Raw genomic sequence first — 144,179 nt, 5'->3', positions numbered from 1 at the left:
CTTAAATATTAGCCCTCAATGGACAAACAAAGCCCTTTTAAAAACATTAAAGTTTGAAAGATCTTACTTACCTCCACAGAATAATCGTTTCTTATGTTTTTCGGCTGGTTTAGCTTTTTGCACCACTGTGAAGGTAAGAGACATGTTTAACCTTTAACCACACCGCTTTATAAAAAGCTTTAACCTCTTATTTACAGACTGCAGATATTTACTCACAGCTATCAGATACTGGGGCTGACGGCCTTTCAGATTCTTGAAAGGTTACGGTTCTCGAAGGTAAAACTAAACAAGCCCTCGATGTGGAAGGCCTTTCGTTGTCTCGAACCACGTTTCTTAATACTGTTAGAAAGGATAATTTTTTAAAATTAACAAAACTGGACTCAAACATCTTACAGAAACGTTATACAAACAAACGGGGGTTTAGTTCTTACCCGGTCGGCAGACAGCCTGTCTAGGGACAACCACTTCTCTTGGTCGATCCTCGGAGACATTAATCACAGGCCTTTCGATAGTTTCTGTGTAATTAAAGAGACCGGCATTAATATATATTAAAACGTTTTCATAACTCTAATGAGCCGCTTCAAAACCACACACACCCATACATAAGAACCCATGAGCGCAAACACAAAAAGCTTACCGTCGTTGTTCCAGATGATCTCCTCAGCGTTGGTAATTAACTCCTGTTGACTGGCTGAAAAATAATTTTACAGAACTTAAAACAGATGCTATAGCCTTATTTACAATACATGCACACAACACGCTCTGAGTCAATGAAAATAATCTGAAGACTTACCTAAAAACTCGTTTAAATCGAAGTCGTTGATGTTGTTTCCGGACATTGTTGATCTTTAGTCTTAAATCGAAAGGTCAGTATGAGTCTGTCGAGCTGAAGACCAGACCTTCATACTTATACTGATGGCCACATGCCGGATCTGCTTGTAAGGCATTGTTCTGGTCTGGCCTTTGTGCTGCTCTGTTACCAATTAACATATCAAAACCAACCAATAAAATGACACTGCATCAAATTTCAAATAGAAACCAAGATGGAGACGATCTCTCTCCTCTCTACTCTAAACTTTTATTAGAACCTTTTGGTCTCTCAAAAAAACTTTTTTCAGCATCTAGACCTATAGTCAACAACCACTAAGAATATTTCAGGCCTTTATAAGCGCTAAAAAACAACCTGAGCCAAGAAAATAACTATAAAGATCTAAAATAACTAGCGCTTTTACAGTGATTTTTTTTTTTTTTTTTTTTTTAATAGCGATGCTTTGTTTGGTATTAAACAAGTCACAAACTACTCAGAACAGCGTTTATCCCCGCAAAAGAGATATTTGGGTTTATTTTACAAAGCTTATAAATTATATAGTTTAAAAGTATTCTGAATGTTTTGATACCACACGCCATACCTACTGTTGTCTGAGCCCACCCCCGCCCCCCATGGTGTGAGTGATTTAGCCTTGAGTGTTGTGATCTATTTAGCATTGAGTGATCAGTTGTTTATATTTTTTAAACGATTCCTTATCATCAGGGATTGAGACCGCTAAAATAACTTAAAAGCATATCCTTATCTAACTCTTATGAGCTTTAAGACCCTAGAATGTATTTAAGTAAAACGAATGAACACATTATGTGAGAGATAAAATATAACCACAGCTTTTTTTTTTTTTTTTTTTTTTTTTTTTTTTACAAAAACAATTAACCTATACACACAAACACCCACACACACACCCTCTTTTTTAATTTTATTTTTAATTAAATTTGAGGGGAGAGACAGAGCCAGATACAGTGTGGATAACATAAGTACCCTATGCAAAACAGGCATTGTTAGGACCTGGGACCATTATAGACAACAGAACTTGTTGATCTTATAAAATGATTGGGCGAGAGAGAGAGAGAGAGAGAGAGAGAGAGACAGAGACAGTGTGAATATGATAAACGCACTATTCAAAACTGGCATTGTTAAGACCTGGGACCATTACAGACAACAGAACTTGTTGATCTTATAACGGTTTAGATTTACTAAACCATTACATGTATATTTAAAAAAGACCCCCAAACACTACAGGAAGAGCCGACCCATTCACACTCTACAGTTGACCAACAAGAACAACAAGAACAACGGGTTATGGGCGGCCTTGTTGTTCAGGGTTTTATGGGTGTACACTTTCTGACGGATATGACATAGGAATAATTAAGGAAATAACTCTACCTAAAATCACGCCCCCCAATTATGACGTAGGAATATTAATAAGCTTAGGGCATACGTCATAACAAAATAGGCCGCGCCCATAAAACCCTACTATCTACTAACACCACTTTTTGTTCCCCATTTTCTATTTGCCATTATTGAAATTCTAATAGGAAAAGACAGCATAACCTGCTTTTATGCAGATACTATCACCACAGTTAAGCATTAACTGGAATCCACGGCTGGATAAACTACCCTGATTGTTTGTTTTCTATAAATCTGAATGTGCTGCATGCAGAGATGTCATCAAATCTGTCTGTGTAAAAGATTACAGCAATATATCATAACAGCAGTGAATGCATTTATATAATATATCATAAAAATAAAGACTCACAAAAATAAAAGATTTACTGTATCATTGCAGAAAATCCAAAAGTGTTAAGAAAACAAATTATCCTGATATATTCATCTATAACTCATAAAGCCCTGTATTAAGGTAGTCATTAATTATTTGCTTAGTGGGTTCACTATTATTTGGATCCATCCCTTGAGCAATGAGTTTTGAATGGAAATTTGTTTTTTTAAGATATATGTTTCCTTTGGGTTTAATTGGATAGCTTTCATCCATCACCTGGTTTCCAAACTTGTATTTTTGTACTGATTATATTTAAATATTTTTCTAAATCAATAACTTCTTCATAGTGATAAGCACCAATAAGCTGATAAGCAGTTCCTTCCCTATCTCATCTAATTTTTCATGGCACTTTGTGTCTAGACTGTTAGTTCTTCACTTTTTTAGCAGAAGCTGTATAAATTAAATAAATGTAATTTAGCCAAAGGCCTATCTAAGATGCTTTAGAAGTGCATCAAACTATATGAGCTGATAATTTCAGATTTAGTAATTTTATTCTTTAATCAAACATAACTTTCCATAACTTAACTCCAATTTTCCTGATTTTCCTCAATTGTTCGTTCGCTCATACAGCAGACAAAATATTAAGATACACCTCTTGGTGATGTATTTATTTTTTATTTTTTACTGCAACATTATTTACTTTATTATACTAAAAGTATTTTGGTTAACTGAAACAGCAATTAGGTGTAACATAACCTGAAGGTATTCAGATTATGTTACAACAGATTCCTACAAATGGTGACTGAAATGACAGTTTAAGTATTGCAATTCAGTAATTCAGTAACATACTAGTATATTTTCATAGCTATAACCACTTTTGTTCAATCAGGACAACTCAAGCGATTAACGAAACAGTTTATGACAGTGTAACAAGCACTTACATAGACATTGGCAGCACTGGTCTCACATTCAAGGGGTCCCTATCTGCAGTTAATTTTGGCAATGCTTGCATGCCTGACTGAAATGAGCTTCACGAAGAGGCCAATGTTTTTTTGACGATTTACAGTGAGGAAAAAAAGTATTTGATCCCCTGCTGATTTCGTACGTTTGCCCACTGACAAAGAAATTATCAGTCTATAATTTTAATGGTAGGTGTATTTTAACAGTGAGAGACAGAATAACAACAAAAAAATCCAGAAAAACGCATTTCAAAAAAGTTATAAATTGATTTGCATGTTTGCACACATCTCAGGAGGGATTTTGTCCCACTCCTCTTTGCAGATCCTTTCCAAGTCATTAAGGTTTCAAGGCTGATGTTTGGCAACTCGAACCTTCAGCTCCCTCCACAGATTTTCTATGTGATTAAGGTCTGGAGACTGGCTAGGCCACTCCAGGACCTTAATGTGCTTCTTCTTGAGCTACTCCTTTGTTGCCTTGGCTGTGTGTTTTGGGTCATTGTCATGCTGGAATACCCATCCACGACCCATTTTCAATGCCCTGGCAGAAGGAAGGAGGTTCTCACCCAAGATTTGACGGTACATGGCCCTGTCCATCGTCCCTTTGATGCGGTGCAGTTGTCCTGTCCCCTTTGCAGAAAAACACCCCCAAAGCATAATGTTTCCACCTCCATGTTTGACGGTGGGGATGGTGTTCTTGGGGTCATTCCTCCTCCTCCAAACATGCCGAGTTGAGTTGATGCCAAAGAGCTCGATTTTGGTCTCATCTGACCACAACACTTTCACCCAGTTCTCCTCTGAATCATTCAGATGTTCATTGGCAAACCCAGGAACCAGGGGGGCAGGGAGCTCTGACAATGGGACATGTTCCTCTAAGGAAAGAAAACCAAGGGAAACTGCTAGTAGGAAAGTCCTGGAATGTTTGTACCTCAATGCCAGGAGTATAAGGAACAAGATGTTAGACTTGGAAGCCACAGTGCTAGCATGTGACTATGATGTTGTAGGAGTGACAGAAACATGGCTTACAGAAAATGATAGGGATGAATACAAGTTGGAAGGATACACTCAGTTTAGGAGAGACAGGCAAAATTGAAGAGGGGGTGGGGTAGCATTATATGTGAAAAATGACATTGAGGCAGAAGAACTTGTATTAGATCCCAGTAACGGAACAGAATCTTTGTGGGTGAAACTTTTGAACAAGAGATCTGGAGGATTAGCGGTAGGAGTGTGTTACAGGCCACCAAACTCAGATATTCAGAAAGATGCTGCATTGTACAGTGTAATCAGGACTGCATGTAACAAGGATGTGGCTGTCATAATGGGGGATTTCAATTTCCCAAACTTAGACTGGGAAAGTCCAGTGGGGACTACAGAAGCAGAAATCGAAATGTTTGAGATGGTAAATGACTGCTTTCTAACTCAATTTGTCAGGGAACCAACCAGAGAGAGTGCATGTATTGACTTGATCTTTTCAAATGACCAAGATAGAGTCAGGGGGACAGTAATTAGAGAACCAATGGCAAATTGTGATCATAATATGGTTAGCTTTGAGGCACTCTTTCAAAAAACAAGGTCCAAGTCTAAAACAATGGTCTACAATTTTAGAAAAGCAAACCTTGAAGGTATGAGACGGCACTTAGAAGAGGTAGACTGGAGCACATTGGATACAGAGTCAGTTGAAAATGGATGGGTATATTTTAAGAATATACTACTTGAGGCTCAGGAGCAATTTGTACCAAAACTTAGCAAACTGAGGACCAAAAAACACTAGCCAAAATGGTGTAATAGAGGTATGCAAAAAAATATCAAGAGAAAGAAAATGTTGTATAGCGCATACAAAAGGGATGGTGACAAAACAAAATACATAGAATATGTTGAGCTGCAAAGAGATCTTAAAGGGATCAGTAAAGCAAAGAGGGAAATAGAAAGAAACATAGCTTTTGGAGCTAAAACCAATGCAAAGAGCTTTTTTCAATATTACAACAGCAAGCAGTCAATAAAGGAGGAAGTGAAACAGATAAAGGGCAAAAATTTAGGTATCTTGGAAAACAAACAAGATGTGGCAAATGTTCTAAATGAGTATTTCACAGAGGTTTTTACAAAAGAAAAAACAGATGACATGCCACAGGTTAACAATCAGTCCAGTCAAACCTTAAGAGAGATCAGGATAAATGAGGACAAGGTACTAAAGGGACTAGCAGAATTAAAAACAAACAAATCACCTGGGCCAGATGGGATATTTCCAACAGTACTTAAAGAAATTAGGGAAATTATTTATAGGCCGCTAACTCAATTATTCCAAATGACACTCCGAACAGGGGATGTGCCAACTGACTGGAAAACAGCAAATGTCATACCAATCCACAAGAAAGGGGACAAAACTGAGCCAGGAAATTACAGACCAATCAGTCTCACCTGCATCACTGCATCAAAATGTTGGAAAAAATGATTAGACAGAAAATAGAGGAGCATCTTAATGAAAACCATATTCTTGGAGATAGTCAACATGGGTTTAGATGAGGCAGATCATGTCTTACTAATTTATTAGAATTATTTGAACATGCAACTGCAGCTGTAGATCACGTGAAAGCATATGATATGATATACTTAGATTTCCAAAAAGCTTTTGATAAGGTTCCACACCAAAGACTGATCCTCAAATTGGAAGCTGTAGGCATTCAGGGTAATGTAAGTAGATGGATTATGAACTGGTTGATGTATAGGAAGCAGAGGGTGTTGATTAGAGGAGTTACTTCTAACTGGAGTGAGGTTGTTAGTGGAGTTCCACTGGGATCAGTACTAGGGCCTTTGCTTTTTCTAATCTATGTTAATGATCTGGACTCTGGGATAGTTAGCAAACTTGTCAAATTTGCAGATGATACTAAAATAGGTGGCTCAGCAGATACAATCTTGGCAGCACAGGCTATTCAGAGGGACTTAGATAATATTCAGTTGCCAGTACACCTGGCAAATGAAATTCAATGTGGACAAGTGCAAGGTAATACATGCAGGTAACAAAAATGTCCACTATAATTACACTATGGGAGGTCAAGATCTAGATGAAGTAACACATGAGAAAGACCTAGGAGTCTATGTGGACTCCTCACTTTCTCCATCCAAGCAATGTGGAGAAGCAATAAAAAAGGCAAACAGAATGCTAGGGTATATTGTCAAAAGTGTAGAATTTAAAACAAGGGCAGTAATGTTCAGACTGTACAATGCGCTAGTTAGACCTCATCTGGATACTGTGTACAGTTCTGGGCTCTACACTTCAAGAAGAATATTGCTGCTTTAGATGCAGTTCAGAGGAGTGCAACCAGACTTATTCCAGGTCTGAAGGGAAAGTCCTACTAGGAGAGACTGAGGGAACTGAACCTTTTCACCCTGGAACAGTGAAGACTACGTGGGGACTTGATCCAAGTCTTCAAATCATGAAAGGCATCGACCAAATCAAACCAGAGGAGCTTTTCCAGATCAGCAGGGACACAGGCACCCGGGGACACAAATTGAAATTGGGCTTCAAGGCATTCAAAACGGAAAACAGGAGACAATTCTTTACACAGAGAGTAGTCACAATCTGGAATAAACTACTCAGCGATGTGGTAGAAGCTGAAAGTTTGGGAACATTTAAAAATAGACTGGATAGGATCCTTGGATCACTTAGATATTAATGGACACCAAATGAGCACGATGGGTCGAATGGCCTCCTCTCGTTTGTAAACTTTCTTATGTTCTTATGTTCTTAACTTCAGACGAGCCTGTACATGTGCTTTCTTGAGCAGGGGGACCTTGCGGGCGCTGCAGGATTTCAGTCCTTCACGGCATAGTGTGTTACCAATTGTTTTCTTGGTGACTATGGTCCCAGCTGCCTTGAGATCATTAACAAGATCCTCCCGTGTAGTTCTGGGCTGATTCCTCACCGTTCTCATGATCATTGAAACTCCACGAGGTGAGATCTTGCATGGAGCCCCAGACCGAGCAGACTGACAGTTATTTTGTGTTTCTTCCATTTGCGAATAATCACACCAACTGTTGTCACCTTCTCACCAAGCTGCTTGGCGATGGTCTTGTAGCCCATTCCAGCCTTGTGTAGGTCTACAATCTTGTCCTTGACATCCTTGGACAGCTCTTTGGTCTTGGCCATGGTGGAGAGTTTGGAATCTGATTGATTGATTGCGTCTGTGGACAGGTGTCTTTTATACAGGTAACGAGCTGAGATTAGGAGCACTCCCTTTAAGAGAGTGCTCCTAATCTCAGCTTGTTACCTGTATAAAAGACACCTGGGACCCAGAAATCTTGTTGATTGATAGGGGATCAAATACTTATTTCCCTCATTAACATGCAAATCAATTTAAAACTTTTTTGAAATGCGTTTTTCTGGATTTTTTTGTTGTTATTCTGTCTCTCACTGTTAAAATACACCTACCATTAAAATTATAGACTGACCATTTCTTTGTCAGTGTGCAAATGTACAAAATCAGCAGGGGATCAAATACTTTTTTCCACACAGCGTACAAAAACTCTGTGTGATGAACCGAAGATTTCTAATTATAATTAATAGGTCCATAAGACCTTCTTCCAGTCTTCAGTCATCCACTGGCGGTGCTTCATGGCCCAGGCAAGCCTCTTATTCTTATTTTGCCATCTTAGCAATGGCTTTCTTACTACCACTCGACCTGTCAAACCTGCAGCTCGAAGTCTTCTCTTCACAGTTGAGACTGAGACTTGCTTACTTCAACTAGTTTTCAGCTGTGCTTGAAGCTGTTGTCCTGTGAGCCGCCTATCACACAAGCTGTTGACTCTCAGAAAATTGTCTTCTGATTCTGTTGTGGCTTTGGGTCTGCCAGACCTATTCCTGTCAGAGTTTCCTCCACTTTCCAAGTGCCTTTTTATGGTGTAGGAAACTGTACTTAAAAACTTATATTTCAATAAAAACTGGAAAAATAGGGGTGTTCTAAAACTTTTGACCAGTAGTGTATATATTTTGAATAATTGGTGAAATCATATGAAATGGAAAGAGCTCATTACTGTATCTTCTGTAACTATGTCCATCTCATTAATTTCTGTAAGCAGTACTAGATGGAGTAAAAATATGTTAATGCATAGAGAGATTCCAATGTAAATGGCCAAATAAAAGTGAAAAGTAAAATGCAAACAAGTATTAAAGTGTATTAATCTTTGTTAAGTGTTTGTATAACATATGGGCTCTAAACCAAATTTATTGGGGGACAGCCATCCAAAAAGTTTAGAAACCTCTGGGTTAGAGATGTCACTATTTTAATTTCTGCGTTCATATATATTGAAATTCGGAAATTCATGTCGCTGGAACTCCAAGGGCCTGCTGCTTTGCATTATGGAAAATTTGTACACAACTCTCTAATTTAGATGCCATTACTTATGATGGAAATAAAAGTAATATGGAGAAACAGGTGACAGAGATAAAGAGGATCCCTGGACGCAGTGAAGGTTCTGAGCCCCGAACAAAAATAAATGCGGCTATTTACAGGTTGAGATTTCGAAAGCGAACAATGTCTGTATTTGTGAATAATTAAGAAGAATCAAGGAATATGCATTAAATACTGATTAATATGCAAAACTAACAGATAATATTGGCTACTGAATAAACAACAATATAGCCAATGAGTTGATACATTTAAATCCTCTGGTACATTTCCAGAAACATTTATACATTTAAGAGAAATGCTGTTGATGCAATTTCACCCGTATAAAATTAGGTAATAGTCAATGTGCTAGATCAATTCAAGTCATTGGGCAGGTGGGAGGTAATATTCATTATAGCCTGTGCAGGTAAAATGTAACAATACACCTAGAGGCATTAGAAAACACAATTACCATTATAAAGGCTAATATTTTAAATGCAATTTACATCCAACCTATTTATCTGTTTAGTGAGGCTACTCCAAAAACTGATTTGTGCTCTGGTGTCATGCTTACAAAATGTATCATAAGGGTTACAACATCCAGGCAGTATATCACGATATACATAACAGAAGCTACGCATGTGTGCCCTGAAAGTGAATCGCTATAATTATTTTAGGCCCATCTCTTAGTTTGACACCCCTACTATTATTTTAACACATTATTTATTTTATTTTTAGAACTCTTCCCTTACTTTTACATTTTATTTGTCACTTGCAGACAATTAAAATGCAAGATGTGCTGATTGTTCTAATCAACCAAACATTGACCAGAATCGCATTCAAAATGCAGCAATGGCCTTAATAAGGACATCTGCTTAATAAATACATAATCATAATATCATTAATAATAAAATAGTAATAATACATAAATAAAAAATAAATTTGATTATATTGTCAAAAAGTGTCCCAGCCTCATTATTTGAAAGTGCTTGAGCTCTCTTCCTCGAGACTATATAGAGAAAAGGTGTCTCCTCTTGAGTGAAAAATAATGTGGTCTCAACCTCATTATTACCTGGATGACCAGTATGGTAGATCACAATTACAATATTGTAGGTGAAAAATCTATGTACTATTGTACAGGGACTGCATTCCTAACAATTATGTAAGCTAGTGGTATACCTATTACACTATTAAAGTTCATGTCATCCGTTTGTGTTGACAAAGGTGGTTTGGGAAGTTCGGTTAAGTACTGCCCTAGTAAAGACAAACACACAGGAAGTTTTCTGGCTGGTTTATTGATACATATATTGATAGTTTAACAGTTAATCCTTTATTCTCTGTTGTTTTAAATGTGTTTCTGTAAATTAACTACAGCTATTTACTTGTAATGCCATTTAACAAAGCACAGTTATCACAGCGCAATTCATACTGAAACGCCCTCTCACAACAGTGCTTGGTGCTGATATGTCAGTGATTGGTTGTAAAAGGAATAAATTCCCGCCCCTGCATTGCTAATTGGTTGAAACACTACATTTTGAAACATGTGCAACTACCAGAGATTCTTAAAAGCTGCTTTTTTAAAAAGGTTAGTTTTATGAAAAGCTATGGAGTGTAGGAGTGCACCTCACACCCCTTATCTGAATGCATGGTGCATTGATGTAGTGCTGGACACACTTTCCCAAGACTCATTTGAGCCACTGAACTCAGCTGAGCTGAAGCTAGTGTCACTTAAGACTGCGTTTCACCTCTGCAAAATGTGTGAGCGAGTTACACGCCTTGTCCGTACACCCATCGTGTGTCCATTTTGCGGGAGATGGCTCCAGGGTCACGCTACGGCCTAACCCTGCATTCCTCCTGAAAGTGCTGTCTCCATTTTATGTCAACAGGCCGATAGAGTTGATGGCCTTTCATCCTCCTCCCTTCGCTTCGGAGCAGTAGAGTTGGCTTCACTTGCTCTGCCCTGTGCGGGACCTCAGGTGCTATTTGGAACGCACTAAGGACATTTGGCGCTCAGACCAACTGTTTGTGTCTTATGGACCGCGATATGAGTCCGGTGCCTGAACACCTGGTGGTCCACTTGACTCGAGTTGTTGCCACATCATGGGAAATAATGTGTCCCTGAACAAAGGGGGGTCACAATCAAAAGTAACAGCCTCAGGCCAGCCTCTCTCAGCCTATTGCAGACAGTCTGAGCACTGATGGAGGGATTGTGCGTTCCTGGTGTAACTCGGGCAGTTGTTGTTGCCATCCTGTACCTGTCCCACAGAATATAACGATCCTGTGCAGGTGTTGTTTGTGGAAGGAAAGTTAGAATCCTTTCCCTCATATCTATTCTACTCTCTTGTATACTTAAGAAAGATAAGGTCAAGCCAGAAGGACAGGCCAGAAGGAAGCTTGATTTCTGTTTGTTATTTACGATGAGAATCTTGGAGACAATGTCAAACAGTATGATTGAAGTGCCTGCTCCCTAATCCATGTGTTGACCTATGAACTCTGTCTTATAATGATATATATTCTGCTTAGCTAACTCTCTAAGATAATATAGTAATGACTCTGTAATTGTAACCAGATCTTTGTTTTTTGTGTATAAAAGCCTCTGACTTTTAAAATGAAGGCAGAGCGACTTTGGGATCTTCTTGATTCACTGTTCCTCTCCACGCTGCGTGTATTAAAGGCATTGCAACTAACGTTCCAACCTGATTGAAGATTGTTTTTCTTCCACATGTTACACGTGGTCTGCCACTGCGAGGACGATCAGCTGTCCATCCTGTCTCCCTGTAGTGCAGTTTTAGGCGTCTCACAGTAAGGACATTGCAATTTATTGCCCTGGCCACATCTGCAGTCCTCATGCCTCCTTGCAGCATGCCTATGGCACGTTCACGCAGATGAGCAGGGACCCTGGGCATCTTTCTTTTGGTGTTTTTCAGAGTCAGTAGAAAGGTCTCTTTAGTGTCCTAAGTTTTTATAACTGTGACCTTAATTACCTACCCTCTGTAAGCTGTAAGTGTCTTAACGACCATTCCACAGGTGCATGTTCATGAATTGTTTATGGTTCATTGAATAAGCATGGAAAACATTGTTTAAACCCTTTACAGTAAAGATCTGTAATTTGGATTTTTACAAAATTATCTTTAAAATACAGTGTCCTGAAAAAGGGACGTTTCTTTTTTTGCTGAGTATACACTCACCTAAAGGATTATTAGGAACACCATACTAATACTGTGTTTGACCCCCTTTCGCCTCCAGAACTGCCTTAATTCTACGTGGCATTGATTCAACAAGGTGCTGAAAGCATTCTTCAGAAATGTTGGCCCATATTGATAGGATAGCATCTTGCAGTTGATGGAGATTTGTGGGATGCACATCCAGGGCACGAAGCTCCCGTTCCACCACATCCCAAAGATGCTCTATTGGGTTGAGATCTGGTGACTGTGGGGGCCAGTTTAGTACAGTGAACTCATTGTCATGTTCAAGAAACCAATTTGAAATGATTCGACCTTTGTGACATGGTGCATTAATCTGCTGGAAGTAGCCATCAGAGGATGGGTACATGGTGGTCATAAAGGGATGGACATGGTCAGAAACAATGCTCAGGTAGGCCGTGGCATTTAAACGATGCCCAATTGGCACTAAGGGGCCTAAAGTGTACCAAGAAAACATCCCCCACACCATTACACCACCACCACCAGCCTGCACAGTGGTAACAAGGCATGATGGATCCATGTTCTCATTCTGTTTACGCCAAATTCTGACTCTACCATCTGAATGTCTCAACAGAAATCGAGACTCATCAGACCAGGCAACATTTTTCCAGTCTTCAACTGTCCAATTTTGGTGAGCTTGTGCAAATTGTAGCCTCTTTTTCCTATTTGTAGTGGAGATGAGTGGTACCCGGTGGGGTCTTCTGCTGTTGTAGCCCATCCGCCTCAAGGTTGTACGTGTTGTGGCTTCACAAATGCTTTGCTGCATACCTCGGTTGTAACGAGTGGTTATTTCAGTCAAAGTTGCTCTTCTATCAGCTTCAATCAGTCGGCCCATTCTCCTCTGACCTCTAGCATCAACAAGGCATTTTCGTCCACAGGACTGCCGCATACTGGATGTTTTTCCTTTTTCACACCATTCTTTGTAAACCCTAGAAATGGTTGTGCGTGAAAACCCCAGTAACTGAGCAGATTGTGAAATACTCAGACCGGCCCGTCTGGCACCAACAACCATGCCACGCTCAAAATTGCTTAAATCACCTTTCTTTCCCATTCAGACATTCAGTTTGGAGTTCAGGAGATTGTCTTGACCAGGACCACACCCCTAAATGCATTGAAGCAACTGCCATGTGATTGGTTGGTTAGATAATTGCATTAATGAGAAATTGAACAGGTGTTCCTAATAATCCTTTAGGTGAGTGTATATATATATATAACGTGTGTAAACAGCAGAACTGTGGCTCCGTTCTAGCTTGTGTAGACTGGAGTATCACTGCCGCTGTTCCCAGCTGATGGTGCTCAAGTTGTTCTTGCTGCGTCACTGTGTATATAGTTCCTTGGTCAGCAGGTCTGTGGCCTGCTCTGGCTGTGTGCCATAGAGCAAGAGTCCGCTGCTGCTGTCCTCAGCAGTAAGCACGTGAGCGGGCTCTCGTGTTCCGCTATATGCATAGTTAATTTGTCAGCACAGTAGAGCTAATGTTGCCCTGTGTTAGTTGGTCTAACCTGTGTTCCGTGGGTGGCACATGAGTTGGTTCCTGCCCCCCGTGGTATATATAGTTAGTTTGTATGACATTGTAGAGCTGTTGTGGCCTCGCTCCTAGCTGGGCTAGTGGAGCAAGTGGCCAATGCTGCAATGTTATGCGGAGAGTGCATGAATGGTTTTCCTGCATACTACAATGTTTATGGTTTGTTTGTCATGGTACAGCCTGCTGTTGTCCTGCATTAGCTGTGCAAATAGGTGACAAGTGCTCCCATGTTATGTGGTGGTGCATGATCTGCTTCCTGCACCACACGATGTGTATAGTTGTTAGGACAGCAAAGTGGAGCTGGCCGCTCTGTACCATTCAGTGAATGTGATTTCTCCTGTGCTGCGCGGAGGCAGCATGAATGTTCCTGCTGCCACGCTGTGTATACTGTTATGTCCAGCTGTGGCTACTCAGTTGACTAGCCAGCTGTGTGTTATTCAGTGGGACGTGGCCCCGCTCCTGCAGGATCATGTGTTCACTGCCACTTTAATGCGCGGAAGCTGCAAAAGTTGCTTGATTGCCCATGCCATATATTGTGCAAGCAGATATATGGCCTCACTCCTAGATGCACTAGTAGAGCAGCCGGCATTGCTATTGTAAGCGGAGGGCGCAAGAGTTTACCTAGCCCCGCTTTGTATATGCTGATTGCAGACAGTTCCCCGTAGAGCGTGACTGCGGTCCTCGCTCCTGGACAGCCCAGGTTGGCCCCAAGGGGCCTCTGTGGCTCCTTTCTGGAGTTGTGTTGCCGAGGCCCCAAGCAGTACACCTCGGGGCAGGCTCCCTTATCAGCTTGCTGCGACGGTTTTGTTATACAGTAACCATTCCCCCTTGGGCAGTGCTTCCGACTTGCAAGATAACGATAGGTTGCGAATGCAACCCCAGTTATCTGAAAAAGGAAGTACTACCCAAGGGTTGCAAGGTCGTGAGGTAGTCCTAGCTCCCAGCAAAAGAGGTTTTTAAGAACAGGAAGTGGGAAGGAACCTGTTTTGAGTGACGAGCGCAGGGGCCAATGGCAGCTTTGATAGAGTCTTCGATCAGGTTCCTACGGAAGTGCACAGAAATCTCTCCCCCTTGGGCAGTGCTTCCTTTTTCAGGTAACCATTGTTGCATTCACAGCCTATCATTGTCAGATGTTATTAAGTATTTATTAAACAGGAATTGGCAGAATTTGTATCAGATGAGGAGCTATACCAGCATGGGCAAACCGACATCGCATGGCTGTCCCCGCTGCAACTACAAATATGCAAGAATAGGTACGTTCAAGGTATGTACATACATTTTTGTGCATGTGTATGTAAATAACTATTGGCCGTGGTGGTCAGATTTTTTATTTGGTAGTGGAAGGAGGGGTTTTGCCAATGAGGTAGAAGTTGAACAAAACACAGTTTTGGGGCAGAAGTCTAGCGAGTGATTAAAATACACGAATATCAAACACGACACAGGATGGTGTACAGAGAAATGACTGTTAAATAATTAATTTGGTTACACTGTTGTAGGTATAAAACTGCATATGCAAGGATTTATTTATGATATTCATAAAACAGAGTTCCTCCGTACCTGAGCACCAAATCAGAAATGATGGCTACATAAGTATCTTATTCCTGTCTTCTTTTTAGGGAAGGCATCACGCAGAATACCATGATATATACTGAAAGCGACATTAAATTCAGCCAGTGTTAAGCATTGCTTCAGACAGGGTTTTTGGACTTTAAAAGTACAGATAGATCATCACAATCGACAAAACGCTTATCAATGATGTCCGACCACAGTAAGATTTAAGCTAAACAAACTTCATTACCTGAGGTGATCTGTCTGCGGAGCCGAGCAGGCACAGCAGCGACAGATGGGATGAAGGGAGATGCAATAGACAGGGACGGAACTGGAGTTGAGAGGGTAGATCGTGGGCTGTTGTCTAAACTGATTATTGATGTGTGTATGTCTTTGATTGCAGCAAGGACAGGACTGGAGTCGCATACCAAAGTGACTAATAGACTCTCCATGGCAAAAGGCAATGAAATCCGGGGAACCTTGCGTGGTTGTGCTACAATGACGCTCTTTGATGGCAGGAGACATAGTTTTGGGTGACTTTAAATATTGTGTTTTTCCTATTCATTTTATGATCAGCCAATGAGCTTGCACATGCTGTGTGCGATTAGGTGAGTTTCCTGCCTGAACCATTGCTTTGCGTAATTTGTAATGTGTTTTTGACACTGTAGAAAAGAAACAACTAAACTAAAACATATAAGACTTTTAAGATACCTGAATGTGATTTAAATTTTGTGAGAAAACTGCAGCAGCTTTTGAAATTGTACATTGAAATGTGGCTAATTGTAAATATGTATTTCTCTTCTTCTTTGTGACAATGTAGTCCTTTTAAAGCCCAATTAAATATTGTGACTACAAAGCCTAATGTTACAACACAATTCAAATGTGAAATCCATGAACATTTATAATATATATTGAAGTTAAATACTCTGTCTGACTGACACAAAAGCATGATTATTTCTTGGATCTGAGATTGATTGATTTATTTTCATTTTTATTTCGGTCAAACTGTCTAAAACGTTTACTAGATGTATATATTTTATTTCATTTACAGGGTACATTTTTAGGGCACAAGAATATCATTGATGATAAAATGTGCAGTTACATAAAATGACCCCCAAATCCCATGAATGGAATAAAAAGTACTTTAATATTTGTTTTTCCTCCATGAGCTAATGTAGTTCCTTCACCTGGTTACATATACAGTGTATTCAATTTTATTTTATTTTTGCTTTATTTATTTTTTTAACTACAGTTGTACAATTTAGCCTGTCCTCAAATTAATATAAATGGCCTCACATATGTGAAATAAGTGGTTAACTACTGAGTTGAAAGGTGTCTTATTTGAAAATGTGTGAAAACATGGAAATACACCATATTTTTTCACTTATTTTTAATGTATTCTTTCTAAAAACATTTTTTTGCCAAAAAGTTTTCATTCCAGCATAAAAATAATTTTCACATCAAGGGCATGATTAAATCAAAAATGTTCGCGCTGCGAGTTGCTCGCAGAAACATTAGCAGCATGTCTGCGAATGGAGATCGCGGTATTAAATTTGAACAGATTTGTGCAGCAAAACGACCTTCTCGCAGCTCCTTTCTTGCACAACGCCAGAGTAAAACACAGCTTTCACACAGCCGCTACTACAAAACTACTCAACTGTACTCAGTATTACTTTCATGTTTAGTTATATGCTACTCTCTTCTAATTTTTAATCTAAATCCGATGATGTACAGGTCATTTTATATTTTGTTCAGCAAAGTGTCAGTGTTTAGATTATATTTTTTCATGACTTATTTGTTTAATTCATTCGTACATTTATTCTGCTGTTGCTTTGTTCATTGTTCTGAAAACTATTTGATGTGTTAAAAATGGTTTCCTTCTTAACACATCTTTCGTGTAAATATTAATCCTCACTCATACTCATTACAACGTTATATATATTCAGCCTATATCATATATATAAGGGGGGCGTTTCCATGCATGATAAATTTGGCATTAGTTTAAAGTTTTACACGTAACAGAAAGGTGGGCTGTGTTCCTTTCAATTTTAAAATGAGAAAATGCACAGAAGGGCAAAGGTAATGCCGTCCAGTATCTGTTTATATTAGGTTAGCATACATATTGTTGTTAAAATACATCAGCCAGCAGTTCACAAGTTGAGCATTGACTGTCACTCAAATCCAGATACAGCCTACAGACATAGGAAGGTTATGTCACTTGTAATGCACTCATATTACAAGTTATGTTCAATGAGCTAAAACTACTTAAAACATATTTGCGCTCCACTATGACAGAAAAGAAAGTGTTCATGGGCAGCGCACCTGTACATAAGGACTCACACTAATGTCTGTTGATGTTATTGATGAATTCGGGGGTCACAACAGGAGACTTGCATTCACATAGAAACTCCTACATAGCAGCGCAAACAGCTGATTTCCAATGAACAGTTGCGGCTTATTTTTAGTTGCAACGTTGTAGCAACGTAATTCAACATTGTGGCAATGTTGTGTGTTAGCTGGGAAGTGGACGCTGAATAAAATATTTACATCAATCTATTATTCACCCAATCCACCCACTAAAAGTTAACGCCTAGGTAAGGGCATCTGCCAATAATAATAATAATAACTACACAGCTTTCATCAATGGCGGCTTCGGTTTTTATTTTATAATTTTTTGTTCTACTCAAAGTTGTAACCGCTACGAAGTATAGGCTTGTAGTTTTGTGTCAGCGGGGAGATTAATACTGTGGATTTACAGCATGGAGTGCCAGATCGCTATGTTTATCTGCTTTATTGACCCATCGTTGCTTCTCGCAGGCCCGTCATGCTCTTCCGCCTCCGGTGTCTCTTCAGTTTCAGAGACTGTGATTGGCTCCAGTTTCTCTTCAATAACAGACACTGTGATTGGCTCGCGGTGCCTCTCACGCTGCCCGCCCATCCCAGAAGCCATGCCCCCAAAACACAGCTCCTCCCCGCTCGCAGCTCCTCATCTTTTAGATTTAATTCAGCGAGGAGCTGAGCTTCCCTCCTGCGACTCTTCCGTAACTTTTTGCGTTCGCACTTTGCAAACATTTTTGATTTAGGGCCGAATTAAATCAAAACTTTGATCCACCTGCTAATAGCAAACTACAAACCTGTTCATCATAACGGTTACATTTATGATTAGAAGAAAGTGTCATCTTACTAAAAATGAAGCCGCAACTGAGTACAGTTCTGTTGTTCTATTAGCGTGTGGGTCAAAGTTTTGATTTAATGCGGCCCTTAATCTTGCCCCAGTATAGCTAGAATATGAATGCAACATATTCTCCTTGTTTCACCCTTAAGAATGAAAAACCCACAGTACATTATAATAATGTCCACGTGCAGACATACTGTATGCCTTCATTCATCTCCTCATATTTAAAGCTTAACATCAGTTGAGGAGCCATAGATTTCCAATATGTCAAATTTAGATCTGCTTTTCCCTGCAAATTTGTTAAACTGAGCCAAAGAGAAAGTCATTGACATTTAATTTCAGTAGGTTTTAAATGATCTTTTTAAGCTGTCTTTGCATATATTAAACACAAGTAGATGGAATCAAACATGTATACCAATAGAAAGCTGATTAAAAATCATGAATTATTCTCAGTTTTGAAAATAAGTCTTTCTTCTGTTCAAAAATATATAACAGTGTTGTACTGGATAATAATTACATACTTATGTGTGTGTTTATGTTTGTTTATATACAGTATCCTTTTAAAAACAAAATCCAAATCCAAACACAGAATCAACTTGAATACATTATTATTAACATTTTATGACACTGCACCTAATCTTTTATATTTCATTTTCATTTTAAAGTTACATATCTGCTTTGCATGTGGGCTTTAATTATAATACCCCATATAGCTCAAATATATATTTGTGGAATGACTGTACAATAGATACAATAGAAATACAAAATATGTTTCTTAATTTCCACAACTTAGAAGATGAATTGAAGCATACAATATGTCTGTTTTAGGAAGGACTGGACATTTCTTCATATAAAATACATTATGGCAAAGACTATGGACAGCCAGTTAAGTAAAGTAGTTTTCATTTTTATTTTAAATCTCAAAAACCTGCCTCCTCTGTCTTAATAATGTATAGTCTGAAGTTTCTGCTGATGTGTCAGAATTTCCACATCAGTCCTTAACAATTCATGTTATAAACCTCCACATGGGAAAAATGTATAGTGATGAGGCAATTTTTTTATATTTTTTCAAAGGAATATAAGGGAAGATTAGAACTATGTATTTCATAAAATGTACTATCATAAATATCCTACTGTTTCTTGCTTTAAACAATCATAATGATTACCCTGGAATGTATCAAACATCCTGCACAGTATCTCTAACTTTTTGATAATATAACTTTAGGAACATTATTTTCCATAGAACTACACTATAAAAGACTCAGTGTTTTAGATGTGTGAAATGTAGTAACAAGTTTTCATTTTCTGTACATTGTTACAGTTGCCATCAACTTACTAATTGAAGCACCTGTAACTAAATGTCTTAAAAGATATACTGTGGATGTGCATATATATTTATATACTTACACGACTACTTATGATAAAAAAAAACATTTGTATTAACTGTATGCATTGTGCAGAGCCACTGAATCTTGTTATATAATTGACAGGTGAAACTGATCAGACTGCAATATAATTTCACTTGCTGGGCTTCAGTGATAGGAGAGAGTCACACTGTGCCAGTGCAATTTCAGACTTATTTATCAGCATTGCTGGCTATTCTATTTTGATATGTCAGGCACAATCCTGCATGAAAATGATGCTTGCAGATCAACGTTCATTGCTCATTTTTTACACTTCGCACTTTGTCACCAAAGATTTCATAGCAAATTAGTTGACTGTCACTTCTGAATATCAGGATTAGCAGTTTGTTCTTTTTTTTCCTGTTACCAAAAATCTTCTTAGCAATGAGCTAGTAGGTTTTTATTGTATTCTAGACATGACCCTTATTGGGTTTAACATGATTGCATGTTTGCGTAAGCCTTGTTGTCAAGGGAAACTGGTTTGAATACCAAAACCAAAGGTCTGATATTAGGTGGAGTAGATGGAAAGGTTATAGGCTGCAGAATTGAATAGGTGCATTGCAGCAGTTATTGTATAAGGACTGCAGTATAATTTACAAATATTAATTATGGATTACCAATATCGATTTAAATTTGGACGGTACATAATTTTGGAATGCTTACCCACAATCCTCTAAATCAGTGATTCCCAACCTGTGGGCCGTAGAGGTAGTGCAGGTGGGCTGTGAAGATATTTAAGAAACAATGCTTTAAATAGGAATTCATTTTTTGTGAGACAAAAATATATATAATTAGGTCTGTCTTCGAAGGTTCATTCGGAGGTTTTTACAAACACTAGAACCCACGTGACAATGGCATTGTTCTTTTTTCTCGTTTTCTCATAAATTAGCTGTATTTGCATTACTACCCATACTACACGTACTACATACCAATATTACTGAAATGCTGATATGTAGTATGTGTAGTATGGGTGGTATGCAGCTTTGAATACGGCGAGTGACTAAATTAAAACATCAGATTTGTATAAAGCCCATTACAGTGGTGTATTGGAGATGGGGGGGTGTGCTGTGGGTAATTTTGAAAAAAATACGTAATTATTAGGTCGGAGCTTTTGAGCTAAGTTTTTCGACTTCAAAATTACTCAGAATCGTGCATTTCAGGTTTTCAAAATGTTCTGGGGGAGTCCCACAGACACGGAGCTCCTTATACCATTTCATCCTAAAAGTTGGTAGGTATAACAAAGTTCAAAACAGCCATGTCAGCAGGTAATGGACCAGATTCAATTTAAACAATGTATTTTGAAAATGGATGATTACAACGATAATTAAAATAAATATATATATATTTGAAAGAGTACTATCCCCCCATCTACCAGCATGCATGTGGACCACTTGGTTATTCTGTGTTATTGTTTCTTTATCCGCCATCATGTAAAGTGTTGTGCAAAACATCCCAAACAAAACAAATGTTTAGAAGAACATCTGCTGTTTGGGATGTTTTGCTAAATGCACAGAAGACGCCACAAGTTAAACGTAAGCTGTGCAACTGAAAAGTGATATACCACGGAGTGAACAACCAGTCTCCGGGATCATTTAATCAATGTAAGTTTAAATTATTATGCATAATTTATTAGGCTTAATGGGTCAATTGCAACACACTGAAAGCAGAGTGCTGGAGATGATCCCGTGGTTAGTACACAGCTCTGCACTTTAATTGCAATTGACCCATTATTATTATTATTATTATTATTATTATTATTATTATTATTATTATATACCAAAAAATATATAATGTTGACACAAACTGTAGATGGGAGTCTTTTACTTATAGTTAACCCAACTATTAGGTTAGGCATTTTTTACTACTAGTAGTATTTACTACTTTCAGTATAGTTGTGTCATTTTTAATGTTACGGAACACCGGGGTATGTTCATCAAGGGGTTCACATCGATGCCATATTTCCAACACTATTTTCTGGAATGAATGAAATACAAATAAAAGTAACCTTCATATGTCACCATACAGTTTATTATGAGTAAAATTAAGTCAATAGCAAGTTAAATCAATAGCCTACCTATATATAAACCATGTGCTTGTAAAAAATTAATTAAAACATGATAACTTATTGTATACTACCTGGGAATGTTTTATTTTGTTTGTATGGATTAGCTGTAACAAAAAAAATCTATTCTATACAAATTACTAGTTAATGTGATGTCATCTACCAATTATGCAAATGTATCTAATTTATTTAAATTTACTTATTTAAAAATGTGTTTTTGAAAGGATTGTGTGGGTAGTGGGCCTCAAAGGTTTATGATGTTGATCAAGTGGGCCTTGGGATGGAAAAGGTTGGGAAGCCCTGCTCTAAATGAACCAGGCTTAATGTTCCAGCAGCATTTACTTACGAGTAATAATTCATTCTAACAGTTGTTCTTGTCATTCCTGTTTGTAGCTTTCACTTTTTAATCCTGGATTTGTATAAAACCATCAGTATACAATACCTTGTTTGATTTTACTCTAGTCTGAACCATGTCACAGCAGTCAGTGATGAACTGTAACTACTTTGGGAAAATAAATCCCAATCACCCCTTCCCTGCACCTCACACATGCTCACTCCAACAGCTTCTCTGTCACATTTACACCTCAAAAGAGGATGACTGAAGCAGCCTGCTGATGCTCACAAGCAAAATAAAATATTAAATATGAGACATAGCTACAGCTTCACAATTGTTATCCTTTTTCACCAAGACTATTTAAACATATTTTTTTAAACCACTTGATTTAATTATCATTGTTACAAAAGGAAATAAATAATTGAATGTGTGTTTGTTTTGTTGTCGCTTTGTTTTGTATGGGGATTATTTATGATCATTGAAGAGAGATGATGTTGCTTTAAAATGCTTCAATTTTAATGTTAATCCTTCTCACGGAGAGAATCATCTCTAGGTGGTCTCCTAAAGCTTCCTGCATTTCATATTTATTGATCTGCTTTCATCTGAAGCTGACCTTTACTTTCAAAGCTACAAATGGATTTTTATTTTTTTGCAGAATAAATCATCCTCCTTCTTTTACTGCTCTCATGTGCATCACTGTATAATCTCTCATTTTCTGGAAAAACTAAAACAAAAAACACAATAATGGAATATAGTTTTATGTTTCATGAAATCTGTTTAAATTGGTTTTAATACCATTATTAATGGCTCTGAGGTGGAGTACTGGAAGATAGTCAAACAAATGTTAATCTCTTACTTCAAACAGGTAATGAGTTCACATGAGAGTAGTTTGCCAATTATTTGTCAGAAAGAAATAGGACTGAAGTCTGATTAATTTCACTTGCCATAAAAACAAATCACCAAATGAGTTTCCAAAACATGATTTGCTTGATTAGAAAAGGGAAGAAAATGGTCCATGTGGTTTGATTTGATCAGTTTGATTACATGTTTTATTATAAATAGTATATAATTTATGCCTACAGAAGACTCTATGTGCAGTTGTGCAGTTTAATACTATACACCAACAGGTTGTAGTGCACTTCATCATTTAGGGGTAGTATCACATGAATATTACTGAATATCTATATTGTGATGCTGAAATTTCAGGGACCAAAAATATATAAGAGCTAAAATAATATATTTAACATCAATGATTTGTCCATCTATCTATGATCCCCTGAAAGGCTATTAGAACTGCAGAGAGGGTTAATACCTCTTTTCCCTTTAACTTCAAAAATAATAAAGTGCAATGGCTCAATTTTATGGGAATATAATCAGAGGCTGCCTGGTCCAATGTCTCATAAAATATAAACCTAACCAACACTGACAGATCAATTTTGCTGGCTCCATCAAATCAAAATTATATTTTGAGATCTACACTGCTCTAAAAAAGTAAATGACAACTTTTATATCAGTCAATGCAAGTTAGCACTTGACAGAAAAACAGACAAGCAGCAAAATGACTGTCTTTGTTAATGTGTTGTTTTAAATGAGTGAAGATCTGAGTGACTCTTGGGAATTATTACATAATTCTTTTAGGATGTCTTGTGGTGATTCTACCTGATAGTTTCCGGCTCATTTTAATGCCTGCCTTGTTTTTGACAAATCATTGGATTTTACATGGGTTTTGCTTCTATATGGGTAATTTAAATGTTATCTTTATTTTTCTCCTACTCATAAAGATGGTTCAAATGATATTGTTGTTTAAATGCCATACTAAGTATACATGAGTCATTTTGATTTTGTAGTTATTAATTATATATACAGGTACATTAACTACATTGTACTTACACCTAATTACATTATTGCATACATGGTGTATGCATTTAAGTAATGGTACAGAAATTACACTGTACTATTATTACATATAACAACATGACATTGCACTTAATTACATTATGATTTCTTTAAAAAACAAATTAGTGTAGGTACACTATAAGTACAGTGTACTTAATGCAGTGAATACATTTAATTAGATTTGAACTATATTGAATTCTACTTAGTTTCAAATGTCCCCAGATTATATGTAAAAGTATATCACCTCTCAATGAAAACTTGTTTAACCCCATTTTAATGTAAACCTTGTAATTTAAACCTCTGTTCAATTTTATGAATTTTATATAAATAATTTTCTTAGCAAACACTCTCATCCACAACTTATACTAGTATGTCCCATTGTTTTATACTCACAGTTACCCATTTATACAACTGTGTTTTTACTGGAGCAATCTAGGTACAGTGCCTTGCTCAGGTAAAACAGCAATGCCCCCCACCTGGAATTGAGCCCATGACCCTCCACACTGCAGTCCAGAGCCCTGACCGCTACACACTGCTGCCCCTGTAACGCACTGATATGAAGCATATTAGATAGGTAAGTATGTTACATAGGTAGGTATGTAGGGGAATATTAGCGCATATAAATACCTGCTCATGTTTTATGTAATAAAAATGTACATTGTTAGAAACGATACATACGGTTGTTAATGCCAGTATTTATTCAATGCAAAATGTAATTAATTTAGTAATATTCCAGGGGTTCGTAATGAAGATATTGCAGCCAATCGGTGTTTGTATAATGTCTCCAAACTGCAGTGCATGATCTTTGCCTGGTTTCTTCTTTAAGGCAGGACAAATATGATGCGCCTGATTGGGTAATTTACTTCTTGAAGGCAGGACTAAGCATAGTGAACTCCTAAACTTTAGCTCCTATCTGCCTCCTAAAGGCAAGTAACCAATTGAATTGGTTAAATTGGATTGAATTCATGCATTTATACAGGAATGCAAATTGTGTTATTAGCATGCATTAAATTAAGTTTAATGTTAGAATGTGATAGGTGCAAAGAAGCCTGCTAAAAAAATTAAACATATGATTTCACTGACCTGTCCTGAAGATTGTTTGCTGAGAAATATGAAATGGCAATGAAATACATACATTTAAAATACTTAAGATTATAAGTGCTCTTTTTGTTTACATTGTAATTAATTAATTAGGTTTAAATGTCAGTTCAAAAATAGAGAGACTAAATGTTTACATAGATATTAACTATTCCTGTATAAATGCAGTACACGTTGGTATGTTTATTCACTAGATAAGGATACTTAATGTAATTAATTTGATTATTTTGTAAAAACAATTTAATTTTAATGTTATGTATGTATTTATTTATATAACTGGCTCCATCTGTGCCAGAGTTTAGTCTTTCATTGCAGGGATATTAACTGAGATAAAATTAAAGAATTGACAGATGTTTCTTGAAAGTAACACACTTTGAAATATTTCCTCATAATATGGCTGACTGAAAATCGGAAAGCTCATTAATAAAAGTTTATGAATAACCAGTGGGTCTTTTAATGTAATTATTCTGTGCTCCTCTTATCTTTTCAACCCACCTTTCCTTCTGGAAGACTTAAAGCTCAAATCCTGAACTCAAACAGTCTATTATTTAGATTCATTGAATGTATAATATATACATTTGTCAAAATTTAAACCGTTTCTGATATATTTGTTGTAAATTCTCTGTCTTGGTATAAGTGCTTCTCTGTAACTTACCTTTTATGTGCATCTCATAAGAATGCACATATTCCATGAATTTATAAAAACACCTTTTTTAGCTCCCTAAATGAAACAGACTTATTTCTTCTAGCATTAAGAACTGCATTTGTGTCACATGTAAACAAAAAAGTAATCCATTTGCTTCAGATATTTATTATTTATAGTACTACTTCTGTAAATAACTATTGGTAATGTTCATGTTAATAACATGTTAATTACCATGGGAAGATGCTTAAAATATCTTAAATATAGGATATATAGTAAACCAGTCTGCTATGCATCATATGTACTGACAAAGAACAGATAGAACAGGCTGGAACACAGAAAACAGGTCAGGAAATTTAAGTAATTTGAAGCTATTTAAATACAGAAGTATGTGTATATATATATATATATATATATATATATATATATATATATATATATATATACTCCTGTAATTAAAAATGACTAACAATGATTTGTGGGTCTATTATGGACAACTTTAATGATGAATTATAGCCACATTTTGGTTGTAATAGTGACTCTTTAATGAGGGGAGGCAAGAAGAAAATTACTGAACACTTAAGTGTTAATTAAAGGTACTCCTCGTAGGCACAAAGGCTATAAAAACAGTGCCACAGCTCACTTGGAGAGAATACACTATAACAGTTTCTTGTGGAATGCAAATCTACAGTAGTGTTACCCTATTTAGTTTGTGATATTGGCACAAATTTAAGGGGTTGGTTTTTGTAAACTGGGTAAGACCATGTTTTTGTTTTGATTATTTCGGTTTTGTGTAGCTACCGGTCTAGCCTCATGATCCAGAGGGATACATGCCCTAATAGTGAAAGCTCCAGGAAGAGATTGTATTTTGTTTACTTTTGTTTACTATGTATTATTATTATTATTATTATTATTATTATTATTATTATTATTTATCTCTTAGCATTTGCCCTTGTCCATGGCGACTTACAAAATATAAGCGCAATACAAAGTGCAATAATACAGGTGTATATTTGTCTTATTTTGTTGAAATGTGAATAATAAACATGATTTGTAAAACCTCATCCACAGGTTTCTGGGGTGAAGGGAGTTCATTTGATGGACCTGTGATGCTGTATTGGAGCCATTGTGAACACAAATCATATTGACACTCCTTCACAATTGTTTTTATAATTTATGTATTTAAAAATATATCCAAACTCAACATTGACTTATTTAAAAAATATATACTTCTCTTTTCAAAGCAGTTAAATTGAATAGAAAATGAACAACCATTAAGGATAAATGATATATTTACATGTTTATTTTGCACCATTTGATGATCACTGTGTCTTCTGTCTCTACTTTAGAGAAAATGTTGCCATGACAACCTTTTGATTCCATTACTCTACGTCATCCTTTGATCAATTTTGTCTGCTTAATTCTATGTAAAAATAAAACTGAATTTAATCGCATTTGATGTTTTCTCCCACCCACCCTCCCATCCCTTAAATAATTATTTAAATATATTTATCTTTTGAGGTTCTGAGCTCAGAATATGTTCAGTATACAGAATGTGAGTGAAATCATAGTCATTTAAAACAATGCAGTTTGTTAAATATCTGAGAAATTAGCACATTTATTTGAAACAGGTTAGATTCTCTTGTGTCATCAGCTGATGATGATGAAGATGGACAAATATCTGAATCTGAATTTGAATCCCAGCACTGTAATGTTCATTGATGCAGATGGAAATGAATGATCAGGTTTGATTAAATATATTTTGTTTAATAGAGTTATATACTTTTTTGAAGTAAAAGTCAATGAGCTACTTCTATCAGCTCAACAAATTGTCTAAATATTTATATATACTTTCCACTGAAAATAAAAAAATGGTTGTAGCTTAAATAGATTCGAACTCATATCAGAGGAAACCTCAATGTGCGGGAGCAGTGAATCCCTAGGGGATATATGTTTTGTTTTTCATTTAAATCATTGCTAATTATCACCCATCAGGATCACAGCTGAGACACTTTGTCTTTCTTCCTTTCTGTCTTCCACCAATACCCCCCCCTCCAAGGGGCTGACGAGACATCCTGTCCCGCACCGTGGAGGGTTGCCGAGGCACCACCCACCCTGGAAGTTTGAAAATGCACCCCCATCCCTGAGGGCTGACGAGTTATCCCTACCCAAGGGCTGATGACGTTCCAGCCCCTCTGAGGGCCTGTGAGGGGCCTCCACTAGATGGAAGACCACAGCTATACTGCCTGGAGGGGAGGCACCCATTAGGCCTAGGCCTAGTAAATTAAGTTTTACTTTTTCTCTGCTCTGTGCCTAATGGTTTGTTTTAATTAATTATTTATGGTTTATTTATTCTTTCTTTATTTGTTTATTTTATTTGTTTGTTTATATTCAATCTGTAAAGCATTCTGTGTCTTCCTCGCTAAGGGCGCTACACAAAAAAAAAAGATTTATTTTTTTATGCACATGGACTTTTTCTTGTGGACTGCTGAATATCCTTTATTGAAAGCTATTTGAATATTTATCTTTGTATTGAGACAGTCAGATTATTGCTCTGCATCTTAAAGTTCTTTGTATTTGTCTGATTGTATTTAGAAATACAGTGGTTCAAACATGTTCTACATTTAATTTGTGTTTTTTATGTACAGTACATGTATGTATGTATATTCTTGTTACACTTCTGTGTGCATGTTTGTTTGTTTCTTTGTTTTCTTTTGATTTTTAAGGGGAGTTAGAAGCTCACCCATGGCTCCGTATTTTAAAGTTGAACCATGGATGCAAGAAAAAAACAAATACAAATATTTTCAGTTGTTCCTACTATTATAGATACTACAAAATCCTCTGTCTGAACTAATCAGAATAATTTAACTAATCGCTATTTTAAAGAGCAATTTATTGTATACCATAAATATATTTTTTAAATGCTTTCAAATATGGAAGCCGTTCTTCACATTCAGAGATCACTAGATTACTGTAATGAGTAATCACATATAAAATGCATATCATTACAACTTCTAAAATTTAATTTGAGGTTGCTTAAAGGCAATCAGTTTAGCACAACAAGTACCTTAGAAATCTATTTATATTTGTCAGTTTTAATTGACTTTGATGGTGAGTAGCACTAGATAAGGTACAAGATGAGTACTAAAGCCTTTCATATACCTTATCCAGTAAAAGCCTCCAATTGGGATGAAAGCTGAATCCCAAAGCTGAAAATGACAATTTCAAATCAATAATCAAAATAACACGTGTTATTTTGATTATCGATTTGAAATTGTCAAATCTTCACTAAGGGCGCTATACTAAAAAAAATGATTGATTTTTTAATGCACATGAACTTTCTCTCGTGGACTGCTGAATATCCTTTATTCAGGGACAGTTACAAAGAAAATAAATACAAGACACAGCTCAACATCTGGAAAACAAACAAATCTTCAATTTATTATGAGGTGACTTCAAATAGTTCTTTCACATGGTCTCTTGAGAGATCTTTTGGTTTTCTAAACAATAACACAGGTATGGGAGTATATAACTAGTATATAAAGGTTTGAGAAAAAGACACTGTCAAAGCTAAGCATTTAATTCCAACAGGACCTTCATCAGGCAACGTCTTGCGAATATTAAAACAAGTCGGGCAAATACTGTATGAAGCACTAAGTGACCATTAAAATCAATTACAAAGTAAAACTCATAATTGGACACAAGTGCCACAACAAGATGTCACTCAATGCATCCATTTACAGAACAAACAATTTTAAATTAGGGCAGATGACATAACTGCCAGTTAATTCTCAAGAAACAAAAATCTTTTTCCTCATTAAGTCCCTTGGGATTTAAGACAATGTATGCATCTTACTTCCTTTTGTAAAAGTAATTTATCATGATCACCACACAGTATTTTCTTCTATACCTTATCAATCACCCAAAACTACAAATCATTGGCTTGATGTTGAAGGTGAAAATATGCGACAAGGGAAGATGTGAAATCTAATCTCTGAAATGCACTCTTTGTTAATTTATATGGATGGTTTTATTTTTCCATCATGGACATAATGTTGTATATACAACTACTTCAGAGGAGCAGTTCATCACTCCTTTAAAATAGATTGTTACACTGATCTGATCAGGATCAGAAATAGCAGTGTAAACGCTCAGCAATCGGATCAAATGCATCGGTAGCATTTGATCCTGGTAGTGTAAACGCTCTACTGACTCAAGTTCAAGCATGCACTGCGGCAGCGAGTGTTTTTAGAGACGGGGCAGATAGGAGAACATTTCCCTAAACCCTGTATTGTAAATAAAATATTGTTAAAACTAACAGTATGGCTTGTTATTTTATGTTAGCAAAAATATTTGTAACTGTATTTTTATTTTCAATGCTTCACTTGTTAAAAATATAGAATATAGAATATAGAATTGTATTTTAATTTAAAATGCTTCGGCTGTGAAAAGTAACTTATTTTATGTTTGCAAAAAATGTTGTATATGTAATTAAAATGCTTTGGTTACGAAAAATGCAAGTGCATTGGTTTTACTACTACTTTGTAGCGAGATAAAGACAGTTTTCAATATAGCTCTGTGTTCTAAAATACTATTTTAAGGTATACATATAATTAAGTTTGTACTTACAAGCTAGTGTGTCAGCGTATGTTTAAAGGCAGGAGGTAGACATGCATCAGTGGTGCAGATAAGAGATTCCTTTCCTTACTTCCCATATTATAAATAAAATATTGTTAAAATTAACACTAAATGGCTTGTTAGTTTATGTTATCATAAAATATAGAATTGTATCTTAATTTAAAATGCTTCGGCTGCTAAAAATAACTTATTTTATGTTATCAAACAGTATTTATATATTTGTTTAAAATGCTTTGGTTAAGAATAAATACGCAAGTGCGTTGGTTTTACTTGTTAGAATAATTCACAATGATAATAAACGACAATTGTTGATATAGCCATGTTAAAAAGGACTAATCTAATACATGTAATGAAGTCTGGACCCCTGTGGTGGCTGAAAGTTGATACTGATCAAATGGCAGTGTAAACGCAACACCATTGATCCTGATCAAATGTTCCAATGCATTTGATCCAGATCAGAAATGGCAGTGTAAATGCGCCTAATGTTTCAATATCACGTATCAAATTCTATTGGCTAGAGGTTTAATACTGCTAAAAAGGCAACTTGTTTGTTTTATATTTCTCAGTTGGAGAATATCCTCTCATCATATGCAATTACTTTAACCCCTTGTCACAAACCTCTTTTCTGTAAGCTGTGGTTAGTTATATACTCCCTAACCCCATACAAAATTTGAAGATTTCTTGTGTCTTGTTTTTAATTTCTTGGGAACCTTTTCAAATCCATACAATGACACTATCTGGCTTGGCTGTGGATTGTCAATACTGACCGTGTCATTTTTCCACCCAACATTGAAATACATTGTTTCCGCTGTAAGCTTGTGGCACAATAAGAGCTGGACTTGACCTTGCACATTTTAGAATATGAGTGTACATCTTAATCGCTCTGTGGATAGAAAAACAGGCTTGTCTATTGTGTCTGTGCAAAGAGACATTTGACTTGAAACTCCAACTGAATTTGCCTTTGAATGTCTGCAAATCAATGAACAAAAGCCTTGCATTGCTTAATACATTTCCAATCTGATTTAATCATATTTTATCTCACTAGCTTTGATTATATAATACTGGCAGTAGTTCCATTCCAGTTGGAAACTCAAAATTTCACTGAAGATGAAAAAATAAATAAAAGGAAAGGCTTGAGTTGTCATGTGTCACAGCATCAAGGGATCAAACTACAGCTATTGGCCTTCTTTGTTGAGATGCATTTCCATAGATAATCCACTTCTTCCACAGAAATCCTATAATCCTAAAGAAAAGAAAATAGTTGTCACCTACTGGATTTATTTAATCTGTTTTTGTAGTTGTTGTTTCCCTTCATTAAGACTAATGATTTTGTTCCTCTGTTATCAAGGTTGTCTTAACTATCAACACACAGAAATTCAAATTAGTCTTCCAAGAAGGCAAATGGCCTCAACCATAAGTAATATGGCCCCTGTGTGGAAAATATTTGGCACTTAAAAAAAACACTGTTGAGCCCCATTATTGTTTCTGTCACATTATAATTTTCACCATAAAACAAACTGTGGTTTCTCAGGCATTCCTCAGTCTTTTATTACACTTCAACAAAGAACAGAATTGCCATCTATAAATTCACTTTGAATTTCATCCAGACACAATTCAGTTCCTAATAACAAACCATAAACAAATAAACAAATAAATAAATAAATCTATTTTGTGTTTAGCAGATGCATTTACAGTAAATTGAGTATTTCCATTATGAAAGCCGGGTTTAACTGTATAACTGGTAAGGATTTTTGTTTCTTTGTTTTAATTTTGTATATAAAATTAAATGGTCCACTTTATTCTCTCAATTTCAATTCACAGATGATTTCAGAAAGCAGTTGAGCATATTTAAACCCTTTGCCTAAACTACCTTTTCACATGCGGAGGGAGGTCAGAGGTTTCTTAGTTAGGCCCTGGTTAGCCCATGTCAACCTGAGTGACCTCCACTTGACTTCCGACACTTACTCAGAGTAGGTTACTGTGGCAAAATGTTATTAATAACCCAGTCTGAAAACATGACATCAAACTTCCAGCCAGTATCAGTAACTCCATAAGGTCAGTGCTCTAGCTGTCTGTGTTGGAGTTACATGCCTGGTTTACCTCATACATTTCAATGAAATGTTGAGTGCCCAATTGGGATCTGCTTTGTGTTTATATTTTATCATTTCTGACAGATGCTCTCTTCTATTTACAACATATAAAAGCAATTGGGATTGATGTAGTTATGTATTTATTTATGTATAAATAACCTTGTATGCTAATATATACTCAAAACCATTTACAACCAAACCAAATATATTACCATATTTTAGACAGATATACTCAAAAGAATATCAGAGCTTGGAAGTGAGAGATTATGTTAGCAAAATGCTTTTAATGTACTTGGTTTGCCAAATGATCAGCTTCTATTTGTTTTAGTTTTTCTTGGAAAATTGCTAGTGATGCCCTGCATTCTCCTTTCTAGTGTATCAATGTTGATCAGACTTCCAAAATTGTAATGTACGCGATCAAGGTTATAAGCTGAATAGAAAACCAAAAAGCAAAAGAAAGTCTCTCATCTTGCAGGTTTGCTCAAATATCATATTATCTGACTCAAACTTCACATGCTCTGAAAAAGGTGTTTTATTTTCACCTATGACAGCAGCTGACATTCAAAACCACAATACAAGAAGTATTTGTATTATAGTTGTAGTGAGATCACTGACTCTCCAACACAGTGTTTCAATACAAGTGGATTGCAGTTTCTCTGAGGGCCACCGCTGAATTTATAAGACACTTTTTCCTTTTCTTACAACTTTCCTTAAGCATTCTTTAAAGGTTTCTTTTTGGAAAATATATATACAATACTCCACGGCATTGCGGTTCTTAGCACAGGCCACCCAATCTGTATAGCACAGTTTTGAAGTGCCACTACACATAGAAATCAAATGTCAGATTAGACTCTACCAAGGAAATCTCTTTATACATGATACATGGTTTTTGTTTCCTTTCCCTGGCTTATCTTTCACTTATAGGTAGAATATAATAAATACATACTGTACATACATACATACATACAAAATACTTTGTAAGAGTGTAATAAACTTTTATGGTAAAAAAGTAAATCAATAATTAATCATATATATTTGGATCTTCCTTGTATGGTTGAAACACAATATCAGCTTGCCTAAATCTATTATTATTTAAAACTCTTGTCTATCTAGTTCAATATTTTACATTTAAATTATAATATGTACTGTATATAATTAGGCAAATAAGAGAGACAGCTACATATATTACTTGCAAAAAAAATAAAAATTCTACCAATATTTTAATATAACCATAGAATTAGAGAGTATGGGAATTGAAGGTTTGTAGTATTAATGTTCTCCTTTAGGCTTGTTCAATGTTTTACATTGAAATGCAAGCATGCTTATTACTTTGCATATCTAGCATCAGAAAATCCTTGCATTTATTCTTGATCTAGATGATCGGCTGATGACACATTCCAAGATCATGGTGAACATAGTCTAGTGAACATAGAAATGTCCGACATTTCCCCATAAAACTATTTTTTTTTAAATACAACATATTTCCATTGGGTTTCAGAACTTGTACTATTAGAATAAATGCCAGGTCTACCTTAAATGTCACTCTTACTGTTCCTTATTAAAATAACCTCCAATTTGATGATTCATTTCCTTTATTCTTTTATAAGCAATGTTTTGGATGTCATTTTAGACTGTACAATTGAAAGGGATTTTTTGTGGACATGAATGAATGGCCTAAAAGGTGTCACACTGTGTATTACAAAAAAAAAATGTGGAGGAATTTCAAATATGTTTTTAACATGGCATCAGTGCATGGATTCATAATTAATAACTTAGATGACAAAGGCAGGCCACTTCAGGTAATACTAATTCAACATGATTAATCACTTCATGTACTGTACTTGAACTGCCTTAAAAGTGCTGTAGTGTTGCTGTCAAAAGTCATGTTAAATTCATATTCCTGTCCTAATAAAGAGCAATTAATTAAGTTGCTTACTGTATTCATTGAACCATTTCCCACGAAAATGTTTAATTTTAGAAGTTTAAACCGGAGACTTTTAGAATTTATGAAGATGTGCTGCTCCATTTAAGTGCAAATAATTCTGTAGGGAGAATGTCACACACATTTCCATTTTAAAAGTGTATACAGTATACCCCCAGTTCACTTTAAGTATGTTAAGACTTTTGGTGTATGTATTTTAGCTATGTTTTACATATTTCTGCTATGAGAGACAACTTTCCAATGCAGTCTGAACACCAACAGCTGAGTTATAGCCGCAGCTCTAGAGCTCTCAGCAAAGTTTGTGCAGGAATCAGGCAAAAATTTGCTTTAAAAGAAATCTATCACTTGCTTGAAGAAATTGTCCGTTGTCGGTATTAAGAAAAAGTAGATTCGTTGATTGACTGATGAATTTGTCACATAACTGTCTAATGATATAACAACAACAATTAACAGGCAATGACAGCACTATAATTAATTTTCTTGTGACCCGATAATTACAGATATTTTTGTTTTGATTTTCTCCTCAACTGAAATGTATTAATTTATTTTTCAAGCATACTGGCGCCTAACTGATTTGTAGTTCTGCTTTTCATCTGTGGTTAAGTGTTGCAAATATATTGATTTCACCTTCACCACCTTAAAACCTTGATTAAAAAAGGAGCTTGTGGTGAGCATTTACGTCATATAGATATGAGAAATGTTGATACTATTTCAGAAAATAACAATGTAGGTATTTTATTCTCAGTATAAGTTGTTCTGGGAGGTGTGTCCTAAACTATCCTGATTGATTTTCATCCCTCCATGTCAGCACCTCTTTGAAATTTCAAGTTAGAGTATTTTATAGCATCACTATTATTGATGTTCTTTAGTCTCTGCTGCAAGACATGCTCAGTTCAGTTGTATGTATTCTGAAACTGTTTCCCTAGTTGCTTCTTCTTCTAGTGTTATTATCCACTCTTATGAATTAACATGAGTTGGAGAACTAAATAAGCAGTAAAGCAATGCCAAAGATGCATATCCATCCACCTTTACATTCAACCTAATGAAGTCTTTAAAATAAATATTAATAATAATCATTAATATTACATATATTGTAGCAGGACAAGGGGGCAGGTCATTGACCATTGTTATGTGCCTGCTCAGCTTCTTTCTTTTATGACACACAGGACCATGGACAGCAGTAGGAGGCCTTCCAAGGCAGCTCTACACCCGTGTCAGGACCCTGGACAGTGTATTGGAATTTTCCAGAGAGCAGCAGAGCAGACACACCTGGGGTTCCCACACTCATTTAAGACCAGAGCACAGGTGCAGCCCATTACACCTGGGCTATAATTACCCACAAGCTTTTCTCGCTTTTGTCTCAGTAGTTGGTGAACGACACGGATTTGGATGCGAATTGTAAATAAACGACGGACTTCAACCCACTTTCCCCTGTTTGTGTGTGTTGACGGGTTTCCCCCTCACCTACCCACAAAGTCCAGATGCCCCTACCCCTCACCCGCTACAATATATATAATTATTAGAATATATATATATTCTCCATGCAAATTCTAAATTAAACAACCTTCTTCTACAGCAATGTTATCTTCTATATGCAGCAATAATATGTATGGGAACTAAGGTTTTACTGTGAGCTTGAATGACACAAAGAATGTAAATTAAATCTTGAGACCAATTCAACTAAATCAGTATATAGCACATGTAATAAAAAAACTTGAATGTACTTTATATCTACAAACTCTGCTTGGACCAGTTTTATATATGGACTTATGTAATTGCAGTATAAACTGACAAACCAAGACAATAGACATTTGTTGAGTGGATGTTTCCATCTACTGGATACTGTATATATTGCATTTGTTCTGCTAGATTTTTACTTTTTCCTGCTTTAGAAATAAACATTATGGAAATATTAAAACGCTTTCGTATATATCTTTTATTGTATCATACGGGCTGTTTGTTGTTTTTGAAGATCTACACGGTCTATGTTAAACAACCTGTACAAGGATCAAACACAAAGCAAGGAGAAGTAAGAATGAATGCATAGCTCATAGTGGAAGTAGGTAAAGCAATTTGCTAGAAGATCATGTTTCATTGTACTCTGTAACATTTAACAAAATAATGTTCTCTTTAATGAGACAATTAAGTCTAATTTAAGTGTAAGACTGCACAGTATAATTTCTGTCTGTCTACAGACAGATTTGTGTTAAATACTGATGGTGCAGGAGGTAGGAAGGTGAGAGGAAAGTATGGCTTTCTGTCTGGCAGTAGATGAGTGGAGTGGACGAGAGGGGATATAGGACGAGACAAAGGAACAAGCAGAGAGATGGAAATCTGAGGAAAAGAAACAAATTTAAAGGATACACAGATATAGTGCATTGACTTGTTCTGTATTGCCATGTACAAGGCCAACCTCATTTGTTTGTTTTATGCACCTCAGGAAAAAATGAAAAATACTACAGCATCATGATCATGTGACTTTAATGGGGGATGACAGCTTTGCTAGTGTGAAGTATCCTGAAGTCTAGTCAGTCAAACAAGGCACAACTTCATTTGCTTGGGGTTTGTCCTAAAAGTGGGTTAACATTCAGAGTGGTAATAAGTAGGTTAAGATTCTGCGTATTTTGAATTGCATTTGGTGGACTCTGTTTGCCTGACTCTTCTACAGATCTGCTTTTCAGGACTATAACTACAGCCCAGGGATTTCCCTGCTAGAAAAGATAGGTTTAAAGCCAATTGGCCTTGTTTATTTTGTAAGAGTAACATCTGCAGCATATTAGAAACATGGCTTCTTTTCTGCTTTTTAATCTCTCAGCTTTCTTTTCCCCCTGATAATATTACGATATTGTTAAACATTTCCGATACACCAGAAATCCTGTTTTGTTTTCAACTTCATAATCCTCATTTTAAAGCTGATCTCTTTATGAATAATCAATAAACTGTTTAATGAGCCATTGGATCAAATTTTATGGAAAACTGTTAAGAGCAGATGGCTTATTGGTAACTTTGTCTTTTTATTCAGTGCCATGCTCCTTGAGCCCCAGGTGTCGAATTTCATTTTGTGATACTGTTAACCTGTTGTTAAATGTAAAGCCTGTTAAGATACAATTCTATTAATGCTGATAGTACTGTCATAAAGAATTACAATATGTACTTGCAGTCTCTAATGGGGGGGGGGGATATGGATATTCCTACAGGTACAGAAATATTGTTCTTTAGATAGAGTGGATGGCAGAATGGCATTAAAATTACACTGAAATTACAGTAAAGTCAACTAAGCATAAAGTATATGTACTACGCATAACATAAACAAAGCAGTCACTCATCCTTGAAGCCATCGTTCTACATGGAAAAGGCTTTCTCATACAACTGAAATGTAAGACAGGCCAAACAGCAAACACAATCAGCCATTTTTTGTTGTTTTAATGGCTCACATACACAATTCTCCAGTTACCTTTCTTGTGCTGCACTCGCCGAGTCATGAAAGGAACATCTACATTTCCTACAGACAAGCTGCCGCGGCAACAATAGACAAACAAGACAAGAAAGCAATACACATTCACATCTTGTCTCCTTTCTTCAGAGACAAATTAAAATTGATTTGTATCTGCCTTGGAATAGAAAGGCCAATTCCTAATTAATCCACAGATGCCTTGGAAGGAGGTAGAATAATTCTGGTCTAGTTATTACCATAGTATATAAACTCTCATAAGGGTGTAGTGAAATGCTGTCGATGTTATAACTTTGCTGAATATGGAGGTGGCATTTTAAATTGTAATTTTAAAACTAAAGGTAATCACAATATGGCTGATGTGAAGTTACCTTTAAATGTTACTACTGTTTTGTAATTACCCAACTGAAAACTCTGATAGGCAGCCATGCAACTGGTTGTAACTGGGTGGTAATGGTTCAATAAGAAAAGCACAGATGTTATAAACAAGAGTCCATTTTTTTCTTATGCATTTCATTAATAAAAAGATTGATCCAAGGATTTAATCTAGGCCACATCTGATTGACTTGTTCAATACCCCTACCTGGTCACATTGTGTATAAAGAAACAATCTTCAGATCTTTGTTGCTGGACATGTTGCCACATCACTTTGTGATTATTTTAAAAACATTCTTCCAGCAGGCACTGCCACCATCCAGTTACACTCTACTACATCAATACAGCTATAGATTAAATCACTTTCTTGAAACATGAAGTATTTTTTCTGCAAACACTCCTGATACAAAAGTGAATTGTAAACATTATATCTTCTCCGTATGAGGAGAATGAGTTATATTAATCCTCCTGTAAAGCAAAGATGTTAAAATCACAATATTTAGTGATTGCTGACTCATGGGTATTTACTGTATAAAAGACCTGTGTGGCACGAGTGCAGATGAAGCATGAGACTCTAACTCCTCTCTCTTTCAGTAATAAAGGCCTTTCCAATCTTCCTTAACTCCATTTGTGGCTTCTTATATCACTTCTATATGTGTACAGTCATATATGTTTGTGTACATTTTTATATACTTCTGAAATTGGTATTTTTTGTAAGCACAGAGCTCAATACCACACTGCCATCTACTGGACATGAGTAAATCAGCCATTCTATCTCGTGAAGATCTAGCACGATTTTTCAATGATTTTTAACTCTGTCTGTGCTTACTGCTGATGGGGTTTTAGTAGGGTCACGGGTTAGATCTTCTGCAGGAAGTGATTCCCCTGAGACAGAACATGACATTTCCAAAATGAGCAGGGCATTGAAGATGTTTTCTATTTTTTACTTTATATGTGAGACATCACAATTAAGATTAAATAATGGTTTAAAAAAAAAATTCCACCCAGAGCATCAGTCAACTTCTAATGGTATAAACATAAACACAAAAAATCTATTTGGATTGAGCTAGTTAAAGGCAGGAGTAAGTAACAAAATGACAGCTTTATTCATAATATTAAAAAAAAATATTTGAAAGGAATCTATTCAGAAAGTATTTTGAATAAATACATTTAATTGATTATGTTGTAGAATTTAAGATGAAAGTACCTTATAGCACTAAGTATCAAATTTATGATAGCCTACACAATAAGTAATTACCTATAAAGCAAAATAATTGTTTACTGCAATATAATTATATAATTTGCTTAAAATAAATCTTCAAGCTGACAGATTTCAGTCGTTTGAGAGGTTTTGGCTCAGAACAGGTGTACAGTACAGAGCAACAAAACAGTTATACGTAATTATAAGTGTCTGAATCTGACTGACAGAGGCTAAATTCTGGTGATCAACACCTCCCCAGGAGCAGATACAGCCGTGTAGGTTTACCAATTCACTGAATTCTTCCAGGTACAGTTAGGGTACCCTGTGTGATCATTATTCAAGACAGGAAACAAAGCACCAGTGAAATGTTGCTTGAGGTACTCATCACATACTTAATTGTGAATAAAAACACTTTGCCTGTCAGTCTGTCCCTCTGGCAAATGGAAAAATGAAACGTACAGGATACCAAAGAATATGTTTGCATCCTCTAGTGGCAAGAGATTCTAATGCCTCAACACAAAAACACAATGGTGATTTTTACTACCCTCATTTTATTGTAGTCATTGTTGTAATGGAGCTGGTAATGCAACATAAAATACTGGACTGCTCATGAGCACTCCATTGTGGATTTGTGAGAGTTATTTGTGATTGGCAGAGGGCTGTTGGGACAATGCTTTTCCCATTGTTGATATCTTGATTCATTTGTTTTCAGAATGTCTGTGCATAGTTTGTAGGCACTTAATGGTGCTGGAAGTGTGATTTTATTTCTTAAAACCTTTTCCAGGACATCTAATGAATAAGCCTGTGTTTTGGTTATGTCATCAATCTGGAAAGATCAGGTGTTGTGCTGAATTGATTAGCTCTTCCAACATTCTAACAATTGGAGAGCTCTGGCACTTTGGACTTCAATCAAAACTTTAGTTTGCCAAACCCTGACATCATTAGACACTCTGATGCATGATACAACAAGAAGCAATTTTAGTAATGAAGCAACAACTTGACTAATGATCAAAACTAAAGTATTAATGATGACATCTGCTTCTAAGTGGATACAGCAGGTACAAAATGCCTCTCAACAGCTGTCACAATTAATTTAAAAAAAATGTAAAAGTCTGTCTAGCAAATAACCTTGTTTTATTACATATCCGTTATCATTAGGTTCATATAAATATATTTATAAATAAATAAGAAGTATGTGTTAACTTTTAACTTGGCTAAACTACCCATTTGGTATTTATCTTAAAAGAAAACAGCTAGTGAAATTTTCTTCCATCCCGATTATTTATTTTGCTGAATATGTGACACTAATTTTTAAATGATTGTAATTTATACTGTACAAAACTGAAATGCCAGTACATTATTTGTACAGATTAGACTGAAAGAAATTGAATAGTAAGTAGAAAATACATATAAAATATGCTTGAAAACGTTTTATTAGATATTGTAAGTGAAAGTTTACATGGCCTTAAAGTGTTACGTGTAATGTGCAGAACACATACAACACATACCAGAGGTTTATACCTCAACAAAAGATGCAGACCTGAAGATATACATTGAAATAAATACATTCTTTCAAACACCAGGCAAACTTATTTCAGTTATTTTCTCACTTCAAAATTCATCATGTGAACATAACATAATCATCAATATTTAACATCCAATAACATGAAAGCACTTGAGCAAATACTAACTACAATATTTTCTACCTGATTTAATATGTAATATGAAGTTGGTCCAGGAAGTGTATTAAGCATAACAATGTTTACTTATATAACATATATTATTATTAAAAAATGTAATTCCAATGTACATCGAACAGAAAACATCCCTGAACATTAAAAAGACATGCAAATTTGAATTGCAGTGTGCAAAAATATATATCAAGAGAAGGGGTTTTAATCGTTTAGGGCCGACTAATCCATTATCAAATGTAATAAAAATAATTATTATCTCACTTTTCAGTGATTATTCCTAAAGTGCATGCATGCTATATGCTATTACTTCCCATTTAATGGTTTTCTATTTTATTTTTCCTGATAATTTTTATATTTATGGCAAGTGTGTCAATCTGATTAATCCAATCGATTAAATCCCCTGCCTTAAAGTATCCCTTTTCTGTAAATAAAATATGTTTCCACAAGACATTTCTTAATTTCCATGAGACATACATGTAAAATGCAAAAAATGCTTAGTGATTTATTTAAATAATTCTTCTTCTTAAGATGTTACACATGTAAACCAAAAAAAGTTTTAAAAAAATATGAAAAACAAAACTTTAATGCTCCAGTAATTTTGCCTGGTCTCTTGTAACTGAAATTATGCTCTTAATGCTATTATCAGTATTACTCAAGCACTATGTATTAACACATTTAGGTGTATATGTTCTGGTATTTAAGCATAAACAAGGTAGAGGTTATTATTAAGAGATTCAAGCTTAAAATATACTTATCTACAAAACCTATCCAATATTCACGAAACAAAATCATTTTGTTTTCACTAATGCTCTAGGCATTATTTTGACATGTAGCCCAAACCTCCATACATGTCTCCTCCTTGTTATTAAAAGGCATACAAAGTAAAACACTATTGTAAAGCATTAATACCCAACTGACATTAACTTGAATGACTCTAATGTATATGTACATTGTAGCATAACAGATTATTGCATGTGCCCTGGCAATTCTGTTTTGCTCAGATTTTAATAATGATTGTTTAAGGTGCCATTTGCTGAAACAGGTGCTTTTATTGTATACTAAAACTTCCTGTTGACATTTTTATAATAGACAAATTGGATGAAGCCAAAAGGAATCTTAGGTTTAGCTTTACATTTTCATACACAGAGAAAAAAAAGGTTACATTTCTCCAAGGAATTAATTTTAATTTTGTGATTATCTAATGATATTCCTGAATTCCTCTCTAGCATTATGAAATTACTGTCATCATGTATAGGATAGTGTTATAAACATTCCTAGTCCCCAGTACAATTATGTACCCATCTGCTACATAGCATCAATCAATAAAGTGTATTTTATTTGAAGCTATAAAAGGTTACTATTGATTGAAATAAAAGCTTTTTTTATTTAAGGTACTTATGGCATGGCTTTAGCTCCTGTAGCATGATGCAGAGATGCATTTCATCAAAGCATTGTAAACAAAACATCAAAATGTCATCGCTTTACAAATTCCATGTTGTACTTGAGTGACCTGTCACAGTATATTTGTGGTATTGTTTGTCACTCGAGTTATACCATGTTATTTAGATTTTGGAAAGTTTAATTTTTCCTCTTTGTGAATTTTAATACAATCTCTCAAGATTTATGTCATTTCATTGAATATAGTTTATCAAGCTTTGAAAATATAGCCATGTATCACTAGAGATTTGCTGAATGAATGCACTGAATGAAAATTGCTGGATGTAAACATGAAGGTAATTATTTTACTTTACATATTAATTTATTTTGTGTAGCCACAGTCATGGTGGGATAATTCATATTGTAAAATATCTTGTATATATTATTACAAACAACAACCAGAAGATTCCTTGCTATATCTATATTAATTATAGATAGTTTCCATCAGGACAACAACACTGAATTTCCATTTAAAATAGTAAGGAAATCAGTGTTTGAATTTGTCTTTAAGCAACTGTAGGAAAGTTGCACATCTTACTTTTGGGTCAACTACAGGGAAAATAAAGTCTTAGAATCCTACAGTATGTCTACTAAATACAGCTTTTGCACAATAAATCCAGGTGTATTTGTTAATGGATAAATTACTGTATTTTTAACCTCAGCTTTTGCCTCTTTAGAATATGCTAGGATATGGATGTTCAACAGGATTAATGAACATCAGTATGATTGAATTTTCTCTCATTGAAAAATTGTTATCATATTGTTCAGGCATTTGTAATTTAATAGAATATACACTCACCTAAAGGATTATTAGGAACACCTGTTCAATTTCTCATTAATGCAATTATCTAACCAACCAATCACATGGCAGTTGCTTCAATGCATTTAGGGGTGTGGTCCTGGTCAAGACAATCTCCTGAACTCCAAACTGAATGTCTGAATGGGAAAGAAAGGTGATTTAAGCAATTTTGAGCGTGGCATGGTTGTTGGTGCCAGACGGGCCGGTCTGAGTATTTCACAATCTGCTCAGTTACTGGGATTTTCACGCACAACCATTTCTAGGGTTTACAAAGAATGGTGTGAAAAGGGAAAAACATCCAGTATGCGGCAGTCCTGTGCCTTGTTGATGCTAGAGGTCAGAGGAGAATGGGCCGACTGATTGAAGCTGATAGAAGAGCAACTTTGACTGAAATAACCACTCGTTACAACCGAGGTATGCAGCAAAGCATTTGTGAAGCCACAACACGTACAACCTTGAGGCGGATGGGCTACAACAGCAGAAGACCCCACCGGGTACCACTCATCTCCACTACAAATAGGAAAAAGAGGCTACAATTTGCACAAGCTCACCAAAATTGGACAGTTGAAGACTGGAAAAATGTTGCCTGGTCTGATGAGTCTCCATTTCTGTTGAGACATTCAGATGGTAGAGTCAGAATTTGGCGTAAACAGAATGAGAACATGGATCCATCATGCCTTGTTACCACTGTGCAGGCTGCTGGTGGTGGTGTAATGGTGTGGGGGATGTTTTCTTGGCACACTTTAGGCCCCTTAGTGCCAATTGGGCATCGTTTAAATGCCACGGCCTACCTGAGCATTGTTTCTGACCATGTCCATCCTTTTATGACCACCATGTACCCATCCTCTGATGGCTACTTCCAGCAGGATAATGCACCATGTCACAAAGGTCGAATCATTTCAAATTGGTTTCTTGAACATGACAATGAGTTCACTGTACTAAACTGGCCCCCACAGTCACCAGATCTCAACCCAATAGAGCATCTTTGGGATGTGGTGGAACGGGAGCTTCGTGCCCTGGATGTGCATCCCACAAATCTCCATCAACTGCAAGATTGCTACCCTATCAATATGGGCCAACATTTCTAAAGAATGCTTTCAGCACCTTGTTGAATCAGTGCCACGCAGAATTAAGGCAGTTCTGAAGGCGAAAGGGGGTCAAACACAGTATTAGTATGGTGTTCCTAATAATACTTTAGGTGAGTGTACAATTAAGTGATAAAAAGTAAAGACAGTAAGATCTCTTTGCAGCTAAAATTTGGCAAAATAAGGTCTTATTCATGTAAAGAATATACATTAATTAAGTATTTTAAATACCATCTGAAAATGTATTATAAGTAGTAGTAGTAGTAATAATAACCACTGATGAAGAACGCATGAGAAAACAAGTATTTTCTAGATTTTCTAGGTTATTTCAGTTTCTTCTCAGATCTTTTTAATAGGGATACATATCTGCTATAACAGTTAATTGGATATTACAGTAGGGTCCTGTATTTTTACAATTAAATTGTATTATTTAGACAAATCTATCCATTCAAACAACCAAAGAAAATTGTTTAAAAAAATCTGTAGAAACATCTTAACTAAAACGTAAAAGGAATTAGCCAGCAACAGACAAATACACACAGGAAAGTGTTCTCAAATAAAACTGGTTATCTAATATGGTAATGACTTTAAAAGTTTGTTTGTTTTTTTAGTTTTCAGGAGTTTCATATTGTGTTTCTTAATGCAATCATACATATGGCACCTATTGTATAAACATCTCTGAACCCATTTCCCAGTATGAATTACATGCTTTTCACTTCGGTATTCCATGGAATGTGCTTCAGAAACATAAGGGGAAAAATACATATTTTAGTATTGTACCAAATATTAAGGCCTGGATCACCAAGGCAACCACATTAATGAAAAGATTAAAACCCAGAGTTCCCATGGCAATGCTATTTTAATTAAATAGTCTATTTACTAAACATATTCTATGAAGTGTGCTTGTTTGCTGTACCAATGTACATGCAAATTACCCTTTTACACTGAATTTTATTTGCATCAAGAAACTAGAATCTACAATAAGCTCTGAAACAACAATCAGTCTCACTTGTCTGTTCTGCTGATTTGTGGATAATAATAATATTTGGCCCAAAATCTGTTTTGCTGGGTATTGTATAAGAGATGGTTAAAAGTAAATTAGTATTGTACAACTTAAAGTTATTTTATGGATATTCAAACCTGGGGAAAGGTACTACTTTTTTTCACCTGTAAAACCTGACATGGCTGGGGAAACTCTGTCTGTAATCCAATATTCATTATTAGTTTCAGGATTTTCCAAATGCTTATCCTTTGTACAAAAAAAACAGCAGCTTTCATCTTTAAACATAAACATATATATATATATATATTTTTTTTTTTTAAAGGCCCTGGGGTTCTTGCCTAAACCCAGACTTCAAGAAAGTTACAAACTGAATGACCTCTCAGTGCCTTCCATATGAACAAAAGATTGGTGACACAACTGGTGATAATGAGGTGAATGTTATGTTATCAAAAGGTAACAAAAAATGTAGATAAACAATAAGGCTCCTAAATTTAAACCAAGCGTTCCGGAAGCAGCACTTCAGGTTAATAAAGGACTGTCTGCGTCCTCAGATACACACACCCTTGGCTTAGCTCTGTGAGAAGTACTCCAGAACAATGCGAATGTGCCCCAGCCTGTCCTTGAGGGATGTCAGGGACAGCACGGTGGTCTGGTAGGCAGGGTCCAGCTGCAGCACTGACAGCAGCCACCAACACCAGGAAGGCCCATTGGGGGAAGCCTGCAGAGGAGACGAGAGTGAATGTTACCATGCATGCATTTCTGAAATGATGTGTTGGGGATTTAAACTGCATTCAGGATGGAACTTGATCAATAATGAAATTAAACTGTTAGGCCTTGTCTAAAAATTATGACGCAGTTTTTCCACACATTTTATGTCATGAATAACCCCCAATAAAAATCAAGATTCAAAATGTAACCTGAATATCATCCTCCCTGTTGGGCATGGGGCCGTACTGCTTGCTGATCTGGTCCTGGATTCTATCATTCAGTCGGTGGTACCAGTCATGGGCTTGCTGGTAAATGCTGTCATGCATACACTGTACAAGCTCCAGCTCTGCTCCTTCCACCTGTGCCAAAACAGACAAACCTCAAAGGTTACTGACACCAAAAAAGTCCTTATACCAGTGCAGTGTGCACTCACTGCTTCTGACATGAGTAATTGGCTGGCATATTTTTCTCGAGTTGCATAACACAGCACAGTAGAGTTATGAAAACCTCGTTTGGTATTTGTTTTTTTGCATTTCTAATTCACATGGCAGTTATGTCTTCACTTAAATCCTATATATAAGGATAATAAGGTAAAGTATTGTGGGAAGTTTTGGCATGCACAGTAAATCTGAAATACTAACATGATTGTCGTTACAGTTCATAATCATACACAATATGAAAGATTGTACAGTGAACAAGAACAAGAACAAACCAAGCTATATGTTGAATGAAGAAAAAAATACAAAACAAACTTTAATTAAATACATGTGCTTCTGATTCACCTTCACCATCCCCTTTTAAAATCTTTGTGAAGGTGTTTCTGAAACAGATGTTTTGAAACATCAGGTCTGTAATAATTAATAATGATCCTGAAATAATACAATAAAAGTTCCCTTATAAATCTTCAAATAAGCATGTATTCTCTTTTAAGCATATTCCTTCAAGACACTAACATTTAGGAAAGACTCACAAATTGACATTATATAGTAAAGTTGAATTTAAGGACATTTTGGTATGAGCTGAGCCCCTGTAAAATTGCACTTAAACAGTTAAATAGACACAACCCCCCTCCAATACCTTTGTCATAACACAAATAAGTTGTGATGCTGGTATACTTTATTAGTAAATGACTGTAAAGCTTACTTTTTGATCTTCAATGTACTCTATATCTGCTGTATGGTAGCCATCTCTCTGGCCTCTTTTGAGGACTCGAAAGCGGCTCCCTCCTACTGTGTCGACGTAGGATCTGCCATCAGGAAGGAGATCCAAACCCAAGATCTCTAAAATACAACCATAGTCTGCAAACCTGAAGGAAACACAAAACAAAACAGAACACGCTTTTAGTACTTTAATTGTACTTTGATTTTATAAATTAAACATTTAAATCTTTAAATCAACCATGAGGTTTTGTCAGCTGTACTCCAACTGACTCCTTATAATGTTTAATGTAAAATGGAGTGAACGTTACCCTTTGCCATGTTCATAGGTGCACATGCCAAACTTCTTTGTGCCAATCTCCATACACCTGCGCATCATAAGCCGGTACCGGGGTTCAAATATGTGCAGAGGACAAGGAACTCCAGGGTAGGCCACCGTACACACAAAGATGGGAATATTCTTTGTTAAACTGAAAATGAAAAATATGTGATCTTTTAAAGTATCTTAATAAGAAACATAACTTCTAAAATTAGTCTTCCTGGCAAATTGCATTATATTGTAACGATATTATTCAAGCATAAACTTATTGACTTTTTTTGTGTATTGAGACAAAGCAATACTTACTTTGAAAGCTCAGCTATCTCAGCTTCATGAACTTGTTTCCTTTCCGCAAGCTGAAGAGGAAACAGCCTAGTCATAATACTCTCAATCAAAAAGGTATGGTTGTACTTCCTGCTTTTAAGGTACTGTAGAAAGAGAAGAGAAAGCATTCATGAAGAAAATAAATATACAGACGTGCTCAAATTTGTTGGTACCCTTAGAGCTCATTGAAATAATGCTTAATTCCTCCTGAACAGTGATGAAATTAAAAGCTATTGCATCATATATACTTGCATGCCTTTGGTAAGGCAGCACTGTGGAGTATTGGTTAGGGCTCTGTACTCATAACTGGCAGGGTGTGGGTTCGAATCCCGAGTGAGGCAGTGCTGTTGTACCCTTGAGCAAAGGTATTTCACTTAGATTGCTCCAGTAAAATGCCCAGCTGTATAAATGGGTAGAGATGTAAGTTGCCCTGGACAAGAGCGTCAGCTAAATAACAAAAATAATAATAATATGTCATAGAATAAAGCAAAGAAGCTATGAAGAGATGAATTATTGCTCATTCTAGAAAGGTATTCTAAAATGGTCTGGACACATTTGTTGGTACCCCTTAGAAAAGATCATCAATAATTGGATTATAGTGATATTCCAAACTAATTTGTTTCTTTAATTAGTATCGCACATGTCTCCAATCTTGTAATCAGTCATTCAACCTATTTACATGGAGGAAAGTAGTCATTGTGAACATGGACCAGAGAAAGCAAAGGACAGAGTTGTCTGAGGAGATCAGAAAGAAAATAATAGACAAGCATGGTATAGGTAAAGGCTACAAGACCATCTCCAAGCAGCTTGATGTTCCTGTGACAACAATTGCAAATATTATTAAGAGGTTCAAGGTCCATGGAACTGTTGCCAACCTCCCTTGGCGCGGCCGCAAGAGGAAAATCGACCCCGGATTGAAGAGAAGGATAGTGCGAATGGCAGAAAAAGAACCAAGGATAACTGCCAAATGATACAAGCTGAACTCCAAGGTGAAGGTACATCAGTTTCTGATTGCACCATTTGTCACTTTTTGAGTGAAAGTGGCCTCCATGGAAGAAGATCCAGGAGGACTCCACTTTTGAAAGAAAAACATAAAAAAGACAGACTGGAATTTGCTAAAATGCGTATTGACAAGCCACAACCCTTCTAGGAGAATGTCCTTTGGACAGATAAGTCAAAAATGAAGCTTTTTAGCAAATCACATCAGCTCTATTTTCACAGACGAAAAAAATGAAGCTATTGAAGAAAAGAACACCATACAGTGAAACAGGGAGGAGGCTCGGTTGTGTTTTGGGGCTGCTTTGCTGTGCCTGGCACAGGGTGCCTTGAATCTGTGCAGGGCACAATGAAATCTCAAGACATTCTGGAGCGAAACGTACAGCCCAGTGTCAGAAAGCTCTGTCTCAGTCGCAGGTCATGGGTCCTCCAACAGGATAATGACCCAAAACACACAGCTAGAAGCACCCAAGAATGGATAAGAACAAAACATTGGACTGTTCTGAAGTGGCCTTCTATGAGTCCTGATCTGAATCCTATCGAATATCTAAGGAAAGAGCTGAAACTTGCAGTCTGGAGAAGGCACCCGTCAAACCTGAGACAGCTGGAGCAGTTTGCTCAGGAGTAGTCGGCCAAACTACCTGTTAACAGATGCAGAAGTCTCATTGAGAGCGACAGAAAATGTTTGATTGCAGTGATTGCCTCTAAAGGTTGTGCAACAAAATATTAGGTTGAGGGTCCCATCATTTTTCTCCATGCCATTTTCATTGAATTATTTACAATATTATGTTGAAAAACAAAATCAAAAGCAAAGTCTGATTTATATTAAATATGGATTAAACAATGGTGGATGCCAATTACTTTTGTCAGTTTCAAGTTATTTCAGAGGAAATTGTGCATTCTTCGTTTTTTGTGGAGGGGTACCAACACATTTGAGCACGTCTGTAAATTTGATCAAATAAATTGTGCTTAAACTTTAAAACCTCATCATTCAAATAACAAGGTTTTGAGCCATGCTTTTTTTATATGTTATATTCTTATCATAATATAATAATAATTACAATTTACAAAATAGCAAGTACAATACCTCATGGAGTTGCTGCTTGCAGAGTGGACAGCGTAAATTGTGGTCCAGGCTTCGTTCAATGCAGTTCTTGCAAAAGGTATGTCCACAGGGTGTTGTTACAGGAACAAAGAATAATCTAAAAAAAATATGCAAAAGCTATTTAAAATGTTGCCTGCAACACTAAATTGACAGCATATATCTAATAATACCTAACAAAGTGTTTAATTTAAATATATAGTGTATCAGGTATACAAATATTAATTGTGAAGATTAGATTTCTAAACATGATCCTACAGAAAATCCTACTGCAAAGTTAATATGGTAGTACTTGACCCTTGAAAGTTTGCTTACCTAATACACAGGGGGCATTCAAATTCAGACACACTCAGGATACTAAGAGGAGAGTTCTGGGTCTGGTCGCAGCTCTCTGTAGTAACCGTGGCACCTATGTTTTCGAGACACAGTTGACTGTATTAGATTTGATCTTTATAAGAAAATCCATCATACACATTCATCAGTTTTGAAACGAATTGATGAACACAGGCTCACATAAATCATGTATATGTGTCTGCAAATATATTTGTGTGAGTACATATAGTACTGTGCAAAAGTTTCAGGCAGGTGTGAAAAAATTCTGCAAAGTAAGAATGCTTTCAAAAATAGACATGTTAATAGATTATATTTATCAATTAACTAAATTCAAAGTGAGTGAACAGAAGAAACATCTAAATCAGATCCATATTTGGTGTGACCACCCTTTGCCTTCAAAACAGCATCAGTTCTTCTAGGTACACTTGCACACAGTCAGGGATTTTGTAGGCATATAGCCAGGTGTATGATTAAACAATTATACCAGACAGGTGATAATGATCATCAATTCAATATGTAGGTTGAAACACAATCATTAACTGAAACAGAAACAGCTGTGTAGGAGGAATAAAACTGGGTGAGGAACAGCCAAACTCAGCTAACAAGGTGAGGTTGCTGAAGACTTTTACTGTCAAAAGTCATACACCATGGCAAGACTGAGCACAGCAACAAGACACAAGGTAGTTATACTGCATCAGCAAGGTCTCTCCCAGGCAGAAATTTCAGGGCAGACAGGGGTTTCCAGATGTGCTGTCCAAGCTCTTTTGAAGAAGCACAAAGAAATGGGCAACGTTGAGGACTGTAGACACAGTGGTCGTCCAAGGAAACTTACTGCAGCAGATGAAAGACGCATCATGCTTACTTCCCTTCACAATCGGAAGATGTCCAGCAGTACCATCAGCTCAGAATTGGCAAAAAACAGTGGGACCCTGGTACACCCATCTACTGTCCGGAGAAGTCTGGTTAGAAGTGGCCTGCATGGAAGATATGCAGCCAAAAAGCCATACCTCCGACGTGGAAACAAGGCCAAGCGACTCAACTATGCATGAAAACACAGGAAATGGGGTGCAGAAAAATGGCAGCAGGTGCTCTGAACTGATGAGTCAAAATTTGAAATGAAGGCAGTTTGTTTGCCGAAGGGCTGGAGAGCGGTACACAAATGAGTGTCTGCAGGCAACAGTGAAGCATGCTGGAGGTTCCTTGCAAATGGAGTTGGGGATTTGGTCAGAATTAATAGTCTCCTCAATGCTGAGAAGTACAGGCAGATACTTATCCATCATGCAATACCATTAGGGAGGCATCTGATTGGCCCCAAATGTATTCTGCAGCTTGACAATGACCCCAAACATACAGTGAAAGTCATTAAGAACTATCTTCAGTGTAAAGAAGAACAAGGAGTCCTGGAAGTGATGGTTTGGCCCCCACAGAGCCCTGATCTCAACATCATCCAGTCTGTCTGGGATTACATGAAGAGAGAGAAGCAACTGAGGTGCCTAAATCCACAGAAGAACTGTGGTTAGTTCTCCAAGATGTTTGGGCCAACTTACCTGCCGAGTTCCTTCAAAAACTGTGTGCAAGTGTACCTAGAAGAATTGATGCTGTTTTGAAGGCAAAGGGTGGTCACACCAAATATGGATTTGATGCAGATTCACTTTGCATTTTGTTAATGGATAAATATAATCTATTAACATGTCTATTTTTGAAAGCATTCTTACTTTACAGCATTTTTTCACACCTGCCTAAAACTTTTGCAAAGTAGTGTACACTCACCTAAAGGATTATTAGGAACACCATACTAATACTGTGTTTGACCCCCCTTTTCCTTCAGAACTGCCTTAATTCTACGTGGCATTGATTCAACAAGGTGCTGAAAGCATTCTTTAGAAATGTTGGCCCATATTGATAGGATAGCATCTTGCAGTTGATGGAGATTTGTGGGATGCACATCCAGGGCACGAAGCTCCCGTTCCACCACATCCCAAAGATGCTCTATTGGGTTGAGATCTGGTGACTGTGGGGGCCAGTTTAGTACAGTGAACTCATTGTCATGTTCAAGAAACCAATTTGAAATGATTCGACCTTTGTGACATGGTGCATTATCCTGCTGGAAGTAGCCATCAGAGGATGGGTACATGGTGGTCATAAAGGGATGGACATGGTCAGAAACAATGCTCAGGTAGGCCGTGGCATTTAAACGATGCCCAATTGGCACTAAGGGGCCTAAAGTGTGCCAAGAAAACATCCCCCACACCATTACACCACCACCAGCAGCCTGCACAGTGGTAACAAGGCATGATGGATCCATGTTCTCATTCTGTTTACGCCAAATTCTGACTCTACCATCTGAATGTCTCAACAGAAATCGAGACTCATCAGACCAGGCAACATTTTTCCAGTCTTCAACTGTCCAATTTTGGTGAGCTTGTGCAAATTGTAGCCTCTTTTTCCTATTTGTAGTGGAGATGAGTGGTACCTGGTGGGGTCTTCTGCTGTTGTAGCCCATCCGCCTCAAGGCTGTACGTGTTGTGGCTTCACAAATGCTTTGCTGCATACCTCGGTTGTAACGAGTGGTTATTTCAGTCAAAGTTGCTCTTCTATCAGCTTGAATCAGTCGGCCCATTCTCCTCTGACCTCTAGCATCAACAAGGCATTTTCGCCCACAGGACTGCCGCATACTGGATGTTTTTCCCTTTTCACACCATTCTTTGTAAACCCTAGAAATGGTTGTGCGTGAAAATCCCAGTAACTGAGCAGATTGTGAAATACTCAGACCGGCCCGTCTGGCACCAACAACCATGCCACGCTCAAAATTGCTTAAATCACCTTTCTTTCCCATTCAGACATTCAGTTTGGAGTTCAGGAGATTGTCTTGACCAGGACCACACCCCTAAATGCATTGAAGCAACTGCCATGTGATTGGTTGGTTAGATAATTGCATTAATGAGAAATTGAACAGGTGTTCCTAATAATCCTTTAGGTGAGTGTATATCTTACACTACTATGTATAGGAATGTAGAAATTTGGATCCGTTCTGGTTTGTATCAGATTAATTATAGCCTTTAGAAAGCTAAACTCCACAAACCACAGAAATTCTAATTCAGATATACTTAGCACTACTTTACAGCTCACCCTCGTTTTTCATCATTTGATCATCTGCTGCTTCTCTTCCTGGTAGAAAAGAGACCGCCTGACACAGACTGATGCAGCAATCAGCTTTCTTGGCTTGGTTTATTTCACACGGATTCTGTAAGGGAAAAGTGAGCAGGGAAAGATGTTCAAATCATATTTTCAGCTTGATTGATACCGGGAACGGACTGACAACTAGACCGGAAAGTTCAGCTGACCTGCTTGCTCTCCACTTCCAGGAGCTGGGCCAGATGAGTGCTTTCACTCACAGTGTTCATAGAGCTTGTTGCTGGGCTAGAGTTTCTCATATGGATTGAGACGACTTTGAGTAAGTCTTCAATATCCTCAGGAATGGGGACACCATCTGTGTTCAGTATCTGAAGATTGAAAAAATTAGGTGATTTGGTATATTAAAAGAAAACCATTATTAGAATACATCAATCAGCATTCTCCTTCAATTGTTTATTCTCTTTCTCTTTCTTATATCTAAATAATTAAATTATCCATCTTCAAAATACTAGTTGAATGATTTAAGATCTTTTCAAATACTTCTTGTATTTCTTCTTCTATTTTCAGTAGTATCATCACCCTTTTTTTTCTCAGTATCATGTCATTCTTTTGCCACTTAAATTAGAAGTTCATTAATTCAGGGAATGAAAAAAAATTACCTTCTGTATCTGTTGTTTGGCAGGAGCACATTCCAATTGTAGTCGGAGACAGTGATGATACTGAATCAAAGCCTCTGATTTTTGTCCCATTTCCACAAATACATTCCCTTTTCGAAAGTAACCCTAAACAGAAAAAAAGGAGAAACTAGGTGAATGATTTTATATAGAACACAAGAATGCACTTGTATTCGTACCATGAATGCTATGACATGCATTTTGTTTTAATTAATAGTAACAAATATATATATTAAAAAGGGTGTTTTACTTCAAGAATCCCTTTGCCTTTTCTCTCTGTTCCTATTCCAATCCTTGACAAGCCCAAAAGCATCTACATAACATTATTATACAAAACCAATTTAATGTGCCCTATGCCAGGTAATTCTTCTGGGATTATATAAGTATATGATAACGTTATCAACCTGAAGTATGGTTGACAACTTCAATTACATTCAAGGGTAAGATAGCTCTATCCTTATTGCTGCAGGCAAGGTAAATATCACATCTAAATAGAGCTCAATAAAGTCATCATCCATGAAGTACATGATTAATACATTACATGCTTTCTGCTTGTTTAACTCCTAAGAAAGAAAAAAAAAGTAATGATCTAATTAATCGCAGGAACGGTTTAAAAGAGTTAAAGATTTGTGGGTATTTGGGAGGGGGGTTTCTGTTTAAGGCAAGTATCCACTTTCCAAGGACAAATATGTGATTAGTCCACATCTAGTTAACTTAATCATGAATCAGATGAAACTATTATTTAAAAAAAAAAACACTTTGACAATGAATATTACATTAGGTAATGTGAAAAATAACTCAGTTTAGGGCAGCAGATATGTAGGTCTAGATGTTTGACTGTCAATCCACCAGTTTCTATAGAGCAGGTGTCAAACATTTGCACCCCCACTCTCTAATCTCTTTTCAAACAGGTGGAATCTTACCAGTTTCCACAATCTTTACATAGATCAATAAGTCATAATAATTGTTAAACTGTTTTAAAGGAAGGGTAGGAATATTGGGTTGATCTAATAACAGAGCTAATGTATTCCTTTGGATTTGCATTTTGCATTTGTGACAGTTCTTGAAAAGATAATTAGATGTTGTTTCCTCACCTCAGTCCACGTGGGCCGTGTTTTACATAATACATCCAGATCTTCCAGTACGTCAGTAAAGCACTGTAGTCCCATGTTGGCTTCTGCCCTTGACATTCGCAGACTGACATCATTAGGTGCTGTAGGAGGAGGAGGAGATTTCATTTAATAATTTTAGATGAGCAGTTCAAAGATTTTCTTCAGTACATAAAATCTATTGCAAAGAGACAAGCTGGTTTCTGTGGTCTATATGCCATCCCAGTCAGTCATGGTTCCTGTACAAAAACCCTCCCGTTTTACACTCCATTACCACTAGGGGGAGGCTTGTAAGGGTGATTTGATGAAAATGTAGACGTGCTACAAATTACAAAATGCCAAACTGTTCTGGCCAGTGGGGTATTTTAGTGCAGTAATAAATCAAATTACAGAATTTCCATTGTGATTTTCATGCAATATTGTGAGGGAAAACATATTTTGAGGTGAATTTCCTTTCAAATTAATTTGTGTATATATATATATTTTTTCTTCTCATTATTCAGAAGAAAATCAGTAAACTTACACACTAGAGTGTGATCTTATTAATGCAGATACAGCATGTCATAAATATACAACAGAACTGTAATATATTGCAAAGAGAAGGAAAACTCTTCTGGATATTTCACAATACTTAATGTCACTGTATTTTCTACATTGCAAAATAATAGTGAGATAATACATACAATTCTCTACAATGTAAAAAATGTTCAGGACAACAGAATTTTGCTTGCTGCATTCTCTTAATATACTGTTATGGTAAGCAAGCCATTCATTAATACAGAGTACAACCTTTAAGATTCAATTACATCTCTTTGAAAAAAAAAATCTTTAAAGGGGTACGACCTTAAATGTCCTCAGAAATTAGGAGTGTGCATGTCTTCTCTTGTATAACACACTTTCTGTTATTAGTCTATATTAACAAAGATTTTTCTTTCTATTCATTAAAAGCACATTTTCCTTAAAAAGTGGAAACAAGCTAAGATGGCAAGTTCCTCCCTCATACAGTGACATAACTTTCTAAACTAACAGTGGTTTTCCCATTCAGCAGGAAGTAGGCCTAATGGCAGCTGTCCAAAAGGAAATTTGCATTAGCATTCTGTTATTTTGTGATGCTTCAAAATAAAATAGAAACTCTATAGTAGACCACAAAAAAAGTTTGCATTACATAGTGCTACCAGATTATGTGGAGCAAAAAGAACCAATACAAATGCACCATGCCATTTTCTTCAGCACAGAACCAGTTCTTTACATAACGTAATCTGAGAGTGTGTTACACAAGAGAAGACATGCGCACTTCTCATTTCAGCCAGTGCACAAAGTACACAACACATTATTTATTAGAGTTTCTGCAAACTAAACACTTTCACTTACGAACTGTAACATTTTACACGTTCCCCGAATAGGTTTATATCACATTATTATAATTAAAATGTACACACAAATATATATATATATATATATATATGATTAACAGTCTGCTTAAGGAGTTAACAGTATATCACCACCATGAAGCAAGTCTGGACTGTCTCAGAAAATATTTACATAGTGAGATACACACACATGACACACACATACATTGCAAGAATTTATATATATATATATATATGTATGTGTGTAAATGTGAAAATATTTTATAGTGTGTTACTGAGATTTACCTAGAATAAAGGAAACACAAAGATGTGTAACTAAATTAGTATTTGTTTTATATAATTCAAATTGAACTAAACTATTTCAAAACAGATCAACTTTAACAGAAAATAAATCTAAAGTATAATATAAATATAAAGTATAATTCCTTTCTATACTATATATTAAAGTGAACATAAAGCACATAGGCTAAAGCACATACCACACAATTAGAGCACAGGGCTGTATCTGTGCAGGATACAAACTTTGGTTTAAATTAAGTGACATAACACAGCTGCTTAAGTCCCATTACTCAGAGTCTATCAGACTTAAAATAACTCGCATTGACCTGTCTAGGTTGAATGGCAAGTAAACTTACTATTTTTATCACCACCACCCATTACAACAACAATCTCCCTAAAGTCCTCAAATGAACCTTATCTAATTTCAAATTTGCATGAATAGAGTGGATTACATATAAAAAAAAATTCTTAGAAGCAGAACAATTGATGTACTGCATTTCAGTATCACTTCATGACTATGACCAAAGGCATATACTTGTTTCAGGGAATGCAAAGGTAGGGAAAGACAATTTTAAACTCAGCAAATACACATAAATAGTTGTTTTACTTTTTAAATATAATTATTTAAAGGAACAGTGGTGTGAAACCTTTCAGTTCATCAGACTGCTGAATGTATCATTTGGGTTTATACTGCTACTGAGGCTTGGCCATCAAAATGTTTTGTAACTCTGCACATGGGTAGAGCAGCTTGTATCAGAGGTAAGCAAGGTCACATTCTTTGGGCTGAAGCCTTATTCACCATTGCATCATAGCACCAGAGCAAGTGGTGCCAATGATAAACAGAACTTATAAAAGCAGAGAAAAGGTGTGTGTGAGCAAATGCTATCACCTAATGGCAGCACATGTCCCTAGTACACCATAGAAAACACATTTTATTGCACCCAGAAATTGTATTCATATGTTGAACAGGTATGTATAAATCTGAACTCATACACTGTATCATTTAGTTTTTAGATACACAAAGGATTGCCCTCATATAGTATATTTAAAATAGCCTCAGTATGTTTTACTCTAAACAGAAAAGTATTATCCTGGAAATTAAAACAAACCATAAAAGCTAATTAAGTGAACTTGTAATCATATCACTGGTAACACCATTTAGTGTGGAGGTAAGTAGGAAGTGTTTTTCAGAGTCCTGTAATTGAAATTGAAATCTAAAGAAAAAAAATGTGAATGGATTTATTGCATAAAAGAGCCACTCGACTAATACCTTAGAATATGAGTTCTTCTTTGAGTTCACATTAAAACTCTGTATATCACAAACAAGTAAAAGCTGTACTATCATAAAGCCATTGCTGATACTCGTTATTATTGTTACATTTCATAGCAGATGCCCTTATACAGTGTGATTTACAATTGTTACAATATATCATATTATTTTGACAGCAGTGTCCCCCATGTGAGACCTAGAGCTCCAGAGTCCAGAGCCCTGATCGGTATCCCTCACTACTTCTCATACAACATTATAGATTTTATAATACTTGCTCACATATATGAGTACTGGTATACCTTTAGGAGCTATGTAGGAACTTCCAGGTACTGTATCAAACACCATTGTGAGTTCTTGCTGTTCTTCCTGTTCTTTACCAGGAAGAAAAACTGACATCACATAACACCATGCCATGCCTATCTTTGCACTAATCTAAATACAAATATTAGTTTAATTTTACTTTTACTTTGTTCTATTCCTTTTGCTTCCTGAACCGATTATACAATGTATAATTCATATATTATTATTACTGGTTGTACTGGTGGTAATAGCAGTAGTATTTGAAAATTGTCTTTAACTTGTTTTTGTTGATGTTGTTGTTGTTGTTGTCATTGCTATTGTATTGGTGCATTTAACATATGATTAAACAAGATAATAGGAAACTATTTTGTCTATGTTTTTGTCATCAAATGTTTTTCTTATTATCTTTTAACACTGATAGTAATGGATGAAAACAAACAGAGTGGACTGTGAATTGAAATCAAAACACTTTTTTTTCCTTCTAATTATTTTTGTAACCCTCAGGAAACACACATATAATTCTCTTGAGAATTAGCATTGCTAACTGGAAAACAATAATGAATATATACGCTATAGGCTGCTATACATACACACACACACATTTTCATTTTTATGAGATCTACTCCCCAGGTTAATTTGAAAACAATGCTGGGAAGTGTGTGTCTACAATGCTATCACCATATTATATAGTGTGTTAAGCTAAATTGCATAATTGGGCGTGCTGTTATACAATGTCTTTTTTTAACTGGACACCTTGCGGGTTGCATAACTGTACTTCCCATTTTGTTACTTTATATATATTCAATAAAATCTTACCCAGTTCCAGTCCTTCGTCTGCAATCCGTAGAGCTGCTGTAAACTCGCAGTTTTTAAGTAAGTCCTGCAAATGGCACTTCAGTTTGGTCTCTTCTGGGTAGCATTTTTCAATGATACTAAACAGCACAACGTTATTTCTGACATGTTTCACGTCCCTTAGTTTTAACCTCTCTTTGCATATGTGGCACTTGGAAGGCAGACCCGTCCCCACGCATCTCTTGCAGAAGGAGTGGCCGCAGGACACGGTCACCGGCTCGAACAGCACAGCCTGGCACAGCGGGCAGGACAGGAGGTCCATGCCGCTCAGTGAGCTGCAGCTCCCGCAAACAGCTGGGACGGGTTCACGCAGAAGTGCAAATTCCGGGTTTCAGACGCAGACTGAAGAGAAAAAGCGACATGTATTTGCTGGTAACAAGTTTGTCACTACAATTTCAGCATAAACCACTTACATCCGTCCCAATGCGACGAGACTGATCTACATGGTGGAGGTGGTACAGTAGGAGCTGCCCAGACTGTTTCTTTGTTAAGATTCAAACAAAGGCATTGACATCCAGGCTCAAGTTCCTCGTCAACCCCAAAACAAGATATCCGTTTATCTTTGGTCTTTATTTTCTGATCTAGACCCCAAGTCCTTGGTCATTCATGCACACTGCTGTCTGTCAATCATAAACTTCGGGTGTTTTTTGTTTGAAATAGGTGGCATCTACGGGCAATGTGAATCACCAAAGCAAATCCAGCACATCGTTCCGGGCGCCGTTAGTGAGATCCAGTGAAACTGTAGCTAGCAAACGGTTTAAATGGAGTATTCTGCTGTTATTACCTGCAAAACAAAAATAAATCAACTACTTAGTTGGACTGCACCTGGACATTACATGCAGTGACATAAGGCTAGACTAGTGTATGACCCTATGACATTATATAAATAGAGACCACGTGATTGGCAGGGGCTGCTCCCATTGGCTGGCGGCTTGACGGGCCACCCTGTTGTGAAACAGCCCGAGCTTCGTTTCGTAACACAAGATGACTGAGAGAAAAAGCATCCCTTCGTCTTATGTGATCATCAAACTATATAATGTGCACGTTATGCAGTTTTCTTTTTCAATCTGATCTAACACGTTGATGGAAAACACTACAATCAGGATAGGAGTTTTCTTAAGCTTTGCTTCCCATAGATACGTACTGTAAATATGGCTAAATGTTCCAGTAACCTAGATATGTTATTTGCATATGCTTAGATGTTTCCTGCACTTTAAATTAATACAACGTGTCATTTGAGGTGTCAAATAAAAAAGATGTCCTAATTAACTGTCAAAAAGGTGAAAGTGTTAGCATTACGGATATTTAGGTGTCAGACAGAAAATGCAAGTGTATATTCCAGGTACTCTATGGCTGTACCTTATGGCAAGGGGTTACAAAACCAACCTGTTGATATTGGCAGCATCACATGGGAGACTAGTCACTCAGTAACTTTACAGGATATTGTTTTTGCAAATCTGAGTCATATGTTTCCATCAGAGGTCAGTCTGGAAAAGTAGCAATGATGTATCATTTCACAAGGGAATTGGTGTGTGGGGTGAGCAGCAGAACCTAGTGCCATTTCATTGCACTTTGCATTTAAAGGTTCTGTATCTAAATAGTGTACATATTTAGTACACATACATGTTTTTTTTATTATTATTCTTATGTGGAGTATATTTGCATAGTCGATTAAGCTGTGTAGATCAATGTGCTTTTGTGAGAGTGTTGTAATCAGTATTATATGCTGAGTGTTCGGCTTTATGGGTTAATAAGAATTCTGTGAGTCCCAGGATTTATTATAGCAAAAGCATCCTATCCAACAAAATTCAACTACGATTATTGAAATTAATGTTTTCCATATGTTATGTAACTGAATCATGTTTTATAAAATAAGTAATTTAATTTTAATTTGCTGTTATACCATCAGTGAAATCTATTATGTTTTCATAAAAGCTGCTAAGAGTTTTTTTTATTTTTCATTCCAGCTTTTGAAGTATAGATTTATGTTATTTGTTATGTATGACTATACATTAACACTGGATTCTAAATTGTTTCAGCAAATACTCTACTTGCCTTTATCTACTAGGTTTATTTAATTACTTTTAAAATTGTCAACCAACCAATTAAGGTATAAGAAAGTAAATATGCTTTCAAATATAATTGTTGTAATATTCATACATTTCTTTTTCTCAGCACTCAAAGCTGTTTTACAGGTTTCTCTCTTAATGCATTTCTTAGACTAAAGACAGTGAAAACATTCATATATTTATGAACCCTTGACATTTTAATAACAACAACAACAGCAAAAAAAAAAATGTTGTCAGTTAGTCCAATGCCTTGCATCCAACCCACAAGTAAATCATTCACCTGGATAATGTCTTGATACGTCATAAAACTAAAGTACACTTATACAACAGAATGCCTAGCCCACATTGTATAAGATTGAAAATGAATGTAAATTAACTCTTACTGCCTGGGAGTAAAAGCATAGATTTGCAGTTTCTCATTTCAGGTGGCTTAGATAAAGCATTTTTTCTCTAAACCATACAATTTCTGGCATATTTGGGGGTGGGTGAGTCTAATTTAACCCTTCATTAATCAGTTATTTGTTTCAAATGTATATTCAGTAGGATAAAATAAAAATCTGTCAGTTCCAAAATGAATCCTTGAGTTTAGACAATACCAGGAGGGTTTATCTACACTGATCAGTACAAAAACAAATGTATTATCATGTTTCCGTTTATATGTCACAAATGAATCAAGCACTGTACTAAACATTCAAGCAGGCAAGTTTTTTCTTTTCTTTCTTTGTTTTTTAGGGTCATCTAGTTTGAAATTGTAACCATGTGTGTTGCTCTGCTGGTTACAAGTAAAAATCAATCCCACTGCAAAACAAGATAAACATTTCCGGCCAGTGAGATTTTGATATTAAATGAGAGAGATAGATAAATCAAAGTCAGTGCCTCTGCATGATCGTCCTTTGTTGCATTATCACGAACACAGAGACCTTATGTTTGAAAATACTGGAAAACATGACATAGAAATGACTGTTATAAATTGGGCTCTATTTGCTATACATGAGCAATTCTTCGCCTACAACTGCATCGCCACTGACAGTAAACAATAAGGTCGTGTTCGCGTAGCGCAGATTTCCGCAGTTCTGCGCAGATTTGCAGGATCCCATTGGTGGAGCCGCGCAGATCCAGTGTAAACTGTGTAAACTAGTTAGGGAGACGAATGTGAAATGCTTGATTTTGCAAATCCTGCGGCTCACATACATTTTTTTTAACACTATTAATAATAGTAATCGTGTAGTGAATCCCCTCAGATCATTCAGATTGTTTTTTTCTCTAAATTTTAATTATTGTATTCCGACATAAACGGTAAGAACTGTAGCAATAACCCGCAAGCACAATGTTATACAAATCCCACTTTCAACAAAAAATAAAGACTTTTGACCTTTTTTGAAGCGTGAAAGTAGTTCAGTCATCCCCCTCATGACTTTGGTTGTTTTTGACTGAATGCAATAGAAAAGCAATTTATACAGTAAACAAGACTGACTTGCATTTGCATTTTTGGAAGTCAAAAAACAAAGAGACATAGTTACATAACATTTATGACTGTATAGCTATACAAGACGTTTTCGTGTGCTGTGATGGCCGAGTGGTTAAGGCGTTGGACTTGAAATCCAATGGGGTCTCCCCGCGCAGGTTCGAACCCTGCTCGCAGCGATTCTTTTTGATCAAATAAAAACATTTTAAAATATATTACAATTTCTTGAGAAGACAAATTATTTAATTTGCATGAAAAACTGTCATAAGCAAAACGTTTAAGTGTACTTTTTACTATGAGAATTACAAATTGTTTAGCAAATCTAATTGCAACCGGCAGATGGCGCAAAAACCGTTTTTATAATTATGATTTGATTTGATTCATTAATGTTACATGCTTGCAACATATTTTGGGATTTATATTACGAGAAGACAGCATATTTTATTTAAACATCTTTTGTAAACTCTCGTCACTGTGACAGCACTGCGCTGCAACTTGTTTATCCGCATGAACGTGTGAATTTACCATTTTAATCAATGATCCTATTAGATAGAGAAACACGAGTATACACAGAAAACTAAAAGTAATTATAATGAATGCCTTTACTCAAAATGCACAGTACTGAAAAATGTTGCCACACACTTTCACTAAACAAAATAAAGACTTTTGACGTTTTTTGAAGCATGAAAGTAGTTCAGTCATCCTCCACAGTACCTCGTTTTGTATTTACATTATTCACTAAACAGGATCATGAATATTCACTGTGGATCCTGATTGATTATATAAACTCTAACATTAAATGAAATTGGGTTGTAGTCTGACTCACATAGTAAAAAACAGACACATGAAACTTTAATGACAAATTAAACATATAGGTTTACAGCATTTTAACTGACATTTTAATCACATTTCTAAATGAACAAGGAAAAAAATGCATTTAGAATCTGTAATTTGCTGGAAACATATTTCAAGGCTGTCTTCTGCATCAAAACACATTGGAATAATGTATGTTTTAGCCATATACTTGTCTGGGTTTTCAGAATAAAATGGAAACAAATGGACAACATATTAATCTCCGGAATGCTGATTTTACAGTACCAATTTAAATTTAATTCTGCAAAACAAAATACCAGACTGGTAAGTTTTCTCAATACTTGGTAGCATCACCTTTGGCAGCAATTACAGCTGTGAGTTAAGTTGGATGGGGCTCATTGGTGGATAGCAATCGTCACGTCTTGCCACAGACTCTCAATCAGATTCAAGTCTCAGCTTTGACTGGGCCACTTTAGGACATTCATTTTCTTGTTTATAAGTCACTCCAGTGTTGCTTTGGCTGTGTGCTTGGGGTCATTTTCATTCTGAAAGGTGAATCTCTGTCCCAGCCTTAGGTATTTTGTACTGAAGCAGGTTTTCCTCAAGGATTTGCCTGGAACTAGCTCCATATCTGCACAGAATTCCCAGTCCCTGCCAATGCGATTCATCCACATATCATGATGCTGCCACCACCATGCTTCACAGTCGGGATGGTATTACCTGGGTGATGTATTGTGTTGGGTTTACACCAAACATAACGTTTTGCATGTAGGGCAAATTGTTCAAACAAAAATAGAATCTGACCACAGAATGTATTGCCACATCTTTCTGCATATTCCAAGTGGGATTTTACATGGTCTTTCTTCAGAAATGGCTTCCTTCCATGGTGGTCTTCCATAGAGGCCAGGTTTGTGGAGTACCTGAACTATTATTGATAAGTGAACACATTCTCCCATCTCAGTCGTGGAACACTGTAGGTCTTTCAGAATGGCCATTGTCCTCTTGGTGGCTTCTCTGACCAATGCCCCTCTTACCAGGGTGCTAAACGGCCTGCTCTAAGCAGATTCTGGGTGCTGCCGTATACCTTCACTTCTTAACGATTTACTTGACCATGCTCCAAGGGATATTAAATTGTTCTCTTCCACAACTTTCTCATGGAGTTATATTTAAAGTTCCGTAGTTTGCATGGTAGTATTTTTGTTTTGAATGTACTAGCCAACTGTGGGACCTTACAGAGTTTAAGAACCACTTTTATTCCACACAGATTAATTTATGGTGTGATTTCTGAAGGCAAGAACCCTGCACCTGAACTTATTTAGGAGTGTCATAGCAAAGGGGGTGAATACTTACATAATGAAGCCTTGTCAGGTTTCATTATTTGGTTTGTTAACACAAGAAAATGTGAAAAAGTCCAAGGATGGTTAATAAATCCTACAGCCAATATGTGTAGGCTATGTTTTAATTATACATATATTTTTTATGTTATTTTAACAAGATAAACATTATATATTGTTTGTCTTTTGTTTCTAGTTGTAATTCAGTCCTTAGGCCGGCTGGATATAAATATTTATTTGGATATAAAAAAATACTGAGTGCTATTCAAGACCTTTACTGCTTTATTATTTAAAGTTTATTTAATTACTTTTAATAATATGAACATTCAGCTGAAATCCCATTTTGTGGTTGCAGGGTTAGAGTACAAGGTTTATAAAGCATATAGTTTTTAGTCAAAGATATGTACGCACAGATTTTGTACAAAAAAGGTTTATTTACAGAATTCAATAAGTCACAATTTCAGAAATACACTGTAGAGTGGGTGAGTGGATGCATTACCTTAAAGACAGGGGTGAAGATGAGCTTAAGTCATTTCGTCAATAATGCTGCACATTGCTGCATCCTTATCCCACACTTTGTCCTTTTTCAACAAGGCAGTTTCCTTGTCTTTGTCCACCTGGCCGATCATGCAGCTGCTGCCTGCCTCGTCTACATCCATGGGCTCAGCTTTCAGTCGTGGCATACCCCCTGAGGCTCCCTCCGGCTGGGGCAGGTCATCTGGGAGCGAGGCCAGGCAGCCTTGGATCATTTCCACCACTCTCTCGAGATGCTTCTGGAAGCGCTCTGCCGTCTCAAGACGCTGCCGCTTCTGCACCTCCATCATCACACGCAGTGTCTCTCGAGCCTGGTGTGGCCGGTACTCGTTAATTAGATGGTGCATGTGGACAAAAAGCAGTTTCAAGTCTTCCAGCTTCTCCTCTCTCTTAATGCTGCCTGGGCTTTTGATTAAGATGTCCAAGAGGTCCAGGAAGTTCACCAGAATGGACATGTTAAGTTTCTTTAGTTCTTTCTTGTGATCAAATTGCATTGGGTGGAGACGCTCAATTCCCTGGGTTTCCAGAGGGCGTATTATGAGTTCATCACACTGGAACTGGTTGCCAAACATCATGTAGCTGTCCTTGATTGGGGGAGGAGGTCTGGGAGCAAGGCCTTTGCGCACATTGTCATCAGTGTATTCCTTGATGTACTGCATGGGGGGGGGAGGAAGGGCACTGACTTGCTGTGGCTCACCCATGGCTTCAACTACAGAGAAAGACAGTATTTATTAAAACATGATTATATTTAGTAACAGTAAATACATTATATATAATTACCATAAGGCATTTTATACTTTATAGTAAATGGTTTCATGTACTTTTTTTTTTTTTTTTTTTTTTTTACAAGTGTGCTTCAAACTAGATTACTAGTTTCTGATAGGAGCTAAACTTTAATCAAATAGGAAAAGGATATTACAAAGGATGACTAATGGTAACTATATGTACATTAAAATGAGAACCACAAGAGCGGTTGTGATTTTGTTTTAGGCAGCATTAACCTATTATTATAGTATTATCATGCTGTACTAGTAGACACTACACGCTACAATCTCCAAAAATACACTAGATTAAAATGGGACATCGACTTCTAACATCAGTTTATTTTACTTGGTATCGGTTATTTTTAAACTACAAGGCACTGGCATATCATCAATCCAGAAATAAAATATACAAGGTGGCAGGCATTGTTTACCAGTTGACTTTCGATAGCGCTGTGCACTTTGCATTACATAATCATTAATACAGAAAACAAACGGAAATTCCTACCTTTCTGTGTATCTGTTTTATAATCTATATATTTATAGATGTATATATTCCAAGCGCATTCAGCAATTTATGCTGAATCCGAGCAAAAACTGGAGAAAAATATGATTTCACTTCTTCACGATGCAGACTGCACTTCCTGTAGAACGGCGGATGCCCTCGCCTGATTGGCTGAGACGTGAAACTGAAAGCCTTCAGTACTTGATAGCCATTGGTTGTTTCAGTTACCCCTATTCATTGGCAGTGTTTATTGGATAAAATACGTCGAATAAACGAGAGACTGATTGGATATTTTTGGATGAAGCCCTTCCAATATCATAGGTGGAAAGTGAAGTGATTTAAATAACATCACAGGTACACCGAAAACGGAGACGTAGACAGTTTTAGTGTATCAGGGTACAGTGCTTAAGTAAGTGTGTTAACCGCAGGTGTGTTACATTGAACCTCTAATAACACGACACGTTAATACTTGTGGTAGTGTTTGTGCGGTGGCATGTGTAATACCTAATGTACCTCGCAGGAGCAAAACGCCATATGCCCTTACATTATAGGCATTTTAAAGGATCTCCCCATTAAATTGTGTAGTGAACGTGCTTAGGGTTGGAAGTGCTCAGACATCAGAGACCAGCTGATTTATTTATGCGTGATAATGGTATAATGTCACACACAACCTACAACCAGTTAACACAGACTTGGGGTCAAATGCAAATACTTAACTGTGTGGTAACTGAGTGGTTTCACTACGTAATACAAACTTGCATTCCATTTTTTTTTTTTTTTACTCTACATAAATACTAGCCCTACATTTAAAACTGTCTCATAGAGAGAGGTAATGTTAGAGTGTCTTAATTAACTAATACATTTTAAACTCTTTTATCAAACTTTCTTGTCCTGTCATGTTTTTAAGAAATAAAAAGGAGATGATCATATCCAGGCTGCTTCCAGAGAGGGTTAATTTGTTATATATACCTATACTGGGTGCTTTGATGGGAGGATTCAGGATTAATATTTTGTTCACACCCTTAATTTGTGAGTGAAAATACCCCCCAACACCTAGGCCCTACTAATTGGATGTAGACTTTAAATATTAGTACTTTTTTGTTTTTTAATTGCATACATTCGGCTGAGGCCATTATCAAAGGATCCCCATGAAGACACATCCAAACGTTTCTGGTTCAGAATTTTTCCAAGAGCATTTGCAAAATACTGAATTTAAACTATGGCATTTAATGCATCTTCACTGTACCTTATGTATCAAGAGGGATGGCCCACACTTGGAGGTAAGGGTAAAGTAAAGGTAAAGTTTACAAACGAGAGGAGGCCATTCGACCCATCTTGCTTGTTTGGTGTCCATTAATTAGAAAGTGATCCAAGGATACTATCCCCAAATTGTCACTCCAACCACATCAATGGTTTTCAAATGGATTTGATTTAATAATAAAAAGGTAGTTTAATATTAAGATTTGTTTTCCCTTTGTTTTTAATGGCCAGCTATTCAACTGTGTATGTGTGTAACTTAATATTCATAGGGTAAATGTGATGTGAAAGGTAGGTGGAGGAGTGACTTCATAATTTAAGAGACCAGAGTCTAATTAAAGCTCTAATTAATTAAAGTCATGTGCATTACGTTTGAACATAATTTGCATCTTAAAACAAGTTTAAATCCTACATTTAGGTATTTATATTTGCAAATGTATACATTTGAAAAGCATGTTAGTTTATTTTTGGAAAGGTGTCTTTAATTTAAGAGATCATTTCAGAAGGATGTGGTTTTGAACACTGCTGTGCCGGAAATTCGGTATTTCGTATACTTTTGATTGTTTTCAAGATAGTGTAGTTCATTTTGAATTGTGTAATCACCTCACTACACTAGAGTTGGCTCACTAGCAGTTCCTGCTTTCTATATTTTGTGCAGGATTTCTCCATGAAGGATTCTCTTTCTTTAGGATGAACAGGCAGATCATCTTAGAAGAGTTCCTTTTTAAGAAATCCCAGCAGAAACGGAGAACCTCACCTTGCAATTATAAACAAAGATATTTTGTTTTAAGTAAAGATGAATTGGCATACTTTGAACATCGCCCCGGGGTATGTAAAATAATTTCACTATTAATAATATGTATTATTTTTTTTAGAACCAGTAATGCCTCAGAAGAGACACCTGGACTGCATAGAATAGATGTCTTTGCTGCTGTACAGACTAATTGAACTTCACATTACTAGACCTAATTGCTTTAAAGAATTTAATTTTGTGAAATTAATAAATTATATAAAGAATACATATGGCACTATAGAGTGAATTAATTAATTAAATAAAGTTGTTATACACAAACCCAGTTTTCCCAGACTCTAAACTTCTTACTTGAAAAAAAATACTAATTTCATATGGTTCATTTAAAATATTTTGTATTTTGGGATATATTTGGGGATATACAAGTTTTCTTCTAATATGTGTGTGTGTGTGTGTGTGTGTGTGTGTGTGTGTGTGTGTGTGTGTGTGTGTGTATCAAAAGCAGCATTTACACATCATATAAACTAAACCCAGTATATCAGTTTAATTAGCAACTTAAATCTTGATCTAAAATAAATATTTGGAGAAATGCGTAAAAAGAATGAAATCAATTGGAGGCAGACATTTGTTTTTAAGGACAATAATATAATGCGAAACATGTTAAGCATAATCAATGTGCTATATGTTACCTATGTTGGACATAATGTCACAGAATAACATCTAACATACAGTACAAATTGAAATTAATATCTCAGAAACTAGAACTAAATTACTTTCATCTCATTCTGTTGTCTTCAATTGATTTAACTACGTTTTTTGACATTTATTCATGGTGTATTATTACAAATTGTTGTTTTAATGTACGTTTACTACAGTGTGCGCCTCTTACTTATTATCTCTGTTAAATGTTTCTCTACATGGTTAATATCCTAAGAATTAATTTTGTACTTCTTTAAAAATAAATAAACAGGGCTGATGATGATTTTGTTTAGTGATAAATGAAGTATCTGGCTATTGCTATGGCCTCCTGTACATGTTTTTCTTTTTATCAAAGGTAGATTACTATTTTAAGTTGAAACTAAGTATGTTTTTGAATACTTTTATTTTATTTTGTTGTTTGTTTTCTCCACCCCCCACATTACACAGTGCAGAAAAAGCACTGTATGCATTAAAAACATGTTGTGATCTGTAAGCTTGGCCTAAAAAATATTTACATATGAATATAAATGTACATATACATTTTGATTACATTTGTCAACAGAGTTTGTGCAATACAATATTGTAATGTTTGTAAGTTACAACTGAAAGCAATTTAAATTCAAGTTAATTTGTTTTACATCAATTGTCATGATTGTCATGATTTGTAGATCAGACTTACCCTATATTCAGGTAGTCAAGGTCAGTTTTCTATTTTATCCACATCTCTTAAATGATAAACAATAAATAAAGTATAGCTTCTACAAGTTAGTTACTGCAGATGAACTGTACACATCTTAGTTTTTCTTTTTGCACCATGCGTCAATTACTTTAAAGTAATTTAATAAGGAATGACACATTCACAGGTATTTTGCATTATAATTAAAGGAAAACAGCAAGCATGCTTACACTATGAAAATAATGCTCTTCAAAATGTGTAGCATGCACTATCATTCTACAAAAAAAGCCATAAATCACTTTTTCAAGAATAGTTACCTCTAAACGTATTACTATATTAAATTCTTACAGGGTTTTATTTGTTGGCTAATTATCAGAGGCAGAGTGTTGGATATACAAGACAGTTTCATTAAGTTATTTTTTATTGGTTGTGTTGTCTTTCCATTTGTCAGAAAAAGCCAACTTTGAAAGGTTCCATTGAACTGTCAAGGATCAAGTGTGTTGAGATTGTAAGAAGTGACATCTTAATACCATGCAGCTTTAAATACCCTTTTCAGGTAAGAGTCACACTTCTCTTGAGAGACCTCCTTTATTATTATTTTCCTTTATGATTTTAAGATGAGTAATAAAGAACACTGTGTGTAGTTTATTTGATTTAACTGCACAGATCAGGGTACAACCATCTATTAACTTAATCCTTTTTCTGTGCCACCTATTTACGTATTGGAGTCTTCTGTTTTAATGGATACAACAGATTTGTTAATTAAACCTCATTAGTCTTAAGATGTTTTTTTGTAGTGTTTATGAAAACGTTCAGTAAAGTAATACATATATATGTGTCCCCAGGTTGTTCATGACAATTATTGTCTGTACGTCTTTGCACCTGACAAAGACAGCCGTCAGAGATGGGTGTGTGCACTAAAGGAAGGTAATTTAGTTATTTAAGTTTCTCTGAATTTTGTGTTTTTTATATTCTTCTTCTTCTTATGATCAATAATAATACAGATTCATCAAAAGTTCTCCTGTCAAATAACTTATTGCATTATCATTTATGGAATATATTGTTTATTGTTATTAATTATTAACGTGTCCCTTTTTATTTTTATTTAAAGAAACAAAAAATAACGCTTTAGTTCACAAATACCACCCAAATTTTTGGGTGGATGGGAAATGGAAATGCTGTTTGCAGACAGAAAAGCTGGCTACGGGCTGTATTGAATACGACCCAAGTAAGAATGGTATGTGTAGACGTGCAATGACTTCTCTTTCCAAAGTTTTCATTTAGAATTTAAGTTTTGATTTTGCATTTTGACTTTATTTTTTATTTAGACATTAATTTACATTTAACCTAGGCCACATTTAAACTCCAGGAACTTGGTGGTTTCCAAGTTATTGGAGACAAGAAAATGGATTTCAGTGTAGAAAATCTTTCTAGACTTTAGACACATCTTACAGATTTGTTTTCTGTTCAACAGCATCCAAAAAGCCACTCCCTCCAACTCCAGACCCACAGGTGAGTTTCTAACTGAAGATGATAACATACACACACACTATGCTCCTTAGAATTTTTTGTGATTTAAATCATATTGTGGTGTACATAAGATCACTCAAATTTACAAGATGTTTTACTTTTGTGGAACCTAAAGATTTTGTTTTTGTTTTTGTTTTTTTGATCATGGACAATGCAGTGTACATTGTTACAGGTTAAAAACACAGAACAGATGCACTGCATACAGGGTTTCTAGCCAGAGCTAATTTGCATCCCCTGTCCATGGTCAGGCTTCAGTTAAGAGTTCATCGGTACAAAACACAATGAATTGAGGTTATTTTAGATGTTATGTTTTTTTGTTTTTGTTTTTTACATTCTCTTCATATTTTTGCTGCACATAGATCCCACATTGCCCACAGTGCCAGTTGGGAGTATATAGCATAAAGCTGCAGAAAGCATGACAGTTCAAATATAACATTTTCAACATCTGTAATCGTAGCCATATTTCTCTTGTCTGAGTGTATGCACATTTTTAATGTAATATTTTAACAGCTCTGAGTGGACAAGCCATTACATGGCAACATAGATACATACATACGTACATACATATGTAGATGGGCACAGTGTCACTTGTTCCAGGTATGCCCAGTATTCACATGCATGGTAATACAGTTCCTCTCTCTTTTTCCCAGAGGCGGTTTTCCGATCCAGGGGAGGTGGTTATGGTTGCACTTCATGACTTTGTTCCACAGGGAACACAGGATTTGGCACTATACAGAAATGAGGAATATATTGTAACAGACCAATCAGACAAAAACTGGTGGATTGCTCAAGACAAAAACGGGTAAATTATGTATTTGGTTTTTTTAAGCCAAACAATCTTGCAAACATTGACTTACTAGGCAACTTCAGCTATTCCATTATTAGCGTTGAAGGAATTGTTTCATGGCCCTCATGTTTGTTTTTTAAGAACTTGTTAGCTTTCACCTTCCTGACAGTTTGCCAGCTTCTCCGCTGCAGAGGTGTAATCTTGATTACAACGACTAGCTACAACCAAGGACATCTATGTCTTCAAAGATCCTAATTAATTCTACAATTAATATTTAAATTGGTGCATTCAGTATTTTAAACATGTTTTCTGTAAATGTATCACCCCATTAGCACACATATGTTATTGGGAAAAAAGTATGTGAAAGATTTTACCTTTGCCATTATTATTTGATAGAACATATCCCAGTCTCATGAATTATAAAGTGTTGTGTGTCACATTTATATCTTACTTAAATCAGTCTAGGTCCCATGATCAGTTTAGTTTAGATCATTGGAATCTATTCTCATGGAACACTAAACTATTTAATTGTTCTCATTCAAATATGTTTAATTTTAACTTTGTAACAGAGACAAAGGCTACATTCCCAGTAGCTATGTCATTGAGAAATCGCCTAACAACTTAGAGCACTATGAGTAAGTATGGCATTTAATTTATATTCAATATATATCATATTTAAAACAGTCTTGGTCCCATGATCAGTTGGATGCATATATATGTGTGTGTGTTTATAAATGTTATGTAGGATGGTATTTTGTGGTTGAACTCTAGAGTGTGGTCATACATCATAAATACCATACATTTCATTTGGGAATTATGCCTTTTTTGTGATACAGCAGGTACCTAGTACACAACCTTATTTGTTGCTAGGAGGCATCCTACATTAGAAAATATATATTTTTAAGAAAGAGATCTGAGAATTGGGTTACCCTTTGACTTTTAAATGTGGTTTAAACTGTGGTTAAATACCCACATTTAATTAAATTGTTAAAATGTTAAATGTTAAAATAAACAGTCTTGATTTAAAAACTAAAATTGAATCATTAGAATGTAATTGGGTTTTTTATTTTTTCCCCAAGATCTTTCCATCATTTGCAGTGGTATAATTTAGTGGTAGTTTTCTATGACTTGTTTACATCAATCCTTATAGGTGGTACAACAAAGATGTCACCAGAGCAAAAGCTGAACAATTACTTTTCAAAGAGGTACAGAGATCTAAAGTTTTCTTTGCTTCACCTAATTTTTGTATTTAAGAATTGTAGCATTCCTGCTTTCAACATGATCGATACTGATCCTTCAGTGTGTTTTTAGCTTTGCTATCTCTGATTATGATATCACAGATCCAGCAAGTTGTGAGAACTCATGTAGATTGCAAACAAAACCAGGACAGTGCATTTTATTTGCAAACTTGACAGCCACATTTGCAGGATGTGCAGATGCAAGAAACTATTTTATATATTCAGTTTTTTAAACCACACTTCTGGTTGGGGATTTCCTGTCTTAAACATTTCATCGTTTTTTCTTTACAGAAAAAGTAAGACAGTAATGTTTGTCACACCTTTTACAGATTGCATACATCCAAAATACAATTTTATGTTGCTATTGATTTGATGAAGGCATTTGAGGATGTGATATACAGGGCACTATGTATCAGATTAAGCTGAAAGTAATGGGTTAATATTACTATAGGTCAGAAACTTTTACTTTTAACAAATGTGTCTGAAATCATATCTTACGCTACAGGATAAAGAAGGAGCATTCATGGTGAGGGACTCAAGGCATGCGGGTGTGTACACAGTATCTGTGTTTACCAAAGCACTTGGGTAATTATTACTCCATCTTTATTTAGTAGTTTATGTCTGTTTTCCTTTACCATATCTTATTTCAGAATACGTTTTCACCTATTCTGCAGTCTAAATATGTAATTTAACTCTTAGTCCACCCAGATCTTCTTCTACATAAAAATAAATTGTAAGATAAGGGAAGAGTCCTGGGAAAACCCAATATCACCTTTCTGACCTTCTAGGCTGTCAATACTTTTACATGCATTCCGTCTTCTTTTACAGTTCCAATGGTGAGAACAATCCCAAAGTAAAGCATTATCAGATCAGAGAGACCACAACTCCAGAAATAATGTATTATCTAGCAGAGAAATACATCTTCAAATCCATTCCAGAACTGATAAATTACCACCAGCATAATGCTGCAGGTACGTTTAATCTTGTAGAACGTGTTTAAGTGACAAGCAGTACAAATTAACTCATCTATGAAACACCTGCAGATGATTTTCATGTTTGTGTTTTTGATCTTAAAGGGATACATTCTGCGTGTTTTTTTGTTTTCTCATTTAATTGATTTATTTCTTGTACATCCTACCATACGGATTAATAGTAATTTTGTTACTTTTGTTACTGCTGTGGCTATATATGTTGTATGCAGGTAGGTATAACTTACATTTTAAAGGTTTGTTAAGTATTTACATATCAATTAACGATATACCTTCTAAAAATATGAATTACATAACTTGAAGGAAGAAAGTAATTTACAATTATGGATCTTTTAGGTAGAAATGGTAGAAATGTTAAAACTTGAATAGGGACCAGCTATTCTTCCTTTCAATACTATTTTTGTCTAAATGTTTCTTTAGATTGTCAAGGACTAAGCAGAATGCACATCATAGTAATTTCAGCAAGAATGGTATAACAATGATAAACACTACTCCTTTAGAAACAAAACAATTTAACAGAATGGTATAGTACAGATACTTGAATTATTCATACTATCCTCTAATTCATCCCTTAGTGGTGTGTGTGTATTAGGTTTGCCTTTACTATTTTCTTCATACATTTTCTCAGGCCAATATAGTTCATAATAACATAACAATCCTTTATTCCTGTGCTTCGTTCTCAACAGGTCTAATAACAAGATTAAGACATTCAGTTTCAACAGGAAGAGAAAATGCACCTAGAACTGCTGGTTTTTCTTCAGGTAAAATATTGTTTCACATTGTAGATTTCAAAATAACATTTTCCCCGTTTTTTTTATAGAGAGTATATGTTAGTCTGCATATTCAATAGCCATTATCACAGAGATTTGGACTATACCTTTTAATGTGCTTGGATGTTAACTCTCCCAGTTCTGGCCTTTGTTGTCTTAATCCCTGCATTGATGCATTCTCATAAATTGGTCTGCAACACCTATGTTGAATTTTTCAATCAGAATGGTTTGCATTTCTTATTTTCTTTCAAATTATCGTAACCTTAGGGCAGACTCTTGTACGTGTCTCTGCTACTGCTCTGTGTTTAATATGCCACATATTATCCAAATAAAAAATGCCTTAAACATATAGGATCAATTGCAACGAACTTTCCAAGTTAGTACGAGCTCCATACTAAGTTGAGTACTAGCTAGTACGATACTATCTCGGGATCATCCCCAGCTGCAGACTAAAGTTAGTGCCCATTGCAACGAAAAAGAGACAGAGCAAAGTTGGAGACTAGCTGATCCCCAGCTTTAAAAATATTTGTATGGCACAAAATACATATATAAGGCTAAATTGCATTTCCCATTGAACTTTTGTCCCCAAAGGAGACCCAAACCTATCTAGACTAAATATTGAATACGACGTTTGTCTGAGAAAATAACGATTGTAATGCACAGGCAGAGGTTCGGACCAGTGCCTCCCACACTTCAGCCCAACACCGCTCCTGTGCAGAGCTGCGGCCCTGAGCTGGAGTCCTCAGTGCTGAGCCACAGCCCTGCCTGGGCATGGTGTACTAGTATACCGGTACTTTATTGGCATATACACTACTACTACTGTACTACTAAGTCAGCTATGCTATATACAGACCACTATATATAGCTTCACCTTATGCATAATATTGCATTTCAATTCCAACTGGGCAATAATTCCTATAGAGCATTCAATTGTGCATTCAATTCAAGAGTGTTTGCCGCTATTCATACATTACAAAAATATTGTCAGTGTCAAAAACAAAAACATAAATGTATTTTATATGTTAAAAAAAAGATGTGTGGGTATGAATACTACAGTTACAAAATGTGTCAATACATTGTGATTTTCCACAATTTGTTATCCTTAGTACGGTACTATCTATAGTTAGTCCGTAGCAGGTGTAGGACTAAGTTAGTCCCGTACTTAGTCTCCTCTAGGGGGCAGCAGCAGTGATTTTGGGGTTCGTTGCAATGGAGACCTTGCTTAGTCCGCAGCCACCAAGTTCATTGCAATGGGTATTTAACTTGCGGACTAGTTTAGTACAGAGCTGCATACTAACCATCTCCAGTTAGTACACAACTTTCAGTTCGTTGTATAGTTTCTGGAGTGTTTCTCCTGTGACAAACAGTATCAAAACTCTTTATCTGTCATAGAATTTCCAATGCTCAATAGTTGTCATCAGCCCAACATACTACAGATAATACATAGCATTAAACCAAATCTGATAAGAATATCTCAACAGTTAACCTTTATAAAAGTGGAATTCATATTTACCAGCTAAACATGAGCAACCTACATTCTTGTGGCATTGGATACATTTTTTTATAACCATTCATTAAAACTTGACTTAAAACCTAAACGTTTTAAGTCAAGTTTTAATGAATGGTTAGTGTTAAACCACAATTTCAAAATACATATATTTTTTACTTTTATTTCCAGATATGTGGGAAATTGAACCATCAGAACTTACTTTTGTAGAAGAGGTGGGAAGTGGTCAATTTGGGTTGGTTCACCTTGGTTACTGGCGTAATAATGAGAACCACAAAGTTGCAATCAAAATGATACGAGAAGGAGCTATGTCAGAAGAAGACTTCAAAGAGGAGGCCAAAGTCATGACGTGAGTCCTTAATTAAACCTAGCAACAAACTGATTAGGTTCTGGATAAGGTTTTTTGTTATTATGTTTATAGGGTTTGCTTATGATCACCACTGGCTAGGAATATATTTTATTAATGTGTTTCTTTTTGTTTTGAACAGTAAACTATCTCATCCAAAGCTGGTTCAGTTGTATGGAGTGTGTATTCAAAAAGTCCCAATGTGCTTGGTATTTGAGTTCATGGAAAATGGGTGCCTGTCTGACTACCTAAGGAATCAGCGGGGCAGCTTCTCCAGAGAGACCCTGCTGGGCATGTGCCTGGATGTGTGCGCCGGAATGGCCTACCTAGAGAGTGCTTACTTCATCCACAGAGATCTGGTAAATGGACACTTTCGGTACACTAGGCAACTCAGTTTCAGCTCATGTTTCCCTGTTGTCTCATAGACTTTGTTTTTGAGCTGCTGCAAATGAAATGCAGTCACTGTAGAATGGGACTAACCGCATAAAATAAAATCACAGGGGAGATATTTAATAGATTCTGTTTCCTGTCACGACCATACCCCTCAATTGATACTTGTTAATAATTTAAATAGTGTAAGTTGTAAGTGTTTAAAGTTTGTAATTGTAATTTTTCATCCTGGTGGAAGAATCAAACATTATTTTGCCTTGTAGGCAGCAAGAAACTGTTTGGTTGGAGATAATCAAGTGGTGAAGGTCTCAGATTTTGGTATGACAAGGTAAGATTCTCTTAGGATGTTTGTTCTTCCAAATCAATGTCTAAAATGTCGGTAGAGCACAAGACCTTGTCCAGTGAATATTTTAAGAAGCTTAATGAATACATTTGTTAAAATAAATACGTCTATGAATACATATCTGTATATGTAATGTTTCTTTATTTTAAAATGTGCATTTATAACTTCATAGCCCTGGTCCTGGAGAACAGAACACTACAGCAGATGAATTTTGGTGCTTTAATGTGGAGCCAACATTTACCACAACTGAACATTCTCGATTTAATGTATTACCATAATTGTACGGTTGAAAGTGTGAACTTTGCAATACATCGAATAAGACTAAAGTAAAAAAAAGTCCTTCCATAGGTTTGTCCTGGATGATCAGTACACCAGTTCCTTTGGGTCTAAATTCCCAGTGAAGTGGTCAGCACCTGAGGTCATCCAGTACAACAAATTCAGCAGCAAGTCTGATGTCTGGTCCTTTGGTAAGTAATGACAAGTACAGATTGTTCTGTGAATGCAATTCGAAACGTTGTGACTGGATTTTTACAGGTAATGTTAATTAAATATATAGCAGAGAAAACATATTTCAATGTATGTATTAAAAGTCAGATATTTGGATACTTGTTACTTCTTAGTATTATGTGTAAACATAAATATCAGAGGAATGTTCACACATAATTAACTTCTATAATTGTTACACTGTGGACATTTTCTGAGATGGCCTCTTATTTCTATAGGGGTCCTTATGTGGGAAGTGTTTAATGAAGGCAAGATACCATATGAGAACCAGTCGAATGGAGAGGTGGTGGAGGCAATCTCATCAGGACTTCGGTTACATAAACCCAAACTGGCATCAGATTACATATATCAGCTGATGGAGTGGAGCTGGCATGAGGTTAGTGGAAGTAATACCTTGACCTGTATACTGCCTGTGTAAACAGTGTAACTGAGAACTAACTAGCTGGAGTTGGTCTGCTTACGTATCAAAACAGTAGTGCCTTTGTTACGTGCACATTTATTTCATATTAAAGATTTACACTATCATGTTTTTACGTCTAAGTAGGAGAAAGTGTCTTCTGATAATAAATTAAGTCAGGACTGGGTACAAATTATTTGGTTTGGTCTAAGCCTTAGTTCTATGCATTTGTGTTAATGTTATCCTCTGCTTCAAAATATAACTGAGATGTAATGCTTTTAACCTGTAAAGATCAAATTACACATATTATATATTCATACCATTGCGTCCTTGATATAGCAGGTTGATGTTAGCAATTATATTCTATGTCATTTGCTCCCATTTTCTTCCCCCAGAAACCAGAGCACCGCCCCTCATTTGCCCTGCTCTTCCATGAGCTGGCCGATCAGGCGGAGATGTGAGATAAAACCAGGCTCCCCGAACAATTTTTGCAGACCATATTGTAATAAATATATAATGCACAAAGAAAGAAATATATATTTATTTTGTATTTATTGCTTTGTCATGCAGTCATTCAGCTACAGCATGATAAGAAACTTAAAATAGATCTTACCAGAATTGTTTTTAACAATTACAATGTGATGAATTAAATTGCAATCATTGCAGTTTATTATCTGGTTAACTGAAATACTCGTACCAAAACTTTACAAACATATTTGAAAGACACAATACTGTATGGATTACTTCACATTACATTATAATTCTTCAAACATCTATTTTATGTCCTATCAGAGAACATTGTGATTTGCTTGTACAATATTTATGTTCTGAAGAAAATGCTTTACTATAAAACATGATTTTTATTTTGTTTTAAGTGTTTTTTTTTTAAATAAAACTGACAATTTAAGATGTCTTCCTTGTTTTCTTGATTGTTTTCAATGAGGAAATATGTAGGAATAACTTCACATTGTATTTCCTTCCTTGGCTCTAATATTTAATGTATTTCATTTTAATGCAGTGTTGTTGAAAGGCAATGTTATGAATTAATACTGATCCATAGACCCTTTAATTTCTTAATACCTTTCTTTGTGACATAGCAATGTATATTCCCTGCTTTACTTTTATGAAGCTATGCTACACATTGTATTAATGTAATTGGCTATCTCTGTGTTTTTTAATTTATTTTTTAGAGCATGTTAGGCTGTTTTGTGTTGGTTGTATCTTGTTACTTAAAAAACAACACTATTAAGACTATTTTAGATTAACATTTCCTCCAGTAGGAGGCATTACTAAGCTTTTGCTTTTTAATTTAAAAAAAATGTGGTCCACATTAAACAGTGACACCTACTGGCACTAAAACCCCTGTAGCACTTATTTTTCTTCATTTTAGGTATGATTGTTGCTCATGCACTTTCACTGCCTCATTCTTCTCATTTATTAGTACTAAAGCATTTTGTTCATTCAATTATTCTCCAGACATAATATTAGGTTATGGTGCAATAGCTTTTAGAACAGAATAAATGTTGAGTTATTGTGCTTTATTTATCATAGCTGTATTTTCACTTTTTATTTTGATCCTTGATAAGTGGTAACCATTAAACCACTGTCAGGGTAAAGATAAAGATACCACGTTTGACTCTCATGTTTTCTATTTGTTCTTGCACTCCAGAGACAGGAGGGTTGTGTAGTGTTTTTTTTAATTATTATTATTTTTTCTCATTAATCAAGCTATGTAAAAATAACATAAGTAACTGTACATAATTGTCATAACACTTTGTAAATAAAAACTGTACTGTGCATTTTACATATTTCAGAGAGCAATATATCCTTTATAAAATGATATATATAATCATAATTTCTGAATACTTGGCTTCTTGAGTGTTAATGGAATCCCGCATTTATTGTTTGTTTGTTTTCTTGTCCTGGCTTCCTTGAATTGCTTTTTTTTTTTTAATCTATTTTTTGACCTATGAGGCATGGAATGGGTTGTTCTCCACCCCATATTCAAGGCCTGTTTTCTGTCCATTCCTGTTTGCAACCTGCAGTTCACAGATGCAGGACTACTGTTACCCAATAAAGGCCACATTCCTCCAGTCTAACTGGGCGTTGTTATGCACCCATAGATTGGAAATCTGTGTCTCATCATCTGGCTCAATTATAGATCACATATTTAATTTAAAATGTATTTTTCTCTCTCTCTTTTCATTTTGAAAAAGATACATCCTTGAATTGTATTGTTTTCCACTTGTATGTTAATACAATGCTCTAGAGTGAGGTGGCATGTAAACTATGTTATTAAAGTAGATCATTATTATTAATTATTATTATTATGTATGATATTCTGTTATAAACGTTACAAATTGTAAAAGGCAACAGATATGCACTTATAGCAATGGACAACACGCCCAAAAATGGAAAAAGACATTGAAATCGAGGCTATTATAATGAAGTATTCTGTCCATTAATATATCACACACACACACACACACACACATATGTATATAACCTGTCACATATCTTCCCGTTATTTCCACGGCACTGTTAACCAACTAACCTATTTTGTCGTTCACATGTCTTAAAATACACACATTTCTCTCATGCATCCAACAATCTAGGGCAAGTGAAAATGCTTGGCCAAAACAGCAGTGTATTGTGGATTCATATAACATGATTTAAGCAACACACAGCAGTGCGCAAATGAACCTGTCAGCTCACATTGTCGGCGAGGTAAGAGAGGAGCATCCAGCCGGACTGAAATCACCAAATCAGATGAAATAAGTCGGTTAGAGGCGCACATGCCGGGATGCAGTGGCTGTAGTAACGCCTCGTCGAGCGACGCTGCTGTGTCGCTTTAAGGAAATGCACTTGCAGCCATTTTCTGCTCTTTGTGTTTCGGAGATTAGCGGACAGGCGTTGTGGTAGACAGGAGCATCCCTCGGAGAGCATCGTTTTCAAGTGTAAATGCGACCCTCTCCGTCAGTGGCACCCAAAACGGACATGCAAGCATCAGGTACGTTGTATTATATTCGTATTATTCTTATTTTAGCATCCATACGGGTTAAACGCAGGGAGAGGGATGGTCATGATGGTTAACAGACCTGCCATTGGATGCATTACATTTGCATCTTGCTGTACCATCACTTGTACTCCTTTGAAGGATGGGGAAATGGGATCAATGTAGGATTAGATATTGTGGTGGCAGATTAAAAGCATTGTAATATAATAAGACGAGCTTTTGAGGGGTGTTTTCAGTTAATCGAGTCAATTTCTGTCATCGAGCAGGATGCGCTTGTCTAGCCGGCAGCTCCCGACAATTTTTAATTGGGTGGGGTGACTTGTGGTTTTGAATGTGCTGTGTGATCTCTGTCCTTTATTTATTTCATGATCAATCTATGCGTTTATTCATGCATCATTGATACAATATGTATATATATTTCCCCCCCATTAAATAAATTCCCATGTTTTCCAAAGCCTGGTTGAATGACTGGAAATAGCCAACCCAGAATATAGCCAACGGGATCCATTTGACAACTTATTTGAAATGAATGTGTGTGTGTGCAGTTTTTAATGTCAGTGTTGGCCGATCATGATTTTATTTTAACTGGAAATGAGATAAAGCGGTTTGTTATAAGTGCGCTTTCAGAGCATGTCCCTTTAAATCCACCTGAATACTCCCAGGCTGCGATTTGCGTCTCTGTATGCATGCTACTGAATAGGCCTAATGATACAGACTGTCCCACTGTGTGAACACTGGAGCACATACTGATGTGTCACTGGCTTTTGTGGTCTGCTCTCTCGTCATTGCCTTTTTAACAACCCTATCGTGATGTCTGCCTAGTTCCTTAGTTCAGTAGCATTAATGTGACAGATTTGCAACCTGCAGACTTCTTCACTTCAGGTCTGTTGCAACCTGGGATCTGAACACCTGATCGGCGTTTAAAACGTTTTTTATACATAACAGGCATGTATAAATCAGTTAAACTGGCTGCATTATGTATGCTATGGTGGATAATAGTGATACAGCTGTAGTTATTTGGTCATTTAAATGTTTAATTCAAACCAGATGTATTCTAAAAAAAGGGGCAATATTCGTTCAATACTGCATACTAGCTTCATTTTAGTCATAGAGCAATCAAAGTGTCTGTCTATAGAGAATCAGGACTGCAGATTATATTCAGTTAATATTACTATGGAAATGATCATGTAATGAATGGAGTAACAGTGCTGTATACATTCTCATTGCATACACGTTATTGCATATAAAAGAGCTTTATTTCAGCCATTAAGTGATACATTCTCTCTGTGTTGCTTGTTCCATGCAAAATGATCAGTGATTACTATTCTCCTCGTAAATCATATTGGGCCGTACAACCAACATTCATTAACTCTTAACTCAAACTGTTCATGATGCATATCAATCTCTTTATACCCTCAGTTGGGAGTGTTATTTTCTCTGTGTTCAATAAACAAACAAGAAAAACCCTTTTCCAAGATACAAAATATTAGACAGGGACAATATTTCATCCGCCCCAGTCTGCCAAAGATTGCACACATTCCAGAATTTTGGGGTTTTCGCCTGGAACACTCAGCCCTCTGTTTTCATGCTGTTTCACTTAGGTTTGGAGAATCAGCCCGAGTGAAAGACCCCTTTTCCAAATAGAAACTCAACAGTTCTTGATAAGTTTCCAAGGCCCCCCTTTATTTGGAGTGGACAGACATGATACACTCAGTACTGAAGACATTTTTCTGGCAATTGCGTCACACAGATGGATTATTGAGCTACTGGCTCTCCACGTGCACAACGGCCGCTTGTTTTGAGGGAGGCAAGGTCAGAAGTCTCCCTGGTATGTGTTGCAGGCCTTTCTAAACAGAATGCCCTGCCCAAATTAGTCAGCCCTGCTGGAGGAGTGCTTTTCCTCAGCACTTCTCTTGGGATAGCACAGGAGTCTTCACACCCTTTGCCCAGCACAAGCCTTGGCACTGAAGATAGACATAACTCCATGTCTAAGCTGCCCAAACGGTCTATAGAAATTATCATGAGGAAAGATTACCATTGGCTTGTTGGCTCCTGGACTTTCCCTGCTGTAAAGGGTCACTGACCAACTTATAAGGCATGTCACCAAGGATGCTGCTGTGGGGTTAAGCTCATATTCAGCCACACAGAGATAGACAGTAGAAAGCGCCTTTGCAACAAATGCTTTACAAAGTGCAGCATTTACTAGAAACTATAGGGAATCATTGGGACCATGTGAACTGTATTTAGGTGTTTGCCACAAATATCCTGTTGACTTGTGCAGATTAGTACAGTTTTCACCTTTAGTGTCCCTTTGATGTGTGTACGATATTTTTTGGGCAATAGTTTAAGTTTCAAGGAAGGAAATATATTTTGGCATGTTTTTAGTAGAGACACAAATGTGAAGGATATGTAGGCTGTCTAAGATTAGCCTTCCCAAATTTGTACCCCGATTGACTGGAATCATTACGGTTTTCCAAGACTGAATCAGTGTTCGAGAAACTCTGAAAATATATACCTAATGAATAAATAGGCAATAGTTTCCAGAACAATATGTTTTTAAATGAATCACCAGATAACAAAGTCTCAGCTAAGGGACATGAATGCTTTCAACAACATCTGTTAAATTTCTTCATTTTCACATGTGCACAGGCTGCACAAAGCTTCAGGAAACTTTCATTTGCAGATAAAACAACTTCCTGCAGAACCTTTCCAGTGTGGCGTTTTGCTTTTTAAAGATATGATCATATGTTCAAAAAGGAAGTTTATTTGCATAGGCCTAGATGTTTTTAACAGTGAGCCAGTTTCTAGTAACATGATGGAATTTAAAGAGAAAAAACCCACTAACATCATCCAGTGTGGGTAGGCTTTCATTATGTTGAATTTGTTCTTTCATGACATTCAGATCTACCAGGCACGAACAATGTACTGGAATGCAGGAAGAACGAGGTTCCCGATTCTCGTTTTTTTGTGTGGCAGTGTGGGAAAGTTGACATAGGCCCCATCTAGTCTACAAATGGAGAGATAAACATTAGGCTAGAGTGTCTTTCTGAGAACTTCCATAGTCTCTATAGACAAAACAGAATTCAAATGGGCCCACATTTTTGAATAGCTGTGGATTTGTATTATGAGAGTTTTTAAAAATATGTTCTCCACGCCTTTTGTTTGACTTTTTGTTTTGTCCACATTGGAGGGGCAGCGTGCTGTAGCAAGCAGAACTGGTTTGACATTTCTTGGAAACTTCAAAGAGCATGACATTATCCATGGTGCTGAACACTAATATAGTTCCTGGAAGTTACTACACTCTTCTGGCTTTGTTGGACGTTTCATTGACCAGATCTGACAATGTAAGATGGGTTCCATTTTGTTCAGATGGTATGATCTTTAATTTGCTAATTGTTTCTCATGACATCATCAGAAATTACTTGAGAAATGTTGGTGTCATTGCATGTCAGTGCTTTATACAGTGGAGATATTAACCTTAACTTCTACTGAATTAAGAGGAAGCGCAGTGTTCTGGAGTTCAAACTATGGCAGTTAGAGAAATGTGCTGTGAACAGCGGGTGTGGTTAGTTAACAGGAAGTTTCACTCGTGTGAGCAAAACCAATTAATGTGCTGTGCAAACTGTGCCTTTTGTTTTGCTATAGTTTTTGAGTGATGCTTACAGCGAAGAGACCTGTTAGACCTACATGTTACATAAGACAATATGAACCGTAGAGATTAAGCGAAGTCCAGAGCAGTTTCTCTACTGATTCCGTATCTGTCAGTCTAGGATCATTTACATGTTTCAAAATAGTGCCATGCAACGTTTCACCACAGCCTGAGCTATCATAGATCCTTTTTCTTAAATGGGAGGGATATTTTTGAAACCCTGTGTCTAATTAAGTAAAGGCTATACGCGTTCACATTTGAAAGTTCACATATTCTGTAGTGTACATCTTGGTTATAGTTATGGGTACTGTAACTTATCCCCATTTGACACCCCCTTTAAATAGCAGGGGGATAGGTAACATCTTTCTATTTTTACTACTCCTGCTCAACATTCTCAGTTTCTGACCAGCAATATTAAACAGGTTATAAAACTTGCACTGTATTGCAGCTATGGTGAGTACAATTTTAACTTCTGCCCAGGATAAATAAAGTCAATAAGTGGATTGTTAGTTAAACTGCAATTAATTAACGTTAAATTAAGCTTTTCATTATTGCTTATAGAATCATTTTGCAATTTGCTGGCTATCTTAAGCTTCAATGTTTCTGTCAGTTTTCAAAAAACAAAACTGTTTTTCATTTTCCTACGTTCTACAATACAGCTGTACTTTTACAGAGCATCATGATCACATTGCCACTTAATAAAAAGGACACTAAAGACACCAAAGGCCTTGATAGGTATAATAACAAATAGGCCCAGCCTCAATCTGCCCTAAACTGGTTAATTTAAGCAGCTTACAGCCATATCCGCTTGAGGCCTTCACTCAATTAAACATCTTTATTTGGAGATGAGACTCAGTTTAGTGCAGATGGAGCAGGTTGGCAAATTTATCAGAAAAGTTGCTCAAAACAAAATGGATGCAATGAATGTATAGTCTCCCTAGTTAATAGGAAGTGAACTGTTTGTTTTTGTTTACATATTGTATTTCTATTTGGTTATGTAGTTCTTCTTTTCATTATTCTCTGATCTGATATTTTCCCACATGGTGTGTTTCATTTCTGTTTTGGTCACAGGAGGAGCATAGCTTTTTTATTTATTAAGTTTAATTAATCTTAAATAATAGCATTGAATAATCATTGGCATAGTTTTGAATGTCTCTTAAAATACTATGAAGTTTAAGTTTTTTAATATATTTTTTAACTATACCAAACATGAATAAAAACACTGAATTTTGAGTGACTTTAGAAAAGTCTGACAATAAAGTTTAAACACATTTACAAAAATAGGAGACATTAACACAGGGGAGTTTTTTTGAGATGTGCCTGCATAGGAAGTGTATGTCTAAAAACAGAATGAAATAGTCAAATGAGGCTGCATTCACACAGAAACAAAACAAGCACAAGAACATGGAGTCAAAGGGGAAATATGAAAAGAGTTGCATGAACCTGACATTTTGCACACTGACAATTGACAGCCCTCTGCCACTTTAATTCTCTGTGCAGTTCATCATGTTCGGTCTGCACATGGCCTTTTATTGAATGCAATGCACAATGTTTTCTATTTCCGGATTAAAAGAATTGTCACCTATGATCACCAGACACTTTGAGGCAGCAGCAGATTTTAAAAGTGTCCTTAAACTGAAAGAAATTAACATGTAGATCACCTTTGCTAAGTCTAATCATGTTATTCAATTTCCATACTCAATTAAGAAGTAATTACTGATCAGCTGTGCAACACCTGATAAACCGCTGAACAGTGCAAAAGATTTGATTGGGGGGAGAAATTGCATGTCATGGTTTTGTCTAATTAGCAGAAAATAAATCATGACTTCACAATGAGACATCAAGACATTTTAAATAGATAGTTGAAAGTAAAAATACATACTTAAGCATTTTCTTCATCAATAGTATTATAATCATACAATAATTTGCTGTTTGTAGGTAATTAAGGAGCAATAATAATTTTAGGAAAGGTTCTAGTTGATTTACACAGAATTGTTTTCAGTTTAGTGGTAATTGTAAAACCCTGTTCTGTCTTGAAGTCTCCAGGGATGGTGGTGGCCTCTCTATGAAGGAGGCTGTTTGTGAGGCTGAATTGAGAGTCACAGAGTTCATCTTAAGGACACAAACCCAATAAACCCAAGAGTATTAGCAGTATTTCATATTTCAAAATGTATGCGTGTAGTTTGAAAGGAGATGTTTTGTAGAGTAGTAGTTGCAGCTTCTCATTCGGAGTTCAGGATGTTGGGTATCAATTATGATTTTTTTCATTTCAACCACAGAATTGAAGCAGGGTGCTAAATATTTTCTGGGGCAAGTGAAACCTTTGTCCATGAACAATATCCTTTAAATCTCTTGGTTTTGACTTCTGTCGCTCTTCAGAATAAGCATTGGTGTCTTCAAAACCTGCAACTATGACAACCCACGTTACACTAGAAGATGCTCTGTCCAATGTGGACCTCCTGGAGGAGCTCCCTCTCCCTGACCAGCAGCCATGCATTGAGCCTCCACCTTCCTCTATCATGTATCAGGTAAGGATGTAATGTAATAGGACACTGAAGTCTGGCTACAGTAGACAGAGCATGGTTTATTATTTATTGGATATGTTACTTAATATACCCTAATATTACATGATTAATCCCATCACTTTACTGTGGGTAAAAAAGCTGTGTAATAGAAAACAATTATATGATTACATACGGGGTTTGATGGGGTAGTCTACTGCTACCTCAAATAACATTTAATTATTTTCAACAATACAGTTAAAATTACGTAAACTTGGATCCAGATGTGTGCAGTTGTTGGTTGCCATTTTGAGTGTATCAATCTAATGTCTTTTTTACATTGCCAAACTTTCCCATTTATTTTATGTCTATACTTGTCTCTGTAGGCAAATTTTGATACTAATTTTGAAGACAGAAATGCATTTGTTACTGGGATTGCCAGATACATTGAACAGGCTACAGTCCACTCAAGCATGGTGAGTATCTTATAATGAAAGAAGCTGCCTGAGAAAGAGAGAATGTCGAAGTATTGACCAGGCTCAAAAACTCCCCATTAGGCACAATACTGTGAAAAAGACGTGCCACACATTTTAAGTCATTAAGAGCCAATGTCTGATAACAGATTTATTCTTTTAGCTGAATGTTCCTTTAAGCTTTGATACTGGACAGTTTCCAGATATTCAGCTCTGCTTTTCTCTGGGTTTCACTGAATCCTATCACTTCTTAACAGTGTGGTTAATCCAGCTAAATAGCAGCTCAGCAGCCAGACAGGACTGTGGGATCACCTTTGAACAAAGACGTCTTTGTTATGTATTTTTATATCTACACTCTTTGGTTAATTCCCTATGATTTGCATAATGATCTACTTAAAAATAGTTTATATTTTTATTACAGTAATGCCCAATGCAGGTTTCACAATGCAAGGCAGTCTCCAGAGTATAGAAAATATGTATTAGTTATTTTTTTGTAATAGTGAGATCTAACTGGAACTTGTTTCTCGTTCATTTAGTAGTGAGGACTCTTTTGGTACATTTCAACACAACATTGATCTTCTCACTGCACTCTTGTCTCTTCTCCCAGAACGAGATGCTGGAGGAGGGGCACGAGTATGCTGTGATGCTGTACACATGGAGAAGCTGCTCCAGAGCTATACCTCAGGTACTGACTGGACACCTGAGAGCTAACTGCCTGCCCAGTGGCACTCAAAACATTTCCTCATGGCTACTTTAATGAAGACAAACATACAGCCTTGTGTCAGGCATTCATTTTTCTGGATATCACTTTACAGAGGTGGGCTGCCCTGTGTTCCTAACCAGCTGGCAAACACTAATGCAGCATTGTATTGAAAAGCCTGCTGTGTTTCCATTTAGAGTATTTAAATTTGATACTGGCTCCGAAAACCAAAACCACATCAGGACTTGTATTTTGGTAATCTGTCTGTATAGTACTAATCCATTTATGTTATTTTGCTGCATCAGTCATGCCTTCATTTTCCTCTTCTTCTCTGTGCCCTTGTTTTCTTCCCGTCAAATTCAATGCACCTGGTCACCTGATTTAAACAGACAATTGAACACTGGAACAATGGATTCCAAGAAAGGAGAAACTCTTTTGTGTTACATAAAATTTTGAATTGGAAAGAAAAGCAGAAGCTGTAACATCTTGAGCTTTACATGCAATATACAATGGGAACAATCACTTGGTAATACATATCGGTTGGATTTTATCTATTTATAATATCTACTTATAGTGCTTCAAGGCAAAACAACATGTTTGGATATCATTGGTTATTCACACCCCATGAGGAATGATTGTGGACTAGAAACTTTCTCTGGGGGTCTAATTACTTTGTGTCAAACACACCAAGGAATAAATTTCAGAGATGTACAGATATCAAACGGCAGCAGCATTTATGTAATAGACTTTATCCCCCAGAACTTTTCCAAAACTGTACTTTTATGTTTCATTTAACACCACGATTTATCCTTGGTCTGTTAGGATTCTTTAACATCTCATCTGGTATATTCAAGCTTCATATTGCAATGTAAATCCATGTTACCAAAATTATATCAATGTATATTAGCCAGGAGTTTCTTTCCTTTCCCTTCCAGCTTTATTGTTGTGACATCATCAATGTCCATCATTCACTTTTCTTTCTTCACAAATGTGAAGTAAAAATGTGAATGTATGCTTTTTACCCGATTTTCAAATGTAACAGCACCAATTTAATGATTAATATATTTCTATAGAAAAACAAAAGATTTTGCATGATGAATAACTAATGCTGTTTTAAATAATAAATTAAAATCCTTCCTTGAAAGATTTCACGCAAACACACAATATCTTGCCCCCTTGTGGTGATCAAAGGAAATTTAAAGAGTTAATCTGTATCCCTTGTATTGCTCAGGTCAAGTGCAATGAACAGCCAAATCGGGTGGAGATCTATGAGAAGACCGTGGAGGTGCTTGAGCCGGAAGTCACTAAACTCATGAAGTTCATGTACTTTCAAGTAAGGCATAAGTTATTCCACATTTCCGGATAGTATTTTTAATAGCCTTTGGATAATTGACAAGAACATCCTTCAGTAAATATTTTGCTATTGTTTGTGGCACTTGCCTTCTAACTCTACCACAAACTGACAGTATAATTTTTAAAATCTATGCATGTCTGGCACTAGTCTTAAAACAAGAGACCCAGCAGATATGGCTGTGGCTGACTTTCTCTGTTATCCCTCAAGGTGGTGGTACCTCATGGCAGGGTACAATGAAGACAAAACATACTACCTTCAGCTGTTTTTCGATCGCAAAACTAAATGTAGTTTCTGTTGCTTCACAATCGCAGTACCTTGGGGAAACTTAACGTATTGTTTGGCGGTGCTTAACAAAAACAGCCTGAGAGAATTTAGTAAGTGTATTTTCTTTCTTGTCGTTCCGTCTTGTCAGCGCAAAGCGATCGAGCGGTTCTGCAGCGAGGTGAAGCGTCTGTGTCACGCAGAGAGGAGGAAGGACTTTGTGTCTGAGGCTTATCTCCTGACCCTGGGAAAGTTCATTAACATGTTTGCTGTTCTCGATGAACTGAAGAACATGAAGTGCAGTGTGAAAAATGACCACTCTGCTTATAAGAGGTAAATACTTTAGTGTGTATCTGCAAGGCCCTGGCTTGTCACTTCTTCCACCCCTGGCCGTTTTTTTATGGCTCAGATCTGAAACTTGGCAATTTACCCACAAGGCCATGTTCTTCGTCAATTTAACAATGTTTTCTATGGGATGCATTGCTGCTGTTAAAATTAGAAACATTTTAGGGGTCATTCATCTTAGTGATAAGTAAACAAGAGTAGGAACAGAACACAAATTCTGAGACTGACTGGCACATGCACATGACTGTTTGATTTGTGATATTTTCCACCTCTGACTTCAGTTTATGTAATATGTTCCACAATATATTGATTAATTGTTTTTTTTATCTTGGTATTTGCAGAGCTGCACAGTTCCTGAGAAAGATGGCTGACCCTCAATCTATTCAGGAGTCCCAAAATCTCTCCATGTTTCTTGCCAACCATAATAGAATAACACAGGTATGCTTTCTCATCTGACCCACTTTTGCTGCTGTTACTTGGCTGCAACTTTGTCACCTCTGTAACCTCTGAGATAAGTATGAATATGTTTTAGGCTTTGAAGATGTTAATTTGAAATCCAGCCAGTTATCTGAATGCAGTGTGTTTGCTTTGCAGTGTCTTCACCAGCAGCTTGAAGTCATTAATGGTTATGAGGAACTTCTGGCGGATATTGTCAATATCTGCGTGGACTACTATGAAAACAAGATGTATTTGACACCCAGTGAAAAACACATGCTTTTGAAGGTAAGACATACATGAAATAACGAAGAAGTGTACATTCTACTTGGAAAAAAGTGTTCAGCATTTAGAATAACATGCATATAGAAAAATGCGTCTTAATTTTGGCACTTATTACCCATTATAATGTTAGCCCGGAATCATCTAAAAATAGGGACTGGTTGTTCTTAGCTAATATATTTTTTTGAATGTGTTTAGGTACGGGGATATTGATTATATACTGAACATAAATATAAATGCTTCATGTAGAGTGTTGGTCCCATTTTTCATGAGCTGAAATGAAAGATCCCAGAAATTTTCCATATGTGCAAAAAGCTTATTCCTCTAACATTTTGTGCACAGATTTGTTAGTGAGCATTTCTCCTTTGCCAAGATAATCCATCCACCCAACAGGCGAGGCATATCAAGAAGCTGATTAAACAGTATGATCATTACACAGGTGCACCTTGTGCTGGGGACAATAAACGGCTGCTCTAAAATGTACAGTTTTGTCACACACAGATGTCAGGTTTTGAGGGAGTCCACCAGCGCTGTTGCCAGAGAATTGAATGTTCATTTCTCTCCTATAAGCCGCCTCCAACGTCGTTTTAGAGAATTTGGCAGTACATCCAAAACTGAAATTGAAATCGTTGCATTTATATTTGTGTTCAGTATATATTACAGTATAACTATGATCTTTGTTCTGGTGAACTGTTATACAATAACAAGGATATTTCTCATTTAGGTGATGGGCTTTGGTCTGTACTTGATGGATGGCAATGTCAGTAATATTTATAAACTGGACGCAAAAAAGAGGATAAATCTTGGGAAAATTGACAAGTTTTTCAAGGTGAGAGTTAATTTTTTGTTTTTAATTACTGAAACTTAAGAAATGGGCTAGTTGTCTTGTTTTTATATTGTGATCTTTCTATGTGAACAGATGTAATCTTTAATACAATTACTCTTAAAACCTGGAGTTTTCCTAATAAGACAGAGAACACTGAAAACAACGCTCCCTCTAAACATAATCAAAGCACACAGTTCTCCTTACTTGTACTGTACAGTAGTGATATAATGTGGCTCATGTCTGGTAATTGTATTGAAACTTTTTTAATCCCTTTCCTGTCATAAGAGTGTGTGACACAGCAACTGTGCTCATACCTCATGTCAAGCAGAGATTTCAGCCAGATGTTGCAGGAAGCCAATTACCCTTTAGGTGAAGTCTCATGGTGAATTCTCTTTGCATCCTTCTGAGAAATAATTATTCTAATAATTGCATCCTTGGATTTTCTGTCACGACTGGAATTCTTTGGTTTAACTAACCTTGTTATTTTTTCCTTGCCAGTAGTGCTTTCTGATTTTGAAAACACATATTAATACAAATCCTCAGTATATAGTCCTTTATACTGTTTTTTTAAGCATTCAGTGCAATTCTTTTACAGTGTTTTATTTTGTATATATATATATTTTTTGATACAAAGGGTAAAGACTGAAGAGTAAATATGTTTTTACATGTACCCCTGGTTAAGAACCACAGCCTTAAGGTTTATAATTAAGGTACCAAAACATTATAAGGTATAAAACAATGTTACTGGCAAGTCAATCAGCTGAATTTAGTTTTTATTTTTTACTGTGTATTTCTTTTCAGCAGTTACAGGTAGTCCCCTTGTTTGGTGACATGCAGATAGAGCTGTCTCGATACATTGAGACTAGCGCCCATTATGAGGAGAACAAATCCAAGTAAGTAAAGTTATGTGAAGAAATTGGTGTACCTAGATCTGTTGACATGAAACTATATAATCAATGTTGATTAGTCTGATGTCTTCAACCCAAACAATAGGTTCTTCATATAATAATGTCATTAGACGCCTTGTGGAAAATGTTCAGCTATCACAATTCTTATTGATTTATATGTCAGCACAGGTTTAGCATGACCACGTTATGATACAGCAAATCTTTGATCTCTTTGGGTTACAATTTTAAATATTCTATACCGCAAACTTAGAAGAGACAATTTGCAGCTACAGTTGAATTGTGAACTGACTTTTTAAATAGCTTCAGCAATGCTAACTTGGTTTCTGCTCTTCTTGTTTGCTTCCCTAGATGGACCTGCACTCAGAGCAGCATCAGCCCTCAGTACAACCTCTGTGAGCAGATGGTCCAAATAAGGGAAGATCATATCCGCTTCATCTCTGAATTGGCACGCTACAGCAACAGTGAGGTTAGTGAGAGATTAATCTCAGCAAATAGCAAGCACTCCTAAATGCTTGGCTCTATTCATTAACTCAGTCACCTGTGATGCTGTGCAGTGATTACAGTCATTGTGGCAGCAGAGATAATTGAATGATGCTGCTCTCGGTCACAATGGCTCTACATCACGTGTGTGATAAACTTCTACAGTGGTAAAATACAGTAGCGTGGAGATCCTGAAGGAAACAGGCCTTCTATCCTGTCTTTCAAAGCTTAGAGGATTAGTACATGATTCATTCTGATATGTAGTGATATTGATTTAATTCACAATAAAGGTAATTTATATTTAATATGTAAACACTACAGCTCCACAGCTTTGCATATACTTATGTTACAAACATCATTCCAGTTAAAAAATATCAAGACACTTGTGAGATGCTTTTAGATCAAGTAAACAATATGCCCACAGGTGGTGACAGGGTCTGGCCTGGATAGCCAGAAATCGGACGAAGAATACAGAGAGCTCTTTGACCTGGCACTTAGAGGCCTGCAGCTTCTGTCCAAGTGGAGCACCCACGTCATGGAAGTGGTACGTAACGGGTCCTAAAATGGGCTGAACATGATCTTGGTATTTTACATCCTGTGTTTATATAGGAATAGGTGAAGTAAGTATACACTAAAGTAAATGATAAGATATTTCAATGAAGTACATAAGAGGCAAATGAAAGACTTGAAATTAGAATGAAAGCCCATAAAGAATATCTTTTAAAGTCAATTGTTATTGTGTTAAGGTTTTGCAAAGCATTACTACAATTAAACCAGACACAAAAATAGTTGTCAACTTTCTCTTTCAGTACTCTTGGAAACTGGTGCACCCCACTGACAAATTCTGCAATAAAGACTGTCCCGGCACTGCGGAGGAGTACGAGAGAGCCACCCGATACAACTACACCAGTGAGGAGAAGTTTGCTCTAGTCGAGGTGAGGGACACGTGAAGTGTCATCTTTATGCAAAAGATCAAAATGTTGAATGAACACTATAGTATATGTTGGACTATAAGAATTACTAATCTTCTAAATGAATGGCTACATTGGTAATGGCAATAATTTGTGTTTGTCAATGCCAGGTAATTGCTATGATCAAGGGCCTACAAGTTCTCATGGGCAGGATGGAAAGCGTCTTTAATCAGGCTATTCGAAACACAATCTACGCAGCCCTGCAGGACTTTGCCCAGATGACTCTCAGAGAGCCTTTGCGCCAAGCTGTGAGAAAAAAGAAAAATGTCCTGATCAGGTATGTCTTAATTTAAAAAATATATATTTATAATTACAGTGAGGGAAAAAGTATTTGATCCCCTGCTGATTTTGTACATTTGCCCACTGACAAAGAAATGATCAGTCTATAATTTTAATGGCAGGTGTATTTTAACAGTGAGAGACAGAATAACAACAAAAAAATCCAGAAAAACGCATTTAAAAAAAGTTATGAATTGATTTGCATGTTAATGAGGGAAATTAGTATTTGACCCCTTCGACTTAGTACTTGGTGGCAAAATCCTTGTTGTCAATCACAGATTTGCACAAATCTCAGGAGGGATTTTGTCCCACTCCTCTTTGCAGATCCTCTCCAAGTCATTAAGGTTTCGAGGCTGACATTTGAGCCACTCCTTTGTTGCCTTGGCTGTGTGTTTTGGGTCATTGTCATGCTGGAATACCCATCCACGACCCTTTTTCAATGCCCTGGCTGAGGGAAGGAGGTTCTCACCCAAGATTTGACGGTACATGGCCCTGTCCATCGTCCCTTTGATGCGGTGCAGTTATCCTGTCCCCTTAGCAGAATAACTCCCCCAAAGCATAATGTTTCCACCTCCATGTTTGACGGTGGGGATGGTGTTCTTGAGATCATAGGCAGCATTCCTCCTCCTCCAAACACGGCGAGTAGAGTTGATTCCAAACAGCTCGATTTTGGTCTCATGTGACCACAACACTTTCACCCAGTTCTCCTCTGAATCATTCAGATGTTCATTGGCAAACTTCAGACGGGCCTGTAAATGCGCTGCAGGATTTCAGTCCTTCACGGCGTTGTGTGTTACCAATTGGTGTTTTCTTGGTGACTATGGTCCCAGCTGCCTTGAGATCATTAACAAGATCCTCCCGTGTAGTTCTGGGCTGATTCCTCACGGTTCTCATGATCATTGAAACTCCACGAGGTGAGATCTTGCATGGAGCCCCAGACCGAGGGAGACTGACAGTTATTTTGTGTTTCTTCCATTTGCGAATAATCGCACCAACTGTTGTCACCTTCTCACCAAGCTGCTTGGCGATGGTCTTGTAGCCCATTCCAGCCTTGTGTAGGTCTACAATCTTGTCCCTGACATCCTTGGACAGCTCTTTGGTCTTGGCTATGGTGGAGAGTTTGGAATCTGATTGATTGATAGCTTCTGTGGACAGGTGTCTTTTATACAGGTAACAAGCTGAGATTAGGAGCACTCCCTTTAAGAGAGTGCTCCTAATCTCAGCTCGTTACCTGTATAAAAGACACCTGGGAGCCAGAAATCTTGCTGATTGATAGGGGATCAAATACTTATTTCCCTCATTAACATGCAAATCAATTTATAACTTTTTTTAAATGCATTTTTCTGGATTTTTTTGTTGTTATTCTGTCTCTCACTATTAAAATACACCTACCATTAAAATTATAGACTGATCATTTCTTTGTCAGTGGGCAAATGTACAAAATCAGCAGGGGATCAAATACTTTTTTCCCTCACTGTATATGTTACTGCCAAACGTGGTAAATAAAGTCAGATATCTTCTGCTTCATGGTGCTACAGAGTGCTGGAGTCAACAGGTTCATCAGAAGCCTTAATAGGTTTAATCTTTTTCTGTGCTTGGATTTTGAGCATCACTGTATGTGTTCACAGCGTTCTGCAGGCTATTAGAAAGACAATCTGTGACTGGGAAGGAGCCCGAGAGCCCCCCAATGACCCCTGTCTGAGGGGAGAGAAGGACCCCAAAGGAGGCTTTGATATTAAAGTCCCCCGTCGTGCAGTTGGACCCTCAAGCACCCAAGTAAGTTGAATTCTTTAACTTGTCATAGTTAACAGGCCTGACACAAGGGACAAGATAGGAAGTTCGTAGCAAAGTGATATTAAAATCTGATTTATGTAAGTAGATTGTATATGTTCAAAGGTGGAAAAAGTGCATACATGATGCATTTTATATAACTGGTTAGTGACCATTGTGCGATATTAGAAATTACTTTGCATCCAGCATCTTTTGTCCCTTCACACTGATTTGTATCTTGTTTGAACCAAAGCCAATACTCATAAGCCAATAAGAAATCATGTAATAAATCTCATTATTATAAAGCGTTTACATATTTTGTTCCCTAACATACATGCTCCTCTGGAAGTTCAGTCTTAAAGTGATGCTGAGAGGTCACATGTAAAGCAGTCACGGGACTCAGAATCTTTTTTTTTCTTGGCAGCTTTACATGGTGAGAACCATGTTAGAGTCACTTATCGCTGACAAGAGCGGCTCTAAAAAAACTTTGCGAAGCAGCCTGGACGGGCCCATCGTCCTGGCCATCGAAGATTTCCACAAGCAGTCCTTTTTCTTTACTCATCTTCTTAACTTCAGTGGTAGGTTATTTGAGCTGCAGGTTTGGATGAGATAGAAAATTATATTTGTTTACTATTCTGCAGAGGATTTCAATGAAGTATTTATGATGTATTTTATCTCTCATTGTTACATATTTTAAAAGTTGTTATCGGATTTCCATTTCCTATAGTAATATTTTGCTTAATTTCTAAATTTTTATTTTTTATTAAGTGTCAAGTGATAGCATGCCTTGAAGTAGAAAATAGTTTTTTGCCCAGTGTTCTGGCTGAGGCATAACACCTGTGTTTGTTTTTGGGATCTACAGAAGCTCTCCAGCAATGCTGTGATTTATCCCAACTCTGGTTCCGAGAATTCTTCTTGGAGCTGACAATGGGCCGCAGAATTCAGTTCCCCATTGAGATGTCCATGCCCTGGATTCTAACGGATCACATTCTTGAGACCAAAGAGCCCTCTATGATGGAGTAAGCATCAGACATTATATAGTCTATATCAGACATTCTATACTCGATATTAGACATTCTTTAGTCTATGAAATACTCTGGCAGTGGTCTCAGAGCAGAAGTACACTTTTTGTAACGTGTCCAGAACATTATTCTAAATTAGATTTGTTTTTCATTGTGTTACATTAATTAATGCCTTGGCATGAATGTTGAGAAGGGAATAAAGATGGTCCAAAACCACTTACATCTGCCAAGCTTGACCTCTGTGTGAATAAAGAGAATCATGTTTTTCAAGTGCTTCTAAACAAACAAACACAATGTTGTGAAAATAACCTATAATTTTCTTGTTTGACCTAGATATGTTCTTTACCCACTGGACCTTTACAATGACAGTGGATACTACGCTTTGACAAAATTTAAGAAGCAGTTCCTCTATGATGAAATTGAAGCTGAGGTATTTTTTTCTTGACTGTATTCAATATAAAATAAATATGAATTTGTTTTTCATTGCTCTACTGCAGATTTGTGTTTTGTGTACACTGCTGTTTTTGAATGTGAAACACGAAAAACATAAACAGGTCTGCAGCTGCTACTTATAAATCATTGTCTAATGATTTATATGAATATTTTTAAACATGTTTATGAACATTAATAATGCTAGCTGACTTAATTATTGCTATTCTAACAGTGTTTTCAACAATAAACCAGGCAACATAGGACAATTTCCTCAATATAGACTGTCCCTAATAAGTAATCTGTGTGATCATGTATTTTCTTGTATTTTATGTAGACCTGGCGTTTTATTCTTGCTCCTGCTATAATTAAAATTATGATCAATAGTACAATCCACAGAGTTCACTCCCACTTTGACCTGCATACATGTTTTGGGCTGTCTTGCTGATGCATCTTTTTTTCCCATCATTTAATTTTAAATCCAGATGAAGGTATTTGAAAAACAATCAATACTGCAGTCTAATTTTGAGAACTTTCTCTGTTTCAGGTGAATCTTTGTTTTGATCAGTTTGTCTACAAGTTGGCAGATCAAATATTTGCCTACTATAAAGCAATGGCTGGCAGGTATAGTTTTTGGTTTATTTACTTTTTGAGAGCTTTTCAAGGACTTCTTGTTGAACATAGTTATATCATGAGACTGTTAATAGATGTATTTTAATTTCTGTTCCTATGCATCAGTCAGTACACTGGGAGGTACGGTTGGTAGTGCTGTGTGAGAAATATTTGTGGAGTGAGAGAGAGACCGTGCTTCTTCTTGTCTTTACAGTGTTCTGCTTGACAAGCGATTTAGAGCTGAGTGCAAAAACTATGGGGTGATCATTCCTTACCCACCTTCCAACCGCTATGAGACCTTGCTAAAGCAGAGACACGTACAGGTATTTGCAATTTGCTTCACATTTGTTTCCTCCCAGGGGACAGCTAACACCTTAAACCATTACTATGTGGTATTTTTAGTTTCCTCTCAATACCTTGCATTTCAGCACATTACATTGAAGCTATCTATAGGTTTAACATTTCTGACCCAGTTTTTAGGAAGTGTACTTCCATATTCACCCTATTAAGTTCGATATCAATGTAATGCTTTTTCGTAACAACATTTAAAGAAAGGTTCATCATCATTTAACTTAATCAATTTGTGCAGTTTACTAACAAAGTAAATATTTAAGTAAACACTGTGCTGTTTATAATGGTGTTTTACTATAATTAAAAAAAACAGTTCATAAAATCAAAATATTTTTTTCTTTGGTTTGTTTTCCAGCTTCTAGGTAGATCAATTGACCTGAACAGATTAATCACTCAGAGAATATCAGCTGCGATGTACAAATCTCTTGACCAGGCGATTAGTCGCTTTGAAAGTGAAGATCTGACCTCCATTGTGGTAAGAGGCACTTAACTTTAATAAAGCAGGCATTCCACCTTGAAGCCTGGTTTTGCTGGATGGGAGACCTTTAAGTAATATCAGGTTGCTGTTGGAATCCCCCTGTACCAGAATTTCCCCAAAACAATGGTCCAAAGGGCACACTGTGCAGTAGGAGGCACCGTCTTCCTAATGAGATATTAAACCATGCTCCTAACTCCAAGTAGTCATTAAAGATCATATGACATTTTTCAAGAGTAGGAAAGCTAATCCTAGCATCCTGGCTAAAATCCAAATCAGGCATTCTTAATCCTCCTTACCTTACCTTACCTTACCTCCTTAGTTCTTCACCTTATACACACTGTGGCATGTGTATGTCCTGAGATATTAGTAATTTATGTTTTAGTTTTTCTGTATTTGCTAGACCAACTTGTGCCAGTTCCACAGAGGGTTTAAATCTTGAGAATGTACGACGCATTTGTTATGTTACAGCCAGCACAGATCTTTGAACTGGGTTTGTTATGCATCTCCCTTGTAGGAGCTAGAGTGGTTAATGGAAATCAATCGGCTGACTCACCGGCTCCTGTCGAAGCATATGACCCTGGATAGCTTTGATGCCATGTTCAGAGAGGCCAACCACAACGTCTCGGCTCCCTATGGGCGAATCACTCTCCACGTCTTCTGGGAGCTGAATTTCGACTTTCTCCCCAACTACTGCTACAACGGCTCTACCAACAGGTGTGAGCTTCACAGAGCAGATTGTGTTCAGTGCTCAGCGTGACATTTTTCCTGTGTTCTATATAATTTAAAGCTTTGGTGACATTGTAAGATATTTCTCTTTTTCCCATAGATTTGTACGGACAGCAATTCCTTTCACCCAAGAGCCACAAAGAGACAAACCTGCTAATGTCCAGCCTTACTATCTATACGGGTCAAAGGTTTGTATCTTTAATCTTTATTCCCATAAAGGTCTGTGTGACTGAAAGCAGGTCTGACTGCATGTGGTTTCTTTCCTCTTTTCACAGCCCTTGAACATTGCATACTCCCACATCTACAGTTCTTACCGCAACTTTGTGGGACCTCCGCACTTTAAGACTATCTGTCGCCTGCTCGGATACCAGGGGATTGCTGTGGTGATGGAGGAGCTCCTGAAGATTGTCAAGAGCCTGGTAACGTCTCATTAGGATGTTCACGTAACATCCCTGCAAATAGAAATGCTTTTGGTTGAACGGACTCAAAGCTGTCGTCGTGAAGGGTTAATGGGAATAGGGCCTAAAGCTTTGGAAGAAACCTGCCTGGGAATAATCTGTTGAAGCCGGTTTGCTGAGAACCAATCTTGTCACTTTGTTTAGTTGGTGACAGCCACACTGAAAGATTGAGTTTTTTGGAGCCGTTAAAAAATTCCTTAAATTTGACTTTTTCTATTTCATTGCAGCTCCAAGGCACCATCCTACAGTATGTGAAAACCCTGATAGAAGTGATGCCCAAGATCTGTCGCCTGCCCAGACATGAGTACGGCTCTCCAGGTGAAACACTATTCTTTCATCTCTTGGGCAGGCTTAGAAGCAACACACCGTAATGTTGACACAGTTTTCTCAAAGATTTATAAACTGCCTGCCGCATGGACAGAGCACCATTCTCATATTGTTTGATGGTCTGTGCAAGATACGCTTACTATTCAACTAAGCTTGTGACATATGGTAGATTGTAAATACATTTTTACATTTTTTTCCTTTCAAACGGTAAACCTACAGTCACATCCAGACTCTTCTGTGAATGGACAAGTGAAAAACAACTTGAAATTTAAAAGAGAAAATATATATCAGCTTTCTCTTCATATAGAGTTCTCCTTTCTGAAATTATCTTTATTATTTTTATTTTATTTTTAACACCTGATGATAGGACTCCTTGGCTCATAAACATGTAGCTGGTAATGAATGTGAGAACTTTCTCCATGCTAAAGTAACATGTACTACCTAAATTAGACCACACTGCATTCTTCCTTTCTGTGTGTGTGTGTGTGTGTGTGTACAATGACCACGTTAGTCACCTCTTTCCAGTGCTATATGTTATGATTTTGTTTCCTAGGTATTTTGGAGTTTTTCCACCATCAGCTGAAAGACATAATTGAATACGCAGAGCTGAAGACGGATGTATTTCAGAGTCTTCGAGAAGTGGGGAATGCAATCCTGTTTTGCCTGCTGATAGAGCAAGCTTTGGTAAGAACATAACATCTCATACATAGCAGGTCCCTTACATATATCTAACTGGCTATCTTCATAGAGATAAACTTGATTCATATATTTGAATAATTGTTTACTGAAACTCAAGTTTCAAAATATGTACACTGTATTTTTCTAACAGACAATTCTAAAAATCATGAAAAATAATTAGAAAGAGTTGATTGTTTTACACAAGCATCTTTATCAATTACATGTATCTACTTCATTCCTGCAAGATAATTAACTCTGAATTATTAATAATTTGAGTCAATATTTGTTGAATATATATTTTGATTGCAATGAAAAATATGTTTTCATGAGAGAGTTGACTACATCATCTGTCTAATTCTGTGTTATTAAAATTTTAAATGCCTAAAATACCTACATTCAAAATACATTTGACTAAGCTGTCTACACAGATCAATCAGTTATATGAATACCCATTTATTAAAGAGTGCTGCTGACAGAGTTAATTTCCAACAGTTTTTATTTTATTTTTGGACATACTGTATTTTAGAAAGCTTTAATTTCAAGGCTGTTACAAATCACTTTTGACCTTAATCCAGTAAACTTTACAATAAGCAACATCATTTTTTCCTGAGTGCATGTGAGAATGTTGCCCTGCATAGTCTACAAGTACCGCTGTTTGTGTATGTAATCATACAAACTAATTTGTAGCTGCTTTCGTTTAACATTGCTTTTAAGCTGGGTATCTCGCTGAATTCCTTAGGGGTAGATCTACCTGTTGTCAAAGATGTATTTTTACAAATGGAGGGCAAGAACCCATGTTGCAAATTCAGAATGATTATGTTGTTACAGAATGATTCATTGTGGTGAAAGTTTCTTCCACATTTCAGTTATTTTTCAGGATTTTAGGAAATGCAAAAGAGCTCTTCAGGTCACAGTTATTAATTACTCCTGAAACCTTATCTTTTTTATTACATGCTGGCAACATCAAAGGTGGTAAGGAATTAGGTCATTTCTATGGTAACAAGCACATTAGTACCAGTAGCTGTTTATCACCAAGTTCATTTCTTGCTCAGTTTTAATTTAGGGCTGCCATGGAAACAAGGTATCTTTGTTTTTGTTACGTATTTGAACAGTTATTTTGGAGTAGTTAATTAATTCGAAAACAAATAATAATAATGCTCGGGCGGGGGATGAGCAAAATACTGCAGATACTTGGGTATTTTTCTGAGATGTCTGTGTGATGAACTCCTGTATCATCATATGGTAAAACAAAATGCTAAAGTCTATAACTATTCCTCTTATCACTACAAAAAACAGGGCTCTATACCCTTGGCTTCCATGGCAATCAGGCCACATGCAGTGTCTGGATGTTTTATGTCGCACTTCTGCTGTGCAATAGCTGTCCATCGCATGTTAAACTTTTATTTTACATTTTCTGTTTGGTGAAAACTCTTAAGTCTTTGCGATTTTTCATAACATGATCTACAAACAATGCACAAGAACAACACTTCTTCTGCCGCTATTTTCCGTAGATTTTTGTTGTTGTTTTTGTTTTGCTTATGTGTACCAGTGACAAAGATGCAACATATCTGATAAGTACAGATTACAGACTGCAAGAAATAATAAATGTATGTGATGTAAAGTCCTATGAAGCTGCATGCAAAGTGCATCAAATTAATTTTCTAATATACAATGCAAAAAAGCAAAATGTATTTATAAAACTGGGTTGGTTAAAATTATGTCATCGTTATAGTATACATGTTAAATTGGTCAATTAGTTAATTAGGAATATGATGGAGTTGAAGGACTTCGATTTGTATGCAGAGTGCTTATAATGTGTGTGTGCACCACTGTTTGTAAGTCAGTTTAGTCTCTTTGTTTTATCTTTGAGACTATTCTGAAAACAGGACCTAATAAGAATGATTTAAGTTCTTTTAGAGGGCGCCACCGAGGTTCGCAGGTTCAGCCACCCGACTCTGTGACAAACTTCACTGCCTCTGGCCACCCCTGATTTAAAGTAACTGTGGATTTTGAAAATCTTTGAAATATGTTGTGGTGACTGTACCAAAAGCAAATCTACCACATCTATTGATGAATTATTGGTCAGTGATTAATCAGAACCATGTTTTTGTTATATTATGTCTATGACAGTAGCACTCTGTGACGTGATGCACAGTTTGCCCACCAGAGGGGTGTGTTGTTGGAATTACAACATTTGATTTGTACTGTCCTTACATGGAGGACATTCCTCGAACAAACAAAAGTACTGAAGCCATTAAGGAAATGTAATTTCATCTTTGATTCTCCTTCATTGTTGGTTATATTTAATTTCACAGCTGTAGCTTTGCAAATTGGTTTGTTTTCCTTTTTTAAAGCTGACCTTCCAATATGAATGTAGTGTTTTTAATCATTGAATTACAGCTGTCATAATACCCTTATTTTTCCCTAAACAGGACGGTTTGTTTATTCTGTACAGGTCTGTATAAGGGTACTATTCTAATTTATTGGAAAAAATATATACTAAAAAAGGGCTTTGGGTTATTAATGTTATATTAATAACCCAACACCAAGGAGGGAATCGCATAACAGAAGGAAGGAATGCTAAAATGTTCCCTTAGATAAATGTGCTTGTTTTTTTGTGTAAACGTTTTGAATCCAAGGATACTGCAGTTTAAATACAGCCTTCTTTTTTTAGTCCCAGGAAGAAGTGTGTGATTTACTTCATGCCGCACCATTTCAAAATATCCTTCCTAGAGTTTACATCAAAGGTAATTTTATTTTCCCTTTTCTTTGACTATGTATTGAACATAGTAGTTCATATTATTGTGTATGTAGTGTATATTAATTTATTTTAATGTGCTTTTTATCTCAATACACAAAATAATGTTCTAGCACAAGCTAAATATAACTGATAAGATCATTACTACCTTTGCCTTTTGAAATCGCATGTCTCACTTTTGTTAAAAAATTTACAGAGGTTAGGAGCTATTTAGACATTAGTTTGTATGGGTTGTTAGATATATTCTTGCAGGGAGTTGAAGGAAACGTTTTCTGGCAGAAGAAATTAAAAACATAGCCCAAAGGCTATTGATGGTGCTGATTTTCTCCTTTTTCTTCATCAGAGGGAGAGCGTCTAGAAGTCCGAATGAAAAGACTTGAGGCAAAGTACGCACCACTTCATTTGGTTCCTTTGATTGAGAGGCTGGGGACCCCTCAGGTAAGCTGTGGATACACGTGGAAGCGGGTGAGAGGACATAAACCTTTCATATTTTTATGCTGACAAACTTAAAAAGATGCACCTGATTACAAAAAAGTTGTCATGTTTTATGAAAATAAATTTCCCTAATTAAATATGTTTTATTGCATTTATAAACTGCAAATATAAACTTTCCAGATGCCTATAGTCTTTCCTAATACAGGGGCAAGTGGATGGATTGTTTGGGCTGAGTAATGTCTCCAGACGATACCTTCATGAACCATCTCTTTTTCAGTTAGATTAGTCAGGCTAACTGTCCCTGACTTCTTTCACCTTCCACACAGGCATTATCTTATTAATAAAGAGCCCCTATGATTAAGTTTGACTTTAATAAATAGAGCAGAAACCTGTTTGTCCCGTTTGTGATTTGTAATATTAATTTAAATTGAATCTCCTGAAGTACAAACCTGGAAAACTAGTGTAGTTTAAACAGTGGACAGAGCAGCAGTATTTGATACTAGAGATTATACAAACCACACAATCCTTACACAATCTTCTTTAATTCAATGACTAAATGAAAAAAGACAAGTAGTGAGATATCCTCTGGGGGGCTAGTGGGCTTAAAGTCAGATTAAAGATTGAAGAGAACTGTTGGATAAACTTAAATTTAAATTAGATTATTAGATATTTAGTCACATAGTTACCTTGGTTCACTCAATATTAAGTGTTGTGCCATTTTGATGTTTTGTTTGCTTTTTTGCCTGCACAGTTACTCCATGAATTCTTTCTCCTGTTCTTTTCTAATAGTCACATACAATGTGGATATTGTCATTCAGCACATTGTTCATCCTGTTCATGTAAATCCTTGCACTTATTTATTTATATATTTAGAGCCATATAGCTTTGTCTCGTGTTACCCAGCCCTTATGAGCTCATCACCACCTGAACACAAGTGTGAGAGTATTTTACAGTTATCTTAAAAGGAGTCGATACCCAGTCTCTCACTAAAGAGTGGCCTGGAATTAAACACTGTCCACATTGTCTGAAAAGTATGAAATGAAAGTTTAGATACGATCAAATGTATGACATGAATCCTAGAAAGCGGAATTATGCCATGTCATGCAGAAAGCACTATTAAAGATTTCCCAGGTAAAAGGAACAAAGAACAACTGGCCCATTTGATTACAATTTACAGGGAAGTATGATACTTATTCCTCTTTAAACACAGTCATTGCACAAAAGCGCCAGCATACTCACCTTACTATGCACACATTTGCTGATGCTGTGCAAGATGACCTTCCTGTTTCTGACAAACAGGTTTTTGCAGTGGAGAAGTGCCACACACAAGATAAACACTTTGCTGTAATACACAGGAACAGAAAAGTTCCAGAAGTGTGTACAGTTTATCCTTAAAGTGCTTAGGATCAAATTACAGGATCCCGCTGAGTATATTTTTGGCAGCTCAAGAGGCTGTTGTCATATGAAACAGCTGCTTCTGTAATTCTACTAGAGGTGCAACTTCTATTCTACTACAGAATCTATAGGGCTTGAACAGTGTATAGAACAAAAAGGAAAATAAATAAAAACATATATATACAGAGAGAGAGAGAGAGAGAGATAAGATATAGAAATAAGAGATGCTACGCCAGACAGAATGTTTTCCTTATAGTTCAGTGTTCTCAGCATAGTGAGAGATGGATTAGGACCATCAGAATCCCCTCACCAGCCATTTCTCAATATTTATAAAACGTCTCTCTTGAACACCTTGCATTGCTATTTCGATTTGATTGAGATGTTGATTATTTCCAGCAAATCGCGATCGCGAGAGAGGGAGACCTTTTGACGAAGGAGCGGCTGTGTTGTGGCCTGTCCATGTTCGAGGTGATCCTGACCCGCATCCGAAGCTATCTGCAGGATGCAGTGTGGCGGGGACCCCCTCCCACCAATGGGGTCATGCATGTGGATGAGTGTGTTGAATTTCATCGTCTCTGGAGTGCCATGCAGTTTGTCTACTGCATCCCTGTGGGGACCAATGAGTTCACAGCAGAGTATGTATTGTTCCTTGCTAAGTCACTTTAATGGTTTGCACTGTAAGCATGGAAAGAATATCGATGTGCCTCATGTAGGGCATCTTTGGATTTTTTATTTTTAAGGTTTTTCTTGTAGCTCCCAGTTAGTGTTTTTATTTATGCTTCCCCAGTGTAGCAGTAATAATGTTAATAGGGCTGACATGTTTCCCACACAGGCAGTGCTTTGGTGATGGGCTGAACTGGGCCGGCTGTTCTATCATCGTCCTACTAGGCCAGCAGCGACGCTTTGATCTGTTTGACTTCTGCTACCACCTCCTCAAAGTCCAGAGGCAAGACGGAAAGGATGAAATAATCAAAAATGTGGTAAATTAAATTCTGTGCTATATATAGTCATAAACATAATCTTATTGTGTATTATCAAAAGAGAAATTCATTTTGTGCAAATCGTGTTGAAAAGGTTTACAGAAAAGTAAGTTTTGATATATCTGCAACTACTATCAGACTGACTCTGCTTTCCTAAATTAATTATTATCTAAATTGCATAGTTTGACATTCTTATTTGATTTAATAAATATAAAATATATTTTTAACCATTCAGATTATCGTTACTGCTGGAATACTTAAGATGACACATAATGACTTAATAATCGTCTCTCACACAGCATGAAAAGATGGTAATCTGCATTTTTTGAGTGGCTTTATGATGAATCATTTTCACTAGGATGGAACATTTTTTGGAAACAATTCATGGTTTCATATTATGACTTGTATCTTTGCCAAACGAAACTATAGTGACATAATGACACCCCACTGTTTTTTGTTCTTCCTTTTCTAGCCCTTGAAGAAAATGGCTGACCGCATCAGAAAATACCAGATATTAAACAATGAGATCTTTGCCATCTTAAACAAGTACATGAAGGCTGTAGAGACGGACAGTTCAACAGTAGAACACGTGCGCTGTTTCCAGCCGCCCATACACCAGTCCCTGGCCACCACCTGTTGAAGAAAGCCCCCCTGCAAGCCTTTAACATAGCAAACTCTTCACCTGGTTTTTGGCAAATTGGTATTCGAGATTTACGTATCCCGTAAATACAGTTGCGACCTTTTGCCTTGAATGCTAGGCTGATATTTTCATCCAATCGTCGCATGCTCTCATTTTGAATTTGCAGTTTAATGGTGCAGGGAAAGAACTGCGACTGCTGATCTTCAGTCATTGCAAGCAATTTTCAGTGGTCATTACCTACAAAGGGTAAATACAATATTATTCTCAGCCCCTTAAGCCTTCAATTAGTTACTTACTTCCTCCTTTGTAGACTGCAGAAGTATTATACCTCAATCCTTGTGTGTTACAGTCAGCATCATGTTCACAGGCAATTTCAGCAGAACATTTTAAAGGTTTCCCTTTAACAGAAATGTGGTTCTTCACAAGAAATATTGCTTTAAATCAGTATGTCTTCAGTGGCCTTATTGTCACTGAACTAAATCAACTTTTAAATACAACGACAGCCATTTTAAACAGGCAACTTAATACATGTTTTCTGTGACATTAATTTCTTCCAAGCTGTTGAATAACAGATTTACCAAAATAAACATAAAAATTGAATTGACCCTATTGAAGAGCAGCAGAGACCAAGAATATTTAGGGACATTAAAGGGTGGAAATGTTTTACTTGACAATATAATATCATTAAGGTGCATCCACAGTTTGACCTTGATGTTTGCTTTTATATATTACACTTTATTAAGGTTCTGCTAGCATTGGAAAGTCTTTCAGAACCCTGAACATTTAGCTGGAGGGAAATGTGTCAATGGGTCAGTACTAATGTCAGAATTGAAATTAAGAAAAAAGACTACCCCCCCCCATCACTCAAAGGTTTTTTGTCTCTTTAATCTTTTCAAGAATGAGAAAATAAATTATTTTTAATCAATTCATGTATATTATTGTGGTTTAAAGAACAACTTAATGTAAATATTGAATTTGTTAGAATAATACATTTAGTTTCACTTATTGGTCTGCATGCCTCCCTCTGATTTAAGTTCTTCACAAGTGTAACAAGACAGCTGCCTTTTCTTTACAAAGTAATTCTACACATTATTGACAACCGTTAACTTCCAACTGTTTTATAATCAGTTTATTTTATTCTTGAATAATAGATTTCTTCGGGGGCTCCGAAAGCTGTACCAGGCTTATTTCCTTGGTTATTTTATATCTAGCCCCACACCTTTTAGGCCCAGTAGTTTAATGCTCAACTAAATCTGCCTCTTAGTAACCATAACACACCCTGTGAAGAAGATATACACTGAAACTGAAAGGCCCTCTAGCTGTATTTCTAACCAGTTAGAGGAGTCAAGGAAAGCAGTCAATGTCAATGCAATTATCACTGAGATTCTGTGATAACCACTGTCTGTACTTCCTTTCTGTCTGAGGGAAGTAAAGATATACAAGAGCTTTGGAACCCATTGTATGGAACCAATGATTTCTACCTGCTAAAACTAAATCTAACATTTGTTTTCTGAATTTGGAATTAGGTTTTCTTTCCTAACAAGGTGGTTTTAATAAATCTGCTCAAAAGACAGCTCAGTAAATGAGAGTAGTATGAGTTTCAGATATGTTTGGTGTAATTCTCCATTTGAGGAGCACTACTTCTGCTGGGAGTTACATCAAAATAAAACCTGTTCCATTCACCCTGTTGTAAAGAAGAAACAAAAGAACCAGTGATCACCTAGAAATGTTTTCTCACTTTAAGCACTGATAAATATGCAGCACGTTAACTCAGAAAGAGGTGATGTTTTGTGGAAATGGTTGGCCATCCTGCCCACCCCCTTTTCAAATATAGGTTACTGTATTTAGAAATAAAAAACTCTACCCTAATCAATGGATGCTTTAATTAATATAACATCCCTATGTTTAAGTGTTTCAGTATGTGCTACCTTTTACATTTAAAAATAAATGCATAACTAATCGGGAAAACCATTCAGAAATACACTTTATATACACAATTTTACATTTTACTACAGTATTTAGTTTTTTTGTCATTTCTTACCAGTGTTTAGTAGAGAGTGTGAATGCCCCTTTCAGCTTTGGTGTGTTTTTCACTGGTATTTGAGAAAGTGAAGTCTTGTAAGCTTTTTTGCTAAAATAACAACAACAAAAAACAAAGGTGCATTCCATTTATGCAAATATCTAATATTTGCAGTTTCACTGACATCTCTTTTTTTTACAACTATCAGATTATAACATTGTATAAAATAAAATAAAAAAAAAGCAATTTAGATGTGAAAGGATTTGCATTATAAATGTGTGCTCAAACTGTAAAAATACTGAACAAAGTACATACCTCTTACTTATACAATGTTATGATACCAAACCCTGGTCTTAATCATGTTAAAAGAATGACCACATGAGCTCTGAAGGCAGTGACAAAGATCATATAATCTGTTCATTCCTGTTTATGGTATTTGTGGAAAAAAAGGGTCAGATTGTTTTGCATTCATTTTGTGACCTTCTGCAGGGCACAATTTCATATATTGATTCCTCTTAATTTAGAGAAGCAATTCTCTGAAAAAGGATAAGACAGTATTAATGGGTATTGACTTTTTACTTTAGCAGTGTTACCAGAATATCTATTTTTTCATTTTATGTTTAAAAGAAAGCAATTCCATTTTTTATTAATAGTTAAACACACTTGTGAAAAATGCACGGCAGCTTTTGTTGTAAAGTTTTATTCGTTGTTGAATGCGTTTCTCCGCTCTTTTTCTCTTTTTTGTTGTTGTTTGTTTGTTTCGGTTTTTTTAAAGTATTAACTGGTTTTACAATGATTGTTTTTTAAAAAGTAGCTGTTTTCTTGACCTGTATTTATTAATACATGAATCCACTGTATTGTTCCATAAAGGATGAACATGTTAATTTAAAACATGTAATTTTAAAAGTTAGCATGGCAGGTGTAATTTATTGTTAACATGGCTCTATTTGTGACATAAAGTTTTGTTCATGATATTGTTGTTCAAGTGATCATGTCCTGAAAAAAAAACAAATAAACAAAAAAGGTCCTATGAAAGCTAAAGTGAAAGTATGTTGTATTTCCATGAAATAAAACCTAACTTAAAGACGTCTTTAAAATCTCATTGTGTATTGGACAGAACACAATATTGGAGTTTCTGGCCATTGACATCTTCATAAATCATATATTTTTTTGCTAGAAGAGCTATTTAGTAAAGGATCGAAAAGTGGAGGAAAATAACAGAGGCTACGTGTGTCGGACAAGTAAGGTACATTTTTTAATTTCTATAAACATCAATGCTTATTTTTTAAGTCTTCAGAGGTTTTGTCTGTTGATCTTTTGAAATGGTTTGGTTGCTTTTCAATATGAACTTAATTTATTGAAGTGACCAAGTAAATAACTAACTGAAAATAAAGAATTATATTAAAGTACATAACTATTAAAACAAAAATGCATTTGTAACCTGTTCCTAGTGTATTGCAAACTATATAAGATACAATCACTGGCTGTCTTCAGGGTATTGGTATTTCCCTGAGTATTTCTGGTTTTTCCACATTCTGGAGAAAACTAATAGGTTTATAGTTTTACCTGTAAACTCAAAAAGCATTCTGGAAAAGCAGTCAGTCGTGTCCTAAATTATTATGTTTTTTTAAACAATAATATAATAACCTTGGGAGTAAGATATTGACAGAAAATACTGCCACTTCAAGATTTCATAATTCAATACAATTTGGACTTTTTTTTTTTTTTTTGAGACACAAAAGTTAAAATAATCAGAAAAACATGGGAAAAGTTCATATCATTTTTATATCCATAAATGAGGGAAATTTTTTGAAATGGCTTAAGAACCCTCAACACCCTGCATTCTTTGTAAGCTGGCATGAAATAAACGTGTATCAACCTGCAATTATTACAAATCTATTCCCTGATTTAAGAAACCTGGGCTGTGCGAACAGGGCGTGTCTCTCTCTCTCTCTCTCCTGTGAAATAGCCTTGATACTGTCTTGCAATGTTTCACTAGGTATAATTATCTTTTGACAAAAGTGATATAGTATCTACTAGGATATCATGCGTAACCTCTGTATCACTCAGTAATATAATAATTGTAGCCTGACTACTACTTCATTTATCCGATTATTGATGGGAATGTCCACCCCCATATATATATATATATATATATATATATATATATATATATATATATATAGACAACTCAAGTTATGTAAAGTTATTGACTAATTTTGCATTGTTCGCTGATATGACTGCAATGACATGGATGAACTGTGCGTGTGTAATGAACATTATAATGCACTGGTATTTAAAACATTATTATGAATAATAATAAAGCTAACCTTGCGTGTGTAATTTAATCTAATTCCTTGTTATGAAGAGCAAAACAGGATGTTGTCCGTCATGTTTGGATTCCAGTTCGAACAGGAATTCGAAAGGAACTGAATCCAATGAATCCACTGCCTGTGACCCAGCACACCGGCCCTACTTAATTCATTGCCACTTCATTCACTGAACTAACCGTTTTGCAATGGTTTTACTGGACTGGAGTGAACTGACCAGCCCGTGTGGCCAGAAGGCTGCGGTGTCATCAGCCTGTGACAGGGATGGGCGGCGCGGCTCTCAGGTGCGTTGTCGTCCTTCAGAGCAGGTGATGCGGGTGGAGCTGCCGGAGCAACGCGGCGGTACAGAAACAGCAGCACCAGCGTTCAAACGCAGGGATACTACAGTCTAGCCTTGGGGGGATTGTTCTCAATTCTTGGCAAAGAACAAGGCCAGAAAAACAACAAAATCGCGTCTAAATACAAAAAAGATGCAAGATTTTAGGCTCTGGAATAATTCGTGCCAAACCGGTAAGTTGTTCACACGTTCATTGAGTTTTGATAATGAGTGTCGGCTTCACTGATGTGTTTGTGCGTTTGTCTCCAGGTAGAGGCTACGGCCTTACTGTTGATCTATGTAGTTGTTCATATTTAAACGGGGTAAAGATCATAGACTGATGCATTATATTTTTATTATGTTGTCTGTCTCACTTTAGTATAGTCAAGCTATAGTATAGCAGTTCAGTAGATAGGAAATCCACAAATCTAAGTTTACCTGAACCAGTATAACGGGCAAAATAGGCTGCCTTTATGATTGTAATATACAGTTTATTTAATGTCAGTTTTGTTTTGTTCTTGGGTCTTGAAATAATTTTGTCTATGATGAAACTGGACAAAAAAAACACTGACATGTTGCTGAGCAACAGGTGAGAAACAGGAAAATTGTGAAACATTGTAACTTCAAGAAACAAGTGTCTCTTATTTCTTACCAATTCTCAACAAACTGAAATGAATGATACTGACAATGTCTTGGATGTACTCCAGTTGAAGCCTATGGAAATCTATACAACATAGATGATCTAAACAGGCTGAAAAAAGAAACCTTAATAGGTAACCAAGTGACAACAGCAGGATATAGTGGAATGTTAAATGTGACCTCATCATTTTGAGTTTTGATGGAAATTGGACTCTTATCTTGGCTTTGAACAAGTTAACTTCTTTTGCAAAAAGCAGTGCTAGAATAAATGTAGGATTCTTGACTGCTTAAAACAATAGTTTATTTTTGCTGGTCTAGTTTTTTACTTTTTTTGGTTTACAAACAAGAGGAGGCCATTCGACCTATTGTTCATTTTGCAATTGAAAGAATAGTCTTCCTGTTTCATGTTTTTCTTTTTTTATAAGAAATTGTTTGAATGTATGTATTACATGTAGTTAGTGACTTCAATAATGCTGTACAGTTCCAAATTTTAAGACTTAAAAAAACATATTTGGACTTCTTTCACAGGATCACTCATTACTTTGTCCTGCCCATCACAAACTGTCATTTGCAAGGTTTTAAATGAAGTAAATGGGACCGACCCCCTTAATATCAACAATGCAACTGTGAACAACCCCCCAGTAGACAAATGGAGAAACTACAACTTCTGGATCGGCCTTTGTCTAGCTATCTTCTCTGCTGGCCTTATTGGGGGCAGTGTCATTCTGAAAAAGTGGGCTCTCTTAAGACTGGCTCGCAAGGGGGAAACCAGAGCAGGTATGCATACTAAAGTAAATCAATAACTGGTTAGGCATATGACAATTGCTTTAAGTTGTCTATTCTGGGTCTATTTTATGACATTTTGACATTGTGACATAATTCTTGTGTGTGTGTGTGTGTGTGTATATACACACACAATATATATATATATATATATATATATATATATATAATTGTATATCATTGTATATCATTTAAGATAAAAATACAAGTTTCAAAAGGAAAAATAAAAAAAAAAAGGTTAGTTAAGGTGACGTGAAAGGTCATGTGTAGGGAAGGAGTCAAATAAGGGAACTGCAGCATGCTAGAGTGGACAGGAAAATGTGAAATCAACCGTTAGATAAACGTGGGCCAGGTTCTCTGTAACCTGGTTATAATAGAACAGGTTTTTTAATTACAAAAAATCATTTTATGTGGCTTGTCATGCATGTCACTTATCCTAACAATCACCAAATTTGTTTTGTACACCAGGTGAAGGTGGTCATGGTTACCTGAAAGACTGGCTGTGGTGGGGAGGTCTATTGACAAGTAAGTTAAATGTCCGGTAGCTCATTGCACTGATACATTGCTTACTGTGAGATTTTTTTATAGATTGCTCAATAATATATAATACTATACACTCACCTAAAGGATTATTAGGAACACCTGTTCAATTTCTCATTAATGCAATTATCTAACCAACCAATCACATGGCAGTTGCTTCAATGCATTTAGGGGTGTGGTCCTGGTCAAGACAATCTCCTGAACTCCAAACTGAATGTCTGAATGGGAAAGAAAGGTGATTTAAGCAATTTTGAGCGTGGCATGGTTGTTGGTGCCAGACGGGCCAGTCTGAGTATTTCACAATCTGCTCAGTTACTGGGATTTTCACGCACAACCATTTCTAGGGTTTACAAAGAATGGTGTGAAAAGGGAAAAACATCCAGTATGCGGCAGTCCTGTGGGCGAAAATGCCTTGTTGATGCTAGAGGTCAGAGGAGAATGGGCCGACTGATTCAAGCTGATAGAAGAGCAACTTTGACTGAAATAACCACTCGTTACAACCGAGGTATGCAGCAAAGCATTTGTGAAGCCACAACACGTACAACCTTGAGGCAGATGGGCTACAACCGCAGAAGACCCCACCGGGTACCACTCATCTCCACTACAAATAGGAAAAAGAGGCTACAATTTGCACAAGCTCACCAAAATTGGACAGTTGAAGACTGGAAAAATGTTGCCTGGTCTGATGAGTCTCGATTTTTGTTGAGACATTCAGATGGTAGAGTCAGAATTTGGCGTAAACAGAATGAGAACATGGATCCATCATGCCTTGTTACCACTGTGCAGGCTGCTGGTGGTGGTGTAATGGTGTGGGGGATGTTTTCTTGGCACACTTTAGGCCCCTTAGTGCCAATTGGGCATCGTTTAAATGCCACGGCCTACCTGAGCATTGTTTCTGACCATGTCCATCCCTTTATGACCACCATGTACCCATCCTCTGATGGCTACTTCCAGCAGGATAATGCACCATGTCACAAAGGTCGAATCATTTCAAATTGGTTTCTTGAACATGACAATGAGTTCACTGTACTAAACTGGCCCCCACAGTCACCAGATCTCAAGCCAATAGAGCATCTTTGGGATGTGGTGGAACGGGAGCTTCGTGCCCTGGATGTGCATCCCACAAATCTCCATCAACTGCAAGATGCTATCCTATCAATATGGGCCAACATTTCTAAAGAATGCTTTCAGCACCTTGTTGAATCAATGCCACGTAGAATTAAGGCAGTTCTGAAGGCGAAAGGGGGTCAAACACAGTATTAGTATGGTGTTCCTAATAATCCTTTAGGTGAGTGTGTGTGTGTGTATATATATAATATATAATATAAATTGTTTTTTTTGTTTTTTTAAGGCAACAATCAGTTCAAATTGTCTGGTCAGCTATTTGTTTTACATTTAATTCAGTTCTAAAAAGTGATATTTCAATTTAACTTAAGCTGTGAATTAAATAAATGCAAGTTGTACTTAGTTTCCAGTGCTTATTACAACAATTGATGAAATATATAAATGTTATTGGTCTCCTATTTCTTTATTTCCTTCAGTGGGTGGTGGTGAAGCTGCAAACTTTGCTGCATATGCTTTTGCTCCAGCTACAGTAGTAACTCCATTGGGTGCCTTAAGTGTACTTATAAGGTAAGTTGTACCTTTCCTTCAGGCGTATTAAATATAAGGGTTTCTCCTGGTATTTTTCCGAGTAAGGGACATTTTCTCCTCAATGTTAGACTGTCATGTGCAGTGCTTAATGGTCCATTATGTCGTGTGTAAAGTAGTTTTGAATGTTTGTCTTAGCCGTCTCAAGAAAATGTGTTTGGTTTGTTCCTTTTAGATATATGTAGGACATGCTTGCACAGGTCCCTATACATAAGCCTCTTCCCATAGGTCCCTAAACATCTCACACCCTGGAGCTGCTCTATAATACACTGCCAAACTCTCCAGCCAAATATGTTTGCATTGGAAGACTACGGCATGCTTGCTTTGGTAGCATGTACAAAAGGTGTTCAGTCCTTCTAACGTCTGCAGTAAGGGGGGTGTCAAAGGACAAGTGTGTTCCTTACAGGGTGGTGAGTGGCCAGGACAGAGAGCTACAGTAAACGTAGGGTCTGATATGAGCGAGAATACTGAAAATGTCCTGTTAAGTGTATTCTGATTTTTGTCTGGTTTTCTGACATTATTAATTGGTGTGGAAAATATGTATACAATAAGAGATTCTAGGTATATCAGCAATGTACGGAAGTGTATTGCTGCCCCAGGGCGGACAAAATGTATGGGTAATCTCATGATACGACAGAACTGGATAGGAAAGATAGAAACTTAATAAACTAACATTACTTGTGTGAGACATTCTAACACGACTCCTTCAGGATCCAGTGTGTGAAGAAGGCATCTGATGGTGGCTTGAGTTTCCACAAAGCCCTGTTGAATGCTTTTAAGGTGCACCATTTTATACCCATGTAGCTTCCCGTGTTTACCTATTTCTGCAAACAGTGCAACTTCAAGTAAATCTGACATGAATTTGCAATGGTACAAATGTCTTTCTTTCAAAACCCATCTTAATGTTCTATTTAGTATATTTTGTTTATTTTTTTCTTCATGCAAAAATTCACAGGCCTTTAACTAAAGAGATGTATGTTTAGAATCATACCACTTCTGTGAATCAGTTTATTAAGCCTCTGTCCTTCCTTTCCAATTGTTGTATTGAGAGATTACTCAAAAGAAGTACAAATGGTTTTGGACTACAAACTTTTTTTTTGTCAACAAAGTAATTGTTTTATGTTTTTGTCTCCCATAGTGCAGTATTGTCCTCCTACCTACTTGGAGAGAGCCTGAATTTGCTGGGGAAACTGGGATGTGTTCTAAGTCTGCTGGGAAGCACTGTAATGGTCATCCATGCTCCAGAGGAGGAGGAAGTTAGAACACTTGAAGAAATGACTGCCAAACTTTTGGATCCTGGTAAGACTTTTTTTAAGACTAACCCGTTTCCTTTAACACTTTTACACAATTGATTCCTCAGTAAAATATTCCACAAAATATTTTTTCACATAGATTAATAAATACCTTCCATACATAAGACGTGAGTAACTTCGGATATGAAATGTGGGAGATAATTATTTCCATTTCTATTTGTTTTACAGGCTTTATTGTTTTTGCTATTGTTTTATTCATTTTATGTATGGTGCTGATCTTCTACTTTTCACCACGGATTGGACAAACCAACATCTTGATCTACATTAGCATCTGTTCTCTGCTTGGGGCCTTCACGGTTTCTTCAGTCAAAGGCTTGGGCATTGCCATAAAGACGTTTGTTAATGATCCTTTTGTAATAAAGCATCCCCTTACATGGATTATGATTTTCACATTGGTGACTTCCGTTATCATCCAGGTGAACTATCTCAACAAGTCACTGGATGTCTTCAACACCCTGCTGGTTTATCCCATTTACTATGTGCTCTTCACCACTGTTGTCCTGACCACATCCATCATTCTCTTCAAGGAGTGGTACTCTATGTCAGGAGTGGACATTGTTGGAACTCTCTGTGGGTTTGCCGTGATCATCTTCGGAGTTTTCATGCTGCATGTTTTCAAGGACCTAAAAGTCAGTCTGGAAAACCTTCCACAACCAGTCCATCAAAGCCAGGAAGAACCTGTGCCTCAGTTGGTCAAAGCTGATGACAAACGGATTCTCATTGACAACATTGAATGCTTACCTCCTTTCATGGAAGAGTCACCAAGGGTATTTATAATAAGCTGAATTAAGTGGTTTTGTCATAATGTATATATTTTTAAATAATTTTAATGTTTGGCTGCTGATGACCCCTTGGTGAAGTGGCAGGTACAGTGAACAGTATTTTGTTGATGTTGAAATACTCTGAAACTCCAAACAATATGAACAGATCTGTGGTTTTATATATTAATTTTAAAATGTCCTGGTCCTTAGATTTTAACGTTGGAGCATCTCCTTTTTGTTTCCACCACATGCTTATCAGATTATCGTGATTTGTTTCAAGAACACACAGGTCTGGGATGATTTGGATTTTTAGAATGACTTTCTATGAACATTTCCAAGTGAAAATTCATGCTTGTGTATTGCAAAGCTTCTTTCCAATCTTGTAATTTTAAAGAAGCACAGCTGTAATGTTTATGATGGTCATGGTAGTCCACATTGAAATCTGTATATTTGAAGTTATTTATTATTGTTTATCCAATTCAAGTAATGAAATGCCTTTCAGTGAAATCTACTACCATATGAATACATGCAGTGGAAAAACTCAGTTATTGATTTCACTGATTTTTAAATAATGAATTCAGTTTCAGACTAAATGTTTCTGAACAAAATGGAACAACTTTGCAAAGGTTTGCGGTTTTGTTCCAGACTTTTTGGCAATACATTTTTCTTGGTTTACATTCCTAACAGATTGTTGGGGAGAGTCTTTTCTTTTCAGCTTTTCAAGATTGAATGGTTACAAAAGTATCAGCATTTGTGTATTTAACCAAACATAATTGTTTTCAGCATATTTGAGAAGAATGAGCTATACATTTGAAAGGAAATGTTTTACAAATTAACTTTTAAAAATCTATTTTTAACTGTACTTTAATGGACTGATACTGTGAGTGTAAATATGCAAGCATTTTCAGGTTTGTTTTCTGTTTATTTTTTGTGTGAAACATATGTATTTTTCTTGAATGTAAATGATAGAGAACAATCTATGGTCCAATAAAATTTATTACTGTTTCTGAATTGAATGTGTTCCTTCCAACCAAAAACGGTGGTTCTTACAATTGTTATTTTAGTGGAATTATGATAACCTTTCAATTTGGTTGTAAAAATCCACTGGTTGGTTGCTACTGACATGAACTTTTATGCAGATCAAAATATATTGATTTTTAACTTTACATCTGCCCCTGATATGTATTGCATCTTTACAACCCTCTACACTTGGCTTTTTTAACAAAATAATGTGACAACCATTTGGTATCCTTATTGTGTTTTTTCTTCTATAAATTAACTCAAATGAGCATTCACAAAGTAACCTGATAAAGGTGTGAATACATTTAACATCAGATCTTTAGAATGTGTAATTTTTTTTACAGATATGCTGTACCATTTTATTACACCATTAATCCTTGTTTTCTTGCTATTGAAAAATCGTTTACCCTACACTGGCATTTTGGTTGCACTTGATTCCAGCGCCCTAAAATCAGGTAATGTGCCATTTGAACTTTTATTATTATTGATAGATATTACTATTTCATATATGTAGATTTATTTAAATACAAATTCAATTTTGATTGATTGCTCTTATCTGAGGTCTGAATGGGTGATTTTACATGAAAATAGTCAGTCACAATTAAATTAGTTTAAAGATTTGGAAACTGGATTTCAGTGTGGTTGTAAATGTTTTCCATTTGTTATTCCATAAGAGTATATTCAGTATGGGACAGATATATTAACAATAGTGAAAATGAGATCCATCTTCATTTAAATTGTAATGGGTTGAAGTTTTTTTTTTCTAGGTATGTTAAAGTCTTGGATATTAATTCTGTGTCATTTTCAATATTATTCATTGAGTAATTTTTCTATCTTTAATGGCAATTTTTCAAAAGAGAATGGGAAGTAGATTTAAATATAAACTGTTACTTAATCGCTACATACATTTTCTGCTGTCCAGTACCGGCCCTGCTTCTTACCTAGTGCTGGCTCTGGGCTGAGTTAACTGAATTCGTCATCAGGTAGCGTCAGTCTACCCTGTATTACTAGGTTTAAATACATTACAAATACTTAATACATTATAAAAATACATTACAAATACTTAACAAACTACTACTGCTGTTTATATACTGGTAAAAAATCATAGGATTGATTTACACAACGAGTTTAAATATATTAATTTGTTTCATATTGTTTCCAGCAATAACCCTTCATCTGTAAAGTTAGGTCTTTAATCTCCAGTGTCCGATAACTTTCTAAACTTGTTCTGTTGCCTCTCACAATATATGTTTGTTTATTTTCAACAGTAAAAGATGATAGTTTTTTAATTACAAATTAAAACAGGGTAACAAGGATAAATTAAACGTGTATGTTGCAACACAGCTTTTGAAATGACTAAGAAAATGTACAGCCTTCAATTTTTCCCCCTAAAGCCTGATTTGTGCTTCTGTGTAGATACGTGTATGCGTCTCTGCATAACGACGCAGAGCAGGGGGTTCTGGGTAAGCATAGCACGCAGAGGAGGTAATGCGCACTCCTCAAATCTCAACAGCGTGTTCTGCGTCAAGCAAGCGCTGAGTGGTTGAGCAGGAGATTTTGAGAGCTGCAGACAGTTGCTCAGTGCTTGGGGCGACCAGTGTACAATGCATGGCTGTAGGCGCTGCAACAAATTATGTGGTGACATACGAAAGTATTTAAAATGCATCTCCTCATCCACGAAATGCATTTGTCGCATTAACAGACTGTTCTCCCCCTCATCTGACTTGGACATGTGCAGAGGTCTCACAAAACGCGCCTTTTGCATCATTTATAATTTTGTGTACATAATGAGTATTTTGTCCCTCGAAACGCACATTTTGTGCATATAATTCACATTACCTGAACATAATTCACATTTTGTCCCACTAAATGCCCACTTATTTAATTCTTGGAAATGTTGTGGATGAAACATAAAATGTACTTTGCCTTCTGTGGAAAGAATGAACAACCGAGTATGCATTATATCCACAAAATGATTTTGTGCACCAGTCAACCTGTGGCTAGCCCTACACCTGATACAAAATAATTAGCATTCATGATGAAACCGGTGACTAATCAAGGCATTGATCCAGAGACCTGGGTTTGCAATGTGATCAAGATTGAATTTGAAAGAAAAGTGATCAGAACAGGCAGACAAGAGTTATATGCACAATGAGTCCATAGCGGAATGAGTAATTCAAGGCGAGGGGTCTGGGGGGTTTCTCCCATAAAATGTTGAAAATTGGAATGCGCGATTCTGAGTCATTTCAAAGTCAAAAAACGTAGCTCCATGAAATCAGGCAGATTTTGAGTCAAACATATTGTGACAGTTATGGACAGTCGGAACCACACAGGTTCATCAATATGCAGAAGCCCCACAGGACCTGATGGGAAATGGACCCCTGAACTGTAAATACTTGGATATTTTACTGTTAAAATGTGAGTTCACCCCTTTTTGTGTTCTGTTTGTTTAAGTTTATCTGTCCATTTCCCTTTGTGTTGCATTCATTTATATGTTGACCTTCTCTCCCCTGAGTTTGTCCGTTCATGCACTTATTTCTCTGTTTTGGCAGTTCTTTCCACTGCCAGTTCTGCCTTTGTAAAGGTAGAATATACAGTGAGGGAAAGAAGTATTTGATCCCCTGCTGATTTTGTACATTTGCCCACTGACAAAGAAATGATCAGTCTATAATTTTAATGGTAGGTGTATTTTAACAGTGAGAGACAGAATAACAACAAAAAAATCCAGAAAAACGCATTTCAAAAAAGTTATAAATTGATTAGCTTGTTAATGAGGGAAATAAGTATTTGACCCCTTCGACTTAGTACTTAGTGGCAAAAAGTACTTGTAGTTGGCCACCAGATTTGCACACATCTCAGGAGGGATTTTGTCCCACTCCTCTTTGCAGATCATTAAGTCATTAAGGTTGCGGGGCTGACGTTTGGCAACTCGAACCTTCAGCTCCCTCCACAGATTTTCTATGGGATTAAGGTCTGGAGACTGGCTAGGCCACTCCAGGACCTTAATGTGCTTCTTCTTGAGCCACTCCTTTGTTGCCTTGGCTGTGTGTTTTGGGTCATTGTCATGCTGGAATACCCATCCACGACCCATTTTCAATGCCCTTGGCTGAGGGAAGGAGGTTCTCACCCAGGATTTGACAGTACATGGCCCTGTCCATCGTCCCTTTGATGCAGTGCAGTTGTCCTGTCCCCTTAGCAGAAAAACACCCCCAAAGCGTAATGTTTCCACCTCCATGTTTGACGGTGGGGATGGCGTTCTTGGGGTCATTCCTCCTCCTCCAAACACGGCGAGTTGAGTTGATGCCAAAGAGCTCGATTTTGGTCTCATCTGACCACAACACTTTCACCCAGTTCTCCTCTGAATCATTCAGATGTTCATTGGCAAACTTCAGACGGGCCTGTACATGTGCTTTCTTGAGCAGGGGGACCTTGCGGGCGCTGCAGGATTTCAGTCCTTCACGGCGTAGTGTGTTACCAATTGTTTTCTTGGTGACTATGGTCCCAGCTGCCTTGAGATCATTAACAAGATCCTCCCATGTAGTTCTGGGCTGATTCCTCACGGTTCTCATGATCATTGAAACTCCACGAGGTGAGATCTTGCATGGAGCCCCAGACTGAGGGAGACTGACAGTTATTTTGTGTTTCTTCCATTTGCGAATAATCGCACCAACTGTTGTCACCTTCTCACCAAGCTGCTTGGCGATGGTCTTGTAGCCCATTCCAGCCTTGTGTAGGTCTACAATCTTGTCCCTGACATCCTTGGACAGCTCTTTGGTCTTGGCTATGGTGGAGAGTTTGGAATCTGATTGATTGATAGCTTCTGTGGACAGGTGTCTTTTATACAGGTAACAAGCTGAGATTAGGAGCACTCCCTTTAAGAGAGTGCTACTAATCTCAGCTCGTTACCTGTATAAAAGACACCTGGGAGCCAGAAATCTTGCTGATTGATAGGGGATCAAATACTTATTTCCCTCATTAACATGCAAATCAATTTATAACTTTTTTGAAATGCGTTTTTCTGGATTTTTTTGCTGTTATTCTGTATCTCACTGTTAAAATACACCTGCCATTAAAATTATAGACTGATTATTTCTTTGTCAGTGGGCAAACGTACAAAATCAGCAGGGGATCAAATACTTTTTTCCCTCACTGTATATATATATATATATATTTCTTAGCAGAACAAAGCAAAAATTATCTGTTTTCACAATTTATGTTGCGCTTTTTAGATATATAAATGAAATTGAAACTAATTCTGTGTACTTAATTGATGTTATTGGAACTCGCTTGTCTTAATGTTTTCTAATGAAGTGTGGGTGTGGTTGCAATCAGTTATGTAATGTAAAAAAATAGTTCACTTTTATCCTTTTTGTTTTATAATTTCTTCTTAATTTGTATTACATTTTTTTGTAATTTCGCAATACGCACATAATCTGAACATTTCAAGCATTAAAACAAAGCAGCACGCATGTTGCTACATGAGGGCTAGATATTAACCCTGCCTTAGACCTTGCTTTTCACTCAATGTTACACTGCCATCTATTGGACTTGTCAAATACTGAGTAAATCCAAACACAAATGAATACTGCAAGACAGTACATATCTTTTTAAAGTAACTAATAAAGGCAGTTATGGTGCCTTTGCTTTGGCATTCATTATCATGATCCAGGGCATTATCCTGGGTGTTTTACTGGAGCAATCTAAGTGAAGTACCTTGCTGAAGGGTACAACAAGCACCACCCCACCCAGGATTTGAACCCACAACCTTCCAGTTATGAGTCAAGAAGGATTTGTAATGTAATGAATGTCAAGCAGTTAGGCCTGTACCGTTCTCTTGGTGTTGCCACACATGCATTCGCCCACTTGTCGAGTCTATGGTGAAGGATGACTCATCTGACCATATCACTTTTTTCAAAATCTCTGTAGACCAGTGCCTATGGTTTTTACACCACTGAACTCTCAAATGTGCATTTGTCTTTGTAATGAGGGGTTTATGCACCTCAACCCTACTATAATATCCCTCTCTGTGAGTTCTTGACCGACTGTTCTTGCTGACAGTCTGATCACGTCCTGAATTGACATTCTCAGTCACCTGGGAAAGAGTTGCTCTTCTGTTTTTTCTTACATATCGCAGTAATGCACAAGCATCACGGTCATTGAATGTGCGCTTGTGTCCACAATTTCCAACTCTATTTAATGATGTCTTTTCAATAGATCTAAATGCAGATGTAACTTTAGTCACTGTTCCTATTGAAACACTAACCAGTTGAGCATCTTTGTGACTGAAGCTCCTGCCATTCGTGCCCCAATAGTCACCCCTCTTTCAAAGTCACTTAGATCCTTTCCTCTTGCCATTTTGATCCAAAAATCTAGGTCAACTGGGCCTGCTCGCATTTTTATGCATGCCACAATGCATAAAAAGATGTTAAATGCTTACTTGTATCATGCAGTACATCTGTTTGTAGGCATCTGCATTCGTTATGTTCCTCCACTAATTTATTCATGTTTTTCCTTTAATTTGTCACCTGTCTGTGCATGTCAATCTGAGTTAACAGAGTTAATGGCAGGTGAATGTCCACAGACATTGAGATACAAATATCCATAGGAAGTGGATTAGTTTACAGTAATGATTGCTGTAACATGTTTTCTACGGTGGCGGTATGATTGTTGGAGTAGCACAGAACCTTAACATTAAAATGCTCACAGTACAAAGGCATACATTAAAACTGAAATTAATTCAGAAGTACTCCAAAAAAACGATTGTAACTTTGATTACAAAATATATAGGGAAGCTGACAAGCTGTCCTGTGACACGCACAGCTTATCCATGAGATCCAACACAGTGCGGGGTGTCAAGCACTGACCAACTGACCATACTTGTCAAATATAAACAACATTTCATTTGTGAGTAATATCAGATTTGCAATAATAATCTCACCACTGGAATGTAAAAAAGCAGTACGACTAAAACACTCTCACAACTGGAATGAATACATATAATTTGTTGAAACCAGTAGAAAAGCAGGAGGTCTTGGGCCAGCAAACAGATATGTAGGGGAAGCCCAAAATCAAAGTCAGGTTAAACAGGCACAGGGTCACTGATCAGATGAACAAGCCAAGATAGATAATCCAAAAGTGAGGGTAGAATGAGACAAGTCAAGGTAGGGAATGAATAATAAATAAATAAATAAATAAATAAATAAATAAATAAATAAATAAATAGGTAAATACTCAGAGTTGCAGGCACAAAAGGAAAGACAAAACTTCTCATTTAGGGAGTGTCACAAAGGAAGCAAGGAGATGAGGAGCAGGTGAGGTAATTATTGTGGGGATAATTAAATAATGAGGATAGTCAATATCCAGAGGAAAGACAAGGGCGGCATCTAGCAGTGAAGTTGGTTATAGTTACATCGACCTAATAACAATTAAACGATAAACAACTGTGATCAACTTGGATGTGATCGAATGGCAGAAAAACAACAATGAAGTCAAGAGTCCATGTGATGTCATAAAATGAACTACACAAAATGATTTTCCTTGCATGGGCCATGTGCACATGCCCTACATGTGATCGAACTGCAGCAACTGAACAGATTTTAATAATGCACTTTGGATATTTGTCAATTTAGAATAATAATTTGCTATTACTACTACCACTATACTACCTCCTCCACCACCACCAATACTACTACAACTACTTATACTTCTACTAATAATAATTATAATAATAATTAATAATTTCCCAAAGTGTAAGCAATCTTAAACATTTAAATTAAAACTTTTGTATATACAGCTTTGGAAAAAATTGAGACCACTGCAAATTGTTCTTACATCAGCATTTCTACATGTATGGCAGCCCTTCATATTTTTATGTGTAATTTGGGAGAAATGTTGTCAGTAGTTTATAGAATAAAACAAAAATGTTCATTTTACCCAAACACATACCTGTAAATAGTAAAACCAGAGAAACTGATCATTTTGCAGTGGTCTCTTAATTTTTTCCAAAGCTGTGTATTCAGACCCTCTCACAATTTTCAGTTTTCACATTCATTACAACAATTCATATTACCAGTCAAACCACTCCAATTGTTGTTGGAAATCCCACTTCTTTCGTCCTACAACGTGCACCTGAAAACACCGATTCATTTTCTGCAGTCACGCAGTCTTGTTTGTTAGAAGGTTTTGGCTGCAAGTCTGATATTTAAGGATATGTATTTAATGATGACCATTAATGTCTCTAACAAATTATATTAGCAATATGCTTTTCATTTTCGTACAAGCATAGACCGACATAAACTATTTTCGTTATACTGAAATACACTAGTGCAGAATTAAATGATCTACATTCATTTCACTAAACATGGCTTTCCTTCCAGCTTCAAAGAAACATGCTGAAACATCAATAACAAGTTAACAATTCTGCAGATTCCCACTGCATGCAGCCTTATGGTCCTAGACGCTGGCTTAGTTCAACCTCCTACAAAATATACATCCGCAGAGAAGAATATTAAAATGTTAAACTGAAAATCTAGTTTAAGAAGCTTATCTCGGAAGAACTTTTAATCAGGGTGTACAGTGGTATAGTATAGCATGCAAGAATGCAGGTGCTGATTGCTTGACTTTTGAAAGAATTGAAGTGCGTTATTGTAGCACAGACTTCGGCTGATCTGCAGAATCCCAGCGATCCCATTGGTGGAGCAGCGCAGATCCGCGCAGACCTGCGGAAGTCTGCGCTACATGAAAGCGACCAATTGCTCGCAACTCTGCAACTGTTTCCTCTGAAGCGCACGCTGGCGCTCATTGCAATTGGTCCGGGTTCAGCCTCTTCCGCTGTCGGGCTTCTCTGATTGGATAGGATCATGACGTTTGATTTAAACTTCCGGCGGGCTCAGTTTGAATTCTGTTTGGTGTTTATGTCGTTTAACTAGCTGCGTCTTGTGCGGATTATTACAGCATTTCTTATTTTAAGGAGCTGTTATTTCTGTAATATGTCTTTTCCAAGGGCCCCGTTAAAGCGGTTTAACGAACAGATTGGTAAGTATAAATCATGAGTGCAGGCGAGCATTGTTTTTTTAACCTCATTGGAACAATGCATTTCATCGCATGTTTCACTTTAACAATTCGTTCAGTGTTATTTTGCAACTTCAACCAAAGTTGCCAATTCATTTGAAAATACAGTAGCTGTATATAGTATTATTTATCGTGATGTAAGGAGGGAGTTAGCATCTCCTAAAGCAGTTAAAGCTGTTGTCGGGTGAGTTTTGTTAGATTGGCAGAAAGGCGTGCTTATTTTCTACTCTACTTTCTAACAGTGTAGATTAATGTCAAATAAAACCAACCCTTACCTCCTTGTTTAGGCTGTGCTCCTCCTCCGGGGACCTATGACGTGACACTGGGGGAGTCCGGATCAAAGGGCGCCGCGTCCTTTCAGAAATCTGAGCGCTTTAAAACGAAGAAGGGTCAGTTCAATTTAATCGATTTTCGGTCCTAACTAACTTATTTTACGTATATTGTAAATATTTATCTTGCAGGAGTTGAAAATGCATCCATCGTTTTCTGCCCATGTTGGTTGTAAATGGTTTTGATTCTGTTTTGCAGATGTTTGCCAGCCCTCCTTTGGGATGGAGAAAATGACATCCCCAATGCGACGCACCTTGTCTGCAGATGGACTAGTGAGTGTTTTTCCAAGTGTAATTTCAGTGTGTTATTGGCAAATGTATGTATGTGTTTATTTTTAAACTGATAAGGGCTTTCCCAAAAATATATGAAGGGCATGCCATTTTTTTTTTTAAGAATAGTAATATAATATTAGCATTGAACAATGGCTTTGAAAATAATCTGTTCTGTAGGTACTGAAAACTTGTGTGGTTGGGAATGCTATTAAAAAAATACTGAATTGAAATCTTTGCATTAATATTATTTATGTTCATGTAATCTGTAATGTAATGCATTGGAAAGGCTTGCCAATTTTAAATTTAATTGTAACTTTTCTTTCAGGTCAGTCAAGAAAACCAGAAGAAAAACAAACAAGCCTTCATGAAAGAGACAAAACAACATAAATTACTGGAGAAAGAGGTGCATTTGTTAACATTGTTAATTCTTTAAATGTTCATTTTGGAAATGACCACTGCTTTGAGAAAAGGAGAAATGATCCGTAATGCCTCAATTCTGAACTTGAGTTGCTTTCTTGAAGGTATTGTTCTTGAGGTGAAACAACTAGAAACAGGACATCTTTAATTAGAATCAGCCTTTCTTACAGTAGTGTAGAGAGCTTTGTAAATATTTTTTGTTCTCTATAGAGAGATTTGGTTGTTAATCACTTTGACCTAAGTTCACAATTTCTTCTACCCAGATTCGTTCATTGCTTCAGCAGCGAGGAGAGCAAGACAAACGACTCCGAGCTTTAGAAGAGGAGTTAAAGAAAGCTGAGGGGAAGCTGTCCACTGCATTGCGGGAGAAGACCAGCCTTACAGCCATAATTGCTTCTCATGAAAGACAACTTTCAGATTTGAAAAAAGCTAATGACCTCCTGAAAACGAAGGTTAAAATGCTTTATTGCAAGTAGTGGTGTTCTCCATGAATGATTTGTATCCTTCTTCCCTTTTCAAATTTCAGTTAACATTATGATTGTAACGTTTCTGCAGTTTTCTGAGGATGGCACGAAGAAGAAAATCAACACCCTCTGTATGGAATTAATTGAAGCCAAGAATAAGATTGATGTAAAAGATAAGGTATGTTTTAATGTTTTACACATACTGAATGTAAATAAAATGTTGCATTTTAAGTTGCTTAAAAGGAAGAGATGTTTAAGCAATTTGTTAATTTCTAAGAGGTGCTGCAGAATGTATTAATCTTTGTAAGCAGAAGGGTGTTTTGCATCTGATGCAGAAATAGAAGCAAACCTGCCTGCTTTAATGACAATCTTGGATTTGGCACTAGACATGATAGGGTTAGGGGTTAAGGAATATTATAGAAGCACTTCATACTTAATAAACAAGGACCTCCTGAAAGCTTTTTATTTTATTTCATATTTTGTAATATAAAGTAAAATGTTTTGTTTTTTTGGGGTTGAAGATTACATCTTTTAATGTTTCTACCTGTATTTAGGAGCTCAGTTATGTGCAGATCACTTTGGAAGGGCAGATTAAAGTATTACAAACTGACTTGGAAGCTTCCAAAGCTACTCTACAAGCAATTAAAGAGAGGAATGAATCCCTTGGTAAGTTTGCAAAATAATTTAAAGAAATAAACTTAAAGTTGTTAAACACTTCATATTTTTATTTTAGGAGAAGACAGCCTACTTTGAAAATGTTTAGGGTTATAAAATTAGCATCAGGTGCCTGCTCTTTCAGTACAATGTATTACAACCCAGTCTGCCTGTGTGATGTTGTATTTGCAATTTGAATATGCAACATCCATCACTGTGGATTTTAAGTATTCTGTACATTGTTTTCATTTGTACCTGTACAAGTCTTAGAAATGCAGCTCAGGTGGAATGAAGTAAAGCTTGATTCACATAGGATTTTACATCTCCACATGCTTTTATCTTTAGGAGACTAACCTGAATGGTATGTTTGGGAAAGACAGGTCACTTTAGCAAGCCCACATGATATATTTCTCTTGGTCTTGTTTGGTAATGAACAATATTATCTGGTCTTATTTAGAGGACTTGCAACAGGAGACAAAAGTGCAAAACGAGGAACTGGAGAATGAAATGGACAGGTTACATGGTAAGAGATTAAAGCCCATAAAACTTTTACATTCACATAAATCAAGCAAACCATACATGTGCTTTTTGTATGTACTTATTAAAATGATTGTATTTTATTATTGTAACAAAAGGAAGTAATTGATCTAAACATTTTTCACAATCTGCAACCTTTTGTACTGAACCTGTGAATTTTCTCAATACACTTATAGTGACCTATTTATCTCTTTCAGCTCTGATACAAGAACTAAGGTCAGAGATCACAGCCTTGCAGTGTTACCTGGATAATGCTAATGAAGAAGTTCAGGTATTTCCCCTTTTCTTTGAACTTTTTCTTGTTGTTTGAAGGCTTTATTTTTCTGTGTAAATCCTGTAAATGGAAACCTCAATAGATAATATTTGCTCGTTAACCAATTTAATGAAATCTAACACTTAACTCTTATTTCAGGATCTCCGTTTAAAAGCTGCTAAAAAGGAAAAGGAGTATACAGATCAGCTCCAGCTGGCCTCTGCTACTGCCGATCAAAAGTACAAGGTGTCCTATAGTTTCTCTGCTTTTCTTGTATTTATATATATATATATATATATATATATATATATATATTGTACTGAATTTATGTATTTATTTTCCTTTCCACTTACCTGGTTTATTGAATTCTAGGATATTGTGAAGAAACTGGAGGAAACTGAGAGACAATTGGAAGCCAAACAGAACCAGTTGATGGAACTGACAAATAAAGTTGACCAACTTCAAGAACACCTGTGAGTGATGCTTTAAATGCGAAAGCCGTAATGCGCCTTAAACATGTCTTTTTAAATTTAAAAATTTTAGCTCCAAGTAATGTACAGCGAATTGTTCACTACTTTAAAGGAAATAATTGATAGTGATATATCATAGACATCTGTAACTTATTTCCTTTGATAGATCCAAAACTGAGGACGAGAAAGCTGAAATGGAGAGAAATGTGTTGCACTGCAAGACAAGACTTTGGTAAATTCATCTCTCTATTAATATTCTGCATTTTTAAGGAAGGTTTCAGAAAACTTGATGTGTAGGAAAGATTCAATATTATTATAGTGTCCTACACATAAAAAAAAAAGAGAAAAAAACTTGCTACCATTCCTATTTTAAACTAATATTTCGATCTCTACAGTGAGATTGATGAACAAATGGAGCAGCATAAACAAAACCTGCGTGACTCGCAAAACCAATTGGAAGAAAAAGAAAAGGCTGTCATGAGCTTGAAAGATCTTCTCCAAAACACACAAGAGCAACTGACTCAACAAATACAACATCTAAATGACAAGTGCCAGCTACTTGAAAAGGAGAAAGGTATGTTTCCCTGCAGTGTATTGGTCCTATGAAAGAACCCTATAGTCTTTTGGTAAAAGTAAGTCAATATGGTCCCAGACAAGAATGGGAAAAAGTAGAACAATGGGAATCATTCATTATGCTCGTTACAATGGTTTCCACAAGTATACAGTAATAGGCTTAAGTACATTTTCATTTTCTTTTGATTTTTACCTAGACGTGAAAGATGAAACCAGTCAGAGACGACACGATGAATTAGTAGCTGAAATCAAGTGTCTGGAAGAAAAGCTGAGAAATGAAGTAGTGGAGCACCAGAAACTTCAACAATCCCAGGAGCAACTGCAATCATTGCTTAATGAAGAAAAGGTTTCCACCCCTTATATTTTCCTGCAATTTGTAATATATATATATATATATATATAAAAAATGTGTGTGTGTGTGTATATATGTATGTGTGTGTGTATGTATAATATATATATATATAGATATATATACACACACTTTTTATCACTGAAGATGTTTGAGGGTTTTACTGAACATGGTTGGTCTTTCCTCTGATCCAAAGGGGCGGTCCAACACCCTTCATGCCCTACTGGAGAAGTTGCAGGCTGACACACAGGCGGAGAGGTGCCAGTTGGAGGGGGAGCTGGAAGAAGCCTTGGAGGAGCTTAGCCTTTTGGAGACCAAAGAGTTAAACAGTGAAGAGATAATACGACGCCTAGAGGAGCAGAATGAACAGAGGGCCCAGGAGATCCTCTGCATTCATGGTCAGCTCAATAGGTATGTTTCAAGTGACTGCTTGTTTTCACAACTCTTGCTGAACCTTAGACATTTTGGTGAATTGATTAAATGTCCATGTTGCCCTATTTCAGCAATGGTAAGGATCAGAGAAAAGTTTACTGTTGCTTTTGCTGAATATATGTAAACTGAAGAACAAAAGTTGCTTTTGAGAAGACTGTAGTTTGAGTTTATCCCTGTCCTTGTAGAAAGACCGCTGAAATTGAGGAAATGTTTGGCACTAACCAGCAGGCCATGACAAAACTAAAAGAGGATCTCAGCAACTCTCTAAGGAAGATTGGTGACATGGCAACTGACATGGAGAGGTAAATCACAGTTTAAGTTGTTAAATCAAAAATATTCTAACTTTCTTTTCTTGCATTGAACTGTATGTAGTTCTGATTCATATAACTTTTCCCATAAGACCATTTAAAATGTTTGAAGTTGACAATGGAGCTTTGTTTTTTACATTAATATAAGGTCTAGTGACTATTTATTAGTATCCTTTAAACTTTAATGTCTTTTAATTTGTCATTTAGGTTTGCATGTAGATTGTATACTTCTGTAACAGATTTCAAGTTGACGTATGTGCTCACACCCTGAATTATCTGTGCTAAAACTATTCAGCTTTTAGTTTTCTGTTGATAATGCAATAAACAAATGTTTTTTTAAATGTTTTACCTGTAGTACCAAAAAATCTATGACTGAAGATATTAGATGCCTTGAAGATCGGAACCACACACTAGAGGCAGAAATTATGAAGTTGACAAAGCAATTGGAAGAAGAACAAACACACGGTCTAGAAACGCGACAATCCCAGCACAAAGCCAAGGAGGAATATGCCAGGTACTGTCAGGGGATGTTGGTTTGTTTAATATCTTACAAATATAACCTTCTCATTGCACTTTCTTCTGTTAATGCTTTATCCTTCTCATTCGCTTTTGGCTATTTTGAATCAATTTGTGCTTCTGTACTGCTGACATTTAAGCTAACATCCAAATGTCCTCTGGAAGGGCACAATTCGGCCACCTGATTCTTGTTACATCTGTCGCAAAATGATCCTTAATTTAATTAAAAAGCTTATTTTGCAATTACTTCGGAGTCTGCATTTGTAATATTTGTATTTTAACTTTTAATAATTTCTAACTATAAATAATTATATATAATTTAATAATTTCTAAAAAACACTTGAATCTGTCATGTTTTTGCAGTTTACATTTTGCAGACTTTTAGCTTTTATTCTGAATTCTATATTTTTTCACCTGTTTTTCCATGTGCTTTTGTTTTATTAGGATGTTGCTGGATGTCCAAACAAAATTAGCTCAGAAAGACTCAGAGCTCCGAAAAGCCTTAGATTCTCATGCTCTGGAAGTAACGCGTCTTCAGGAGCAAATGGAAAATCAGAGCCTGAACTTCCAAAGGCAGCTTAAAGAGGCTGAAGATAAATGGTAAGTTTTAAATTCTACTAATTGATAGGTATTGAAACACTGTGTAATTACTACCTCATAGCGGATTCCCAAATATTTGGTTTCCTGTTCTTGGTCACCTAGTGCAACTCTCAACTTGCAGTTTTGTTGGTAACCATTAACATTTATTTCAAAATCAGTGCCCAATAATTTTGAGCTCGCTTTTAGATGGATTTCCACTTTTCAAAAGCTATACATTGTTATTGTTTTGTAATGGCTCTATCTTGCAAGATGAGTTTATGAACAAGTGAAGGAATGGATATGCATCTTATGTTCTACCATGTGAAATACATGAAGAAAATATGAATATTAATGTTTTATTTTAGGTTTCAATGTATTGCTTAAAGTGTGTAATGGGTTGTTTATGGTAATAAAAAAAAAAAGCTGAAATTTGTATTGTGAAATCTTACATGCCTTATTTCTAATACGTATCATAAAAACCTTGATGTCTGTAGCTATTGTTTCATTGTAAACACTTTTTGTGATGGCATCATTGAAATACAATTGCAAAGTCTCATTCCTAACTTTAACTAGCACAACAGATTGTATGTATTCCCAATTATATATAAAATATATTTCAGATATGATGGTGGTTTTGCGATTTATTTTTATATTCCCAGCACACTCCTTTGTAACCTGATTTTAGTACTCGGACTGGTCTCATTCAGTACACTCTTCTTTGCAGTGCACCTGTTGTGGATCTGTCGGAGGTTCAGCACTGGAGATCACTCTATGAACAACTGTATGCTAAAGTCAAGCCTTTCCAGGTTAGCAGATGCTTCAGTTTATAAAACGGATGACTGAAAACGATTGTGGTAGCATGAACACATTATAGCAAAAATGTTTAGACCGCTGTTAATATCAGTTTCTTTTCATAGTAGTGCATCTTTGGTTCTGTAATTATTCAATATAAAAGTCTTAACCGCCCACATGCTCATCATATTTTACAATATTAGATGCATAGGTAATAGGTGTCCCATCTAAAACCATTGCTGTCACACATCCATGTAATCAGTTTTACATAAATTACAAAATTGAAGCTTCATTAACCTTTTAGGATGTGCATTTAATATATATTTTTGTTCTTTTAAAAGCAACAACTAGATGGGTTTGAGGCAGAGAGGAAAGCCCTCTTGAATGAGAATGGAGCTGCGCAGGGTGAACTTAACAAACTCGCTGATGCATATGCTCAACTTCTGGGCCATCAAAACCAAAAGCAAAAAATCAAACATGTGGTGAAACTCAAGGAGGAAAACCTCAATCTGAAGCAGGTATGGGATTGTAATGGTAACATCCATAATTTAAAAATTGTTTTTTTTTTCTTTATCAAAATGAAAATATTTGTGAGCAACACCAAGATTCATTTCCTTGTCTTCATCTCCACTTGGTCAAGTTGAAGCAACTTTCATGGGGCATGTAGATATTTAAGAAATTCTTATTCCATTATAAACTGATAGTAGGCCTGTATGTAAGATCAGTTATACACCTTTGTTTCTAATGAAAACCTAAGGATCTTATTTATGTATTCAGGAAGTCTCAAAGTTGAAGAGCCAGACGTGGAAGCTCAAAAAAGATGTGGAAGAACTTAAACAAAATCAAGGACAGAGAAGATTTGATCCATCTAAAGCCTTCCAGCATGACAGCAAAGAAAATATTAGGCCTTCCACTCCTCTTAGAGAAGGTAAGATTAATAGATTATCATTAAACTTTCAAAATCTAATTGTGGTAACTCTTAATCTTAACAATAGTGATGCCTAAGTCCATAAATTTAATTGTAGCACTTTGAAATGTTGGCAAAACTTAAGGGATCTAATTAAAATATCCAGAATTTATATTTTCAGTCATGTTAACTGACTTGCAAAATATGCATGTCATTTTTGGATTTGTAGTATAATCTAGATAGTTGATCTTGATATGGAGGAAAGGAATATGAAATTCACTTGGTACTATTTTAATTTTTCTGGTTATGGGCTTGAATTTGACACTAACTGGTCTTTCTTTTCTTTTTAGGAAATCGGATAATGTTTTAAACTTCACCTTCAGAGAATTTAATCTTGTTTTGTATAACAGTTATTGTATCTTAAGCTTTTTGGGGGGAACCAGATAACTTTAGTAAATGCTTGTAAACTCATTGTTCCAAATCATAATTGCATTAGTGATGGCTTTGTGTAGGGCAGACTGGGAGTCTCAGGGTTGAATTCTATGGGAAGAGTCAGCTATAGACTTTAATGGGAACAAAGTATATTTTTTATTTTTTACACGTTGTTAAATAAAAAATTCATAACTTTTAAAAATATGCAGTCTTGGTCGATGTATGGATATTATTATTTTACCCCTTTTTATAATGGTATTTCTACTTTGTAGAAGTGAGGACATCCCAGATAGGAAGACAACATTGCAATTAAGATTTTAATTTACTGGATGTATTTTTAATTAGTTTTAAAATAAATTGATTTTAATATGATCATGCCTATACTGCTGACTCCTTCCTTTCAGGAACACCAACCCTCTAGAAGTCATGTTGGTCTGTTTATTTTCAGTTCGTGAAGTAACTTGATTGCTATGTAAAATCCAGAATAAATGAGTGGAGGAACATAACGGATCTAGATGCCTCCAAAGAGGTGTACTGCATGATACAATTAAGCAATTAACATCCGATCATGCTCTGTGGCATGTATTAAAATGCTGAGCTGGTCCAGTTTACCTCGATTTTTGGATTAAGATGGCAGTGTATAAACCCCACATTACAAGACAAATGCACATGTGAGAGTTCAGTAGTGCAAAAACCATAGGCACTGGTCTACAGAGATGTGGGAAAAAGTGATGTGGTCAGATGAGTCATCCTTCACCATAGTCTGGACAAGTGGGTGAGTGCATGTATGGTGACACCAAGAGAACGTTACAGGCCTGACTGCTTGATCCCTACAGTGAGGGGGTCCGGAGGCTCTGTTATGCTGAGGGGGGCATTTTCCTGGCATGGTTTGTGTCCACTTGTCCCCTTAGAGTGAAGGGTCACTGCAAATCATGACAGTTATTCTGAATGATCACCTTTATCCTACGGTGACACATTTCTGTCCTGATGGGAGTGGTCTCTTCCAGGATGACAATGTCCCATCCACAGGGCATGAGGGCTCACTGAATGGTGTGATGAGTATGAAAATGATGTGAATCATGTGCTATGGCCTTCGCAGTCACCAGATCTCAACCCAATTGAACACCTATGGGAGATTGTGGACCGACGTGTTAGACAGCGCTCTCCACCACCATCATCAAAACACCAAATGAGGGAATATCTTTTGGAAGAATGGTGTTCATCCCTCCAGTAGAATCCAGAGACACGTAGAATCTGTACCAAGAGCATTGAAGCTGTTTTGGTGGCTCATGGTGCCCAACACCTTACCGAGACACTTTGTTGGTTTTTCCTTTAATGTGTTTATATATTAATATTGTAGCAATCTGGGACTTGGGGGGCGTGCATGTTCATGTATATATGTGTTTTGGGGGGTGGGGTGGTTTATAGTGTGTTCATTTGGTGACCATGCTTGTGTTACAGCGGGGTAGTTCCGGGGTTAAGAGTTGGCCCCGCGCAGGAACACCGGAGGCGCCATGATTGGTGGAGCTAGTCACGGGGCCAGAAGGCATAAATAGGGGTGCTGGTTCCCGCCCGGGGCAGTTGTGTGAGGGGCTGTCAGGGGTCAGTGTTAGAGAGGGTAGCGTGCTTGAGCAGTGTCGTTCCAGCCAGAGATTGACTGCATAATAGTCCTCTCACATTGTTGCTGCCGTTAGTGAACACAATGATGGCGAACAAAAAGGCTGTATTGTTACAATGTACAAATTTGAACTTTATTACCACAAGGGTTATTTGAAAAAGGAAAAGGTGTAGGTGTTTTAGGTGTAGCCCTTTTATTAACCATTGAGACTCCTCCTTTCAGTTTATTCTCCTTTACTCTCCTAATTTAATCATTACAAATTAATCAACTCAAAAGTGGCCTATATTTGGTTATTGGGGACTTCGTGCCTGAACTAAATGTCTTGTCTTAATTTTTTTTATTTTATACACCTTTATTAAGTGTAAGGACTGTATGTAGGATTTTTTATAGTTGTATTTCTACATACTTTAATGGGATGGTCAACTCTTCCACTCCCATTTAAATATTACATCTAAGGAAACTGTTATTGTAGAAAAACTCATTTTAATGCATTATTTATACATTGTAGACCTTATATTGTTCTAGAAAGTAGCTCAGTAATCACCAGCACTTTTCAGTTATTGTTTATTTTTAAAATACTGAAAACATTTAGTGTGTTTCCACAAAACATCAGCACCACAATCAACAGTTCTGGTTTCAGTTGCAGTATTTTTCCATCTCGTATATGGTGCACGGTTTGAGACAGCACTGTTCCACGATGCCCCTCTTCACCTTCATTTCTCCTTGTTGCTTAAATGGGTATTCATCCACTTCATTGTCCTGAGCAGTCTTTGCACCTAGGAAACCTACAGACAGTCTAACATTTAGACCAGCGGTTCCCAAACAATGGTGCGCAATAAAATGTGATGGCGAATGTAAGTGATCAGTCATTTTGACGACTGTACTGTTTGCCCAACCCCAGTCTGCACTTCCCCCCACCCACTCTCACGCTATGTTGCCTTCCCACCCCCCAGCTCTCACACTATTTTGCTGGTACTCCCACTCCCCCCCTCAGCTCTCACACTATTTTGCCAGTACTCCCACTCCCTTCCCCGCTCTCACGCTAATTTGCTGTGAGCACCCCATCCCCGGTTCTCATGCTATTGTGCTGTGAAAGGGGTGCTTGGGTCGAAAACGAAGTGTTTGGGAACCCCGTATTTAGACCATTGTATTGAAAGTTGCATCACATTGACTGGGTTTACTTTAAAGTTTTTTAAGTGTATATTGTCTTCTGTATAACTTGCAGTAAGGCCATCTTACCAAATACTGGCTCCATCTCTCTCTTGGATTTGTTGGGGTTGTAGAAGAAACCACTCTCTCCACAGACTAGGAAGAGTGCTTCAACCAGGTGAGAGCCACATAGATGTTGACTGGCAGCAGCATCAGTCGAGCGTGGAGTAGACCAGAGGAGCAGGGCAAGCAGAGAGATGACTTGCAACCAGAGGGCCATGGTGAATGTGATGTGGAGTGCTATGTCGATGAGAAACAAAAATGTCTAGTACAAGCTTGAGTGCACAGCTGTGTGTAGGTAAAAATTCTAAAACACTACTGATGCGTTAACTAATTTTATTAAATGGTTGATGCATTTCTTGAAAGCTTATAAACGGATATGCGGAGAAGAATCCTTTAGTCCTGTCTGTTTTGTCTGTATTCCCTATTAGAAGTTAACATTGTTTTACATTTACTAAACTTTGAGAATATCCACTATGTATTCATAAACTGCTATACCACATCATACATTAATATTGAGGAATATGGCTTTATCTAGATTTATGTAAGCTTCCTTTATAAGAAAAAGGTTCCAACTTCTATAATCTCTTTCATGGGTCTAGGCCTAGCTTATCTAAATACAGTTATAAATAACACAAATGCTGTTTGAATATGCCATGATGCAATTTTACATTTAAACAAATACAAGATTACAATAGCAACATTTATGTAAAGGTTAAACCAAAATTAAACTGAATTCCAAATGTTGCATTAAATATTAGAAATATAATATTACAACGCATGCTTTATTCAATGGTTCAGATTTTCATATCTGCTCCTGAAATCCTTATTTAAAAAAATACATACTTTTGAATACATTAACAGTTTTATGTTCTGTATAAAGTGTTGTATTTTAAGATTTGAACCTTTTTTTATTTTCGCATTGTATAAATCAAATGTCAGTCTTACCTTTTAGGCAAAGCAGAAGTTACAGCCTGTTGGAAAGGGTGGATGTTGAGAAAGCAACCTTGGGATTTGCTATATATATAGTCTTTCAGTGATTCACTAAAATGCTAAGTAGTAAGATAGTGACGTAGATATGAGTGTGTCAAAACTTTAATTTGCACTGTAAGCAAGTTAAAAATGCCCAATTTAATTTTCCAAGTCGTTAAATATGTTTTTCTTGGTAAATGCTATTGATTCCATTCAAGAGTGTTGAGCCATGAAGTTAGAGTACCAATTGGGATGTGAATAACATGTTAAGGGCCCCATCACAGATACTGACCAGAACAAGCCTGAACATCTGCCACTCCATTAGTGACAGTAAGACAAATATTAGAGCAAGTCCTAATGAGGGCTTGTCTGTTTCAGCAGATGGTTAGTGTGATTCTCCTGATTAAATCTACTTGGCTGACTAAGGTGTATTGAAATGTAATGGTAAGTTTTATATTGTTGCTTTCAGGGAAACTTAATGCATTTTCAAAATTTGCTGGACTTTTGTTGTTTAGGAAGAAATGTGAAAAAGAATGTCTTTTGATATATTTGCACCATTCAAATATGTATAATTTGTATTGGGAAATGGGGCCAGTTGTAATATTATGGGGGGCCATCAATTTATCTGCATTCCTGGAGAAGGGGGGTCTGCTAGTCTGCTTTTTTGAAGTTGGGTGTGCTGACTTGTTTTGTGTTTGGGGCTAGTTAGGGGGGCTAGTTAGGGGGGCAACAGGAGGGGCTAAGCTTGCTGTCGTGGGGGCACTGGCCCCCCATCAGAACCGCAACTGCATGACTACTGGTCCTTCCAAAGGAAAATGACTTACTTGTCACTGTACTTTAATAATTTTCTTGGCATCACATTCACTGCAGTCAGTCCATCACATTATATCAATTGCCCAGCCTAGTTTTCAAAGAAAGATTAAGTGACCCCAGCTAATCTGGTGCCAAGGGTAATGGAAACACTCCAGATGTGACACATTACTATCAATGTGATTTGTAAAGCCGTTGGGAATAAAGAAGAAGGTAACATTATATAGTCTGAAATAAACTGGTATGTTTTGCCTATGCAGTATCTTCACCCAACTAGGTACTCCTATACAAATGGATCTAGCAACTGTGGCCTTATGAACTGCAGAGCTCCTCAAATAATTACCTTGTTTTTTGTAGTTTTGTTTCTTGTTAAGCTGTTCACAATAACAACAGAGTATTGGTTTTGACATATACAATATCCCATTGATCAGTGACTGCCTGTCCCTGGCCAAATTAAATGCCCACAATGAAGAAAAAATTTAAATTGGAATTTGTGCAATGTATTATGCTTTGAATTGCTTTGTATTATGTAAATCTGATTTTGTAATGTTTAATGCCTTGTACTGAACTGTATTTTTGCACTTTGTATTGCGCTTATATTTTGTAAGTCACCCTGGATAAGGGTGTCTGCCAAGAAATAAATAACCGTAAGAGAGAGAATCAAAGAGTGCAAAATCTGAATCAAGCTTTATTTAAAAAAGGGGCTTGTTGGCAGTTTGATTGCACAGTAAATATTTTCACTAAAATAAATGTTGGGTTTGTCATTTGGAATGGCGACTAATGGCTTATTGTTTGTCATGATATAAAGGGTTTTATCAAATTATAACAAAGCACTTACAAGTTCAGCACTGAAAAAGTCACCAAAACTGCCGTCTAAAATAAATATACATATATATTGTTTCAATACATTTTCTGTTTCTGTCTGCATATGCTTGTGATGTTAGTTTCTCAAAATGAAAAAACATTCTGATAGCAAGGAATTAAGTGACAGGGCACCTGTTTTATAGTTAATGTAAAACATGACAAAACAAAACTGAAAAATGTTTGTGTAACCCTTATTCATTAGTTCATTCTCTAATGTAGCATCTACTTTGGGAGTCCTGTTGATTCTGCTGAAAACTGTTTAAAAAGCAAAGGTGGGGCGGAAGTTCTAGCTGACTAGGAGTTATTAAGTTTGGAGCTCTAGATTCTATAGCTACAGCACTGGTCTAACCTCCATTCCATTAGCTACAGTAGTATTGGGCGGGTGACATACCCCGTCTGTCCATTAAGCAGTGTGGTTCTTGGGCCTGCCCCCTTCAGTAACTCTGCGTTGGGTTGACCGTGCGGTGAAGCACGAAACACTCAGATGTTCGGCTCCAATGAAATGTCCTTTATTTATTCCTCCTGGAAATTAAACGGATTGTGATTCACAAGTCAATGCTCAGTAACTAGGCTTCTGCTTTGTTTCTCTTTAATTTCACCTTATCAAATTATCACCTTGTGGTCCTTCTGCATTTACCTCAGAATTAGGCTATATTATTATTGATGTTGTTATTATTATATAACAGAAACTAAACAAATAAGCATTCTCTGAAACTTGTTATATGCTATTATAATTTCAAAAGTGGAACTGAAAAGTATCACAGCAGATTTATTTTGTATTATTAAAGCAGCAGCATAGGACACACAGACACAGCTTCCTGTATTGTCCTGAGTAACCCGCCAGTGCAAATAGTATACACGTTCCTCCCATTTCCAGCTAGCAATGGCACTATATCAAAGAACTAAAGAATGATGGTCTGATATGTGTGTGTGTGTGTGTGTGTGTATATATATATACACTCACCTAAAGGATTATTAGAAACACCATACTAATACTGTGTTTGACCACCTTTCGCCTTCAGAACTGCCTTAATTCTACGTGGCATTGATTCAACAAGGTGCTGAAAGCATTCTTTAGAAATGTTGGCCCATATTGATAGGATAGCATCTTGCAGTTGATGGAGATTTGTGGGATGCACATCCAGGGCACGAAGCTCCCGTTCCACCACATCCCAAAGATGCTCTATTGGCTTGAGATCTGGTGACTGTGGGGCCAGTTTAGTACAGTGAACTCATTGTCATGTTCAAGAAACCAATTTGAAATGATTCGACCTTTGTGACATGGTGCATTATCCTGTTGGAAGTAGCCATCAGAGGATGGGTACATGGTGGTCATAAAGGGATGGACATGGTCAGAAACAATGCTCAGGTAGGCCGTGGCATTTAAACGATGCCCAATTGGCACTAAGGGGCCTAAAGTGTGCCAAGAAAACATCCCCCACACCATTACACCACCACCACCAGCCTGCACAGTGGTAACAAGGCATGATGGATCCATGTTCTCATTCTGTTTACGCCAAATTCTGACTCTACCATCTGAATGTCTCAACAGAAATCGAGACTCATCAGACCAGGCAACATTTTTCCAGTCTTCAACTGTCCAATTTTGGTGAGCTTGTGCAAATTGTAGCCTCTTTTTCCTATTTGTAGTGGAGATGAGTGGTACCCGGTGGGGTCTTCTGCTGTTGTAGCCCATCCGCCTCAAGGTTGTACGTGTTGTGGCTTCACAAATGCTTTGCTGCATACCTCGGTTGTAACGAGTGGTTATTTCAGTCAAAGTTGCTCTTCTATCAGCTTGAATCAGTCGGCCCATTCTCCTCTGACCTCTAGCATCAACAAGGCATTTTCTCCCACAGGACTGCCGCATACTGGATGTTTTTCCCTTTTCACACCATTCTTTGTAAACCCTAGAAATGGTTGTGTGTGAAAATCCCAGATTGTGAAATACTCAGACCGGCCCGTCTGACACCAACAACCATGCCACGCTCAAAATTGCTTAAATCACCTTTCTTTCCCATTCAGACATTCAGTTTGGAGTTCAGGAGATTGTCTTGACCAGGACCACACCCCTAAATGCATTGAAGCAACTGCCATGTGATTGGTTGGTTAGATAATTGCATTAATGAGAAATTGAACAGGTGTTCCTAATAATCCTTTAGATGAGTGTATATGTGTATGTATATATATATATATATATATATATATATATATAATCCTAATTCCCATTTCTTAGACCTTGTACAGTATGTTTGAACTATGTTGAAGTATGTAAGTCTCAGCACAATCTGTCAGGCATCACTTTGGATAGTGGGATCTAAGGTAGTGAGATGTTTCCCTTTGCACTAAGATAAGACAGCCAGGTTC

General features: G+C 36.5%; 7 protein-coding genes and 1 non-coding gene across 11 annotated transcripts; 5 read left to right on the top strand and 3 right to left on the bottom strand.

Moving 5' to 3' along the window:
• Positions 1-40,880: 40,880 nt before the first annotated feature.
• On the bottom strand, positions 40,881-60,277 carry lonrf4 (LON peptidase N-terminal domain and ring finger 4). Of its 2 annotated transcripts, XM_066716822.1 has the most exons (13): positions 59,825-60,277; positions 59,376-59,753; positions 55,326-55,444; positions 54,217-54,339; positions 53,767-53,925; positions 53,552-53,666; positions 50,405-50,498; positions 50,075-50,189; positions 47,974-48,095; positions 47,660-47,818; positions 47,335-47,497; positions 46,401-46,550; positions 40,881-46,201 (listed from the first exon to the last, which is right to left on the bottom strand). In XM_066716822.1, exons 2-13 carry the CDS (start codon positions 59,671-59,673, stop codon positions 46,052-46,054), a joined length of 1,767 nt encoding a protein of 588 aa, XP_066572919.1. In that variant the 5' UTR covers positions 59,674-59,753; positions 59,825-60,277; the 3' UTR covers positions 40,881-46,051. The 2 variants fall into 2 exon arrangements, with proteins under 2 accessions (XP_066572919.1, XP_066572918.1); XM_066716821.1 differs by having other exon boundaries at positions 59,376-60,277.
• A 2,765-nt stretch (positions 60,278-63,042) lies between these two features.
• On the top strand, positions 63,043-63,124 carry trnas-uga (transfer RNA serine (anticodon UGA)). Its single transcript has one exon. It is a non-coding gene; the product is annotated as a tRNA-Ser (tRNA).
• A 2,382-nt stretch (positions 63,125-65,506) lies between these two features.
• med7 (mediator complex subunit 7) lies at positions 65,507-67,065 on the bottom strand. Its single transcript, XM_066716819.1, has 2 exons — positions 66,896-67,065; positions 65,507-66,335 (listed from the first exon to the last, which is right to left on the bottom strand). The coding sequence occupies exon 2, from the start codon at positions 66,325-66,327 to the stop codon at positions 65,617-65,619; it is 711 nt and encodes a 236-aa protein (XP_066572916.1). The 5' UTR covers positions 66,328-66,335; positions 66,896-67,065; the 3' UTR covers positions 65,507-65,616.
• Positions 67,066-68,740: 1,675 nt separating this feature from the next.
• On the top strand, positions 68,741-81,352 carry itk (IL2 inducible T cell kinase). Its single transcript, XM_066716820.1, has 17 exons — positions 68,741-68,977; positions 70,727-70,831; positions 71,121-71,202; positions 71,387-71,512; positions 71,750-71,787; positions 72,456-72,607; positions 73,162-73,227; positions 73,743-73,797; positions 74,336-74,415; positions 74,659-74,801; positions 75,506-75,580; positions 77,268-77,445; positions 77,585-77,801; positions 78,096-78,160; positions 78,524-78,642; positions 78,898-79,055; positions 79,472-81,352. The coding sequence occupies exons 1-17, from the start codon at positions 68,840-68,842 to the stop codon at positions 79,535-79,537; spliced, it is 1,863 nt and encodes a 620-aa protein (XP_066572917.1). The 5' UTR covers positions 68,741-68,839; the 3' UTR covers positions 79,538-81,352.
• Positions 81,353-81,800: 448 nt separating this feature from the next.
• On the top strand, positions 81,801-111,719 carry cyfip2 (cytoplasmic FMR1 interacting protein 2). Of its 2 annotated transcripts, none has more exons than XM_066716816.1 (31): positions 81,801-82,086; positions 88,121-88,269; positions 88,629-88,718; positions 89,323-89,400; positions 90,647-90,748; positions 91,182-91,363; positions 91,717-91,813; positions 91,970-92,098; positions 92,817-92,921; positions 93,720-93,811; positions 94,175-94,292; positions 94,731-94,850; positions 95,116-95,241; positions 95,388-95,554; positions 97,185-97,332; positions 97,751-97,904; positions 98,189-98,345; positions 98,682-98,778; positions 99,325-99,401; positions 99,604-99,712; positions 100,096-100,215; positions 100,733-100,932; positions 101,045-101,132; positions 101,220-101,363; positions 101,630-101,720; positions 102,283-102,413; positions 105,082-105,154; positions 105,509-105,630; positions 107,392-107,630; positions 107,828-107,975; positions 108,448-111,719. In XM_066716816.1, exons 2-31 carry the CDS (start codon positions 88,153-88,155, stop codon positions 108,613-108,615), a joined length of 3,789 nt encoding a protein of 1,262 aa, XP_066572913.1. In that variant the 5' UTR covers positions 81,801-82,086; positions 88,121-88,152; the 3' UTR covers positions 108,616-111,719. The 2 variants fall into 2 exon arrangements, with proteins under 2 accessions (XP_066572913.1, XP_066572915.1); XM_066716818.1 differs by having other exon boundaries at positions 81,804-82,086; positions 105,509-105,603.
• Positions 111,720-112,867: 1,148 nt separating this feature from the next.
• On the top strand, positions 112,868-120,133 carry nipal4 (NIPA like domain containing 4). Its single transcript, XM_066716815.1, has 6 exons — positions 112,868-113,475; positions 114,449-114,697; positions 115,172-115,228; positions 116,785-116,875; positions 118,032-118,192; positions 118,375-120,133. The coding sequence occupies exons 1-6, from the start codon at positions 113,436-113,438 to the stop codon at positions 118,989-118,991; spliced, it is 1,215 nt and encodes a 404-aa protein (XP_066572912.1). The 5' UTR covers positions 112,868-113,435; the 3' UTR covers positions 118,992-120,133.
• Positions 120,134-127,864: 7,731 nt separating this feature from the next.
• hmmr (hyaluronan-mediated motility receptor (RHAMM)) lies at positions 127,865-136,714 on the top strand. The gene is made up of 22 exons (XM_066716814.1): positions 127,865-128,021; positions 128,345-128,446; positions 128,586-128,659; positions 128,985-129,062; positions 129,340-129,528; positions 129,632-129,718; positions 130,095-130,206; positions 130,652-130,717; positions 130,929-131,002; positions 131,144-131,230; positions 131,357-131,457; positions 131,621-131,686; positions 131,850-132,028; positions 132,225-132,373; positions 132,573-132,787; positions 132,994-133,110; positions 133,472-133,630; positions 134,077-134,232; positions 134,936-135,017; positions 135,345-135,521; positions 135,781-135,931; positions 136,261-136,714. The coding sequence occupies exons 1-22, from the start codon at positions 127,976-127,978 to the stop codon at positions 136,278-136,280; spliced, it is 2,487 nt and encodes an 828-aa protein (XP_066572911.1). The 5' UTR covers positions 127,865-127,975; the 3' UTR covers positions 136,281-136,714.
• A 1,793-nt stretch (positions 136,715-138,507) lies between these two features.
• On the bottom strand, positions 138,508-140,171 carry ins (preproinsulin). 2 transcript variants are annotated; one of them, XM_066716812.1, is made up of 3 exons: positions 140,118-140,171; positions 139,200-139,409; positions 138,508-138,745 (listed from the first exon to the last, which is right to left on the bottom strand). In XM_066716812.1, exons 2-3 carry the CDS (start codon positions 139,387-139,389, stop codon positions 138,597-138,599), a joined length of 339 nt encoding a protein of 112 aa, XP_066572909.1. In that variant the 5' UTR covers positions 139,390-139,409; positions 140,118-140,171; the 3' UTR covers positions 138,508-138,596. The 2 variants fall into 2 exon arrangements, with proteins under 2 accessions (XP_066572909.1, XP_066572910.1); XM_066716813.1 differs by having other exon boundaries at positions 139,200-139,434; positions 140,118-140,148.
• Positions 140,172-144,179: the final 4,008 nt, after the last annotated feature.

Source organism: Amia ocellicauda, chromosome 11, assembly GCF_036373705.1.
Source record: "Amia ocellicauda isolate fAmiCal2 chromosome 11, fAmiCal2.hap1, whole genome shotgun sequence".
NCBI classification, from domain to species: domain Eukaryota; kingdom Metazoa; phylum Chordata; class Actinopteri; order Amiiformes; family Amiidae; genus Amia; species Amia ocellicauda.
The sequence above is the reverse complement of the archived record's forward strand: the minus strand, read 5'-3'. Positions and strand labels throughout refer to the sequence as shown.

Bases quoted from the DNA above. Each gene is read 5' to 3' on its own strand.
- lonrf4 (XM_066716821.1), bottom strand. From the start codon at position 59,673: ATGGACCTCCTGTCCTGCCCGCTGTGCCAGGCTGTGCTGTTCGAGCCG. The intron at 47,498-47,659 runs GTAACGTTCACT...TGTTTCCTTCAG, and splicing joins ACCTATGAACATGGCAAAGG to GTTTGCAGACTATGGTTGTA. The intron at 46,551-47,334 runs GTAAGCTTTACA...GTTTTGGCACAG, and splicing joins AGTACATTGAAGATCAAAAA to GTGGAAGGAGCAGAGCTGGA.
- cyfip2 (XM_066716816.1), top strand. From the start codon at position 88,153: ATGACAACCCACGTTACACTAGAAGATGCTCTGTCCAATGTGGACCTC. The intron at 97,333-97,750 runs GTAAGTTGAATT...TTTTCTTGGCAG, and splicing joins TTGGACCCTCAAGCACCCAA to CTTTACATGGTGAGAACCAT. The intron at 107,631-107,827 runs GTATGTATTGTT...TTTCCCACACAG, and splicing joins ACCAATGAGTTCACAGCAGA to GCAGTGCTTTGGTGATGGGC.
- nipal4 (XM_066716815.1), top strand. From the start codon at position 113,436: ATGCAAGATTTTAGGCTCTGGAATAATTCGTGCCAAACCG. The intron at 113,476-114,448 runs GTAAGTTGTTCA...CTTCTTTCACAG, and splicing joins GAATAATTCGTGCCAAACCG to GATCACTCATTACTTTGTCC. The intron at 118,193-118,374 runs GTAAGACTTTTT...TTTGTTTTACAG, and splicing joins TGCCAAACTTTTGGATCCTG to GCTTTATTGTTTTTGCTATT.
- itk (XM_066716820.1), top strand. From the start codon at position 68,840: ATGAACAGGCAGATCATCTTAGAAGAGTTCCTTTTTAAGAAATCCCAG. The intron at 68,978-70,726 runs GTATGTAAAATA...TCCATTTGTCAG, and splicing joins ACTTTGAACATCGCCCCGGG to AAAAAGCCAACTTTGAAAGG. The intron at 71,788-72,455 runs GTGAGTTTCTAA...TCTTTTTCCCAG, and splicing joins CTCCAACTCCAGACCCACAG to AGGCGGTTTTCCGATCCAGG.
- med7 (XM_066716819.1), bottom strand. From the start codon at position 66,327: ATGGGTGAGCCACAGCAAGTCAGTGCCCTTCCTCCCCCCCCCATGCAG.
- hmmr (XM_066716814.1), top strand. From the start codon at position 127,976: ATGTCTTTTCCAAGGGCCCCGTTAAAGCGGTTTAACGAACAGATTG. The intron at 129,063-129,339 runs GTGCATTTGTTA...TCTTCTACCCAG, and splicing joins ATAAATTACTGGAGAAAGAG to ATTCGTTCATTGCTTCAGCA. The intron at 129,719-130,094 runs GTATGTTTTAAT...ACCTGTATTTAG, and splicing joins AGATTGATGTAAAAGATAAG to GAGCTCAGTTATGTGCAGAT.
- ins (XM_066716812.1), bottom strand. From the start codon at position 139,389: ATGGCCCTCTGGTTGCAAGTCATCTCTCTGCTTGCCCTGCTCCTCTGG. The intron at 138,746-139,199 runs GTAAGATGGCCT...GACTGTCTGTAG, and splicing joins AGAGATGGAGCCAGTATTTG to GTTTCCTAGGTGCAAAGACT.